General features: G+C 38.6%; 3 protein-coding genes, 1 long non-coding RNA gene and 1 pseudogene across 5 annotated transcripts; 3 read left to right on the top strand and 2 right to left on the bottom strand.

Annotated features, from left to right (window-relative positions):
- Positions 1-12,786: 12,786 nt before the first annotated feature.
- Positions 12,787-19,255, bottom strand: LOC126627388 (SPX domain-containing membrane protein At4g22990-like). Of its 2 annotated transcripts, XM_050296862.1 has the most exons (12): positions 19,028-19,255; positions 18,083-18,142; positions 17,919-17,977; positions 17,432-17,552; positions 16,500-16,811; positions 16,183-16,287; positions 15,601-16,046; positions 14,951-15,252; positions 14,210-14,394; positions 13,759-13,949; positions 13,513-13,646; positions 12,787-13,330 (listed from the first exon to the last, which is right to left on the bottom strand). In XM_050296862.1, the coding sequence occupies exons 3-12, from the start codon at positions 17,969-17,971 to the stop codon at positions 13,092-13,094; spliced, it is 2,088 nt and encodes a 695-aa protein (XP_050152819.1). In that variant the 5' UTR covers positions 17,972-17,977; positions 18,083-18,142; positions 19,028-19,255; the 3' UTR covers positions 12,787-13,091. The 2 variants fall into 2 exon arrangements, with proteins under 2 accessions (XP_050152819.1, XP_050152818.1); XM_050296861.1 differs by lacking the exon at positions 18,083-18,142.
- Positions 19,256-83,248: 63,993 nt separating this feature from the next.
- LOC126625474 (DNA-directed RNA polymerase IV subunit 1-like) lies at positions 83,249-109,941 on the bottom strand (annotated as a pseudogene).
- Positions 86,278-89,250, top strand: LOC126626424 (uncharacterized). Its single transcript, XR_007624681.1, has 8 exons — positions 86,278-86,441; positions 86,570-86,905; positions 87,390-87,463; positions 87,674-87,811; positions 87,920-88,062; positions 88,231-88,289; positions 88,738-88,801; positions 88,999-89,250. It is a non-coding gene; the product is annotated as an uncharacterized LOC126626424 (long non-coding RNA).
- Positions 109,942-112,592: 2,651 nt separating the features above from the next.
- LOC126626841 (uncharacterized) lies at positions 112,593-114,158 on the top strand. Its single transcript, XM_050296243.1, has 2 exons — positions 112,593-114,035; positions 114,108-114,158. The coding sequence occupies exon 1, from the start codon at positions 112,666-112,668 to the stop codon at positions 113,440-113,442; it is 777 nt and encodes a 258-aa protein (XP_050152200.1). The 5' UTR covers positions 112,593-112,665; the 3' UTR covers positions 113,443-114,035; positions 114,108-114,158.
- On the top strand, positions 113,534-115,712 carry LOC126625473 (uncharacterized). Its single transcript, XM_050294561.1, has 6 exons — positions 113,534-113,852; positions 114,108-114,200; positions 114,377-114,414; positions 114,486-114,641; positions 114,720-114,830; positions 114,911-115,712. Exons 1-6 carry the CDS (start codon positions 113,534-113,536, stop codon positions 114,947-114,949), a joined length of 756 nt encoding a protein of 251 aa, XP_050150518.1. The 3' UTR covers positions 114,950-115,712.
- Positions 115,713-144,179: the final 28,467 nt, after the last annotated feature.

Raw genomic sequence — 144,179 nt, 5'->3', positions numbered from 1 at the left:
TCATGTTACAGGAAACCCCTCTTAAACCAATCAAAGCAGCTGAATTCACATAACAAAATTGGTCTCTATTGAGTTTACATTAAGAATCAAGAAAATAATTCTTAATAAACAACTGATTGAATCACAGTATTGCTAGCCCATTGTGAGGCTAAGCCCACCTCCTCCCCCTTAGTGTAGATAATATCATCTGTTAAAAAAAAATCATTTGACAACTAGTTTAATCACATTATTATGCGTGTGCGAAACTTTTTTTATAACCAGGCATCACACGTCTCTTAAAATTCTTTTGAACATGTTTAAAAATAGAGAAAATAATATTTAATGAATAACTGATTGAATTACATTAATGCTAGCCTATTGTGAGGTACTAATTATAAATAAAAAAAATTGTACAACAAAAATAGATTATTAAAAAAACACTGTTAAAATGACGAAAATACCCTTGCCACATTTGTTGTATTATTTTGGGATGCTTTTGAAGTTTTTTGTTTGAGGGGCATTTCTGTCTACTTTATTTTGGTGAAGCTTGTGACCCCAAAAGGGGTTGTTGGATTTATATATAAAGATATAAACTTTGTTTATATGGTATGGGTGAACTGTGTATTTAATCTCTGACTTATCACCTGAGTGAAAGTTAGGTCCTGAAACTATTTTTTCGTTAAACTAAGTCTCTAAATTCATTAAAAACTGTTACTTTCATCCTTACTATTATATTCAAAGTGATTCTATACAATTTTTTTGTCAACTTAAGTTACGTGACTTATACCTATCACATTTTGGAGGGTAAACCATCATTTTTTCACCTATATGTCCTTAGTGTTGCCTATTGTTTATTAACATAAATTTTAGTTTACCTTCTAAAGTTTTTACTCCGCACACTCTTTTGTCGAAAAAGTAAATCCTTAAATTCAAACTACCGTTTACCCTCTAAAGTGTATTACATGTAAGTCGCATGACTTAAATTGACGAAAAATTAAATAAAATAGCCTTGAATATAATATGAAGTATTTAATTGGCATATCTTAATTAATTTAAAACTGATGTATCAAAAAAATAGTTTAGAGATCCAATTTTCACTTGCGTAATAATTCAAGGAGTAGATGGACACGTTACTCTATCCTATAGAAGTATGAGCGGATGGATAGATATACTTGCATGTTTCATCCCCTTATTCAGATAACTTATAATATTTGATTACAAATGGATAGAGTACTCAAACATATAAGTATTATCCATCCCATCTTTTGTTTGATTTTCCTTGACATATATGTATCAGTTCTCATGTACGATAGACTTTCTTAACATTAATTAATAAGTCAAGTTTGGACAAGTAAATTTTAAAAAAATCTTTATGTTTGATAGGACAAATAAGAGAATTGAGTGAATAAATTGTTCAACATGTACCAACCAATTATTCCAACATCGAAAATTGAAATGATTGTGAGAAAAGAAATAATATTATTCACATTTTTTAGTCTCTTACATGTCCTATTTAATTATAGACGTTAATTTTATAGAAAAACTAATAAAAAGGACTTCAAAATTTTGAATTTTAACAAAAAATCAGATACTAAGTTTATTTAATGGTTAGGACAAAGTCCAGCATCAAACTAGCCCAAGAAATGAGTTTCCAGTTTTACCCCTAACGGCAACTCTGTTCCCGTTTAATCCTCTCTCCCTTTCTCGATCTCTCCGGACTCCACTTAATCTCTGCTTGTCGATCTCCAGGTCTCAACCTCTTCGCCTAATCTCGATTTCTCTTTTTCACAGAAACAATTCCTCCGCTTTTGTAATCGAATTGATCTCTGTACCTCTCCTTCGATCTCTCCACCTTATCTCTGTTTTCATTTTCAATACCATTCGAAATCACCATTTTTCGAATCACCATATTAGGAGTCTTTGAGGATGAAGGAATTTAAGGCTATTAGGTTCTGGGCAACCGCAGCATGAGCATTCGCAGCATTGGGGTACTGCTAGGTACAAACACTTCTCCATGACATTTCTTAACAAATTTCTCCAATATTACAGTTTCCCTTAATTTCTTCATACATTTTAAAGTTCTAATCAATCTTTTTTGACCTTTAACATTCCCTAATACAATTGTTAATAAGTAAGTTCCATGTCTGCAAATAAAATAAAAAAACACATTTTTTACTTGTTATCTTTATATTTTGATATTTCTCCAGCAATCCGTCATGATCTACCAAATATATTAGTTATTAGACATGTATATATGCAGGTGTACCCCTTTGTGTTTGTATGCATACTTTTTTTTAAAATTATTTATATTGCTATGTGGAAATTGCATATTTTTTGTTATTGCTCCGTTGAATACGAAGTCAGTGCTAGGAAACGAAAACACCAAAGCAAATTAAAGAAGAAACTTAAACAAGATTAATGATTGACAGCTCAATGGAGCATTTTAGGTACTTCATAGTAAAACCTATGTAGGAAATGTGGATAAATCGCCCCGAATTATGGAGGACCCGGAGTTCTCTGCAATTGTCTGGCTTAAAGAGGATTTCATGAATTTGAATATCAAAATAAAAGTTGTTTTCTAGGAATGATGATTTATGGTTTTTAGTTTGGTATTAGCATTTGCTGTTTGGACACAAGTACTGCTTTTGTGTGCTAGGTAGTGTATAATAACTTCAAGAAGGATAAAAATGGCTACTGGAAGTGGTTTGCTAGGAACCTGGCATCAGGCGGTGCTGCTAGTGCTTCATCTCTTCTTTTTGTATATTCTCTGGACTATGCAAGAACACGTTTGGCATGACACACCCTGTCCCGAAGGAGGGCGTGCTGGCCGTCACGTGCGAGTGACGTAACCATTTGCACAGTGCGGAAGCTAAAAAAATAAATAGAATTACGAATAAATAAAAGCTGAAACACTAGCAATGCTAGCTAAGAAATGATGCTAGTGCGAAACTTAGTGTATAAATACACATTCAGAGTAAAAAGAACGTCTAGTTGCAATCGAGTAGAACAATAACTAAGATATAACACCCGAAAGTAAATTCTACTTTGGTGAATTCTATCAGGACACCATTGGATTCCTCATGGCCACCAAACTCAGCTAATTAGAACTTGGAGGGGTGAAAAACAAAGTTGAGTGGGTCAGTAAAACAAATCTTTTCAAAGACAAAACATTTCTCATAACGTGGTAATCCATCTCTGTAAAACCTGTATAGTTTCCCAGGAATATAAAAATATAATTACTTATCTCAAAACCAGCTCAGAAATAGTAATATGTAAAGTATATGCCATGTCAAAATATATTTCATCATATCATATAAGTATATCAGTGAAGTAAGTTCATCATAAATAATAACATGTCAACCGAGTGATCAGCCCGGTTGAAGCTATAGCTCATAATCAATCTCATTAATCAATCTAGCCGGAGTTACCACAAGTGACCTGTACGGCACTACACTGCACACGAGTCAGAACCACTGAAATGGTTTATACGACAGAACTGGTTGTAAAATAGTTATGCTCACGCTATCCTCTCCTGATAGCTATGCGATAAATTGCTAATCACCTACGAGTCGGAACCACCTACGAGTGGTCTATACGACAAGACTGGGCACCTAAATTGGATCCAATGTGAGCATATGGTGCGGGGGTGACTAAATATATTTACAGGCCTGAATCACATCTATGCTAAATCATAATCATCCTAGTGCAGGTTTATGAGCTTTCAATCACATCAAGTCAACAGTATCATAATTTTAATTTATGAACTTACCTGGTACTTACCTGTGCGTCCGCATCACCAATCATGCATGTATGCAATTACTAATGCATAAATAAAATAGATATATATTTTGCATGGCATTTCATAACGCATTTCATATCACATTTCACTTAATTTGATTTTCTGGGAAAAATCTCATTTATATAGGTATACACGGAAAACAAAACTGCCCACTCACCTGGAGTTCGCCTTACAACTCCCTAGCACAACACATCAAGGCGTCTTGACGATCGGCGCCTAGAATAATCATCAAGACATGCCTCAGAAATCATATCGATAGAATATAACTTATATAAAACACGCCACCATGTAGTTCGATCCGGAAGATTTGCAACTCAGATTTCCAATCTGAAACTTCCAGAGATCTAAAATATACCTCTAGGACAACATCCTAAAATTTCATTACCATCCAACGGTCGGATCTCCGTCAATTGCCAAAACCAAGTGACGGTTAACATTCTATCTCATGAACTTACAACTCTAATTCCAAAACACCCGTAAATCGGATTCTCGATCCGTAAGTTCCTATAATCCTCAAATATTACGTATTACAATGCATCAAAGTTTGGTGACGATCCAACGGTCGGATCGTCAATTCATATTTTGGCCTAACCACACATCATAACGAATTTAGGTTCGAATGACCATCATACGTCATTCATTCACCAAAACTGAAATTAGAGCATGAATTATGGCCTAAAAATAGCTTTGGCGGCTCACTGAAATATTTATTTATTTTTTTGGTGAAATGGTGTTCTTCTATATATCTTGCACAAATTAATACACCAATCAAATGGTCAGACACATATCAAGTAAAAAGCACCATGCATTTTCCATCAACTATGAGATACACCAATGCACAAAAAGTATAGCAGACATTTGAACTGAATCTGTACTGCTTAAGTATGCATATGCATGCATATATTGAAGGTTGCCGGTGAAGTATGAGCCGGAGCCCTTGCATATTTTCTCACAAATTGCACAGCAATCTAAAGAAATTAACTAATTAAGCTTTGGATGGAAACAGCGATAATCGGAACTCCTGTTGTAGAAATTGAGTGTATAAAAATAAAATAAAATAAAAAAAAAATAAAAAAAAACAGATTGAGAACCTTAATTAGGTCTATATCTATACTGGTCATCACAATTTTCCAAAATTAGCTAGTGGAGAGAGGCATGGTGGACTAACATATATGAGTAAGTTATTTTATTTAAACTAAGTTGTCATAAGGAGTTCCCAATAAGCTAGGGCCTTCCACCTAATTTTCCTGCTACCCTTTTTTATTTTATACACATGATATTAAGGGAGAGGAAAATCAAAGTCGGGACTTCGGCTCCAAATGAATACTCTTAACAAACTGAGTACAAGTCCCTTGCTCCTGCCACCCCTTTTTGAAGCAAGCACCTATCCAAATTTTTTAACCAATTTATATGACTCACGTGTATATGCACTTACAATAACCACGCTAGCATAACAAAGAACTATAAAGAAAACAAGTAATTAAACACAGAATTCAATCGCATACATTCTGTTTTCTGATCATACATTTCGTACGGAACACCGTCTTTGTACCTTCAGATGAACACATTAATTAAGCAAAAGCAGTCGTAGGGCAACTCTCCTTTGGCAGGTCATAACTCATGAGAGAACACAAAAATCCATGCTTCCATGATTCATGACCATTAATATTTCCTGCCATCGGAGAGAAGCCCTACAACTAATTCGCTCATGTTTTCACAATCTATGACTACATATCATGTCGTCGATCTCTTCAATTGTTAAGGTGAAACCACCGCACTGACTTGTGACGATCGAGCTGAGGCTAATTGCTTTATATACAGCATGCTCTTGTAATTTTCAGGCTCAGGCAAACGAATAAGAAAACAAAATCTAGCATATGCGATGGATATCCTCATGTGTGCCTTCTTTCTACGCATTCCCAAGCAGTACTGCGCTTCCTTTTATCTGAAATGTGTTCTAGCTAGATTCTGTTTGCCCCTCTCTCTCTCTCTCTCTCTCTCTCTCTCTCTCTCTCTCTCTCTCTCTCGTCTCTTTCTCTCCATTTTTTTCATGTTTTGGAGATGGAGAGATGGAGAGAGATGGGAGAAAGAAAAAGAAGGGTTATCGAGAGATGCCTTCTTTTTTGTTTGTTAGGAGGCAGCAAAACCTGGTAAGTGAGGTATATCCCATGTCATTTTCTTACGGTATACTTGATTTTCTTTTGTAATTTTTTTTTTTAGGTTTTTCTTTTAAATCTATTGAAAGAAATCATGCCAACCCATGAATGGAAATTTCAAAAGTTGGTGCAAGAGAATAATTTCTAATAACTTAAATTATCTGATTGATAAAGAATTTTTTTTTAAATGTTATCTACATATAATTTATTTGGTTTTTATACGTATTTTTATCATAAGCAGTAAGGAGATGAGAGATACAATCATAAGATATATCCTAATTGAGTATAGAAAAATACCACAAAATCACTAATCAAACACGAACTCATTCCCTCAAAAGAAAAAAGAAAAAAAAAGGGAACCCAATCATCTGGGTGAGAAGGTTTTGTGATTGGAGTGAGATAGAAGTAGGTGAATTTTGAGAAATTTGTAAAATCAATCATCCTTTTAAAACTAAGAAAACTAGTCTTTTTTGTAAGGATATTGAAAACACAATCGGCTGTAACACGAAGCCTAAAGAGGGGGTGAATAAGCTTAATCCAATTTTCAAAAACATTAGTTTTTTATCACGTTGATTGAGTATGTAGCGGAATAGGTTGTGATTAGTTAGTGCAATGAGCAAATGCAAATAATAATCAGACTACCGGATTGAAAGCGGATATTGATCACACAAATCCTGTTGTCTGATTATTGTTTGCATTCGCTCATTGCACTTATTAATCAACAAATTAGATAAATCGAACCAATTTAAACTCGCAAGTGCACAAGATCAAAGGCAATATAACTAAGGCAAGTACAAGGTTGATCCCATAAGGATTGATTTTAATATTAATTTAACCAACTAATTACGCAAAACTTAACTTAAAAATGATTGATTGATTGATTATAAAACTTAATTAAAATTACAACTTATAAGAAAATCAGGAAGACTAATGGCTGGTTTGGTATTGCTTTGCTTTGAAAAAAAGCTGCTGTGAGAATAAGCGGCTGTGCTGTGAGAATAAGCGGCTATGAAATAAATCAGCAGAGTGTTTGGTAAACTTTTTTTGTAAAAGTGCTTTTGGAAAAAAAAGCAGTCTGATAGTGGGTCTTTTCATTAAAAGAGCATTGTAGCTCCGTGTGCTTTGAAAAAAAAACCAGTTTTCCAAAGCTGCAAATAGCAACTTCAGCTTTTTTCTTTGATTTCACCTTATTCTCATAGCAGCTTCCAAAATAAGCTCTTTTTTTCAGTTTACCAAACACCTAAAACCCTCACAGCTTTTTTTCATGGGTGCTTTTTTTTTAAGCACCTCACTCCCAAAACAAACAGGGAATGAAAGTTTTAACAAATTAAAATGATGACAGCCTAAGGTCATGAATCTACCAATAACAATCCTATTTCTTTTCTTCAAGCCAACTACTATCCAATTATCATGCCAATGTTGAAGGTCGTACTTTCTAAGATATGAATTAATCTGTGGTCAGGCATCAACTGTGTATCAATACGTGACAACCATATCCTATTGATTAGGCATACAATTAAACACACAAAAACAGATTAAGCATAGAATAATTATGTCAACCAAGTAGGACTAGCTTGATATTGGTCATCCTCACTAGTTTTTCTACTCGTCTTAATAATTGTTCAAATAAACCTAATTGATTGGTCATCCTCTTAGATTTATCTAAGTATCTAGCAACAAGTTCACAATGATGGCCAGTCACAAGAACATTTGAAACTAGAATAAATAGCGCACAAAGATTAAAAATTAAGCATCACATTAATCGAATAATAATGAACCAAATACTTCAAAAATAATCATGTCATGGCTTCATCATAAACCTTAGAAAAATAATTTAGTTACATATAGTCAAAATAAATATTACAAAGAAGTCCTAGAAGAAGATAAAACTCATAAAAGAATGATAAAATGTGCCTCAACTTATCTCCTTCACTTTGGACTAATTTTGTGTATAAGGTGGTGTCTTGAGAAAGCCTAGGGCATTATCTTTATACTAGAAAAACCCTAAAAGGTCAGTAAAAAACTAAAAGGTCTAGTAAAAACTCTCGTAAAACAAAACAAATTCCTAGATAATTAATGACACTAACTAGGAAACAATCTTTCTCAGCATGGGAAACACGTCATCTTACTTGCACGCCAAATTTGGGGTCGTTCAACCTTCTGCAAAATTTGGTAAAAATAGTAGACTTGCAACTCTATCTCTTATCTTTCTAAGAATATATCTCACATCATTTGGAAAAATCGAAAAAGGCTTCAAATCGTCATTCTCCCACAACTGCGCAGTTCTAACGAGAATGCAACTTCCGCAATGATCTTTCAGTCTCTTAGCTTTCTCCTTCAATTGGCCTTATGTCATTCTGCCGTAGTTGCGCAGTTCTGACGAAAATGTAACTTAAAAAACTACAATGAATCAGTCCATGGAAAATTATGAAAGTTGGACAAAATGATCTTCAGTCTCTTAGCTTTCTCTTTCAATTGGCCTTACGTCAGAACTCCTTTGAAGAGTCGATTTATTACCAAAAAGGTCCTTAAGTGCCCATATTGGCTAAAATTTGGAAAAGGAAAGTAATAAGGCTCTTTTAAGATCAACTCCTGCACTTATCATATATCAATCATGTTACCCAAATAAATAAAGTGCAAAAAACTAAATCCCAGTACATAACGATTTAGTGAGGTAAAACTTCAGCATATGGAAAAACATCCTCAGGCTCACAGCTAGTCAAACAAATCCACTATGAGAAAAGTATCTTTACAAGACTCACCCAATGATCTTACGCTAGAACCATAAAAAGCAACATTAGCCAAAGAATTGAAATGACACTTTAATTCCAGGAAAAAAAACATTTGTATGCATCTAAACTACCTAAAAATGCATGTAGATCTCTAAGTCTCACTTATCATGATTGAAGAATTATCTCTGATGAATTCGTCACATGTGATTTATGTGTATACATATTTATATAAAGGAAATCAAGTTGCAAATGTTTTAACTTCATTTAAGGTAGATAGTTGTGCTTATTACTGACGGTCTATGGTTCCGGATTTTTTAGCCTCTCCACTCTCATGACATTTCATTTTGTCCTTATTATTGTTTTCATTGATCTTTTTTTATTTACGGGTCTTGGCATAATCCCCTCCCCCCCCCCCCCCCGGCTTGTATCTTTTTCATTTACTTTCATCTATTATCAATGAACATGATGGAGGAGTGACGAACGGGGGCTTTCTAACTGTAATTGTGGTAACGAAAAATCTGACATCTTTAGTCTTGACAAATTTGTACTTGCAAAACAGTTAAACACCTTTGAGCAATGACCGAAGCCACGCGCCCACGGAGGGGGGTGTTGGCCAATAGATCTCCAATGCTTAAGTCAGTTTCTCGTAAAAAAAAAAAAAAAAAAAAAGGGAGTTTAGGGCTTGATTGCATAAGCTGAATAGCAAAGTACGCAACAAACAAGCGAACTAACCAAATAAAAAATTTCATTAACTGGAATTGCCAAGATGGCTACATGAACCGAAGAGGCTACATATTGACTTAATTGTTCACATGTGAATACCATGCATCATATTTATAATAAACTAAACTTTAATCTCTAAACAAAAACCTAGTTCTAAAGAGGTAGGCCAAAATCCTGAACTTATTATTTTCCAACATCCCCCATTAAACTCATGGCTGTAAAAAAACATAAGTTTTCCAACAAGCTGATATGGATGCAAACTTCGTTAGTCAGACAGCCAGGTAGGCTCTGTTACAAGGACAGATAGACATGTAGGTGGGCTTTGCTACACGGACAGACAAACAAATAGGCAGGCTCCACTACTCGGACAGAAAAACAAACAGGCATGCTTTGCTACGTGAGCAGATTGGCAAGCAGGCTCCAACAAGTAGACAAACAGGTAAGCGGGCAGGCAGATGGCAGATGGATATAGATTCAAATGGTGAATGACAGATAGATTCAAGTTGACAGATTCTGTTAGGCGGACAGACCCTTATGTAAACAAATTTCATTCCAAAAGACAGATGTTAAGAGTCGGACCCCGTCAGTAAACAAACGAGATTCCTATATCCTAACTACAACAACAACAAAAAACAGAAATTCCAATTTATCAACAAGTCAACGTCACTCAAGTGGTCGCCAGTCCAAACACTTGAGTGACATTAATAAAAAATAAAAAATAAACTTCTATAAAGGCCATCAATACTTGTAGGCCTAAAAAATACTTAACCAAATTGTTTCTCTTGCTCGTATGGGCCTAAAACAACCAATTTTTTTTATTATTTTCTTGTTTTTGTTGCTGTTTTATTAGATTAGGAATATGATTGTGTAAATCCTAACATATCTAGGATATCCCTATAGGGTTCTACCATATCTCTTAGACTATTATCCTATTAGAGTTGTAATCCTATGGGGTAAGGAGTTTACCTTCCTTACTACTATAAATAAAGGCACAATGGGGTGGCATAACACACACCTCACAAATACACATCTCTTTCTTTGTGCCGCACCCCCTTCTCTTTGTCCTTTATATTGTTCAGCAAATTAGGCTTACAACATGTTATCAGCACGCTCTTGCCAAAAGTTAAGGAACTAAAGGTTCGTGGAGGAGGCTCTTCTATAAAATCAAAGGCTTAGTTTCTTTCTGCCAATCAAATTCTTTAAAAATAAATTCAGATATTTGAAACGACCATGAAGCATGAAAACATTCCCCATGATACATGAACCCCCTATATTTATATTTCCTTCTGATATATATATATATATATATATATATATATATATAGGGTTTTCAAATCATCGAAATAAGTTCATGCAATACATAATTATGCTATGTGGAATTTGTGAGTCAAATCATCGAAATAATTTAGAAGCAATTAGGGTTTTCAAACCCTAGATGTTGAAAAAAAAATTGAGATTTTTGCAGCATGAGCCGTAGCTCCTAGCCGCGCAGAACCACGCTAGTTGGGTTATACGTTGAGCAGCCATCTGGACGACGTCGTTTGAAGTTTGGACCAAGGCAGCAGCCCTTTAGCCTTGCTGTGTGCAAGATTGACCAGGCCTCTGGCATGAGAAGGTTTTTTCGTTGGGCCTGCAACCCCAACCCACCTCTAATATAGCCTGCAGTTGCATGCTGGGATCTATACTTATGCCCCTTGCCCAAACCAGCAAGCCTGCTGCTTGTTGGGCTTGCCCCTACGTCTCAGCCTGCCTGCAACAACCCCCTTTGTTGTTGGGCTTGCCATGCCGTGGCCCAAAAATAAAAGCCATCTTTTAGCTGGTCTTTGTCGTGCACCAACCCAAGCCAGCACAAGCTGGGCTTGCTATCCACACGCCTTTTGGCCCAATTCCAACAACCTCTCTTACTAGACTCATCCTAAAACCACGGCCCAAGGCCTGTAGCCCTTCCTTATGCCCAAAAAAAGGCCTGCAGCTAAACTGCAAGGCCTACCCATGTACTACAGCCAGCCTAACCGAGTTGGCCTGCATCTTTTTTCGACCCAATGCCATATTTTGGCATCCCCACTTCCTAACCATACCCATATAATTTTTGGGACGTATTTGGTTAATGCTTATTAAGCTATAATTTTATTGTCACTTGGCCTGAAGTCAATTAAAGTCGGATGCCAAGTTATAATTTCGTTCGTACAATCTAGTACCAATTCGACGCACTTATATTTGCACAAATATAATTGAAGCAGCCGAGCCCGATGCAGGCGATTTGTCAACTTCAAAGTAACCAATAACCTTATCATTAGGCTCTAGAACCCAGAAACCGAGGCGAGTTCTTTCCTTGACCGCAATCGCAAGATACAAAAGTCAACAGGGTGTTCGAAACCAACACCATCACATTCATTCACTCATCGACCGAACTCGGTCGTTGAGTTGGCATGCCCCGCATTCAACTGAATGACCTAGTTAGCTCAATTGCTATTCGGCATGCGTGCCACATAGGCTAAATAGTTTTTGGGGTCAACAGAATCAGACTCAATAATGCATGCTCATGTCTTGTTATTCTGTCGTGAGTACCTAACTTTGGAAGGTCTAGCGAGAGTTGTGGATTCTACCCCTTACTAATGTTTTTAGAATTTTCCCTTTGCCTACCTTTATGGACCCTATGGTTTAATTATCCAAAACCCTTTTCTTAGGGAGGACTAGGGATGAGCAACAGTTATAACGAGCGAGTAACTGCATTTATTTACCCATAACTGTTTATGCTCATACTCCTATAACCATTTATCCATTGGATAATTGCCTAAACGGTTATACTCATATCCATAACCGTTTATAAATGGTTAACCATATTCATAATCACATACCTATTTAACCATAATTGTTTACCTGTTTACCCATTTACCCTTTACCCTTTTTTTTACCATTTATCCTTCTTTTCACTCGTTTTCATGTTTTTTAACAACTTGAAAATTTAAAAAGAAAAATTTCTCATAATGTTTTTTACTGATAATTAAACACCGTTATAGGTACGATAAACATTGAAATAGCTCAACTACACAGGTACAATATTGCAGTTAAATACCCAATTCATTATAGGTCATGGCTCTGGTCTTTGATAAATTATATTCACTATAGTAAGCCAATCAAGTTCAGAAGAGTTAACAATATACCAATTTCTCATCACAGGTGGCATAAACAGGGAAAGGTACTGTTTTACCCTGACAAGTTAAAAACATACAAATCCCAATGCACTGACCAATCCATGGACAATGATTATACCAATTTTTGAACAAATAATGATATATGCACCAACTTAGTTTTTTGTTTTTATTTCATTTTATTATATATGTGTGTATATATATATAATAAAATAAACGGATATCAATTATGACCGCAGTTAATATATATAACTACCTATTTAAATTTCACAGATAAAAGTTATACCAAAAACCGTTTATCTATCTAAACGATTACCCATAATTGTAACCATGAATTTAAATAGGCGGGTAACCACAGTTACCAATAACTGCGAGTATTTGCCCATCCCCAAGGAGGACTAACTATATTAGGTTGGTAGATTAACTACACCGACATTTTTTAATTAGAGTTTCTATCACAAAATAGCAGTGATTCATTGGAAAAGAATTGAGGAGGAGTTGAATTGGGAAGCGACGGGCGTTCTTCTGATCCAATAGATTTAGAGATAAATCAATAGAGAGAGTTGTATGTGTAGCAGGTGGCAATAATGGAAGAAACGCAAATCACGAGGGACGGAAGCAAGGTGATGTTCAAGAGCCTACTTTCTCCCAAGTATCCGGCCAGAGTTATGGTGGCATCTGCAACTACTCGAGCGAGTGTCCCAGCTTCTGTTGAAAGTAATCCACCATTGTATGTTCCACGGGAAAGCCTCGATGACATAACCCTCGAGAGAAGTGACAAGTTGACACCTGCATAAATGGCGGTTGAAGATATGTTTTAGAGAGAGAGAGAGAGAGAGAGAGAGAGAGAGAGAGAGAGAAATTGTTCGTGCGTCTCCTGCTACATAACAAACTGACATATACTTCAATTCCTAAGAGCTCGCTGAGTAACATCTCTGTTTTCTGTAAGGGATTGAATAAAAATATCTCACCTTCAAGTACTTCAGCCGAAACAAACATGATGAGCCCTGAGCTGACGTATTGTATCACAGAGTACGGATTGAACATATGGAAGCTCATAACTATGCCTATGCAAACCACTATTTCAGATACTAATAAAATTAGCCTGCAATTACGACAGCAAGAACAAATCCAGCAGTTAGCAAGGAAAATAAATGTTGAATTTTCACCGGGCCCTATACAAAGCACTGTATGTAATGAGAGCTGTTAAAAATTACCTGTCTTCAAACATGTTGCTAATGTAGCTCCCAACAAGAATATTTACTGGAAGAACGGTTAATCCAAGACACGCCAGAAAAATTGCGACTTTGCTAGTATTCCAGCTAAAGTAGTATGTCGTAACAACACTAGATTCTGAAAGTAAAATCTCCATAGCATACTTGAGCATGAAATATATCAACAATTGAACCTGATGAAACCATAAAGAAGTTGAACGGGTTTAAATCCAAATGGAAAGTAATGGCGGTCAATTTACTAATGCAATTAAGTCCAAATGGAAAGTAATGGCAGTCAATTTACTAATGCAATGCAGAAGGAGTGGAGATAAAGCATTTAAAAGATTTAGCACCAAAGAAAAGGAAAAATAATGTTAACATGGACATTAAAGGCACAATTAATGGAATAAATGAGATGTGAAAACATATATGTAATTCAAAATCAGTGAAATACCTTTACAGAGGGTGTAAGTAGTTGATATGCGGATCGAATTGAAGTGGCTGGTCGACGAGATTCCTCAGGAGCTTCTTCACTTTCATCAATATCTTGGTCACCATCTTCATCTTCTCTCTTGTCTTCAGCACTAATGAGCAATGGTTGATTAAGACCTTTCTCGAGTGCATCGTTTACTGCTGTTCCTGTCAATTGCAGGATAAATAACTGTTAGCTCCTAGAACTGCAACTACATACTTTGCATTGGACATATGCAAAAAACGGCTCAACCCTACTCTTAATTTACGGTAGAATTATTATCAATGTCTCATTAGACACCATTGATTTGTATACTGAAATAAACAAACTTGAGTTCAAAGAACTGCCCACTTATCAAGTGAGATCTATACCCATTAATGGTTAATGATCCGCTCATAGGCAGACATTATGCATGTCTGCTTCAATGCCAAAGACCACGTTGATACCAAGCTTAACCAACATGTCACATTCATTTTTTTTCTTTGGTCTCAACATGTCAGGCTTGTTGAAATCAGGAATGTCAAAGAGGTAGTTTGGTTTTAATTTGAGCACATGACTGACAACTGATGATGCGTTTAAGGATGTAATTACACAGCAATAAATTGAGATTTACGGGGTCAAATTAGATCAAATATATTGCGTCATTAGAAGCTTAAGATTTATAAGGACACAAAACAGAATATGTTTAAAAGATAAACTAACTACTGATATGAGTCAACATACTGCTATTGGATCCTTCTTGTACAGAACTCACTTCATCTTCACGAGCAGGTTCTCTAAATGAGATCCACAGCCATATTAAGTATAGAAGCCAGGCTATAGCCATAACCCAACCAGGCAAAGTGTCTTGATTGAATGTAAGCTTGTAAATCTTGAAATGAGTTTGAAGTAAGCCAGCAAGAGCAGGACCACATGCCATTCCAAGGGCACTAGCACTAACAAAAGCTGCTGACGCCTGCATGCGGATTTTCAGAGGTACACAATCACTAATATAACGCCTGTTAACAGCTCTTGCAGAACCCAGCCTGAAACAAAATAGCACAAATTTATCAATTGATTTGATGAAAGACATCAATATTCGTCCAAGTTTCCGAGAAGCCAGAGGAGAAAAGTTAAAGAACCAAAGCCTGTGTGTCAAGAGCAGACCTACAGTACTCAAATGTTATAAAGCACAGTATAGTACAATTGTCATTTGTTACTGAGGCAGCTAGTGTTCATTTCTACATTTGGAAACCAGTAGAGTTGCAAGTATAGCTCTATAGGTTTTAATCAAAGCCAAGAAATTCCAAAACTCCCTAAACCACTACTTTCAACAAAATATTATTGCAATATCCAAAAGAAGAATCAGAGGAACAAGTACAAGAATTATTTACCCACAGAAAAGACGACCAATCAACAGTACCCATATCGAATTAAGATCATAAGCCAGAGCATACAGGGTGTTTCCCACAAAAAGAACAATACTGCTAAATACAAGAGGCTTGAAGTATGACCGATTTGACCATGCACTAAAATACACTGAAGAAAACACCTGTGCAACAGCCATTGCTCCAATCACAACACCACAAACTGTCGCTGCAGCACCAAGGCTCATGGAGTAGTCATCTGCTGTAGGAACAATAATATATGTATTGACCATGTAAAGGAACGTGTTCACTAAGTTCAAGACAAGTGACATAAAGTGGTATCTCTGATCATCAACTTGTTCAGGCAGCATATCTTCTTGCAGAATAAGTGCATGTTGCCCCAAAAAGTTCAGAAAGTTTGTTGAATTGGTTAACCTGTCCACAGCTGCTTTTACTGAATCAATAACAGGATCCTGCACATGAACCCTAGTAAGCATTATTATATACAACCAACATTTTTGAATGCTTCCAGCTTGAAGAGTAACATCACAGTTTATGGAAGAAAATACAGAAACAATGAAAATTAAGGCATCAAATTACGAAAGAAACCTGGAGGGGAAGAGCAGGCTGATCATATATTGATAAGTAGCTTCCTTGTCGGTCCTGAAGTTCATGAAGATTGCGAGATACAGCTCCTACAACAGCCCCTATGCCCTGGAAGATTATTTGTCCAAGATAGGTCATTTACATTGAAATTATGAGTTTGCAGTTTCTAATAATATGCCAAGTTATATAACGGCTACTTTATGTTTTCTGTCATGCTTGCCCCAATATTTTAGAACAGCACCTAATAATATACAACAATGGAAATGTTCTAAATGTTTGAAGGGACAAAGGGTGGAAGGGCCTCTGATCAAGCATATTACCACATGCTTAAACACTTGCTGGAGCTGTGAGTAAGGATGATTCGCACGAGTTTTGACATAGTAGTCGGTGAATCTATATCCAAAGCGTTTATCGAACTTCTTCAATATCTTACGCAGACCAATGGCATTCACCTCAACAAAAAAGAGAAGCTTCAGAAGATCACGGCCCACTTGTCTATAAGCTTCTCGTAGTTCAAATATTTTGGATATATCAGGTTGCTGCAGAAGAGCATCATGTTGTTCTCCAAGTTTGGCTATCCTGCTTGCAAGTAGTCCTTGTTGTTCCAACAGGAAAAGGACAATAGTCTCAATCTGATATTGAAATAAAAAACAAGAAGGGAAATACATGCGTTATCCACCTCTCATGAGTCATGAATAACAGCAAAAGTCAGATAAACCAGAATAAAGACTCAAAAGAACCATAATATGCTACGATCTTCCTGGTGATACATACTACTTACACTTATGTAGGTATATATATGTATACACACACCCAAATGAAGGGGCATCGGTATATGTGAAAGCATATAGAATATGCAGGTGGACGATACACACAAATATTACTATACAAAAGAAAAGTGATGCAGACATTTAATATAAGTGGGAATTTGAGTTCTTGAGTGCATAAATATATAGGTTGAAAAGTATATACGCACAAGCCACAGCAACTTTATCTCAATTCACTTATGATATGCCTCCAGGAGGCTAAAAATAGATTTTCCCACACCTTCCCCAAAGAGAATACTAAAGGGAAAAGTGAAAGAACTAAACATATTTATCTTTAATAAATGAATTAATCAGACTTTCCTACAAACTGCCCAAAAGTTAACAGTTCCTTGACATCTTGGAAAATGCATCTATGCCAAGGTTCACAAGTTTCTCATAAAAATTCTCCTATGGTATTCGTGAACGAGCATGGATGAACTGCATACCTGATTATCCAGCATCCTTGAAAAGTCCTTTAGGACATGCCTCCGGTCTATTGCTCCAACTTTAATTTGTTGAGAATAGTGTCTTACTTTTTTCTTCATAAGTTTATAATTGATGTAATACCTGAATGAAAACAAGGTGTGAGCATGCAAACATTGCAATAAAAATATTGAAGTAGATTAGTAGAACTAAGGAAATTTTATCAACGGCATTGACATGATATGTATAGTTACCAACTGCACAGATGCATGTTTAATATCATGCATAGATTGCAGGCATATCATGTATCAACAATAATTTAACACCACCACATAATTTCCCAATAAGATTCAGGGTTAAACACAACATGTTTGTCATCAAAGAATGTCATCTTCAGACCCGTTCTTTTATTCTATTACCCTTCTACAAGAGAAAAGGTTCAAAATCTCAGCCACAATGTACCAACTATTGATGATGCATAGTTGAATAAGTGAGATCAATCAAGCATACCCCTTCCATTCTTGAACTTGTCTTTCCTTTAGCTTTTTCCCAAAGGCAACCATTTCTCACTACAAATTAAAAGACACTTGCATTAGCAAAAGAAGAAGATGAAGTGAAAACTACCACAAACTAGATTCCATTGTGAAAAAAACAAGAAATGCAAAACCACTAACAATTATAGTTGTTATTGTCTGCCAGAGAAGCTGCTGATACAGCCAGCATTCTTTCCGAGCCTGAGTAATGTTGATTGAGATTGCACATTTTCAGGCCAATCGATTATATACATAATTTAAAAACAAGATTCACCACTATTTTATTGTACATTTTCAGTTCATATCAATATTTACACACACACAGATGAGTCAAGAAACGGTTTTTTTATGTGCAACTAAAGATCGACCGTGCAACATTTGCCACATGATTTCACCTCTTTCAACCACAAATCACTGAAACCAATAGTTGGCGTACGCCTTTGAACAACGTAATTAGAGATTTTGAAGAAAATTGCATTGATTCCACATTTCGCCATCCTAATGCTCACTGAATTATCATAAACCGCCCAATTTGACCGAGTCTACACTCCACACAAACAAAGGCTGTCAACTTGCAGTACACAAAGACAAGCTTATACGTCTATCACATAATAAAATCATCATATCACAATTAATTAATAAATTTAAAACATAATTAATTCTCACAAACATTTATGATTAATATTTAATCATTTATAGCAACACTCCTAGCAGAAAAGAAAAAAATAAGCTGATGAGGAAGAACACAAAGAAAAAGTATTCCACCAATCAACTGAACAGAAAGATAAAAAGTTCAAAAAGCTTCCAATAATCCTCTGTTTGGTTGATCAGAAAAAATAAACTCAGAAAAGAAAATTCAAGCTCAACTCCAACAATCTCAGGCTCCGAATAAAATTCGAGCGAATCTACATCATCAAGCAACGTGCAACGCATGATTTCGAAACTCATTTTCTCGGCAACACAAATCGATCAGTGAAAAAATCCATAGAGATTCACGGCTGCATATACATATAAATATAAATATATATATATATATATACGCATCCACGCATTCAAGCAAAACAAATGGCGAGAAAATTGAGTTACCTTGGCGAATTCGGAACGCTGGAGCTTTATGAAGAAACTTATTAGATGACCATCAACGAACACCGCACTCGAGCACAGCAATTCTATCACTGCATGCTTTCTTCACGCGCAAATCGGAAATTTTCGACTTTTCAAATCGAGGAAAACGTTTCAAATCAGAAACGTATATGCGCGAATAACGAAGGCCGAAGAAGATGGTGAAAGCTCGGAACAAGAAGCTCAGAGACAGGGACTAGGATTGTCCCCTTCTAGTTGTGATGCCCTTCCATACCCTCTTATTTTATGCGGCCACGGTTAAGCAACGTTAATATTTTATATTTTTATTGTTTTTTGTCTTATTATCTCATTAAAAAATTAATATAAAATATTGACGTGGCTTAACCGTGACCACACAAAATAGAAGGGCATGGAAGGGCACCACAACTAGGAGGGCAAACAATCCTCGTCCCAGAGACAGAGGGAGGAGTGAGAAAGAGAGAGAGAGTCGTTTGTATGGTGTACACAGAAAGATCGGATTTTGATGACACTCGGGGAACGGAATGGGAATTTAATGAGTAAGCGATATATTTTACACTATTGAGAGAGAGTTCTGCTAAAAACTTAATTTAGTATCGAAATTCGAAACATTTCTTACTTCTAACTAAAGGGAAATACTATCAGACTATAGTACTGAGTAGTAAAGTATCGAATTTACCATATACGAGATTCAAACTTAAAACTTCTTATTTACAAGTAAAAGAAATATCATCAAACTGTAACATTGAGTTGTGGGGACGAAATGGGAATTGAGAGGATAAATGTGTAGTGGCAAATGCGGAAGAAGGGAAGTGATTTAAGTGGCTGCACAGTGCCGCAGGGTGGTATTGGTTGGGAATGGGTGTACGTTTTGGAATCCGGATCCAAAAAAACCTGAGCCTAAAGATCAAATAATCGGGATCGTTGAAATTTGATCAAACGGCTACAATTATTATAATTTTTAGAAAAATTCCCTATTTGTAATCATTAAATCAAATTTTAACAGTCCGATTCATTTAATCATTAGACTCAGTTTTTTAGGATCCAGAAAAGATCTGGACTACTTTTTGTATACCTTTTTGGGGTGAAGTAATTTAGAAGAGGGCAAATCATTTGCTAGAAACTTTTTCCTATTTTATTCCAATTATTGGAGAGAGAGTCGTTCGGATTTGTTTTATAGTTTTAAATTAGCCTTTTCGTCTCCAACAAAAAAATAAATAAAATCTGTTTTGTTTTAATAAAATTAAAACCATGTTCTAAACTAATGACATGTTTACAAAAGGAAAATTTTATTTAAACTCATATAACTTATTTCTACACTTAATTTATTTTTTGCACCCATTTGATTTTTAACTAAACTATTAATATCTCTTTAAACCCAAATTTAATACATAATATACCTCCATAAACCCAATTCAATATGTGGATTTATTTTTACACGCATTTCTTCAACAATTGCTTCATAAGTTAATATCTAAATAAGCTTGATCCTAAAGATGGGTGTTCAGTGGACCCATCATTCATGTGATTCTGTGGTGATGAGCAGTGAAATTAACTTATCGATCACAAAGCATACAACTGATTCTGCCATTTTTGTATCCTGCCTTTTTTGGCAGGCGTATTACATGCACAAAATATCTGCTTTACATGAAATTATGAACATTTTAGAATTCTGTGTGCAATATTTCTGGTTAGGTTGCAGACGACTTTCTGGATTGCAAGGAGATCGAAAATATGAAAGTGATTTGATAAGGCAGCGGTTGGCTCATCCATTGACTTTGGTAATCCATCATATCATATTGCAATTGCAGCCTTGTTCTGATTCAATTTTCAATAATTTAAGGAGTGTTGCTATATTATAGACCGTAGACTTGGGGTGATATATGAGCAGATTAATTCGCTCTTATCAGTACGGTGAGAAAGGAAAACTCGAAAGAGAGAGGTGGTTAACAATGCAATCGGAGAGAAAAAAAATCATAAATTGAGTTATACCTTGGTTGGAGGATTCAAAATTTCAAAATCACAATCCATCAATAAAAAAACTTATTTTTCTCTATGAGAGTTATTAGGGTTTTAGCCAGAATGAACGTAGGATAAACAAAGAGTGACCGTATGGTTTAATTATAGTGTTTGGGTTTATTGATAAATTTGAGTTTTATTATTAATTTCATTTTGTACTCAATAGTAATTATGCAATAGGGTAAAATAGATAATTAACATTTAAAATTTTAGTTGGGTGTAAAAAGAGCTTAAATGGGTTTAAATAAAATTTCCCTTTACAAAATCAGAATGGATGTTTACAAAAATTAAACTAAGGTAGAAGAAAGGGAATCAAATTCTTTTCTAAGTGACTTCAGTGTTTACTAAATTTTAATAATGAAAATATTATTGGGCTCTACCCAATTTCAATAATCAAATTCTTAATATTTTCGGAATCCAAATATTAACTTGGAGGAGGGATTTGAATTCCGAAAGAAAGCCAACATCTAGAATCAAACTTCTCTACCAAGGTTGCGGCAACAGAGTGGAGAGAAATAAGGCGTATGAAAATTAGAGGATGTTATTTCTCTTATGCCAGTGCATTCACCCTAGAGTTACATTCAAATGCCACCTCAAGTCAACAAACCCATTCAACCTTCTCCTAAATTCTTCCACGTCAATTTATATAGCTAACAATAAGCAACACTTTATGGTGTAAAATATTATTAAACTAAACAAGAAAGAAGTTTTCTTACTCCAAGTGGCTTAAACATAGTTTCTATAGGGTGAATTCACTGCCAAGATAAAAACGTTTCTACAAACTAATTTATGCAAAAACGAAATTAATAAAAGTAAGAGAAGTCTAAAAATATATTCATATAAGCATGTCTCATGTATATATATTATATAATAAAATTTAGGAATCATAAGACTTCACAGAGAGAGAGGGTGGGGAAAGAAATAATGCAGTGGAGAATTGTAGGATATTATTCCCCTCTGTCAGTGTTTTTATTTATAGTAAATTATGGGGAGAGAAAAATTTGTTCTTCAGGTAATACACAGCATAATAGGAAAGAATCACTAGAATAATGAGTAATCATAAACCCAATTTACTTATGACACACTCCCGACCCAAACTGTCAACTAGGACTTCGAATCGAGCTGTGTAGGCCAACACTAGGAAGGTGACGAAGCCATAAAGTGTAGTGATGTGAAAAGTGTGAATAAATTTAAATCTAAAAGTGTCTAAATACAAGAGTGCACTGTGAGAGGAAATGAACCCAATTCACTGTGAGAATTATACCATCGATGATAATCGCCTACACCAAGATTTGCCAATAATCCTCGTCGGTACGAAAACTCTACTACTAACACCTGGATGGGCGAAAAATAAGGGTGAGTGGGCCAAAAACTAAAGTTTTAAATAAAACCTTATGAAAGCGTTATAACCCCTCGCTGTAAAATCCGTATAGTTTCCAAAAAATAATACTACTATGTAGGTATAAAAACTAATGCCCAAGAGCAGCAAAAACTGAAGTATGCCATGTCATAATATCTTAGCAATAATAAATGTAAGTCAGGTGTGAAACCAATATAAAATAGTATGTCAATCAGAGTCACCTAACTTGACCTGTACGACTGGACATATAGCTCATCAATCTAGGCTAGCTCACGAGTCGAAGTCACCTAGTGTGACCTGTACGACAGGCTGGGTATAAATATGTATGCTCAAGTACTACAATCACGTGAAGGCTGTGTGATAATTCGCAAGTCACCTACGAGTCAGAACGACCTATTGTGGTATGTACGACATGCTAGCACCAGACTTGGATCTAAGGTGAGCGTGCGGTGCGGGAGGTGAACGATCACGTGAAGGCTGGCCCTAGCCCAGGGCGAAAGCACTAATACCGGGGTGCATCCATGATGAGCTCTAAATAAATGTGTGTATACCAATGCAATACAACTCATTCAATCACATAATACTCACTTGAAGCTTACCTAAGTCTCCGCAGCACCACACAATACAATTCACAAGTGTAACAATGCAATATTTAAAATGTAACTTATTTACGACATGGCAAGCAAAGCATAATTCCATATAGAAAAACGGTTATGGACACCGTAAAGTTTACACACACACACACACACACACAATAAAAAGGAAAAATACCCACTCACCTGAGGTCCGCGCTACAAATCCTTAGCATAAATATCGAGGCGTCATGAACGATCGGCGCCTAGAACAATTATCAAATCTCAGAATTCTTATCAATAGAACACGTAACTTACATATCCTATTCGGGAAGATCCATATGTCAGATTCCCGATCCATAAGTTTCTATATCCTCAAATATTACATACTATAATGTATCAAAGTTTGGTGACAATCCAACGGTCGGATCGTCGATTGCTATAATAATCAAGTGGCGGACCTTAATGGAACTAGGTTCAAATGATGGAAATTCGTCAATCAGACTTCACGTATGGAATTAGAGAATCAAATTTAGCCTAGAAAGGTCAAGGGATGCCTTGACCCACGCGCCGCAGTACACGACAGTCGACCGCCCCGACTTGCCAGAAAATCAACTATTTCTAAAAATTCTCAAACTTCACAGAAATGAAGATCTCAGTGGGAGGAATAACTTTCTTACCTATGACTAAGGCCAATTTGGCTGGGAAAAGCCTCAATGTCACCCAAACCCGTCGGAAACCCTATAAAGGGTGTTTCTTGATTCGTCCTCAAATAAACTCCAACGCTCCAACCATTGATTAGGCATTGTTCCTGAGCTCAAGGTAAGGTTAACGGTGGTAGTGGTCGAAAGGTCTACCTTCAGAAATGTCAGATTTCAGCCGATCTTCCCCCACGGTGCCGCCGACGCCATCCCCATGAAAACAAGATAAAAAACCATCGGGTTTGGGGTGGAACTTGTTCATGCGTAAGTGGTGGCGACGGTCAATTCACCGGGAAAACACCAGAATTGGCGTCGGGGTGTGTAGAAATCAGGTCGGGTCGGCAGGGAGGAACTGGGTCAAAGGTGATCCGATGCTCCTCTACTCTCTCATTTCCCCTCCTTTCTTCTCTCCCCCATTGGTCACTTTCTTCTCTCTCCTATTTCTGATTGGGCGTCCCGCCCCTCCTTTCTCTCCTTTATCTTTTCTCCCAACCACCCGTTTCTTCTTTCATTCAATCTGGGCCATACACGTGGCTTTCTAGATTTTGCTCCAAAAATTTGGAGCATTCCAGAAAATAATAAATTGACAATTTTACCCTCGACTTCATCATTAATAACTTCTTCGTTATAACTCCAAATTGCATTCTGTTTGCGCCCACGCGTTCATTGCAACGAGTACTACGAGGATACGCCAAGAAAACAAACCTTACATGACATGACAAGACAGTAAAAAAAAGTCAACGTCTTTACCTCGAAGGGCATTTTTGTAAATTCACATTTAAAAATTATAAAGATTGTAATTTTTTGGGACGGGTCGTTACAACTTAGGATTTACATAATCACACGTGTGCTAAATATATATTACATTAAAATCATAATTATTTGCATTCTTAAGTTCTTTGCATTTACTAAAATATGGGTATAAGAATCCCTTCACTCCTTAACATCCTTCTATGTTTACTTACACGTAGGAATCGAAAAAATGTAAGTTTTCTTCTGAAATACGTAATCAAACATCTAAATCAAGATTTAAATGGACAAGGGAGGACTAGTTAATGTGATTTTATTTTATTTTTTTTCCTTATTTCTCCTACTTTTAAGCTTTCCAATTCCTTTATTTACACTCTGTTAAGAAACATTCATTGAGTGGGAAAAATTATGGTTTAAATGTGGCATGCAATGGATTGAGGAGAAATGCTCTAACCATGACAATCCACCACTTGTAAAAAATAATTTCTTGTTAATTAACTTTAAAATCGTAAAAATATTGAATAATACTTGTATTCTCATGGTGGAGTGCACAATCGTACGAATAACGATAATTTTATAATAGAAATTGTTCAATTTATTAGTCTTAATTTGAAGATCTTATCAATAAAATATTGTTTGAATTGAAGATTGTTTATACTTCTAAAGGAACAAATTGACTATGTGAGTACAAAATAACATAAATCTTCATGATAAACCGTTCATTTATTTGATACATTTAGATGATTATACAACCTCTAATTCAAATGATTTTTTTTTTTTGTGGAGTGATCTGCAAATAAAAATTAAGATATTAAACAGTTTTGATTATAAAATTCATAAGGTAAATATGCGTTATTCGCAATGGATGAAATATGTGCATGTGAGTATCATGCTCAATCAAACTTATAGTGCAATATTCAAGACCATATAAAGAAAGAAGAGAATTCAAACTCAAATAGAATGAGATAAACCCAGTACCATGTTGGCATACCTCACATCTTATACATCATAAACCAAGGAGAAGATATCCCCTCCGGATCTCTTCCACCAAAGCCATCGGATCAAGTGATCCGGGCCTTTCAAATTTCATCCAATGGCCCAAAATTATTATAACTTTTAAATGGTCAAAACAGGTGGGTCGTTGGACGAAATTTGAAAAGCCCATATTACTTGATCTGGTGGCCTTGGTGGAAGAGATCCGGAGTCTAAACCAAGAACCAGGAACCAAGGTTTGGAATTCCTTGTTATATGTATGATATACCAGTGGTCATCTATCTTCTTTTGATGAAATTCAGTAACTGCTCAAAAAAGATAAAAAAATAAAAGTAAAAGCGGTGACAATTTTTCTGTCAATGTCAACATTTTTGGATTGAAAAACACAAGCTAAGCTAGTATCGCAAAAGGAATAATAAACATGTGACATGTCCAAGATGTGAACCAAACTCATTCCTTTGCCCCCCGACGCAGATCCTTTCCAGAGCAATTATTTTTAGAGCCATCTGAGAAAAAGAAACATGTCGTTGCAAATCACTCCCTCTATTGCTTTCTCCTTCTCCTCTCACAACAATCCTAAATGCACCGCTACAAATCTGTCGCTGCAAACGTTGCCTCCTTTTTGCCACTGCAATCATCAATTTTCTAGCAATTTTGAGCCATATCTAAGCCAAACTCCAGCACTTCCAGGTGATTCCAATCACTCATGCTCTGGCTTTTGCTCCCCGAATGCAAATTGGCACCAAATTGAAGCTCCCGTGCTTCATTGATGAGTGTAGTGGAGGATGAAAGGAAAAGACAAATTGAAGAGAGTGGACCCACTGATCGTTCCCAACAACTTCCACTTAAGAGTAATTCGTTATTAACGATACAAGTCGAAACAGGATCTGCTCGACTCAAAACGATCGACTTGGAAAAAAGAGAAGGATCAAGCAGTAAATTAGATGGATCCGACCAGATAGCAGAAATAGCATCCGTAGATATGATCAAGGTCCAAAGAATGATCGATTCGACCTTGAAAAATGGGCCGAAGTTCCCAAAATTCATCCATCCATCCATACCCAGCTTATGTAGAAAAGTTTGAATATCCTAAAGGCTTTAAGATCCCAGATTTCAGCCTTTTTGTGGGAGAATCTGAAGGATTATTTTGTGAAAAACATGTTCATTTAAGCAACATCATATAGCATGCAATTAACAATTAAAGGCGGAATCATGCTTGCATGCACTAAAAAACAAAACATTACCCATGAAATTCAAAGCCTAGTAGATTGGTGAACCAAGACTCAACTCAAAACAAAGTGAGTTGAAATTTATACCTTTGTAGATTCCTCTTTGCATAAGCAAAGGCTAATCACCCAAAGAGAGGGCCTTCATTCCTTGCATCTAAAATCTATGGATTTGGATGGATGAAATGGTTTCTCCAAGTTCTCAAAATAGAGAACCTCTAAGTCTCCACACCAAGGAGAGATTGGAGAAGAAATGAGTGACATTGGAGTAGTAGGATTGCTAGCTACACCCTCCAAGGAGGCCGACCTCTTTAGAGAGAAAGGGAGAGACATGTTCTCTCCAATTTTCTCCAAAAGAAACCCTAAATGAATTTTGGTTATAAAGTCATATTTATACCTTAATTCATTGGAGTGGCAAACTTGCAAATAAGTCCAAAACCCACTCCATCTCTAAATGGCTGGCCATAAGGGTTTTATTGGGCTTTTGGGCCTTTGTGAATTAAGTTGTCATACAACTTAAGTCAATGGGCTTGACGTTCGAAGCCCATGGGGCCTTGAGGCCCAAAACTAACCCGTGGTCTTTTAACGAACTTTATTCGTTTGATTAATTAACATATTAATTAATCATTGCCATAAATAAATAATTAAACCATTTAATCATTCTTACTCATCTCCATTGTTTCTTCAATCTCCACCTTACACGGTGTACGATCCATTAGGTTCCTTTTAGCGAGGCAGTGGGCGATTAAAACCATTTCAAATCGATTGTGAATTGAAACTTACTTTCAATTCTCCCTTTTGTGATTATACACGTTTAGGGCTTCCACAAACCATGAGTGACACCTAGCAGCATATCATGGTTACCCAAGCTAATCAGAAGAGGTGGAGAACCTATTCAGTTTAGGATTACAAATGCAATACGGTCTTTCTCTAATACAATACTCTTGACCACATTGTTTGGTTTGATAGTTTATTCATGTCTACTATCCAATGTGATTCGTGTGCTTATATGATTACCTAGAATGTGATTTGGAACGACTTCCTAAATCTTATTCATACTCTGGCCAGAGATTCTTAATCATATCATAGAGTATTCTCCCTTAAACGGTTTGAAGGTTAGAGATCCCTTGTTGCGCATTCACTTGCCTCCATGGCTAAGTGGCTTAACCCCAACAATGCCATGGAAACCCGCGAATGGGGTGACTTTGACATAATCAAAGATCAAGTACCTAACCACAAGACAACTATGATGCCTCAGGTCAAATGACTACTTTGCATTATCCCAACCATGAGTTCTCATGTGACATGAATATGAGAACTCTTCATTTCAGTGAACTCATTCTCTATTGAGCACCTACGTACTTGTCTTGATGTCACACACACCAATGACTAGAGACTAGTCACTCTCCCTGAGAGAAGACACAGCACGTACTGATCTTAACGGACTGTCAATGCCTAATTGGCAATCCTATGATCAGGAACGTTTAGGATGTGTCTACAAAAGAATGGTCTCATGAATCTAACTTCTTTAGATTGCATTCTTCCAATCACATATTTCTTGGACTTATCGTTTAAGCATATAACATTTATATGAGACGGCTTAAAACAATAATCTTTGCCCTTTATATTTAAACTACATTAGTTTAACTTGTGAAATGTCTGTAAAGTATCATCATATGATTGGTTTTAGGGCACATTTCCAACAGAATCATCCCTATCCTCGTTAGAACATGTAGCTCGGTTCACTGTGCAATGCGGAGATGTTAATAGTGACTTCCATAAACTGCGACTATTTAACTTCTCATTGATAGGCTTGACATTCGTGTGGTACATCAACCTCCCACCTAACTCCATCCAAAGTTGGGAGGAACTGGTCGAAAATTTCCATAAGCAATTCTATCTGCTGGGGATGGAAATGTCAGTTTCTTCATTGGCCAGGATGGCTCAGGCATCTGATGAGTCACCAATGGATTATCTTACAAGGTTTAAATGAAGGATTATTTTGTGAAAACATGTTCATTTAAGCAACATCAATAAGCATGCAATTAACAATTAAAGGCGGAATCATGCTTGCATGCACTTAAAAACAAAACATTAACCATGAAATTCAAAGCCTAGTAGATTGGTGAACCATTAATCAACTCAAATCAAAGTGAGTTGAGAAATATACCTTTGTAGATTCCTCTTTGCATAAGCAAAGGCTAATCACCCAAAGAGAGGGCCTTCATTCCTTGCATATTAAATCTATGGATTTGGATGGAAGAATAGGATTCTCCAAGTTCCCAAAATAGAGAACCTCTAAGTCTCTTCACCAAGGAGAGATTGGAGAAGAAATGAGTGACCTTGGAGTAGTGGTATTGCTAGATGCACCCTCCAAGGGGGCCGGCCTCTTTAGAGAGAAATGGAGAGACATGTTCTCTCCAATTTTCTCCAAAACAAACCCTTAATGAATTTTGGCTATAAAGTCATATTTATACCTTTATTCATTTGAGTGGCAAACTTGTAAATAAGTCCAAGTTCACTACCCTTAACCATATGGCCGGCCTTAGGGTGTTGTTTGGGCTTTTAGGCTTTTGTGAATTAAGTTGTCATACAACTTAAGTCAATGGGCTTGACGTTCGAAGCCCATTGGGCCTAAACGTCCAAAACTATCCCGAGGTCTTTAACGAACTTATTCGTTTGATTAATTAACATATTAATTAATCCTTGCCATAAATAATTAAACCATTTAATTATTCTTACTCATCTCCATTATTTCTTCAATCTTCACCTTACACGGTGTACGATCCATTAGGTTCCTTTTAGCGAGGCAGTGGGCGATTCAAACTCTTTCAAATCGATTGTGAATTGAAACTTACTTTCAATTCTCCCTTTAGTGATTATACACGTTTAGGGCTTCCACAAACCAAGAGTGACTCCTAGCAGCATATCATGGTTACCCAAGCTAATCAGAAGAGGTGGAGAACCTATTCAGTTTAGGATTACAAATGCAATACGGTCTTTCTCTAATACAATACTCTTGACCACATTGTTTGGTTTGATAGTTTATTTATTCATGTCTACTATCCAATGTGATTCGTGTGCTTATATGATTACCTTGAATGTGATTTGGAACGCATTCCTAAATCTCATTCATACTCTGGCCAGAGATTCTAAATCATATCATAGAGTATTCTCCCTCAAACAGTTTGAAGGTTAGAGATCCCTTGTTGCGCATTCACTTGCCTCCATGGCTAAGTGGCTTAACCCCAACGATGCCATGGACACTCCAATGGAATGCCGTTTGACATAATCAAAGATCAAGGACTTAACCACAAGACAACGACGATGCCTCAGGTCAAAGGACTACTTTGCATTATCCCAACCATGAGTTCTCATGTGACATGAATATGAGAACTCTTCGTTGATCGTGTTCAGTGAACTCATTCTCTATTGAGCACCTACGTACTTGTCTTGATGTCACACACACCAATGACTCGAGACTAGTCACTCTCTCTGAGAGAAGACACAGTACGTACTGATCTTAACGGACTGTCAATGCCCAATTGACAATCCTATGATCAGGAACATTTAGGATGTGTCTACGAAAGAATGGTCTCATGAATCTAACTACATTAGATCGCATTCTCCCAATCACATATTCCTTGGACTTTATCGTTTAAGCATATAACATTTATATGAGACGGCTCAAACAATAATCTTTGCCTTTTATAGTTAAACTAGATTAGTTTAACATGTGAAATGTCCGTAAAGTATCATCATATGATTGGCTTTAGGGCACATTTCCAACATTAAATTGGCTAGAAATTGGTGCCGAGTACCTTTTATTAGGCTCTCTTTGAATGGTCTGGACGTGGAGTACAAAAAGAAATTCCTGGGGGAAAACTTCCATGACATGTACGAACTAGTTCAACATCTCGAGCAATACGACTATTTACTCTGAGAAAAGAAAGCTTCGAAGTCCCCGTCCAGAGGAACAATTTACAAAAACATCGTGGTTAGTTATGCATCGCCGAAGCTAAAGAATATGCCAGTATAGACGCGGCCGAGATAATAATCGACAAACCATATATATGCAAGGCGTTGGCTCATGGCAATCCCAAATATGCCAAGACTCGCTCGGCCCTTGAAGAGCCTCCCATGAAAACAACGAACGTTTATACTTTTGACATTACTAAGGCCGACGCCATCTTTGATCAACTGTTACTTGCCAAAATTATCAATCTTCGGCCTGGGCATATATCCCCAAGGCCGAATAATTGAAAGGAAAAACGTATTGCAAGTACCATAACTTGAACAAGCACATGACAAACAACTGCGTCGCATTTCAAGACGTCATCCAAAGCTGGATTGACAATGGTAAACTCAAGTTTCCAGAAAAGAAAATGGGTGTCAATACCGACCTATTTCCTACGGCGACAAGAAACATGGTAAATGCTTATCTACCTAAATATAAAGGAAAAGGAAAGGCCGAGTTCGGTCCAATGCAACACGTCCCAAAGCAGAACTTTCGACCACAGCTCAAAATTGATTTATTTTCAAACGAACCGCCTAAAGATTTTTCAAGACCAGCTGTCGTCGAGCCCATGTTAGACTCCAGCGCAGAGGAAGTAGATGGGCCGGTGATTTTATGTAGTCAATGTACGGCAAATGTCATCTTCACCGAGCTAAAGGAGAAACCACCTCAGGCCATAATGTCACCTCCTACGGCTGCAACGACACCTCAAAAGGTGCTCGACGCAGGCCTACGTTAGAGAGTTTTCGATAGGCTCGGTCCTCAAACACAGATTGATGAGCCACCTTCAGCCAGACGACACCTTGATTTCGGCACATTGTTCTATAACGAAGATTATTATGCCCGCAACTCTAACAGCTCGAGTTCTTCCGTGAGCCAAAAGAGCTTCAAGCCGCTTGAGCCACGAGACCAACTGTGGTATAGTTATAATTCTCCAACCGGCATGTATACCGCACTCTCTAAATTGTAGAAACGCCGGCTCCAACAAATAAACCGCATGGCTCATCAATAAGCGGCTTAGGTTACCTCGACTACCAAATGGCAGTCGAAAGAAATACTAGATAACGAAGATGACCGATAGCCCCAGCAATCATGGATGAATTACTTCAGGGAAAGAAAGCGATCAATCACGATTTTGAGACCACAATAGAAGAGTCTGAGAAGCGCATCAAACTTCTTCTTTGGCTTAGAGAGATGAAGGCTTGTTTCGAACACTTCCGGAATGAAGCAGAAAGAAAACTTCCTTCATTGCCTTCACAACAGCCATTAATAAAAGTCCGACAAAATCTACACCCCCCCATTTCTCCGCGAAGCCTTAGAGTACATGCCAGAGTTTCACAAGAAATATTCCGCTAATGACCTGTATGGCCTACCAAAGGTGAGTCAAGAGGCTCTCGACCTGGCACTAACTTGCCCTAATGCCGAGCAGATTATTCAAAAGACCATTGATCTGGGGATAAAGGGCAGGTTCCAGCATATGCGTGAAGCTTGAGTTCTCGGCTTCAAAGTTGATCCATATACTGATATAGATAGCACCGAGCTTCCTTTATCCGTCGATGACTTCCAATATTTACAATACCATTTTGAAGTCTTTTCAGCCATGTCTCTTTTCAGCCTGACGACTGATGAGAAAGAATGCGTGGCACAGTTAGATGCTTACCTAGACATGAGGGATGCTCGAATTGCCTATCAGGAGCGTGTCCATAAGGCGTTGCAAGAACAGAACCGGGTTCCAATGTCAAGCGGGCTTGGGGATAGTAATCAGAATGAAATAGATTTGATGGATGCGCCACAAGAACAATTACTTGAAAAGAAAAATGATCAGGTCAAGGACACGCCAAAACATGATATTCAGCTCGATAATCTGGAAAACGACAACCATGACCCAATGGGCCCGTTGGTTCTTGACAACATAGAAATTGGCATGGTCCACATTTTACCGACTGAATTTCATCCAACCACGACCCAACCAAACTTCTTAGATGGTGATCTGGTTGTCGAAGAAGCAACGCAAATCGACTTTGTCATCATGGACGAAGACGAGCAAGTAAACAAAGAAGACAAACTCAAAGCGGGTCTTGCCGAGCTATTTCCCCGCTCTTCCTCAGCCAATCTCCATCATTTAAAGCCGTTATATGTTACAGCTCACATAAAAGGATATCCAGTCTCCAAAATCTTCGTCAACTGCGGAGCAACAGTCAATATCATGCATGTCTCCATCATGAAAGCAGTACGTCACTCTAACGACAAAATTATTCCATTAGGGGTCATCATGAGTAGCTTCGTCGAAGAAAAATCCCAGACGAAAGAGGTACTTCCGTTAGAAGTCAATATTGCAGGTCCCAATCACATGACCACATTCTTCATAGTCGACTTAAAAATCAAATATAACGTATTGCTCGGTCGAGATTGGATCCATTAAACAGGTTGTATCCCTTCATCGTTATATAAAGTCCTCATATTCTGGGATGACAAATCAGTTGTGGTTCATCCGGTCGACAATCAGACGTTCGAAGCTAACATGATCCAGGCGCGTTACTACAACGACCACATCGGTTACAATGCTTTGCAAGGTTTCAACGACGAAAGACGGTCGACTCAGATTTCTATTAAAAAAGGCATCGAGGTTAGCGCCGAGACTGTTCACCAGGATTCGGCGAGACTCGAGTTAGCTGATCACATTACTGATCCAGATGTCTGACACTAAACATGCCGAACGCCAGGCCGTGGTTTCATTTACTATGGAACGACTACTGGCCCATTGGTATACTATTGCCAAACAACTGAATTCGGGCGTAAAACTCGTGGAGTTTCTCGCCGAAAGAGATAATAATTTCGTCTTTTTCGTTGATCAAGCCCAAGCTACCCTGGCAGAGCTCGAAGACAGTCGGTCCAAAGTCAAAGACCCATTAGAAGAAATCAATGTTTGAATGGCCGATGACCCTCGACCATTATTTATTAGTGCTTTGTTACCCCAACCCATGAAAGCTGAACTTTGTAAGTTACTAAACGAATTTAAAGATTGTTTTGCTTAGAGTTACCATGAGATGCTTGGTCTGGATTGAACCCTCGTTGAGCATGAATTACGCATCAAAGTTGGTTGTAAGCCTTTTCACCAACCCCCCAGCGATTCTCAACCGAAGTGTAACTCGGCATAAAAGATGAACTAGTTCGACTTTTAAAGGCTGGGTTTATTCGTACTGCTCAATGCGTCGAATGTTTGGTGAATATCGTACCAGTACTAAAGAAAAGCGGCACTCTACGCATCTGCATCGATTTTCGTAATTTGAATTTGGCAACCCCCAAGAATGAATATCCGATGCCAATTTTAGATTTGTTAATTGACGCCGTGGCTAACCATGAAATGTTATCCTTCATGGATGGACATGCTGGCTACAACCAGATCTTTATCGCTTAAGCTGATGTTCACAAAACTACCTTTCATTGCCTAGGGGCACTCGGGACTTACGAATGGGTAGTCATGCCATTCGGCCTTAAAAACGCTGGTGCCACATACCAACGTGCCATGAATACCATCTTCCATGACTTGATTGGTAAAATTATAGAGGTATATATCAATGACGTAGTCGTCAAATCAAAAAGCCACAGAACCCATTTAGATGACCTTCGGCAAGCTTTCCTTCTTATGTACTAGTAGCCAAAAAATGAACCAAACCAAATGCGCATTCGACGTATTAGCAGGCAATTTCTTAGATTTCCTTGTGCATCATCGTGGCATTGAGGTGGACGAAAATAAGGCATGAGCAATCATCGACACTCCACCCTCGACGACCAAGAAGCAACCACAATCCTTACTCGGCATGATTAATTTCCTTCACTGCTTCATTACTAATTCGGCGGGAAAGATGAAGGCATTCTTCACACTTTTGAAACTCAAAGATTATGATGCATTCGAATGGCACGAAGAACACCAAGATGCTTTTACGCAAATCAAGGTTTCCCTCACAACCTCGCTCGTACTTATGCCTCCTCGACATAGCAAGCCTCTTAAGTTATATATTTCGGCAGCTAAAGAATCTCTTGGTTGTCTTCTCGTGCAAGACAATGACGCCGGGCGTGAGCATGCTATCTTTTATCTTAGTCGAAATTTGAATTTACCTGAGATCAATTATTCACTTGTCGAGAATATTTGCTTAGCTTTGTTTTTCGCTGCTTCAAAACTTCAACATTACTTGCTCCCATCAGTTACGCAGGTCATCGCCCAAACAGATGTCATTCGTTATGCTCACTTGGCCTATAGTAAAAGGTCGAATTGGGAAATGAACAATGGCATTGTTCGAGTTCAGTTTGCAATACATGCCCTAAAAAGCCGTTAAAGGGCAAGCACTTGCCCATTTTTTGGCCCAACACCCCTTTCCATATGGTTTTTGGGGCAATGAAGTCGAAATCGGTATGGTCGAAACACATGATAATTATTGGACAATGTACTTTGATGGCTCTAGTACCTCGGCTTCGACTAGTGTTGGCATCGTCATCCAATCCCTAGATCACTACCATTGGTATTTCTCTCTCAAGCTAGATTTCAATTGTACGAATAATCAGGTCGAGATGAAGCTCTCATCATCGGCCATAACGTCCTTCATGAATTAAGAGCCATCCGTGTCTTCATCCTTGATGATTCAGAACTTGTGATTAACCAACTTAATGGCACTTTTCGTTGCATGAGTTGTACTTTGGCACCCTATCACATGGTTGCCAACTATTTGGCTGAGTCATTTGACGGAATCACATTTGAGCACATCTCGCATGTTCGAAACACTGATGTAGACGAACTAGCACAAATAGCATCCGGAGCACAACTCCTGGGGGGCAAACTAGGCAGGACAATACAAGTAGAACAACGACCATACCCGGCCCTGGTTAATCACCAAGTTCTCAAACACGATCGCATGATCCATACACGAGTCATGTCCCTACCTTCATTGTTGGAACGAGAGGTTTCTGTAGATGTTTGCACTGTCGAGACATTGCCAGACAATTGGAGAAGGTCAATTATGCGATTTCTCAATAACCCTTGTGACAAACACAATCGGAGGACAAGGGTCCATGCCACAAACTACGTGTCATACCAAAATGAGTTGTATCGGAAAGGTGAGGATGGTATATTGTTACTGTGCCTCGGCCTGCAAGAGGCTGCTCAAGCAATTACAGAAGTACACGAAGGAATTTGCGGAGCTCATCAATGTGGATGCAAGATGCATTGGCTACTTCGCCGACATGGCTATTTCTGGCCAAATATATTGAAGGATTGTATCGAGTATGCACAAGGATGTGTACAGTGTCAAATTCATAGGCCTATATAAAGAGTCCCGGCCAAATTACTGCACTCGATCACTAAGCCCTAGCTGTTCAGAGGATGGGCCATAGACGTAATCGGAAAAATTACGCCGTCTTCCGGGTCAGTTAAACATGCGTGGATACTTGTTGCAATTGATTATTTCACCAAATGGGTCAAGGTAAAGTCATACGCCAAGCTAACCTCAAGAGAGGTTTGTAGTTTTATGGAGGAAAATATTGTGACGAGATTTGGCGTACCAAAAATGATCATAACTGACAACGGCACAATCTTCACAGCCGATAGGTTCAAAGAATATACGGTGAACCTGAAAATCTGACTTGAACAGTCCACGCCATATTACCCATAAGAAAATGGACAGGCCGAAGCAAGTAATAAACATTTTATCGGCATTCTAAAACAAATGATAAAAGAAAAGCCTGACATGTGGCATTTGAAGTTAAACGAGGCTTTATGGGCATATCGGACTTCACTCTGATCAGCAATGAGGATGACCCCGTATGCGTTAACTTATGGGCATAACGCGATGTTACCAATCGAGTTAAGTATAAATTCATTACGAATAATTGAGCAAAGTAGTTTGTTCAGTGCCGAATACGATCAGTCCATGAGACAAGAATTGGAAGACTTGGAGGAAGCTCAGCTCGATGCTTATAACTTATTGGTGGCGTAGAAAAAGATTACCGAGCGAGCCTATAATCAGCGAGTCAGACAAAAAACGTTCGGCGAGGGAGAGTTGGTTTGGCAAACCGTGTTGCCCGTAGGAATCAAAGATCCTAGGTTGGGGAAATGGTCGCCGAATTAGGAAGGACCGTTCGTCATCCATAAAATTCTTGGCAAGGGGGCATACTACCTTAAAGATCGAACCGGTCTAATTCATAAACTGCCAATCAATGGAAAATTTAAAAAAAAAAATTATCCAGTCACGTGGGAGATGCGAGAATAAGAGTTCATTTCATTAAGTTTGTGAAAAGGGTGTACAAGTAGAGCTGGTCGACCAGTTTACAACTAAATAGTTCTAGGGTGATGAAGGAAGAAAAGCTTTAAGGACGACTTTCAACTCCAACCACCTCACTTCGCCCTTAGCTTGCTGATTTCTCTTATCCATCTTCAGATGCTCGATCCGCTTAGTGCTAGCTATATATTCAATCAAACAAAGTTTGCGCGACTCGAAATCTACAAGCTCAAAAGCAACTGCCGACCTTCGATTTTGGAGTTCGACAATTTGACGGTCAAGGTCAGCCAATTGTTCTTTCTTCACCTTTAGCACCTCGACCTTTGGACGAAGAGTTTCTTGAATGATCGTTGCACCTTTCAAGTCGTCTTTGGCCTGAAGAGCTTTCTCGAAGATACCAAAATATTCTTGAGTTCGTTCTAGGATTGAAAACACTTGGGTGACGACATCATTGCTCAGACGGTCGCTGGTTGCAAGGTCGTTCAAACATTTTTCTACGGAATCGAGGCCTTTACGCTGGAGGATTTAAGATGCCAAGAGGGATAAGAACGCCTGTAACTTGGCAATGGCATTCATTTCGACCGAACATGTTGTGACGGCGGAAGGACTGGCTATCCTTGAAGAGCTGGCAAAGAGAGCGTCAAATTCAACTTCCCACAAAGGCTGCATTAAGGATATATGTATGTTTAGCAAAATCAAGCCATAGGAATGACAAAAAAAGGAAAGTTTGCTTTAAGACCTACCGAGAGAAGACTTCGGCCGTATATGCTGGTTCATTGCCCGAACCTAGAGAACTTAGTGGCCGAGCCCAGTGTTAAAGGGAGCCTTTTAATTCACGCAGCCAATGGAGGTCATCCACTTTCGATGGCCACTAAGGTGGCCAAAAAATATAGATAACACCATTCAGTGCATAGAATTTTTGGTGAAATGAATAATCGGGCACCTGACATTTAATATTTTTCTCGGATTATACTTGTTATAGTAAAATTAATGAGAGAAAGTGATCGAGCCTTACAAAAGTTGAAGTAACTTTTTGAGGAGGAATGCAAGATTTTGATCCTAAAGATGAACCAGAGTCTCTGTTGTTGCTTCCAGTTCAACCAACGATGCCCCTGCAGGATCGGGACCAGCTTCGACCGAGGGAGGTTCGACTTGACTAGCCACTTCAACCACTGGTTGGGGATTAAGAGTGGTTTTCTCGACCGGCTGAGGCCTCTTCACCAGCTAGGGACTTTCATTCTCATCATCCTAGACAAAAAAAAGGTCAATCATTAGACAAAGAGTTTTAGATAGAAGAACATTATAAATTTTATACCTCTTCTTCCAGGATGACTACCGCAGTTTTCTTTAGGTTGGGAAATGAGTTCTTCTCGGCCGAGGGAGTCGCATCCTCTAGGGTGGCAGCCATCGAGCTGGCTTTGGTGTGAACAGCTATCGGTGCTGAAGTTGCAAACCGCTCAACAACTTGATTGATGGTCGGCTCAATGGTTGGGTCTCGCTGTACTGTGGTCGAAACCTCAATGACAAGAAGAGGGAGAGAAACACTAGGACCAGTTACCCCCGTAGTTTGACTGGAGATAACGTGAACCTTCAGTTCCCCTTTCTTAGAAAATTTCTTGATGCGTTTTTTGGGCCAAAGAGCGTCTCCTGCCGTTTCGGCTTTCGGGCAGGGATATTTGCTCGGCAGAGTCGGCACAGTAGCTGCCACCTTTTGTGGAGAAGAGGCAAGTTTCTTCTTTGCTGCGACCATCACCACCACTTCGGCCCTCTTGATGGTACGGCTACCTGGAACCATTGAACTCGAGTTAAATTAAAGCTCGAAGGAAAATAAATGAACAAGGAAAGTAGAAGGTATATACCTTTGGCCGTTTCTTTGGATTTTAGAGCAAGAACTTTCTTCGGGCGACCGTCAAAAAGTTTTTTAAAAATTTCTTCGACTGGCATGTGACAGAAGTCCTTGGTGTAAGCATCCCACCACTCAACGAAGGTGCTATCACACCGAGATTATAGGTTTCTCGACCGAAGATGAAATTTGGTGCGCCGATTGGCAAACTCCTTCTCGACTGTCTCGCATTCCTTTTCCGAGGAACCAAAAAAGTGTTCTCGGCTTAAAAGGAAGCTAGATGAAAGGAATGGCAAGGGGCACCCTTGGAGATAGCCCAGTTGGCAAGCCAGGAAATTAGGGTGGTAGACTTCCCAACTACCTTGCCCAACTTCGCAACCATAAGGTAGGTCGCGAGTCATGATGAATGACCCCCAAGACTCCTGAAGATCAGCATCCTCGATCATTTCCCATGCGAATTGTGTAAGAATGATGGAAGATAGGTATGGCTAGTGATAGCAGATTTGGAATTCGTCGTCGGACAAATCTTCTAGGCCGAAGAAATATTTGAAAATTTCTTCGGCCGAGTGAGTCGGGATGGGGTACGAAGCTAACTCCATACCTATAACTATGGAGGAACTAAAGCTTAGGATTTCAGGCCGTAAGGTTGAAAAGTAGACTTGCAGCCAGAGTTGGAAGACCCATAGTGGGCCATTTTAATGGGGGTCGATTTTCCCAAGGGTTGTTTTGGCCAAACACCAGGTAAGGTTGGCAAAGACAGTTAGGCTAAAAGCCAGAATGTGACAGCTAGCCGAGGCATCGGCGACATGCATGTTCTCGGCCAAGCACTTATTCGACTTGGCACAAAAGAAATATTTGTTGTACTAGTAGAATAAGAAAGTCCCATGTTCTTATTTCTTGAGGTTTTCCCCTTCTGAGCCGGCGAAGTGGGTGATCAAGGTGTTGTAATTGAAAAAGTTTTTGTACAATTTATGTACTTCCACTTTTGACGGCCTTTGATCTCCATTCGTCAGAACTTCGACGGTGCGTTCTTCAAAGACCGTCTTCAAGTCCGAGTCGAATTTGTACCCGACGAGAGAAGTATCGACCGAGAGGCCGGTTGGAGAGGTGCCGAATATGGCAGTCATGTCTAGAACCGTTGGGCCAAGGGGGCTAAGAAGGAGAACTATCGTGTTGCTAGCCGAGCACCAAAAGCTTAATGCGGCCATCACGAGCTCTCGATCCAAGCTCATCTCGATGGTCGAGAGTTTGATGGCATAAAAAATGCCAAGAACCCTCCACTCGCCGCTAAAATATGGCTTCATCAGAGTAACCCAAGCAGCCCAGGACGCAGTGGTCGAGGGCCAAATGCCCTAGGGTCTGGCCGATTCCCATTTCAACCAGTCGTACCCTTGGTATAAGGGTTTTAGGCAATGCTCCTTAAGCATTTCGATGATTGCTTTTGGAACATTGTCCTTGAACAATTGGCCTAGGGTCTGGTGGGAGGTGTTTGGCTTATCTTTAAACCGGATGGTTTTGATCGTGTTTCGGTTAGTGATGTTTTGACATTTGCTGTACTCCTCGATAAACTTGTTGATGAAAGCATTGGCAGCCATTGGATAATAAGGTTTTCTGGGTATTGGAGGCTGGTTTTCAAGAGAAAATGGCATAGGAATTTGACAGTTCTGAAAACGCAAAAGGTTGAATGAAGAGAGGTGAGTATTTATAGGCGTTTTCAGAGTTGAAGGTGTTGGGAAATTGGGAGTGAATCTGATTCATTATAGAGTTTGGTTCAAAAAGCTATTGGAGCTAGGATTGGCTGAATCCTAATCAGATTAGATTTGGGAGTTTTAGTTCGGATACTTCTCTAGTTCGGCCAGGAGTAGGTTCGCTGCTATATATATATAAGGGAGTGCATCATTCAAGGCCTCTCCAATTTCAACACACAAACTGCCCTATCCAAACTCTCGCTCTACGCAAAACCTCTCAACAACCTTGAGATTTTTATTTTCTTTTTCTCGCTGACACATCTTTAGTTTGGATAAACAACACTGTGAAGGCAACCAGCGACATCTTTAGTTTAGATAAACAGCACTGGAGCCGTAGAATTAGCCGATCAAGGAGCACCTTCAGTTTGGATAAGCAGCACTACTTCTCAGCCGACTGATTACCTATCCAAGTCTCGGTTGAGAAGGATTTTCGAATCATTTTTCGCAGAGGTCATCTCACTAGCCTTCTCAGCGAAGTGAGGTGTTACAGATTACTGGGCTCAACACATTGAATGCTGAGTTGTTTTATGATTGGATATTCACAAGTAAGTTTTAGAGTTCGGCATTCTAACGGCCGAAACACATTCGCCATCAAGACATACATCTCTTTTGAGTACTTGTGTCCGTATAGTTTGGTGCCAGTTCGACATGCTTATACTCTTACGAATATAATCACCGTGACCGAACCTGGCACCGATGATCCGTGAACTTGGCAAAACTAGCAGCCTTGTCTTCAGGCTCTAAAACCCGAAGGCTGAGACGTCTTCCTTCCTCGGCCGCAGTCGCAAGATCAAGAACTCAGCAACGCGCTCAATGCAACATCAACACATTTTACTCCCCGGCCGAGCTCGGCCATGAGTTGGCATGCCCCGCACATAACCGAAGGACGTAGTTAGCTCATTAGTTACTCGGCCTGCGCGCCACGTAGGCTTGGTAGTTTTTAGGGTCAACAATAATTAGTCTAGATAAGATCTTAATTCATCCGCCCCAACAAAAGAAAGATTTTTGAATGTGATCCGTACATCACATGTCACTATAAAAAAATTCACACAACAAAAACCCCTAATTATTAATTTTCTTTAACGGGTCCGAAGGTCATGCAAACAACAAGGACGTCCAAGAAAAGATAATATAAATAACTCAGTAGGCTATAATAACAGTAAACTTGTAATACTCAAATCCGTGTGCATGATTTACGACCGTGTAATAGCCTGCTTATTCACGTGCTCTGCAATGCTAAATATATAACAAATTAAGAAATTGAAAGTAAAATAATGTGGCCTACTCCTACACCTCATAAAAACAGTATATGTCTTACCAAATAAATGACAAATAAAATAAGGAAATTAAAAAAGACGTACGACGACGGAATATCGCTGTATTTCTATATTGTGAACTGTCATGGTCACTGCATGAGAATGTTTGACTTCTATTTACTTATTATTTCTTGCATTAGTGTATTAAAATTCCACAATTATATATATATATATATATGTGTGTGTGTGTGTGTGTGTCAAGTAACCTTACAATATGTGTCAAGTTATTTGTAAATAGGATTTAGTCTATAAAACTCCTTAACATTTTAGTATCGTTTCTAATTGGTCTCAACATTTTTAAATATTGCAAATAAGTAAGCAATCTATTGAAAATGTCACATTTGTTAAGCCCCAGTTAAATTTCTGTTAAATTAATTAGGCTTTACTTTGTTTCCAAAATCAATAGAATATCATGGAAGCTTGGCCTCTAACAACTATTGATCACCACTACCTCCATCAGGCCATCACCTCTAAAGTAAACGCACAACACTAACTCCACCCTAAAACTTAAGCTGCCAACATCAAGAAGAAGGTCATGGAGGTTGCTAAAATGATATGGACTGCTATGATCCTGCCAGCATCATCTTTACTGCCCACAAAAAAGAATTGGAAGCTTTAAAAGCCGAACAATGGCAAATGAAAAAATTACATGAGCAGAAACAAACTCCTTCAAACCAACCTAAATTCTTAACCCTATTCTTTGTTAGGAGATTGCAATCTTTATGTAATTTCAATTTGGGTCCATATTTTATTCAATTCAATACCGTTTAATCATTGGATTCCATGTTATATAATCTATATTTGAAATTTAGATTTTGAGGCAACTAATATTAATGTTAACCATGATATACCCAATTGGTGGTTTTGAATATATAAAGTTCGGGATGGGGTTTTAGTGACACACTCCGACCCGGAATGTCCACTAAGACTCCGAATCGAGCTGCGTTGGCGGACACCTGGAAGGTGACGAAGCCATAAAGTGTGATGATGTGGGAAAATGTGAATAAATTTAAACCTAAGAGTGCCTAAATACCAAAGTGCGTTGGTGAGCAGGAATGAACCCACTTCACATGTGACGTTAGAGCATAAGTAAGTATAGTAGAATGAATTAAGAATTGTACCCTCAAAAGAATCTCCAATACTAAGAATCGCCACGAATCTTCAACGATAAGAAAGCTCAGCTAATAAAACCTGGAGAGTGAAAACAAAATAAGGGTGAGTGGCCCTAGAAATAAAATTTTAATAGAAACCATATAAAACATTATAACCCCTCGCTACAACACCTGTATAATTTCCAGAAAAATCATACCATGTATCAATGTGAAATCAAAAGTATATCAATAGTAAATCCCTAAATATACCACAACACCGCATCTCATCAGTAATATCAATAATCATGTGATTAATAATCCATACTAGCACGCAAGTCGGAGTCACCTATAGTGACTTGTACGACTTATCCATATCTCATCAATCAACGCTAGCATATAAGTCGAAGTCACCTATAGTGACCTGTACGACTTATCCATACCTCATCAATCAATGCTAGCTCATAAGTCAGAGTCACCTATAGTCACCTGTACGACTTATCCATATCTCATCAATCAACACTAGCATATAAGTCGGATTCACCTATAGTGACATGTACAACTTATCCATATCTCATCAATCAACACTAGCATATAAGTCAGAGTCACCTATAGTGACCTGTACGACTTATCCATATCTCATCACATATGCTAGCTCATAAGTCGGAGTCACCTATAGTGACCTGTACGACTTATCCATATCACAACACATATGCTAGCTCATAAGTATACCTGCACATAAGTCAGAACCACCTAAAGTGGTCTGTATGACAGGACTGGGTGTAAATAAATATGCTCAAGTGCTACGATCACATGAAGATTGTGCGAATAAACGCGGGTCACCTACGAGTCGGAACCACCTATAGTGGTCTGTAGGACAGGACTGTGCACCTACCTTGGATCCAAGGTGAGCATAATGAAGGGAATACTATGAGATTCATGTGGGATTTCTAGTGACTAGCATGCATATACAATTCAAAATTTATATACGAAAGCAACGGAAGCATGTTATCAAATGATATCAAAGCAATAGTCATGTAAACCCCCTTCAAGATGCATAGGTTTATGTAAGATGCATCAAAAACAAATTTATATAAGAACAAAGTTTAGGAGTAGTTTTATACCTCTTGATCTAGATCTTAGACCAAGGATGGACCACCTCCAAGCCCTTTGCTCCTTGAACTCCTTGAGCCTAGCCTCCTTCCTTGCCTCCTCCACTTTGTTTAGAATGAGTGCTCCTAGGTTTTCTTCAAGTTTCCAAAATTGAAAACCTCTAAAGATCCTCACCCACTAGTGTAGTGAGAAGGATGAAGGAATTACCAAAGGGGTAAAAAGATGATTAGCTAAATCCCCCTATGGTGGCCGACCCTTTGAGTGTTAGAGAGATATTTTTCTTTTTTTTTCTTTTGTTCTTTTAACACTTCAAAAACCCTAACGAAACATTTGCTATAAAGTTCCTTTTATAGCCAAAAAGAAACAAATCAACATTTGACCTTTCTCTCCCTCCTTTGGTCGGCCCCTTTGTGTTGTTTGGGCTTTGGGCTTTTATTTATTTCAAGTCATCCAATGCTTGAATAAAAGCCCAATGGGTTTACGCCCAATGGGCCCAATTAAACCTGAACGTTTCTTTAAGCCCAAAATGATCTTATATCACTTTTATGATTTCTTTAGACTTTCTAATTAATCACAACACTTAATTAATCCAATTAATTATTTCCATCATCCATTAGTTACTCACTACAAGAGTGTATTGGTGAACAATCGTTTTAGGTTCTAATTAGCAAGGCAGTGAGGTGATTGGCACCAATCCAATTGATTATATTTAATCCAATCACTTAGTGAATTAAAACTTACTTTTAATTCACCTTCTTCTTTGACGACTACATTTAATCATCTAGAAGAACTCACAAGCCATGAGTGACATCTAACCATATATCATGGCTACCCAAGCTAATGTAGAAGTTGTTCGGAGAACCTATTCAGTTGGAATTACAATGTAATTCGATCCTTCTCTAAAACAATACTCTCAATCACATCACTAGGGTATGGATATATTATGTCAAACCCCTAATGTGATTATTCCTTCTTATATGATTCAATTGAGTCGTATAGGAACGCTTTCCTTTATTACGCTCGATACTTCGGCCGAAGATTCCAGAATCATATCTTAGAGTATTCATCCTCTCTTAACGAGGATTAGAGATTCCTTGTTGCGCATTCACTTGCCTTCATGACTAAGTGGCTTAACCCCGACTATGCCGTGGATGCTCGCGGATGGAGTGACTTTGACATAATCAAAGATCAAGTACTTAACCACAAGACAACGATGATGCCTCAGGTCAAAGGACTACTTACATTATTCCAACTATTAGAGTTACTTGCTTGACATGTGAGTAGACCTCCATGCAAGTACTCTCGTTCGATTGTGTTCAGTGAACTCATTCCCTTAATGAGCACCTACATACTTGTCTTAGTGTCACTACACGAATGGGATGAGACTTTCCATCCTTCTAATTGAAGCGGACATAGTATGTACCGGTCTATGCATTGTCAGTATCCCTCCGACAATCTTATGACCAGGAACCTTTTGGACATGATGGTTATGTGAAGAAGGTCTCTGTAGTCTAACTTCATTAGATTACTTCTTCAATCGATCCATTGTCCATGGATTCACCATTTAGGACATATATCGTTTATAGAGATAGTCCTAAATAGTATCTTTGCCATTTGATGTATAAGAGTCATCTATACATCCATTTATTGTCCTGAAAGGTTTCTTCTAAAGATTGACTTTCAGGGCATATTTCCAACAATCTCCCACTTGCACTAAAGTCAATCACTAGTGTATCTTATACATGCTAGTTGAGAGAGCTTATGCTCGTAGGTTAACTTGGTTATGTATTAATCCTTTTTATTTAAAAGGGATTCACTTATCAAATGTTTCCAAAACATTTGATGATGTCTCTTTCTTGTGTTCGAATACTTTGATGAGACCTTGATTCCATGGCTTGAGCTATCGCCCCATTACGTCGTAGTGTCCTACTAACGACCTTATGGTTTGGATTCAATCATTGGTTCTAAAAGAACCCCTTCCATTCGAAACACCTTTTGAAGCAGTTTCTAAAACAATATATCGTCATATATTTCGTTTGTATACTTTATACAAACTTTGCTCCAACCTTGAGACCATTGTAGTACAATACTTACAATACATTCATATGATTAGTACTTCATCCATTATGAAGTTCCATTTGTTAAAATGGCTTATTTTCACTTTGGTTTATAACCTAAGTGGACGCATGCTTCCAGAGTCCCACTCTGATGTTCCTTTCTTAAAGGCAATAATACTCTATCAGTTGCTTTGGTTCTGATCCTGGGATATAGTAATATCTTAAAGTGACAACCCCTGTGGTTCTTCACTTTTGGATATCTACTCACAAGTCCATACTTGTGTCCCTTTTGTGATTTTGTGACACATTCATTATAAGGGTTACGAAAGTGATTTTCTATCATATAGGAAAATGCTTTCTTAAATCTTCAACATTTGAGATTTAATTTCCCCATTTAAACATTCTTGAGATAGCCTTGCTATATCATTAAGTCCAATTTCCAAGTCTATACTTCAAAATTGACCGTGTCACAATTTTGTCATTTTTGAGTAACATCTATGTTTTATCAAGTCTATCAAATAGACTTTATTCATATCTTGTTGCTCAAATTATGATATCACTCCCACTGGCCTTGTTGTAACTCAGCATTCATTCAAAACCTTCACAATTATATTTTCTTGATTTGAATGCATATTGCTCCCACTAACTTGTCTTGGATCTATTGACAATCATTAAGATCCATTAGCTTATTGATGATGTCTCAACTATTTTGAGACTATCAACAACTCTAGCTAATACAAGTTATTTAAACGAATCATACACAAAAGAATTCCTTCTCAAGTAATTCCTTTTGAAATGTGTGACTTGCTTTGTCAAGTCTATTCATTTAAATTATATGGTGTCATACACCACACTACAAGTTTTAGTCATACTAAGACCTTTAATGTAGTCATATAAGAATTATCCAAGTCTTTAGTGGAAGCATGGCTCCTACTAAGGATATAGAAACTCAACCATTCCTTCTAGGTGGTTGGTATAATTCTTTATCAAAACTACATAGAGCGTTATAGTTACATAAGATGTCGAATTTAGATTGTCTTGTTGTTAAACTATATGTTGTGACTCATTTTGAAACAATTCCCTTTTGTTTCATCAAATTTGTCCATGGGCTTTGTTATTAGCTTGTTCTCATAAAAGAGAATGATGGACAACTCCCAACATATAACCATTTTATGTTAGGTTGACGAAACCAACATTCAAAGACTATTCTTTAGAATGTTACACAACATAGAATTTTAACGTTTGAAGAGCTTGAGTCCTTTAACAATTAAAATTACAAACTCTTAATAATAGTCAAGTACTATTATTCTTTAGACAACTATAAACCAATCATATTTAAGTTTATATCCATTTTCACACCTCCCACTATTTCTCATGACTTTAATGAGAAATCACTTCATACATTCAAAATGTATAAACGTGGAGTATACGGGTAGAGGACATTGTGTAGTAGCTTTAAAACCTTTCAAGCTCGTTTGTTTCAATCTTCACTAAGTTAATGTCTCGTTATTAAGTGACTAAAGTCTTTAAACATTTTATAGATTTAGACACTTCTTTCTTGGTTTAATCACTAACACAATTGACATTTTAAAACAATTTAGAGAATGCCCAATTAGTTGTTCAAAACTACTAATTGAATCAAGAGTGATCTTGATTATTGTGGTTTAAGTGATAATCATATAAGAAACGTTTTTCTTATTACTTATATCATTATAATGTGATCTTCCTTTTCTTTAAGAAAGGAATCTCTAGACCTTTGTCAATTCATATAGAACTCATAGGTAGACAATTGGAACCAAATCTAAAGATTCATTGTATCCTTTTATGTCCTACATGTGAGATCTATCCATAATTGATAAGTCTAAAGTTTGGTTATCACATTACAATAAGTGATATAAATCTTGTATCTCAACTAGGATACAACAAGACAATATTCAATTCATAACACTACTTTAAGGAAATAATATATTAGAAGGCATTCATCACATTAAATTAATATGATAATTCAAACATTCATAATGTTTAATACAAAAAGTATTAGCTCTATACATTTAGAGACTAATTTAAATACCTTTATACATTTAGGCACTAATAGTGGTCTTCCATCATATGAAGCCACATAATAAGTTCTTAACAAAATAAGAAAGTTTAAAGACTATCTTTAAATGCCTAACAAACTTCCTAAGTAGTAAGCAAAAAACATAGTGGCCGAACCCTTCTCCACATTTTTCCTTGCTTGTTCCTCTTCTACTTGGCTCCTCCACCTATATACAATTATACAAGTGATTAGCTATTTATATCAAATATAAATATTTAGAAGATCTAACAATTAGAATTGAAGATAAGAACATAAACCATACCTTGTGGTTTGTCCTTTAGAGTTGCAAGGTATAACCTGCAATTCCTCTTCCAATGCCCTTCCTTTCCACAGTGGTGGCAAGTCCCCTTGGGCTCCTTTGCCTTCTTTTTCCTCACTCCTCCTTGCGGCTTAGGAGTGGGTGACTTCTTCTCCTTCCCTTTGCCTTTGCCTTGCGGCTTAGCCTTGGAAGAGGATCGCTTGTTGTAGGCTACTACAGAAGTCCCTACAATGTTCTCTTTCTTCATAGTCTTCTCGGCAGTTACTAACATATTTAGTAACTCAGAGAGAGTACTATCCATCTTATTCATATTGTAGTTCATTACAAACTGCGAGAATGAATCAGAAAGAGAAGCCAATATGAAGTCCTGAGCCAATTTGAAGGAAAAATTTTGTCCTAGCTAAGAACAAGTAAGAACATTTGAATACATATGCAAACTATTAACACATTAAAGTAGGCATGCATTCAAAAACAATTCATAAAACCCATGACTTTCAAAGCCTAGTATATGGTGAACCAATAAACTCTTTAACAAACTTAAAAAGAAGAAAAGATTTAGAGATTCTTTACCCTTGAAGCTCATCCTTGATTACACAAGGGATTCACCCAAGTGGAGGGCCTTCAAGTCACCTCTTTGCTCCTTGGATCTTCCTTTGAGGATTTGAGGATAGAATCTCCAAAACACCAAAAGCTTGATGTCTCTAAGTCTCCACACCAAAGATGTAGTGTGAAGATGAAATGGATGACTTAGAGAAGAAAAGATTGCTAGATAAATCTCCTCTAAGTGGCCGGCCTCCTTGTTGAAAAAGAGAGAATAGGTTTCACCTCTTTTCTACAAGAAAAAACCCTAATGAGAAAAATAGCTATAAAGTTGCTTTTATAACACTTTTCTTAGGTGAGTGGCAAACTTGCAATTAAGCAAACCTTCACCCTCTCCTCACCATGGCCGGCCTATTTGTTGTGATTGGGCTTATTGCCCATTTTGTTTTAGTTGTCATACAACTTAAACATAATGGGCCTTGTGGACCAAAACACTTTTGGGCCCCGAAACCCAAAACCAACTTAAAAGCCCAATACGAACCTTTCGTAAAATTAATTAACTAATTAATTAATCTTGACCATTCTTCAATTAAACCATTTAATTGCATATCCATTTCATTTAATTTCTTCACTTTCATCCTTACTCGGTGTACGATCCATTAGGTTCCATTTAGCAAGGTAGTGGGCGATTGTTACTCTTAACGATCGATTGTGAATTGAAACCACATTTCAATTCTCCCTTAAAATTAGTGTTTGCTAATCATCAGGGCTTCCACAAACCATGAGTGACACCTAGCAGCATGTCATGGTTACCCAAGCTAAGTAGAATTGGTTGGAGAACCTATCCAGTTACAACTACAATGCAATACGGTCATTCTCTAATACAATACTCTTAATCACATTGTTTAAGTGATAGTTTGTTTTATGTCTACTATCCAATGTGATACTTCTCTATATGATTCAATTGAATATGATTTGGAACAAACTTCCTAAGTCATATTCATATGCTTTGGCCAAAGACTCTCGAATCATATCTTAGAGTATTCTCCTTCCACCATGGAAGGTCCCTTGTTGTGCATTCATATGCCTACATGACTAGATAGCTTGACCCCAACAATGCCGTGGACACTCTAATGGAATGCCTTTGACATGATCAAAGGTCAAGGACCTAACCATTAGACATCTATGATGCCTCAGGTCAAATGACTACTTTGCATATTGCAACTATCAAGTTCTTACATGACATGTATGTTCGAACTCTCTTTTGATCGCGATTCAGTGTACTCGATTACTGTTTCGAGCACCTATGTGTTTGTCTTAGTGTCCAACACTAATTGACTTGAGACTAGTCATACTCACGCTTGAGTCGACATAACACATACTAACCTTAGCGGATTGTCAATGCCCAATTGGCAATCCTATGGCTAGGAACGTTTTAGGAATGAACATAAGAGAAAGGTCTTGTTAATCTAACTTACTTAAATCACTTGTCTCTTAGATCAAATACATTCCTTGGATTCTCTTATTGCTTAAACACATGATACAATAAATAGTGATTAACAACAAGCTTTGCCCTTCATTAAACATATAAAAGTTTAATACAATAAGCATTCCAAAAGCTATTACATCAAATGAGTGGCTTTGTGGGCATACTTCCAACAATCTCCCACTTACACTCAAAGCCATCCTCCCATGTATCTAATACCCATATTTTCCATATGACGTTCAAGCTGGATTTGAGACATTGGCTTTGTCAGTGGATCTGCTACGTTATCGGCTGAAGCAACTTTGAGGATGTTGACTTTCCCCTCGGCAACATATCTTCTAATGATATTAAAGCGCCTGTCAAAATGTTTGTTCTTTTGATGTGCCCTGGGTTCCTTGGCTTGAGCTATCGCCCCACTATTATCATAGTACAAAGCTACTGGTGATGTAATGGTTGGAACCACTCCAAGTTCAGTAATGAACTTCTTCATCCAGAACGCTTCTTTGCCGGCTTCAGCTGCAGCGACATATTCAACCTCTGTCATGGAATCAGCAATTACACTTTGTTTCTTGCTTTTCCAACCTAGTAATGCTCACAGCATATGCGATAGCAGGCCTTGTGCATATCATGGCATACATGAGACTTCCTATAGCAGAAGCATAAGGAATAGCACTCATTTGCCGCATCTCTTCAGGAGTTTTAGGTTCCATGGACTTAGAAAGGTGAATTCCATGTCTTACAGGAAGAAAGTCTTTCTTAGATTGTTCCATATGGAACCTACTTAGCACCTTATCTATGTACATAGATTGGGATAATTTGATTAATTTTCTGGATCTATCACGATAGAGCTTTATCCTAAGTACATAAGATGCATCTCCTAAATCTTTCATGTGGAAGGTTTTGGACAACCACACTTTTACAGAAGAAAGTACTGCAGTGTCATTCCCGAATAGTAATATGCCATCTACATATAACACTAGGAATATTACTGCATCCCCAACGACCTTTTGATAAACACAATTGTCGCCTTCATTTTGAGTAAAACCAAACGTTTTGATTTCAGTGTCGAAACGAATGTTCCAGCTCCTGGAGGCTTGCTTAAGTCCATAAATGGACCTTTGAAGCTTGCATACCTTAGTCTTTTCAGACTTGGACACGAAACCTTCGGGTTGAGTCATATACAACTCTTCTTCTAGGTAGCCGTTCAGAAAGGCCGTCTTCACGTCCATTTGCCATATCTCATAATCATGGTACGCAGCTATAGCAAGCAAAATCCGAATGGACTTAATCATGGCTACAGGAGAGAAGGTTTCTTCATAGTCAATCCCTTCTCGTTGCCTGTAACCCTTGGCTACGAGTCTAGCCTTATAAGTCTCCACGTTCCCATCAACGCCTATCTTCCTCTTGAAGACCCATTTGTTTCCAACAGGTACTATACCTTCTGGAGGGTCTACAAGAGTCCAGACCTGATTTTGATACATGGAATCCATCTCGGATTTCATGGCCTCTTGCCATCTCTTTGAATCAATGTCGGACATTGCTTCAGTGTAGTCTCTAGGGTCCTCCTTTGTGTCATTGTCACCTAGAAGGTGCAATTCCCCAAAGTCATTGTCTAAGCCATAACTCTTAGGTGGCTTACTAACCCGTTCAGATCTACGTGTAGCTAGGGGTTCAGGAACAGGGTTGTCAACTTGTCGAGTGCTTGTTTGTGGTTCATCATTAATCTCATTAATTTCCATCTCTTTGCTTATAGTTCCTTTGAGAACAAATTCGTCCTCTAGAAACTTAGCAGTTCTGGCGACAAGGACTTTCTGATCGTCAGGATGGTAGAACTCATATCCCATAGTTTCTCTAGGATATCCCACAAAATAGCATCTTACTGATCTCACTTCAAGCTTCTTGACATATGCTTCACAACCCCAAATCTTAATGTGATTAAGACTTGGCTTTCTTCCATGCCATATCTCATAAGGCGTTTGTGAAACTGACTTGGAAGGTACTCTATTAAGCAAGTAAGCTGCTGTATATAGAGCGTATCCCCAGAATGTTACTGGTAGATCAGCGGAACTCATCATAGAACGAACCATGTTCATCAAGGTTCGATTTCTCCTTTCAGAAACTCCATTAAGTTGTGGAGTTCCCGGTGGAGTCCACTGTGATATTATTCCACACTCTTTGAGATAATCTAGGAACTCATTACTCAGATATTCACCCTCTCGATCTGATCTTAGGATCTTTATCTGTTTCCCAGTTTGCTTCTCAACTTCATTCTTGAATTCTTTGAACCTTTCAAAGGATTTTGACTTGTACTTCATAAGCTACACATAGCCAAACCGAGAGTGATCGTCGGTGAATGTGATATAGTAGGAGAAGCCTCATCTCGACGTAGTAGACATAGGTCCACATACGTCAGTGTGGATTAACCCTAGAATTTCAGTGGCACGCTCTCCTTTTCAAGTAAATGGAGATTTGGTCATCTTCCCTTTCAAGCAACATTCACAAGTACCTATTTGGTCATTACCTAATGGGTGGAAATATCCGTCTTTCGACATCTTGTGAATCTTATCAAGGTTCACATGTCCAAGTTTAAGATGCCACATCTTTTCTTGGTTAACTTCTTCTCTAGCCCTTTTGGGTTTTGAGGTATTCCCGCTTTCAATACAGTGCATCCCACTATTCGTCTCTAGGTTAAAAAGTCCCTCTATCATATTACCATGAGAGATAATACGACCGTTCAAGTATAAAGTGCAACTCAGTTTGTCAAACAATACTGAGTGCCCATCTCGTAAAAGCTTAGAGATAGAAATCAAATTCTTTATACATGAAGGAAAATATAAACAATTTTTAAGTTCCAGGACTTCCCCAGAGGGTAGTTTAAGCATGTAGGTGCCTATTGCTTTTGCAGAGATTTTAGTGCCATTCCCAACTCGCACAACCATCTCCCCATTGCGCAGTGACTTACTCCCCGCTAGTCCCTGCATCGTATTACAGATATGTTGACTAGTGCCTGAATCAAATATCCAGGAACTAGAGCTCACTGTAAAAGAACTCTCTATGATGGAAATAGTCTCTTCAAAAGTTCGCATCATAAGGCTCGCAATGCGCACCCTGTATTTCTTCTTCCAACGTTCATCCTTTCCACAATGAAAGCATGTTCCTTTGGATTTCTTTGCCTTCTTCTTATGCAACCTTTTCCTTGTTATTGCATTCTCACTCCCACTGTCCCTTTTGAAACCTTTTTCAAATTTACAGCACATGTCAATCATCTCGTTTAAAGTATGATCGAATCTATTCACTTTATAGTTTACAATAAACTTAGTGAAATCATCCGAGAGAGATGCAAGGAAAAAGTCTTGGGCCATTTTCCCATCGATGGAAGTTCCTAAACTTTGAAGATCTTGAAAGATCCTTTCCATCTTTTGTCCATGTTTATGGACCGATGTCCCCTTTGCCATTTTGGCATTCATTAGACTACAAGCATTTGAGAATCGTACATTACTAGTCTCAATGTCATGCATCTTATGCAAACTTTCAACCATGGCACAAGAAGTGTCCATGTGCTTATGTAGCTTCATAAGCTCCTCACTAAGTGAAGTGAGGATTAAGCATTTGGCTTGTAAGTCATCCTCATAGTGTCTAATATAATTTTGACACTCCTCCTTTGAAGCTAGTTTCGTAGGAGGTACATGATGAGGGGATTGCTTAAGCACATACAATATGTCTTTCACCTTTGAGACATTCTCAATGTGGCGATACCAAGCAAGGAAACGTTGGCCCCTAAGGCCCCTTTTGTCAAGTATAATGGTGGGTATTATTTTAGGCATGTCGTTAACTACATAACATAACATAAATCGTATTAGATTGTTTGTTTTAAAACTACTTGATTGGGTCTTAAATCAAATAGTACCACCCACTATTTTTGGCAAATTCCACATCCCTCAATGGAATTCGAGATTCATGTTGAACTCTTAGCGGGGTATGGGAGACTCACCATTACCAAGCCCACCTCACGATGATACGATGTTGGTTAGCAAAAATAATGATGAGAGAATAACGCTTTATTCATTTACAACTTTTGTAATTACCCATCCGTTTGGCCTCTAGAGAATGTTGCCTCAAGATGATACGATGTCGGCACCATTGCACTTAGTTAAGTTATTCCCACCATGCTTAGTTCGTGAAGGGGTTCAAGAATAGCCTCACGATGATACGATGTCGGCCATCCTCGTTGCCTACACTCACCTCATCATATGTTTATGGACTCCTCCTGGATGTAAGCACATACTTTGAACTCTCCCATGATAGGGTGAAGCCGGTGTATGAGTCACAAACGATTGGAGCCCACCACGGTGGAAGGCCTACGAAGAGATGTTTAAAACATCTCTAGCTTATCAACTTAATATTCGTTTTGTTTGAGGGAGTAGTGTTGGGCTACATCAAAATCATTTTAATCTTATTAAAAGAACTTGGGCCTATCACAACTATTGGTCCAAGTTAATATGAATTAGTAGCATATAATACTCCCACTGTTTCGTTGAAACAAGCGAGACTATATGGAACTACTAACGAACGCATTGCATCCTCATATGGACTATATAGTCATATTAGGTTTTAGGATGATTATGAACCGTTTGATTTGATCCAACACGAGCCTTGTGTTGGACCTTGGGTTTAAGGTAGATAGATGTTGATTTTAGTTACGCGTTTAATCTAATTAAACCGTTATTTCCTATTGGGCGTTGGACCCAACTATTCCAATTTGCATACATATAAACAAAAAGGAATACATGAAATAATAAGAAGGGCTTATGCCCTTTTACAACACAAATGATGGACTTATGTCCATTTACAACAAATTGAACTAATCAAATTACATTCAAATCTAAACTACTAAACCCAAACATTCATAATGTAAAGCGGCCAATCACATAGCTCAATTATCGAGGCATTTGGTTCATAATCACCCTTTTCTTAATCAATCACATTAACTAAGAAAGCAACTTAAACAATTGGTTTTCGGATCCATAGAATTGATTTAAATGGAACTAAATAAAATGAAAATCCAATTCTCATTTAAAGAGACAAAACCATTTTGTTCTCATCTTATTTGGGCCAAAATAAAACAATGACCACAACAATTGGGCCACAATGCAAATTCATAAACTTTTGGAGTCACTTTGTAAAAACACAAAAGTCCACAACTTCATGTAATTACAACTAGAACCCAAAATTTTAATAATGTAAAAACATCATTAAAGGATCAAAACAATGTCCTTTAGAGTTTTTGGGCCTTAACGTAAAAACGTAAACTTTTGGGCCAAAGTGCAAATACACAAAAGTATCAAAACTTTATGTAATTGCATAAAAGGCCCCAAAAGTACCCCCACTAGGGGGTGGCCGGCCATTAGTGAAGATATGAAAAAAAATTTCTAAAAAGTTTTTGCAAGTTGATTTTGTTAGGTGAGGTAAAGGTGATATGGATAGGTTGTAAGAAAAAATTTATGTCAAACATTAAAAGGTTTGTCTAACATTAAAGCCATTAATAATACTTCACCAATAACCATCACCCATCAAAATTAAACCAAAACTTTATGAAAAAACATAAAACTTTTGAATCAAAACTTCAAAACTTTTTGTTCTTGGCAAGAACTTCAAGAACATTGAAGAACACTCATGAAAACTCATAATAGCTCCATGAATGTTTTCACTCACCAAAACTCAAATTTTCACTACTCAAAAGAGGGCTAACATCCTAGGGTACTTAGGGGTTCCAAAAGTCACTATAAAACCATTTTAACAAGACAAACATGAACCCAAAAAATCACCCTTTGGATTTGGCCGAATTTCCAAACATTCATGGCACCAAATTGTAGTTCCAATATTCATGCTTAAATGAAATTCATCTACAACATTTGAGATGCTAAATTTTCTAGCAAAATTTATATTCAAAAGCAAGAACAAAGCTTGTAACATTTACAACATTTAAATCATAAATCATGAAAAATCACAAAACCCAAAAGGATTCACCATAAACTAGGCCTAGGCTCTGATACCACTTGAAGGAAAAATTTTGTCCTAGCAAAGAACAAGTAAGAACATTTGAATACATATGCAAACTATTAACACATTAAAGTAGGCATGCATTAAAAAACAATTCATAAAACCCATGACTTTCAAAGCCTAGTATATGGTGAACCAATAAACTCTTTAACAAACTTAAAGAGAAGAAAAGATTTAGAGATTCTTTACCCTTGAAGCTCATCCTTGATTACACAAGGGATTCACCCAAGTGGAGGGCCTTCAAGTCACCTCCTTGCTCCTTGGATCTTCCTTTGAGGATTTGAGGATAGAATCTCCAAAACACCAAAAGCTTGATGTCTCTAAGTCTCCACACCAAAGATATAGTGTGAAGATGAAATGGATGACTTAGAGAAGAAAAGATTGCTAGATAAATCTCCTCTAAGTGGCCGGCCTCCTTGTTGAAAAAGAGAGAATAGGTTTCACCTCTTTTCTACAAGAAAAAACCCTAATGAGAAAAATAGCTATAAAGTTGCTTTTATAACACTTTTCTTAGGTGAGTGGCAAACTTGCAATTAAGCAAACCTTCACCCTCTCCTCACCATGGCCGGCCTATTTGTTGTGATTGGGCTTATTGCCCATTTTGTTTTAGTTGTCATACAACTTAAACATAATGGGCCTTGTGGACCAAAACACTTTTGGGCCTCGAAACCCAAAACCAACTTAAAAGCCCAATACGAACCTTTCGTAAAATTAATTAACTAATTAATTAATCTTGACCATTCTTCAATTAAACCATTTAATTGCATATTCATTTCATTTAATTTCTTCACTTTCATCCTTACTCGGTGTACGATCCATTAGGTTCCATTTAGCAAGGTAGTGGGCAATTGTTACTCTTAACGATCGATTGTAAATTGAAACCACATTTCAATTCTCCCTTAAAATTAGTGTTAGCTAATCATCAGGGCTTCCACAAACCATGAGTGACACCTAACAGCTTGTCATGGTTACCCAAGCTAAGTAGAATTGGTTGGAGAACCTATCCAGTTACAACTACAATGCAATACGGTCCTTCTCTAATACAATACTCTTAATCACATTGTTTAAGTGATAGTTTGTTTCATGTCTACTATCCAATGTGATACTTCTCTATATGATTCAATTGAATATGATTTGGAACAAACTTCCTAAGTCATATTCATATGCTTTGGCCAAAGACTCTCGAATCATATCTTAGAGTATTCTCCTTCCACCATGGAAGGTTAGAGATCCCTTGTTGTGCATTCATATGCCTACATGACTAGATAGCTTGACCCCAACAATGCCGTGGACACTCCAATGGAATGCCTTTGACATGATCAAAGGTCAAGGACCTAACAATTAGACATCTATGATGCCTCAGGTCAAAGGACTACTTTGCATATTGCAACTATTAGTTCTTACATGACATGTATGTTCGAACTCTCTTTTGATCGTGATTCAGTGTACTCGATTACTCTTTCGAGCACCTATGTGTTTGTCTTAGTGTCCAACACTAATTGACTTGAGACTAGTCATACTCACGCTTGAGTCGACATAACACATACTAACCTTAGCGGATTGTCAATGCCCAATTGGCAATCCTATGGCTAGGAACGTTTTAGGAATGAACATAAGAGAAAGGTCTCGTTAATCTAACTTACTTAAATCACTTGTCTCTTAGATCAAATACGTTCCTTGGATTCTCTTATTGCTTAAACACATGATACAATAAATAGTGATTAACAACAAGCTTTGCCCTTCATTAAACATATAAAAGTTTAATACAATAAGTATTCCAAAAGCTATTACATCAAATGAGTGGCTTTGTGGGCATACTTCTAACACAATTCCCCGTCAAGTGGAGTACCTAGGTTCTCCAATTGTTCAATGAGTCCTATCATCTTCAGTACATGTTGATGCACTGGAGCCCCCTTGACCATCTTGGTCTTCACAAGTTCACTGACAGTGCTAAAGCGACGGTTGCGCGTCCCTTCACCATATAACTCCGTAAGATGGAGTATGATGGAAGATGCACTGTCCATGCCCTCGTGCTGTCTCTGTAGCTCCTCATTCATGGAGGCCAACAGATAGCACTTGGCTTGTGTATCATCCTCAACGTGCTTGTCATACTTAGCACGTTCATCCTCAGTGGCCTCAGGGCCGAGAGGTATGTGAGGTGGGGCCTTGTCTAGCACATAAACAATCTTCTCCAATGTTAGGAGAATCTTGACATTACGATACCATGATGGGAAATTGTGCCCCTCTAGGCAATGTTTGTCGAGTATTTTCGTGAGTGTGCTTCCAACCATATCTAAATACATAAACAATAAAATAATTAGTTTGATTGTTGATTAAGTCAAACGATTCGGGTCTTTAAACCGAATGACACCACCCACCATTTTTGGCAAATTCCATATCCCTCAAGATGGAATCCAGGAGATTTCAATGAAAGCTCCTAGCGGGTTATGGGAGGCTCACTATTACCAAGCCCACCTCACGATGATACGATATTGGCTAGCAAAAATAATAATGTGAGGGTACACTTACCCATTCACAACAACCTCTTGTGATTACCCATCTTTTTTGCCTCTAGAAAACAATACCTCACGATGATATGATATGGGCACCATTTTTCTTAGTTAAGTTTTTTCCCACCATGTCGGTTTAGATAGGGGTCCAAGTATAACCTCACGATGATACGATATTGGCCACACTCGTTGCCTACCTTCACCTCATCAAATGTTTTAAATAAACTCCTCCTGAGTATAAGCATGCACTTTGCACTCCCCCATGATAGGGTGAAGGCGGTGTACAAGTCATAAACGATTGGAGCCTACCACGGTGGAAGGCCACGAAAAAGTGTTCAAAGCACTCTTACGCTTTCAACTTAATATTGTATGTTGGTTGAGGGATTTTAAGGTCTCATCAATTTTATTTATTTAATCACATTCAAATAAATTGTGTCCTATTATAACTACTAGTTCAAAGTTAATGAAATTAGTAGCATATGATATCCCCACTATTTGTTTTCATAAAACAAATCAATATCAAAACATTTTTCAAAATATTGGAGATATATATAACTACTAATTGTATTCATTATAGTTTAGTAGCGTATGATACTCCCACTATTTGTTTTAAGAAAAACAAATCAATATCAAAAACAAAATTTTCAAATATTGGAAGTAACTACTACTACTACGGTTTTTGCATTCCTTTGAATTTGGACTTTATAGTTATCTTAGGCTCTTGGATGACCATGGACTTATTAGGTTATTGCAACAACGAGCCAACATTGTTGAATAAGAACTCCGGGAGGTTGTGTCAATTTAATTACGTTCTTTTCAATCCAATTAAAACATTTTCATTGAGCCATTAGAAATGAAAGACGATCATTCATTGCTAATTAGGGCGTTGGACCCATTTAATCTTTAATCTCATGTCAAAACCCTCTTTTAGTTATGTCTCCTTACCAATAGTTAAATAAACTCTAGTCTAGCACTAGAGGGAATCAACTAACTAAAAGAGATTAAGAAGTAATAAGAATTACAAACCGATTTGTTCAAATTCCTACAAATTACACATACTAAGAGGGAGAGATAGATTAATGTCCAACGTGACAAGGTCCAATTGAAACAGTAATTAAAACACATTCCCAAGGTTCAAACAATTTGAGTTTAGCGCCTTATCTCATAGCTCAATTATCGTTTAAGGCATAAGTCCATAGTCACCCATTTTTCTAACTACTTAATCACATTAAATAATCATATGGAATGCAACATAAACATTTAGATTTAGTGCATATGGGCATAATATTATTATGAGTTTAAACAACTAATAAAATTAAAATTAAATATTTTAACTTTTCAAATAGTAGGGGCCTAAATGCAAATATGAAAAGTTAGGGGTCAAACCGTAAATACTTGAAAGTATAAACAACCCTTTTAACATTACAAAAAAGCCCCACAAGTGGGTAATCCACTAGGGTGGCCGGCCAACATAATGGGGATGGGAGGTTTCACCCATCTTGCATTGAACCAACATAAAGTAGAGAAAAAATTAAATTTTGCTTGTCACTTGGTTTTGCTTTAAGGACTTTAGTGAAAAGGGTGATGGAAATTTAACTAGACTAGTCTAGGTTTGAATAAATTTTGAGATGGCTATGGATGGTTTGTACATCATCCAAAACCACAAAACAATGCATAAGAAACAAATAAAACCATTTTCACCAAAAACCAAACCATGAACACCAAGAACAAAACCATGAACACATTTTCAAGATTTGTATATTCTTGGTGATTTTTCAAATCCAAAAACAAAAGTGACAAGATTTCTACTTTCTAGCTTTAAAGTGTGTGTGTGTGATTCAAAATAAAAACACAAACACATAGCCAAAAACCCCTTTTTTCCGTGCCCTCCCTATGATTCAAAACCCCAAAATTTGTTCTAAACTCATTCTTCATTCATGCATCCAAAACACTTTTTGCATACATATCTTTCTCAACTATTGATTTACATTTTCCAACAATTGAAAAACAAAAGATAAACATACTTTGAATGAAGCAATAATATGTCATACATAAAATTAAAACCCATATGCATAAAATCCAAAACGACACATCATACATAAACCTTTGGCTCTGATACCACTTGAAGGGAATACTATGAGATTCATGTGGGATTTCTAGTGACTAGCATGCATATACAATTCAAAATTTATATACGAAAGCAACAGAAGCATGTTATCAAATAATATCAAAGCAATAGTCATGTAAACCCCCTTCAAGATGCATAGGTTTATGTAAGATGCATCAAAAACAAATTTATATAAGAACAAAGTTTAGGAGTAGTTCTATACCTCTTGATCTAGATCTTAGACCAAGGATGGACCACCTCCAAGCCCTTTGCTCCTTGAACTCCTTGAGCCTAGCCTCCTTCCTTGCCTCCTCCACTTTGTTTAGAATGAGTGCTCCTAGGTTCTCTTCAAGTTTCCAAAATTGAAAACCTCTAAAGATCCTCACCCACTAGTGTAGTGAGAAGGATGAAGGAATTACCAAAGGGGTGAAAAGATGATTAGCTAAATCCCCCTATGGTGGCCGGCCCTTTGAGTGTTAGAGAGATATTTTTTTTTTCTTTTGTTCTTTTAACACTTCAAAAACCCTAATGAAACATTTGCTATAAAGTTCCTTTTATAGCCAAAAAGAAACAAATCAACATTTGACCTTTCTCTCCCTCCTTTGGCCGGCCCCTTTGTGTTGTTTGGGCTTTGGGCTTTTATTTATTTCAAGTCATCCAATGCTTGAATAAAAGCCCAATGGGTTTAGGCCCAATGGGCCCAATTAAACCCGAACGTTTCTTTAAGCCCAAAACGATCTTATATCGCTTTTATGATTTCTTTAGACTTTCTAATTAATCACAACACTTAATTAATCCAATTAATTATTTCCATCATCCATTAGTTACTCACTACATGAGTGTATTGGTGAACAATCGTTTTAGGTTCTAATTAGCATGGCAGTGAGGTGATTGGCACCAATCCAATTGATTATATTTAATCCAATCACTTAGTGAATTAAAACTTACTTTTAATTCACCTTCTTCTTTGACGACTACATTTAATCATCTAGAAGAACTCACAAGCCATGAGTGACATCTAACCATATATCATGGCTACCCAAGCTAATGTAGAAGTTGTTCGGAGAACCTATTCAGTTGGAATTACAATGTAATTCAATCCTTCTCTAAAACAATACTCTCAATCACATCACTAGGGTATGGATATATTATGTCAAACCCCTAATGTGATTATTCCTTCTTATATGATTCAATTGAGTCGTATAGGAACGCTTTCCTTTATTACGCTCGATACTTCGGCCGAAGATTCCAGAGTCATATCTTAGAGTATTCATCCTCTCTTAACGAGGATTAGAGATTCCTTGTTGCGTATTCACTTGCCTTCATGACTAAGTGGCTTAACCCCGACTATGCCGTGGACACCTGCGGATGGAGTGACTTTGACATAATCAAAGATCAAGTACTTAACCACAAGACAACGATGATGCCTCAGGTCAAAGGACTACTTACATTATTCCAACTATTAGAGTTACTTGCTTGACATGTGAGTAGACCTCCATGCAAGTACTCTCATTCGATTGTGTTCAGTGAACTCATTCCCTTAATGAGCACCTACATACTTGTCTTAGTGTCACTACACGAATGGGATGAGACTTTCCATCCTTCTAATTGAAGCGGACATAGTATGTACCGGTCTATGCATTGTCAGTATCCCTCCGACAATCCTATGACTAGGAACCTTTTGGACATGATGGTTATGTGAAGAAGGTCTCTGTAGTCTAACTTCATTAGATTACTTCTTCAATCGATCCATTGTCCATGGATTCACCATTTGGGACATATATTGTTTATAGAGATAGTCCTAAATAGTATCTTTGTCATTTGATGTATAAGAGTCATCTATACATCCATTTATTGTCCTGAAAGGTTTCTTCCAAAGATTGACTTTCAGGGCATATTTCCAACACATAAGGTGAGGGAGGTGAACATCACGTGAAGGACTATGCCCTGGCAACGGGTGGGAGCACTAACACCGGGGTGCAGGTTTATGAGCTCTAACTGCATCTATTGTAACATATACAACTCATGGGCAACCTGTAAGACAGTGTTGGAGTTTCCTGTCATTGCAACCTGAACGACAAGGTCGGAGTTGCCTAAAACATGCATGTAGTCCTACCATAACTCTATCATTTCAACTAATACCATAAACTCACCTGAACTTACCTAGGTGTCCTACGTTCACCTTTGCACTTCAAGCGTTCACAATAATTATGTGTAGGTAATATATATATATATATATATATATATATATATAATGGCATAAAATGCATAAGCTATAACGCCCTACTCTTGAACTATTTATTTTCGGGAATAATTATCGGTGATAAGCCCAACTAGACACTAGTTTAATTAACTATCATTACTTACTTTTCCTTACTTCAAATTCTTGATTCTCCACACATTGATTTATGACCAACAATAATCATCAAGTAGTAAGGTTAACTCTCACATTTCTCACCTATGTCCCTCACATTACTCAATTCCCTAAACAAGACTATTGCCTCAATTATTTTGTCTCAATTCTTGTATGGCTGCATCTAACGTCTCGTTAGACTGCCTACGCATCCTAAACAGGGATCAAGCCATTCGTAGTTCACAATAGTAATTCAAAGCATTCACAGTAATCATAAGCAATAATCAAATTATAAACGTTTATGGAATTGTCAATTATATATATATATATAATATACGATAGAAGGGAAAAGACACACTCACCTAAGGTTCGCGTTACAACTCCCTAGCATGCATATTGAGACATCACGAACCATCGTCGCTTGCGGCCAATTATCAAATCACATCTCAGAGTTCTGACCGATAAAATACATAATCTACATAAAACACATCCTTACGTAATTCACTTCGGGAGATCTGCATCACGGATTTCCGATCCGTTACTTCCCAAGATTCACGGATTTCCGATCCGTTACTTCCCAAGATTCACATTATGTTCCTATAACCACGTCCTAATGTTTCATTATGATCCAACGATCGGATCTCCGCCAATTGCCAAAATCAAGTGGCAGTCCACATTTTATTTTATGAACTTGCAAATCTAATTTGGGAAGATCCGTACGTCGTATTCCTGATCCATAAGTTTCTATGGTTCTCAAATATTACATACTATAACATATTAAAGTTTGGTGACGATCCAACGGTCGGATCGTCGATTCATATAATGACCTATTAACGTAACGTAGAGAATTTAGATTCTAACAATCAACCTACATCTTACAATTACAAAAATTAAACTCAAAGCATCTAATTAGCCTAGGAATAACATCGACGGCCCCTTGGCCAAGCGCCGTCGTGGGTGGCAGTCGGCCGCCCCGACCCGCCGGACAATCAAACTATTTCCAAAAATTACCAAAATTTACAACAATGAAGATCTCAATGAGTAGAGTAACTTTCATACATGTGGCCAAGGCCAATTTGGCCTGGAAGAGCCCCAATTTGGCTAAAACTTGTCGGAAACCCTAGTTTTGGGTGTTCACAAAATACGATGAGTGGTTCGGAGGAAGAGAGAGATGGGACTTTTAGAGAGAGGGAGTGGGCATTTGAGAAAGATAAGAAGAGAAACCAGAGTGCATTGAGAAGGAAGAGAAAAAAGGAAGAAAAAATAAATAAAAATATTCAGCAAGGACACAACCGGGATTATCGTGAAAGTGTGAGGGTAAAATTGGAACAATACTGTGCTTATGAATAGTATTTCAGTTATTTTTGGGTTTTAGTATATATTAAATTATAACTCATTTCCTCGCATGCATTCCTCCCATTTAGGCCACTTAGAGAAAAATGAAAGCAAATTAGGGGCTGGCTATTGGCTGACATGAGAATGGAGCAATTAGCAAGGGTGAAAAGAAAGGAGGCAAGTGATTAATGTAAGGGAACTTTAACAAAAAATTTCTGGTACTATTCACTTTAACAAAAAAATCATATTTTTACACTAAAAAGTCAATTTTGGTATTATTCACTTTACCCTTTATTTTGTTCTTATCGTTAAAACTCAAAGTTTTCAAGCCTTTTTCATTAGTTTTCCTTTAATGTAAAGGTAATGTCATTAGCATTACCATCACTTTCAAATCTTTAGATATTATTTAGATGAGTTAACATACTTGCAAAGGTACTTTCATTTCATCACCCTTTTGTTCTTGGACCATATAATGCATTACAAAGGTTTTTTTTTTTCTTCAGATTTTACGTACACAAGTGATTGAAAGAGGAGAACTGAACTTTAGATGCAAAGGATAAATCATTTTAACTAACCGAGTTACAAATTATAAAATTAAATTGGATAAGGTCTTTAGAAGAATCTTTTTTTACAGGACAATGTAAGAGTATACTTTGCCTATATGGATGAAGATTGTCAACTGCAAGGAAGCACATCAATATTGACTTAACTTATGTATTTACAAAATACAACCGATAATTATAGGAAACTACTCTTTAATTTGGAGTCAGGCAACCAACAATCTAATAGAATGATAATAAATAATGCTGCAATATCAAGAACGTATGCAAGTACAACTAGGTAGGGCTAGGGATAGGCAACGGTTATGTCAGGCTGGTAACCGCAGTTATTTACCCATAACCGTTTATACTCATACCCGCATAATCGTTTGTCCGTTGGGTAATTGCCTAAACGGTTATACTCATACCCATAGCCGTTTATAAACGGTTAACCATACCCATTTAACCGTAACCGTTTAATACCCATTTACCCTTTTTAATCCATTTATTTATTTTTTTTACCATTACCCTTTTTTCACCCGTCTATATGTTTTTTAACAACTTGAAAATTTAAAAAAAAATGTCATAATTTTCTTTTTTTTTGACAATTAAACACCGTTATAAGTACATTCATCATACATTTCCGTATTTTAATTTTTTAAGTCCTTATACCATTCCAATAATTGAAATAATAGTTTACGGATGATATTTTTAACTGTTACCAATGAAGGTAAATATAATATTTGCTAATTATTATTGGGTTACAAAAATTGTTTAGAAGACATTTCTGTCAAAGCATTTATGTCAATTTCATGGTTACCCGCAAGGAATTTAAATTAATTTGGCGAATTCCTTGATGATGAGAATCATCATTCCTGTAGCAGTGTTATTGAGAGAATGACCGATGAATTCCTTGCTAATTTATTGGGTGCTAAGTATTATTGGATCGAGAACATGGTTTGTGTTAGTTTTACATATATAAAATAAATGGGTAAACGGTTACCCGTTTATAACCACGGTTAATACCCATAACTGCCCATTTAAATTTCACGGGTAAACGGTTATACCCATAACTGTTTATTTATCTAAACGGTTACCCATAACCGTAACCGTTTAATTTAAATGGGCGGGTAACCGCGGCTACCCATAACCAATGGGTATTTGTCCAAGGGCCATCGTTGTCCACTCTGCTCCAACAAATGTACGTAAATAAGTAGGGGTGGAAAAAATTCCCAAAAATCCTGAATCAAACCGAAAAATACCGATCCCAAACCAAAAATGTCCCAAACCGATTTTCCTAAATTTTTCAGTATGTTATCCCGAAAAAATACCAAAATTTCGGTATGGGAATCGGGATTGTCTTCCCAATATTTCAGTATTCCCATACCGAACCAAAATATATTTTTTTAATTATTTTATATATATATATTGTCACATCTCGGCCCGGGGCGGACCACTTCCCGGGCCCGCTCCACTACCGTAGCACGATATTGTTCGCTTTAGGCTTACCATTCCCTCACGGTTTTGTTTTTGAGAACTCACGAGCAACTTCCCAGTGGGTCACCCATCTTGGGAGTGCTCTGGCCTCCTTCTCGCTTAACTTCGGAGTTCCTACGGAACCCGAAGCCAGTGAGCTCCCAAAAAGCCTCGTCCTAGGTAGGGATGAGAATATACATTTAAGAATCGCTCCCCTGGGCGATGTGGGATGTTACAATCCACCCCCCTTAGGGGCCCGACGTCCTCGTCGACACACTTCCGGCCAGGGATTGACTCTGATACCAATTGTCACATCCCGGCCCGGGGCGGACCACTTCCCCGGCCCGCTCCACTACCGTAGCACGATATTGTCCACTTTAGGGTTACCATTCCCTCACGGTTTTGTTTTTGAGAACTCACGAGCAACTTCCTAGTGGGTCACCCATCCTGGGAGTGCTCTGGCATCCTTCTCGCTTAACTTCGGAGTTCCTATGGAACCCGAAGCCAGTGAGCTCCCAAAAGGCCTCGTGCTAGGTAGGGATGAGAATATACATTTAAGGATCACTCCCCTGGGCGATGTGGGATGTTACATATATACACACACACACACACAGATAATAATATATATAAATCATGTTGGCACAATAATGAAAAAATCATGTTACTTTATTTTTCAGCCTTGCAACATAAAGATATGAAGGATTATGATATGTGTTATGTGTCATTCTATTTCATTGATAGTAGTCACCTTTACTGGAAGTAACACAAACACCAGTGTCAAAGTTGTTGAAGAAAGTAGAGAACATAAACACCAGAAGTGTAATGAGTATTCCACAGAATCACAAAAAGGTATATAGCTTATGTAATAGGTTTGCCTTCTAGTGTATTATTAAATGGTAAAACAACTTTGTTCTATAGGTTATAAACTTATAAATGCATCTCAGTACTAAAAAAGAAGATATCATATAAAACTTATCTGTGGTTGCACGGGTGGTTGTTTAAGAGTTTAATGTTGCCTACCGATATCGTTTGATCAGTTCAAGCATTATTCCTTCTACCTCCTCAACTTCATGCCAGGTAGCTCATCGGGAGTATGAAGTTGAAACTAGTAATGGAAGAACAATCACGAAACGAAGGAAAACAAGAAGCACAATAATGTTTGAAGTATGTACCTAATTATTTCAATGAAAATATAACAGCTATGGGAATTGGGAATACAAAATCACCGAAAGCCCAAAAATATTTCGGGATTCCCGATTGTCCCAAAATACCAAAACTATTTCGGGATTCCCGAAATTTTGGTTTGGGATCGATCTTAAAATTGGGAATACCAAAAATTTCGGTTTGGAAATCGGGACTAAGGTTTTGGTTCAATATCCCATATCAAACCACCTCTATAAATAAGTTTATAATTATAAGGAAAGCCACCATAAGCGGCCTATATAACCCTTGTACTTTTACTTTTCCTTCATTTTTGGGCTCTTATAGTACTTTTATTTTTGGATAAATTATTAAGTCAGTACTTAAGGACTCATGAAAGCGTTTTTGATAAAAGTACTTAAAGCGCTTCAAACAAGAAGCACATAATTAAAATTCAAAAATATTTTCGCCACAAACGTTTTCAGTCATTTTAAAAACACTTGTAAATGAATCCTTAGTGGATGACTTTCATTAAGTCATTCAATTTTGTAAATGTTCATCAACGCATTAAATTTCGACATGCAAGAGCTTACGTGGCATGCAAGGGCTTACGTGGCATATCAAAACCGGACGAGTAATCAAAGACACATGTCAACATTCGGCAGAAAGTAATATTTGATTTTAATTTAAATTAAACAAATTAATTAATTTAAATTCAAACAAATAAAAATGTCAAATCGGAGAAGATTGATTTATTTGATTTTATTTAAATCAAATATTGATTTATTGATGGAAGCAAATTACAAACAAAGCCACAAATTAAGTCTTGGTTCTTCCGTTAATTAATCAAACCCACACTCAAAGCCAAATCCACACGTAGGCAAGACTTGGAGAGCCTATAGAAATAAGTCTCCAAGACAAAGGAAGGGGAATGGAAAATCATTCAAACACCCAAACGCTCAAACTCAAACTCTCCAACCCTAAACACTCCCAAACACTTAGAAGATTCAGAAACATTTCTGCATTCTTCACCACACTTGTGAAGAACCACCAAGCACCCCTACACATGTCAAATCCTCCATTTTCAAGAGCCAAAATCTCGCATCATCTATTCATCTAAGATCAAGTCATTGCGACCCTTGAACCGCCTACACACACTTTACATTTCAAAGACTAAATTAGAGGATTCAAGTTATAATCAGAGATTATAACCCTAAACTCATTAACACAAATTATTACTTTATACACATGTTCTCTTATTGTTATTATAAAAAAAAAAAATTCGTGTTTACAAATGTACTATAGAATTTTTCATCATTCACGTACAAAGAAAAAATTCTTAAATGAGATTGTCCCTCACCCGCATGTGGGTCACTGGGTCCTACTCGATTGTTCATAGTCTTCTTACACAAGAATTCTTTCCAGCTCAAGGTGCTCGTCGTAGTTGTTTTGGAAATAATTTTCTTAAAAGAGTTGGAAAGCAAAACAATATAACATTTTGTTCCAGTGACATTCGGTTCCGTTTTGTAACAAGTTTTGTGTTTGAAAATTGAGTAGTGTTATTCACACGTCTATTTTTACTTTTCACACACATCTCTCTCAACTTTCGGGCATCGGATCAAATAAATTGTAGAAGATCAATGACAAAAAATTACAAAGGTGTATAAGAAGTAAAAATAGGTGTATGAATAGCATTTTCCTTGAAAATTATTGTTTGTACCATACTTGACCAATCCCGAAACTATTGAGCACCGGTCAACGTTATACCGTCATAGACCCAGAAGAGTTTCCCTCCAACCATGAGGCCAATCACAACGCGACATGTGTCGACATCAAAAGCCAATCATAGCGCGACACATGTAAACACCAGAAGCCAATCATAACATGACACATGTCTATGTCAGAATGAAACTAGAAACTCTCTTCTATAAATAGATATCATTTTCTCACAATATTTCCGATTGTCATTTGTACTAAATCATTCACTAGTACTCACAAAAGGAAAGCTTGAACCTATGTACTTGTGTAAACCCTGCACAATTAATGAGAACTCCTCTACTCCGTGGACGTAGCCAATCTGGGTGAACCACGTACATCTTGTGTTTGCTTCCCTGTCTCTATCCATTTACATACTTATCTACACTAGTGACCGGAGCAATCTAGCGAAGGTCACAAACTTAACACTTTCTGTTGTACCAAAGTCCTCACTGATTTTGTACATTAACATTTGGTGCCATCTGTGGGAACGACACTTATTCCCACTCTCTTCAGCTTTGTCAAGCTGGTTTCCACCATTCGTACACTCTCTTTTGACCAGACATCCCTCTCCAACTTGGGGAGCGAAGGAAGCCACAGCACACAGAATGACACCCAGCTTGCACCTAGTGAAAAGCAACAAAAGAAGGAAGGAAAGAGGGTTACTCTTCAGGCTAAAGTCTATGAGCTAGAAGATCAGAACAACAAGATAGAAATGAAGAATGAGGTCATCCAGGAGCAATATGAGAAGCACTTTGGGATGCTCCAATAAACTAGGCGTACTCAAACACGTGAGCTCATTGCCTCTGTGGACATCAACCATTATCTGGGTGCCTCCCAACACGGAGGGTCACCTTCTTTCGACATAGGTATCCCTGATAAGGAGCGAGCTAATCATTAAAACATTGATCAATATGAGACTTCCCTCAACCCAGCTCCTTCGATCCAAAGCAGGAGAAGTGGAGGAAGACACCTCCTTACAGAAGGGTTGGAAGGATCGAAAACCGTTTATCGTGTCTGCCGAGACTTCCTAAAGCAACGTCGAGAGAATCTCCTCCACATATGCTCAAAGATCAATGACCCAAGGGTTTCTGAAAGACTCGATCCCCTCTCACGACCCAGGCCAGCTGCCAATTTAGGGAAAGAACGTAGGTCCCAAAGAAACATGAAGGTACAAGGGACATTGAGGTATTTCGACAGACTAGCCATAGAAGTCAATAAGGCGAGTCCAAGGAAAAATCACACGCCCTTGCTCAAATTTTCCTACTTCCAAGAGGCGATGGAGACTTATGAAAGAAAATTCCAGTGGCACATGACTCCACTCAAGACCCCCTTGTCCTACAGCTCATTGAGGAAGTAAACAACTTGAAGGTCGAATGTCAGGCCGAGATACCTGACTGGAACCAACCCAGGCCTGGCCCTCTCATAAGAAGGATCCTCGACACCCTCCTTCAAGCGAAGACAAAACAAAAGCTTGGTTTACAACTCTATACTGGAAGGAAGGACCCAATTGAACACCTTAGCCTCTTTGAGTCCACCATGGCATATCAGATGCACACCGACAAAGAGCGATGTCTTCTCTTCCCCTCAACCCTCTCTGGCGGAGCTCTAAACTGGTATTGCCGTCTTCCACCTGAGACAGTAAACTCATTTGAGGAATTGAGGAAACTGTTTGTCTCTCAACGTATCTTCTAGACCGATCACTTGCATTCTGCAGATGACTTGTACACTATTCGCCAGAAGCCGGACGAGTCACTACGAGAGTATGTCGGTCGTTTCAGCCATGAGTATTCTCATTGCGCTGAGGCAGATGACAAGACCGCCCTCAAGGCTTTCACGGCGGGCCTACGTGATTGTTTTTTCAAATACATGATCAATGCCAACACTTGGAAGACTTACTCTGAGGTGATGGCACAGGCTTACAACCATGCCTCCGTCGAAGCAAGGACATACCAAGGGAACCCCCATATGGTTAACCCCTATCAAAAAATGGGAAGTGGAAGTCAAGTTCTACCAAGTGAGGAGATATTGGCCATTCAGACACCCATTGCATCATCTCTTGCCTCATTTAGCTACTCACTAAGTCACCAAAAGTATCTGTCTCTTGGTAAGAGGAAGGATTTTTACTCTCAGCAAGCCCATTACAGTAAGAGGGATAAAAGTTTGTATCAAGACAACCAGGGGTGAATGTACCATCGACTATTATGACTATGGGGCCAAGCCTCACTCTTTCAAAGTGGAGGACTTAGTATTGAAGGAAATGCTATTATAAGAAGGCATACACATTACAAATGTTTTGACTCTCAACCGCTTGAGATCTTTTGTCACACAAGCCATTCGGCAAATATTTAAAGAATAGGGAATTCAGACAACTTCTTCTGAGTCTTTTACGTTCCTAGCACTGGAACACTTGGTCTACGCTGACCTACCCTAATACTCCAACTCAGAGCTTCAACATGCGTACTTTGAGACAAAGTATGTGATACTAAGTGTTACAACCAACATGGTTCACATATCAAAAGCATGGATCCCTTCATGCATAGCAAAACATTCATAAGCATCACTCATATCAATCAACATAAACATTATACATTCCAACACATTCATACATAAACATCATACATTCCAACATATTCATACATAAACATCATACATTCCAACACATCCATACATAATCCAATTGTGCTTCGAAAAGGTTCAACATACTTTGTCTCTTCGACACTTGCTACAATGTGCCTCGACACATTGCCCTTATTCTCACCAACCAGGTGATAAAATGTACAACCCGTACTCTCCTTCATGCCACCAACCAGGTGATGAAATGTACAACCTGTACTCTAATATCATTTGGCAACTTGCCACTCATGTCACCAACCAGGTAAAGAAGGAACTCATCTTTATGCCACCAACCAGGTGATGAAATGTACAACCCGTACTCTAATATCATTTGGCAACTTGCCGCTCATGCCACCAACCAGGTAAAGAAGGAACTCATCTTCGTGCCACCAACCAGGTGATGAAATATACAACCCGTACTCTTCTTCATGCCACCAACCAGGTGATGAAATGTACAACTCGTACTCTAATATCATTTGGCAACTTGCCACTCATGCCACCAACCAGGTGAAGAAGAAACTCATCTTCATGCCACAAACCAGGTGATGAAATGTACAACCCGTACTCTCCTTCATGCCACCAACCAGGTGATGAAATGTATAACCAGTACTCTAATATCATTTGGCAACTTGCCACTCATGCCACCAACCAGGTGAAGAAGGAACTCATCTTCATACCACCAACCAGGTGATGAAATGTACAACCCGTACTCTCCTTCATACCACCAACCAGGTGATGAAATGTACAACCCGTACTCTAATATCATTTGACAACTTGCCATTCATGCCACCAACCAGGTGAAGACGGAACTCATCCTCGTGCCACCAACCAGGTGATGAAATGTGATGAAAGGTGATGAAGGAACTCACATTCGTACCACCAACCAAGTGATGAAAGAAACTCACCATTCATTCCACCTACCAGAAGACGAGTGGTACAACTTGTACATGTGAACTCCTAGCATTCACAAATAATCAAAAACCTTCAAGCTTGACAACTTAACTAGGGGAGCACTTATGCCCAACAAGAGTTATAATCACCAACAAAGTCTTATTACAAACCAACAACAACTTCAGTGCATGGCATACGAAGATCAAGCTATTCAGCCCTCTTGCATATGCTTTAGAAATTTCCCCTCTGTAACAATACAAACACTACAACTCGTAGAAAGCTTCACACACTCTTGATCAAGACAGTGTGAAGCAAAACTAATTTTTGGTGCCAACAAGAGCTTCATCAAAAGAGTTCAACCACAATTCTCAAAAACTTTACACACTCTTGATCAAGACAGTGTGAAGCAAAACCAATTTATGGTGCCAACAAGAGCTTCATCAATGGAGGGCAACCACAATTCTCAAAAGCTTCACACACTTTTGATCAAGACAGTGTGAAGCAAAACCAATTTATGGTGCCAACAAGAGCTTCATCAATGGAGGGTAATCACAATTCTCAAAAGCTTCACACACTCTTGGTCAAGATAGTGTGAAGCAAAACCAATTTATGGTGCCAACAAGAGCTTCATCAAAGGAGGGCAACCACAATTCTCAAAAGCTTCACACACTCTTGAACAAGACAGTGTAAAGCAAAACCAATTTATGATGCCAACAAGAGCTTCATCAATGGAGGGCAACCACAATTCTCAAAAGCTTCACACATTCTTAATCAAGACAGTGTAAAGCAAAACCAATTTACGGTGCAAACAAAAGCCTCATCAAATGAGTTCAACCACAATTCTCAAAAGCTTCACACTCTTGATCAAGACAATGTGAAGCAAAACCAATTTATGATGTCAACAAAAGCTTCATCAATGAAGGGCAATTACAACTTGTAGAAAGCTTCACACACTCTTGATCAAGACTGTTCGAAGCAAATTCAATTTATATGGTTCATCCAAACCTTCGACTACTACAAGGTGTGGCTTGCATCATAATCTCTTACTCAACAGTGTGGAAGCAAAATTTGTATATGTTGTCTCTCCCACATTTTAAAATTTCTAATTTTCCAAAAAAAAAAATTGGGAAATTCAACAAATTTCTAGTTTTCCCCAAAAAAACAAAAAGAAATTGCGAAATTCAACAAAGCTTCAACACAAAAGCTTCACCCACCAAAGCTTCACCTACAAAGCTTCAACTCCAAAGCTTCAACACAAAAGCTTCACCCACAAAAGCTTCATCAATGGAGGACAACTACAAATTCTCAAAAGCTTCACACTATCTTGATCAAGATAGTGTGAAGCAAAATCAATTCATGGTACCCAACAAAAGCTTCAACTCCAAAGCTTCACCTACAAAGCTTCAACTCCAAAGCTTCACCTACAAAAGCTTCAACACAAAAGCTTGACCCACAAAAGCTTGACCCATAAAAGCTTCAACACAAAAGCTTCACCCACAAAAGCTTCTACACAAAAGCTTCACCCACAAAAGCTTCACTTACAAAAGCTTCACCCACAAAATCTTCACCTACAAAAGCTTGACCCACAAAAGTTTGACCCACAAAAGTTTGACCCACAAAAGCTTGACCCATAAAAGCTTCACTCACAAAAGCTTGACCCACAAAAGCTTGACCCATAAAAGCTTCACTCACAAAAGCTTGACCCACAAAAGCTTCACCTACAAAAGCTTGACCCACAAAAGCTTCACCCACAAAAGCTTCAACACAAAAGCTGCACCTACAAAAGCTTCACACTATCTTGATCAAGATAGTGTGAAGCAAAATCAATTCATGGTGCCCGACAAAACTTCAACCTCAAAGCTTCAACACCAAAGCTTTAAAATATATATATATATATATATATATATATATGTTTTCGAAAATTCAAAAATTAAAAAATTCGAAAATTCGAAAATTCGAAAAATCGAAAAAAAAAAATTGCCTAGGCCTCCTCATCTTTGGGCCTAACAACTTTCATAACAAATATATATGAAGGATGAGTTTTGTGCTACCACTTAGAAAGGAAATGCCTCATTCGTCAACTCCCTCAACCGGAGACTTGGGGGACTCCTACCATATGCTACTGCACCTTGATACTTAGAAGTCTCACAACCACTTAGTGACTTGGATTTTTCAAGTTTCCAACCGAGAAGTTTTCCTCACTCGGGAAATTAAGGGAGAACTACCTCAACATACATGCTTCACTCTCAAAGCTTCAACATACAAGCTTTAACAAAAGAAAAAATTCAAAGAATTTAGTGAAGAAGGCCTTGGTGTATTTAACACAATACGTTGAAATGAAGCAAAGCTTGTTTATTGATATCTTCAATAAGTTACAAATATGTACATATACATGAATCAAAATAAACAAACAAGAGGGAGCCTTCACAAAGGTTGCTCATGAGAAGTCTCAGCAGTCGGCAGAGCCCCAGAAAGAGTAGGCACCGGAGATTGATCATTCGGAGCCTCAGTACTGGGCAGAACCCCAGAAAGAGGAGGCACCAAAGGTTGATCATTTGGAGCTTCATTACGCCGTACAACCCCAGAAGACGAAGGCAATAAATGCCTTTGGAACAAACCCACAAACCTCTGATGATCAAGTAAAATCTGACCATCAGATTCCCGCAGCTGGTCAAGCTTCCTCTTCATGTTTGTAGCATAGCCATGTGCGAGCCTGTGCAACTGTTTTTTCTCATGCATGTGTTGGAAATGTGCCCTAAAACCAATCATATGATGATACTTTACAGACATTTCACATGTTAAACTAATCTAGTTTAATATCAAGGGCAAAGATTATTGTTTTAAGCCATCTCATATAAATGTTATATGCTTAAACGATAAGTCCAAGGAATATGTAATTTAAACAAGTTAGATTCATGAGACCATTCTCTTTCGTATACATATCCTAAACGTTCCTGATCATAGGATTGCCAATTAGGCATTAACAGTCCGTTAAGATCAGTACGTACTGTGTCTTCTCTCAGGGAGAGTGACTGGTCTCGAGTCATTGATGTGATTGACACCAAGACAAGCATGTAGGTGCTCAATGGAGAATGAGTCCACTGAACACGATCAACGATGAGTTCTCATACTCATGTCACATGAGAACTCATAGTTGGGATAATGCAAAGTAGTCCTTTGACCTGAGGCATCATAGTTGTCTTGTGGTTAGGTCCTTGATCTTTAACTATATGTCAAAGTCACTCCATCAGAGGGTGTCCACGACATAGTTGGGGTTAAGCCACTTAGCCATGGAGGCAAGTGAATGCACAACAAGGGATCTCTAACCTTCAAACCGTTTGAGGGAGAATACTCTATGATATGATTAAGAATCTCTGGCCAGAGTATGAATGAGATTTAGGAAATCGCTCCAAATCACATTCAAGGTAATCATATAAGTAAGAGAATCACATTGGATAGTAGACATGAATAAACTGTCAAACCAAACAATGTGGTCAAAAGTATTGTATTAGAGAAAGACCGTATTGCATTGTAATCCTAAACTGAATAGGTTCTCCACCTCTTCTGATTAGCTTAGGTAACCATGACATACTGCTAGGTGTCACTTATGGTTTGTGGAAGCCCTAAACGTGTATAATCACTAAAGGGAGAATTGAAAGTAAGTTTCAATTCACAATCGATTTGAAAGAGTTCTAATCGCCCACTGCCTCGCTAAAAGGAACCTAATGGATCGTACACCGTGTAAGGTAGAGATTGAAGAAACAACGGAGATTAGTAAGGATAATTAAATGGTTTAATTATTTATGGCAAGGATTAATTAATATGTTAATTAATCAAACAAATAAAGTTCGTTAAAGACCTCGGGTTAGTTTTGGGCCTCAAGGCCCAATGGGCTTCGAACGTCAAGCCCATTGACTTAAGTTGTATGACAACTTAATGACTAAATATTCACAAAGGCCCAAACAACCCAATAACACCCTATGGCCGGCCATATTGATAAAGGAGTGGGTTTTGGACTTATTACAAGTTTGCCACTCCAATGAAGGTAGGTATAAATATGACTTTATAGCCTTTTCTTCATTAGGGTTTCTTTTGGAGAAAATTGGTGAGAACATGTCTCTCCCTTTTCTCTCTAAGAGGCCGGCCCCCTTGGAGGAGATTAGCTAGCAATCTCTCATCCTCCAAGGTTACTCCTTTCTTCTTCAAGTCTCTCCTTGGTGTGGAAAAATTAAAGGTTCTCTATTTTGAGAACTTGGAGATTCCTTTCTACCATCCTCCTCCAAGAAATCGATGGAACTAAGAAGCAAAGAATGAAGGCCCTCTCCTTCGGTGATTAGCTTTTGCTTATGCAAAGAGGAATCTTCAAAGGTATAAAGTTTCTCAACTTACTTTGTTTTGAGTTGAGTCTTGGTTCACCCTTCTACTAGGCTTTGAATTTCATAGGTAATGTTTTGTTTTAAGTGCATACAAGCATGATTCCGCCTTTAATTTGTTAATTGCATGCTATAGATGTTGCTCAAATGAACATGTTTTTCACAAAATTTCCTTCAGCTTGAGCCCTCTGATCTCCTGTTTGAGACTTATCACTTCAGTCGCCAATGATTCAACTTGGTGGGTTCGAGCAAATAGGCGTTGGGCCATTTAGACACAGAACGTACACACTAAACACTGAGAGCCAGAGAATTCTTAACAGCCAACTTATCAGACCGTTTGGAAAGTAGTCTGTTATCTTTAGGAGTGAGAAGGTTCCTGGCCACCACCGCAGCGATCATATCATTCTTCATCACAGAGTCCCCAATGGTAAGAAGACAAGTAAGGGATAAGAAGGATAGGCGCCATATGTTGTCTTGAGAAGGCATGGCTGCCTCTTCACTAAAGTTCAAGTCAAAATGACGATCGGATGGGCCAAACATTCTCAGAAATGATGAAGGAGAAATGAGGTGCAATAAATCTCTTAAGTACAAAAATAAGGGGAAAATTCCTACAAGCAATAACTCTTTGAATGTACTTCTTGCACACAATTGGTGCCCTTATAAAAGAAAGGGTAACAGGGCCGTTGGTTCAAAAATCGAAGAGGCACCACTCTTCAGATTTTGAAGAGGCACCCTCTCCAAACGCAACATCAGCTCCTCGGCTACCACATATAACTTTGCCAAAGATCTCTGACAAAGTTTAGACACATAAATTTTGAAGGTCCAGCTACCCTACTATTACCCACAAGGGTAAAGGAACAGCACCACTACTTGATAACTGAAAAGTCCCTATGTGTGTCAACCTCCGTGCTCCGTGGCAAGGTAGACTAGCAAAAATGCCCAACCTTTACTCACATTCGAGAAAACACTCCCAACAAGATTGCTTGCTCAAAAATCAAAGAGGCACCGCTCTCTGAATCTCGAGAGCTAAACTCCCAACATGATTACTTGCTCAAAAATCGAAGAGGCACCGCCCTCCGAATCTCGAGAGCCAGACTCCCAACAGGATTACTTTCTCAAAAATTGAAAATGATCGCTTTCCGAATCTCAAGAGCCAGACTCCCAACAAGATTGCTTTCTCAAAAATCAAAGAGGCACCGTTCTCCGAATCTCGAGAGCCAGATCCCCGACAGGATTGCTTGTTTGAAAACCGAAAAGGCATCACTCTTCGAACTTCGAGAGCCAGATTTCCTTGGATAAAACTTGTCTACAATCTTCACACGCAACATCAGCTTTCCAGATACCACTTTTTCAAAGTGCTCTGACAAAGTTAAAACACGTGAAGCTTGCAGCTCCCACTACATTGCTATGACCAAGAAGGGTAAAGGAATAGGATTACTACTTGTTGTTAAGGAGACTCCTATATATGTCGACCTCCATCCTCCACGGACAGGCAGACCTGCAAAAATGCTCAACCCTTCCTCATATCTGAGAGGGCACTCCTAACGAAGCCTCTCGATATTCTCAGCTTTCTTCTCCCCCCAATAATACCTATGCAAACCAGCCACACCAGAGCAAGAGTATCTCATATCATCAGGGTCAAAAGCAAGAGTATCCTATATCATGCTTTTTCCCTATCTTTTCTTTTGCCCTTGTTCTTACCCGCAAGATAAGGAGAAAGAGAGCAATCAATCAGCACTTGGAATCAAGCTTCCAGTCACGAACTGACTGCCTAGAACCCCTTGCCTGATTACTTACCTGGCATTGCTCTCGAGTACTCATCTTCAACATCTTATGCTTCCAGAAAAGATACCATATCTGCCTGAGGAACAGATAGGGCAAGTGAGAAGGATACAAGGAAGCATGTGGAGACAAGCGCAACAGAACACGTGCCTATTCATCTATTACTTCGTCAACAACAAAAGTATCTCATATCATCAAGGTCGAACACACTCTTGATTTGATGGACTTGTTTTGACCCTCAAATTCTTGAGTCGGCCTTATACTCTGGAGGAAACCAGAAAACTCTCCAACCCAGTTCAAGAATAAGCCTGTGGAAAGTTACTTTTTCAAAAGTAAAAGTATCTCATATCATCTCTTCTCCATTTCCTTCTCCTTATCCTTGTTGCTGTTTACGACACAAGGAGAAGAAGAACAATCAACCGGAAGCTGAAGTCGAACCTCCGATCCAGGTTGCTTGGTTGGAAGTCTGATTGCTTACCTTGTCTGTTACCTTTTTTGGCAAATCTCCTAGCTCGGCGACTTGGGGGACTCCTACTATACGGTTTTGTATTGCACTTGACCAACCCGAAACTACAAGTAAGCTTCAAGTGAAATTGATACATTACCTTGTGCATCTTCATCGGTTAAAGATACCACCCTTGGATGGAGGAAAAGTACTTCCAGAGAAGATGCCACATCTACGTATGAGACAGATAAGGCAAGTGAAAATGATACCACACTTCAGTACTTAGAAGTTTCATGATTACTCAATGGCTTGGATCTTACAAGTCCCCAACCGAGGAGCTTTCCTCACTCGGGAACTTAGGGGAGCACTGTTTGTACCATACTTGACCAATCCTGAAACTATTGAGCACCGGTCAACGTTATACCGTCAAGGACCTAGAAGAGTTTCCCTCCAACCAGGAGGCCAATCACAGCGTGACACGTGTCAACATCAGAAGCCAATCATAGCGCGACACGTGTCAACACCAGAAGCCAATCACAACACGACACGTGTCAATGTCAGAATGAAACTAGAAACTCTCGTCTATAAATAGAGATCATTCTCTCACAATATTTCCGAATGTCATTTGTACTAAATCATTCACTAGTACTCACAAAATGAGAGATTGAACCTATGTACTTGTGTAAACCCTTCACAATTAATGAGAACTCCTCTACTCCATAGACGTAGCCAATCTGGGTGAACCACATACATCTTGTGTTTGCTTCCCTGTCTCTATCCATTTACATACTTATCCACACTAATGACTGAAGCAATCTAGCGAATGTCACAAACTTAACACTTTCTGTTGTACCAAAGTCCTCACTGATTTTGTGCATCAACAATTATAAACGAGATTTTGATATATGTTTATCTTTTCTAATTACAAGCAATATTTTACACTAATTTATACTAAGAGAAAATAGTTGATTTTAAACTCGAAACACAATGAATTAACAAAAAGACTAGGTAACAACTAATAGCTCGTTTGGATGTGCTTTTAAAATGACTAAAAGCGCTTTTGATGAAAATGTTTTTAGAACCAAGCTTTAGTAAATATGCAAGTAAACTCTGGAAAACACTTAAAGTGCTTCCTGGAAGAAGCACATAACTGGTGCTTCTTGCAAAAAGCATTTTAAGAGCTTTTGGAACCCAAAAATATTTTTTCCAAAAGCGCTTTTAGTTATTATAAAAGCACATCCAAACGAGTCCTAAGACAATTAACTACTTACAAATTTCGATACAAGTAACATTATGAGTGGTAATATTTGTTTGTTTTGATCTGTTGACTCTTATGGATGATGGATCCCCCGGGGAGCAGTTGGCAAATCATACACTCTGCACAAATCATGCCACCCACAACACGTTTGACTTGTTAGTAAGAAATCAATAAATTCAAGACATGGTGACCCACAAATTAGAAGAGCACGGCAAATTGTTCATGTCATGGACTCGTGTGCTGAAGCTTTGCTCATCATGTGTCGTCATTAGTTGTTTGGCATTCAACTTTGATATTTGATGGCTCCATGTAGAGTCCATCCTGAAATTTCAAGTGCCCTAATCGAGCTATTGAAAGGGAATCTTGGGTTATAAACCCTCTAATATGTTGCACATTCATAGAATTATTTTTTGAACTCTAGGCGGTCGCTCCTTTTCCAACTCTCCTCGGGTCCGGCTCTGCAGCTCGGTATACTCGTTTAATAATCTTCCAACTCTCGAGTAGAACTGCCCCATTGCCATCCCTAGCTCCATGGGAGGAAAGACATTCATTTTAAGTAGTGAAAGTGCTTTCAGTTTTTGCTTCTCAAACACTAATGACAATCAGAGCCACAAGTTGACGAGCAAAGCTTAAATGAAACACTTTTCTGTCCCTCTCATCTCTCGTCATCAGACAATTGTATAATAGTCATGTGAATATGGTCTATTTCTAATCAATTTTATTTAATATTGTAATTTATGTTACTAATTTGATTTCAATCGCTTCAGACTTTAAAGTCTCTCTCCCCAAACATAGCCTAAAAGTTGTTGACGGCCTATTTTCGAACTATTTCTTTTGGGTCATAATGCATATAACTGAATTGTAAAAGATTGATGCAATTAAGAATTACAAATTTAAGAACTCTCTTGTATGATTTAGAGTTGTTTACCTTTCGATAGTAGGAATCAGGGTTTAAAATTAACTTGACGATAATGTTAGTCATGACTCATATCCAAGATATAAAATATCGATGATATCGGAAATATCGATAGTCCAAAAACACGGAAATTTCGATGGAAATATCGGGATATTATTGATATCGATAAAAATTGAATAAAAACCACGGAAATTGTAAGAAAAACTTGGAAATTTTTATTGAAACTTTGCAGGATGTTTATTTAGTCAATTATCTATTAGTTTATAACAAAAAATTGGAAGGAAATGCATTGCATGATAGATATAACTGATTTAAGTTGATTATATAGTGAGCTGGCAAACATTGTGAGTGTAGAAAATATGTAGTAATTATTGAAAGAAATTTAAACACACCATAATCATTTATATATAATGAATTAGTACAATATTTTACACTTTATACATTGCATGGTAAGATACATGTGTGACTTAGAAAGGTCTAAAATATCGATGATATTGGAAATATCGGTAATTCAAAAACACGGAAATTTCGATGGAAATATCGAGATATTATGGATATTTTAGACCATGCTCATATCACATTTATGTATCATGTGCATGCCAAGTTAATAATTGAGTAAGCTGCGAATTTTCCTCTTGAAGTTTTACTTAGCTTTTGATTTTCCCTCTAAACTTTTCAATTAGAAAATTAAGGATTGAAACTAGTTCTTTTGGATGATTTCCTCCATGCTGTTAGTTTTTTATTCATTTCATCCAAATTTATGTTAAATGAAAGTATGTGCACAACATGTGAAGATAGTTCGGACGTTTTGTTTGTTTTTTTTTTTAAATAATTGAAAACCCTAAATTTTTTAAATGTTGACCTATGCAAATCTGTGTGATTCTATAACTTTTGTTTCTGAAGGTCTAGCAAAGTTACATTTTTGTCCTCAAAAGAGTCACGTTGTGTGCACGTGATAAGAGTTTACGTTAATTTGGATAGAATCTATGTAAAACTAACGGTAGGGGTGAAATCGGCCAAATAAAATAGTTTAAGTCATTGATTTTTCCATTAAAAAGTTTAGGAAGTAAATCGAAAGTTAAGTGAAAGTTCAAGGGGAAATCGGCGATTTACCCTTAATAATTTTATCTCATTGAATAATAACTATGTACAACATTGGCGCATCATGCAGTATCAAAATGTAGTACAAAAATATAACCACATTGAATTATAATTAAAACTCAAAAAACAAATACATATAAAAACACGATTGATTAAGTTGTCACAACATTTTTCTGTTTTATCAAATTATTACAACAATAAAAGGGGGGCTTAAATCCAGTGCCAGCTTCCCCTTGCTACTTCCACTAGATCTCTTCTGCCTGTTTCTAAATGTACGGCAAACAAGTTCCAATAGAAGTAGCGAAAGGAAGCATAGAGCATTGGAGCCACAGAGACCTGAAAACAAAAGCTAAAAGAAAAAAATGGCCGACTTCGCCAACCCCTCTTCAAGCTCGAAATATTCTGTTTCCCTTACAAGTTACTCTGGGACGGAGCAATGAACCGATCTGAGATGGCTCATTTCGTACCTGAGAAGCCTGTGTATGAACAAGGATTGCAGCTTTGATAAAGGTATCGGAACTTCAAAACACCGTCTCCTTGAGATGAGTCGCTGCCCTTTGTATAGTTAGACTAGCAAAATTCATGTATACTAACTTTATCCGCCGGTGCTGCCCAGGCAGTAACTTTTGATCCAAATTCTTGGGGGCTTCGGATTCTGAAACATCCACAGCTAAATAAGGTGAAGGGTCCATTTTGAAGATCTTATTTCTCTAATCTACACCTACTGTACATGCTTGGACACCGGAAAATATACATGATATGGACCGGTTTATTCAGGTCCATGGTCAAACCATTTTGACTGGTAGCTCTTTACCCTCGGAGGTGCTACAGTATCAAGAGCACCCATCACGCACTTGTGGTACGAAAAATCTTCAACTGTTCCATCTGTTCGTACTACCATAAAGCAGCGTGCGCCCTCATGTTTAGGGTGAGAACCGACCTATAAAAGATAGGAAAGAAAATCATCATGAAACTATATAGCAGCTAAAGGATGGAATAATCAATTTTATCTAATGTAGAATGGATGCTAAATTGGCAATGTATTTAGCAAATTAATGCCCACTGAAATTGCATTTTTTAGGTCTTTGTTGATTGGCACTTAAGGTGCATCGCCTGGAAAATGTCATTGCTAAGCATCTTTACGCTTAAACCAGCAACAGCTAAATGTATTTAGCGAGCACTTTTTGTATTGTCAAGTGATTAATATGCATAAAACTGCTGAACACAAAAACGTACATCTAAATCAAGATAATGTACCTTTATGTCTTGAACTCCAGATCCCATCTTATGCATTCTATGGGGATGAAAATATAAAGCTGTCATCAGTTTTGACTTGTCCTCATCATTTAGTGTTTCATTGATGGGATACCTACATTCACACGAGTTAAGTACATGTGAGTAAATCAATTGCTTTCTTTTTTCATTTGAAACCACTGGATTCAATATAACTCAGCATTTAATACAAGGAGTGCTCCTAAAAATTGTATGTTGGGAAAAGACTGTTTGCAAGAGAATATCAGCATCCCTAAATGTCTTGACAACGAAGTGCTCAATGTCTCATTACAACTTTCAAACAACTCGAGCATTATGGAATAACTGTGCAAAAATGCCATCATTACGTTTGAACTTTGTACCCCATAAAAAAGGCAACTAAAAAACAAAAATTTGAAAAATAACCAAATCCGACGAAAGAAGGTGGCCAAAATGGAGCATTGAGGATACTGCTTTATGTCACTAACAGCAGATGTGGCATAAAACTCCTTCAGAGAAGTATAATTCAAAGTGATATAAAAGGCGGAAGAAGTATATATTCGCTGATTTTGGTCTAACAAATGAACAGGTGGGTGATGATAAATTGATAATACTACCTAGAAATTGCAACATGACACAAAAGCTCAAGATATGATCAACCTTGTACGGGGAAGTCAAAGCAGTATCATGCAATGAAAGAGACAAAATGGACAGGAACATCCTAGGGGGTTAACTTACGTGCGTAATATGTGCCTCCATGTCTGAGACCACTTCAGAATATCGTTGAACTTTAGATACTTTTTAATGACTGATCTAGAGATGTTCCAAGCATCAGGCACTTTAACTTCATTTTCCTTAATGGAACCAACTTGGCAGCCGAGCATGTCGTAAACATAGAGTGGCTTGGATAAGTTGAGCCCCTGATGATAAAAGAAGGGAATAAGAATTATAAAATCTAGGTGTCCAATGTTCATTGAAGTGATAATAAGCCGAACCTATTTAAAAAAATTAGATTGATGTAGCAATGTACGAAATTATATATATACTAAAAGAGAAAAACGCCTGAATCACTATTCATAGTACAGTGGATTTCTGATTTTGCCCTCGCTTATTTGTCTATTATTACAACCTTGCCCCTATTGCTTTGCTGTCAAATGCTTAACAGTTTCGCGACGCGTGGAAATTCCGGAGACTTCTTTGTTATTTTTCCCTCACCATTTGGCTGTTTCCTCCCCCACCGCATAATTCTTCTTCTGCTGCCAATCCATAAACCACAACACGAATCCGACCGCCTCTTCTTTCCCCTTCACTTTCACGGTTCCACCCCAACATCATCGGTAAGCTTTGAAACGTTTTTATGGGTGTGAATTTCTGAATGCATGTCTAACTTTGATTATAAAAGAGAAAAACGCCTGAATCACTATTCATAGTACAGTGGATTTCTGTTTTGCCCTCGCTTATTTGTCTATTATTACAACCTTGCCCCTATTGCTTTGCTGTCAAATGCTTAACAGTTTCGCGACGCGTGAAAATTCCGGAGACTTCTTTGTTATTTTTCCCTCACCATTTGGCTGTTTCCTCCCCCACCGCATAATTCTTCTTCTGCTGCCAATCCATAAACCACAACACGAATCCGACCGCCTCTTCTTTCCCCTTCACTTTCACGGTTCCACCCCAACATCATCGGTAAGCTTTGAAACGTTTTTATGGGTGTGAATTTTTGAATGCATGTCTAACTTTGATTATAAAAGAGAAAAACGCCTGAATCACTATTCATAGTACAGTGGATTTCTGTTTTGCCCTCGCTTATTTGTCTATTATTACAACCTTGCCCCTATTGCTTTGCTGTCAAATGCTTAACAGTTTCGCGACGCGTGAAAATTCCGGAGACTTCTTTGTTATTTTTCCCTCACCATTTGGCTGTTTCCTCCCCCACCGCATAATTCTTCTTCTGCTGCCAATCCATAAACCACAACACGAATCCGACCGCCTCTTCTTTCCCCTTCACTTTCACGGTTCCACCCCAACATCATCGGTAAGCTTTGAAACGTTTTTATGGGTGTGAATTTCTGAATGCATGTCTAACTTTGATTGGAATTTGGTTGTTTCCTCAATTTCCATCAACCCTTCTCACAACTTCATCTAAAATGTTCTGCATGTAAGATCTGTGTTCGTGTAGGTCATTTCAAAGGGATTTCAAGCTGGGTTGCAAAGATTTGATTCAAGTTTGTGAATTTGGGTAAGAAATTAAGAACCCCTAATCTTTTCTTAAGGTTTTAAATGCCACATGCATCACAATAATCCATTCAAAATCACAATTTTCCTCCGTGCTTCCTCCGTTATTTCTTCACCATCAACCTTACGACAACTTCCTTGCCGATTCGAGCTGCTCGCCCATGACATGAACGCCGCCTCCACACGTTTGACTCGCTGTACGTCCTTGGCTTGCCGCTCTCCTTATCTCCCGGTGATTCATTCTCCTCATTGGATTCTATTTGGGTGAGTTCTTGGTTGATACTTGCCCCCATGATTTTTCAATTTGGTTTTTTTGGGTGTCTTTAGTCGTTGTGTTGATAAATTTTTTCTGCGTTTTTTTGCTTTTCGTTTGTGGTTTTTTAAATTTTTTTTGGGGATTTGATGAATGAATTTGTGTGGGAGTTTTTGAAGTTTTATTAATTATGTTGTATTTGGGCCCCTGGGTAAGCTTAGAAACCTTTGTAGATGTCGCATGCACGTAGATTTTTCTTCAAACATATGAAGAATTGTTAGTCTGATGTACAATTTCCTCTCCCACCCTTGGAAAATCAACATGCACAGACATTTTAGAATTCTTCATTTAAATTTTCAGGGTTTTGGACAGTTTTTCTTTTAAAGTTATGGGTTCTTTAGATATGTTTTTTTTTGTTATTTGAATTATTCATTTAATTTTTGAGATCTTTTAGCAAATCTCCAAATTGACTCATAATGATTAGGCTTGAAACAGATGTTGTAAATCAGTTTTGGTGGAGGAGTTGTTCCGCAGCCTCAAGAAGAACAGAGGAATGTTTTTGAAATAAGGTCTGATCGAAACTTTTGTATAAAATTTCACAATTTTTGAGTTTTAAGCCATTCAAATTGGTTTGTTAAGTAGGTTACCTATTGAGTTTTAAGCCATTCAAATTCACATTTGCCTACATTAATATATTAAGTAGGTTACTTATTGATTTTTATTTTGGGATTTTCTGTTTTTCATGGTTTCCTAATCCTTTGTCCGACTTGAATGTGTAGCTAAGCATACCAGCAAATCAAAAGGTTTTTTGAGATGGAGGGGTGCTATGGCTATTCCAATAGTTTCGGTACTGCTGGCATGGGTATTAATCATTGTGTTTGCCTGCTAGCGGCATAAGAAAAAGAGTAAAACAAAAGGTATGAGAAGTAGTCATCCCCTCTAAATTGTTTAACGGTTTGATCTAAATAAAAGCAATGCAATTTCATCTTAATGAATGTCTACAATTGGTTCATGTGATAGCACAGACTATGTGGAGATAGATGAACTTGAGGAAGCGAGGAGACACCCCGAGTTGCAATATTTCGGTCTGAGCACCATAATAGCAGCCACAAATAACTTCTCACCCATTAACAAACTCGGCCAAGGGGGTTTTGGCATTGTTTATTAGGTGAATCCCAATTCAGAAGTCCTACACATTTTACAATTGAATGATTTCTTCTAAGCATTATACAGTAATTTTGTTCTGTTTCTTCAATTCTACTATTTTTTTTATCTTATTTTATTTTTTTATTTTAAAGCATGAAAGCCTAATAGTAATACTGATTCATAACTTCAGGGCCACTTGCCAAATGGTCAGATTATTGCTGTAAAATATGTAGATTGCACTTGAACAAGGTTTGTTTCTTGAATCACATTCATTAGTTAGATTATTAATGTGCTTCGATAGGGGTTTTCAATATGATTTTGTAATTTCCCTTGAGAACTGTTTACACGTTTCCATATGGGTTTTTTGAACTACAGAAAATTTTGTCATTCCTAAGATTTAATTGTTGTTATTGTATAGTTTAATTATTTTCCCCTAATATGATTGAATGGTAATTAGTTGTATGAATTTGGCTTTGACCGTTCTTTCTCCTCCTTGGGTTCTATTTCCGTCTCTGACCCCGTTGAGCTTCAGTTGAGCTCGAGTAAGCAGTCCTAACGCCCAGCCTTCTTTTAGGTCACTCAAGGATAATTGGGATCAAATATTCGCATTTTCATTGTTTGAAGTAGGAAGCACCACTTTTTCCTCTAATTTTGTTTCTTCTGAAACTTAACGGTTCTGATTTGAATCATCTTGCAGAAGATTGAGAAACAGAAGGTTGGAGGACTAGATGATCAAGCACTGACTTATTTTTAAAGAAAAGGTAAACCACGAAAATCCCAAAGTGATATCCCATGACCTACAACTATTTTTGTATTTGATTAATTTAATTCTTAATATTTTTCCGCGTTGATTTATGTTGAACTATGTCTGAAGGGTGGCCTTTGTTCAGATTGAAATACAAAATTAAATCACATTTGATCAGTTAAATCACATCTATATTAATGTGCAAATTTGCAGGACATTGACTATAATATTCACTTAGTCAGTTCTCTGTATTATCCTTTCTTCAACAGGGGTTGAGAACAATATTTAATATGTAGGTTGAATTGATTGAATATTTGGTTTTGTTGGTTGAAAAGTTTAATATCGTTTATTTGTATGCTCCAATCTTTGGTTGACGCTGTTATGTGGAAAAGACCCCATATAAAAGATTAGAGATGTAACTGGTACTTTGTCTATATTCCTGTAATTTGATTGTATATTGTTTTATTTATTTTTGTAGGTTAGAGTTTTTATTTTTTATGGGTTTATTGAATGCGTAATTCTCTCAGCATTTGACAAAGTAAGATTTGGGAGAGTGAGAATTTGTAATTACCTTGAGATGAATTCTTTTCATTGCATCTACAAAATATTTAACATCATCTACTAACAACGCTTGGCTTTCTAGCAAACAAATAACAGAAGGACCTCCACACATTCCTGAGCATCGCTTTTATTTAGTGGATTACAGTGAATTGTTATCCCATGTAGATAAAGTTGAAATTCTCATAGGTAATTAAACACATTTATAAACATACATCTATATGCCATTTTTGTTTGCCAACATTTTTTCATCCTATAATCTTATGATATTGGATTGCCAAATTGCAAGATGTTGTGGGACACATCACAGCAGTGCAACCAGACAGTTTTGAATCCCGCAGCGTCGCGCGGGCTTCACTGCTTGTATAGTGCTAAATTTGATTGTACGTTGCTTTATTATTTTGAGATATCTACTTATAATTAACTGCTTTAAATATAAATTTAGATCAAACTAAATTGCTGAAGATATCTACCCATAGTTAAAACTCTGGAAGTTTTGATAAGTTCACAGATCCGAAAAAACAACTTAAAAGTCATCACTATAATGTGAAGGGACTTGATAATAAAGCTACATGTTACTTTAAAAAAAAAAACCATTAATGGTTCAGATTAGATTTATAGACAACCTCGTCATTGAAATCCAGCATAATTTCAGCAAAGAACAGCTCAAGATGTAACTTGTCATGGAACAAATGCCTCGAAATTGAACCCCATAATCCTCTGTTTTTCTTGAACCGAGGCGAGGAATGCTAAATCTCTTTTTAGCCAAAAGCCTACTCTTGGGTCCCTCAAAACACCTTAGTTGGCAGATTAACCTGATTTACCACAATTAATTAGAGCATAAAAATGAGCAAGAACAGTCTAAACTCTACCTTCTGAGAAAATAAAACTTCAAATTGCCTGCCAGTCCCCGAAGAAGGAGGCTTTCCCCATGCCAAGGCTTCCAAACTCCCCGGAAGTTCATCCAGAGCTCCAGCCTTGGCTACTTTCACAAAGCAAGCACCGGGAGTCTACACGACGTTCCAGAATGATTGAGTGAACTATGACTAAATTAACCTTATTTGAACGTAAAAAATGCATAGATAAAATAAATAAACCAAAAACTAAGTACGGCTCTTACTGAGAAACACGCTTGCATGAATGGCGATGATACAGATGTGTGTTCTTGTTGTTGGGCAGTGCCTTTTGCATTTAAACCCACAAATTCTCCTGTGGATGATAGGCAATCTGCTGCAAGGATCAAATGTTCGGGAAGTATTTTCTTTCCGATGTCATTACATGTACTCTCTAAACTCTGCAATTAAGGGTAAACAATGAAAAAGACGTAGCATCGATTTCTGTTAGTTTATAAGTATATATGCTGAAATGTAATAAGAAGTCAGCTTTAAATATTAGCCCTTGGATCATAGTCCAAGTGTGCAGCTAGGATGTGATCTTAGATTAAGTAATATTTACTCTTGCTACATGTGCTAAGTGTGTGGGTATGAATCAAATAAAATATGCAGAGTCTTTTCTTCTTCTTCGAGCTTAACTCTCTCTTTCTCTAAAAACTCTCATTCTCCTCTTCTTCAGTACTCATAGATTGATTGGAACTTACATACAAGATTACAGTCTGTATGCTAACATGGCCTCAGAGCCTAGTTTGATCAATTGATACTGGGCGTTTGGATCTGTGAAGAGTGTTACCCAGAAATCGAGTTGTTTGTGATCTGAGTCTAACATGGCAGGATCGGGTAGTAGTGAGGTGAGAACACCGATTTTCAAAGGTGATAATTATGAGTTCTGGAGTATTAAGATGAAAACGATTTTCAAATCTCACGGACTGTGGGATCTGGTTGAGAAAGGTTTCGAGAGTTCAGATTCGAAGGATGATGGTGAATCTGATGGAAAGAAGAAAGAAAAGGAGGAATCGAGCAGTATTGAGAAGCTACCTCTAGCTGAGAGACTGATGAAAGATGCTAAAGCTCTGGGTCTGATTCAAGGAGCTGTTTCAGATGAAATATTTCCCAGAATCTCTTATGAAGAAACTTCAAAAGGCGCATGGGATACTTTGCAACAAGAGTATCATGGTGATAAACAGGTTAGAAATGTTAAATTGCAAGGTCTTCGTAGAGAATTTGAATATACAAGAATGCGAGATGATGAATCACTTTCTGTCTATCTTACAAAATTATTTGATCTGATAAATCAAATGCGGAGTTATGGAGAGGAGTTATCTCGAGAGAGGATTGTTCAAAAGTTATTGATTAGTTTGCCATCAACTTATGATTCTATATGCTCTGTTATTGAACATTCGAAGGATTTGGATGTGATTGAGGTACAAGAAGTTGTAGCTTCCTTGAAGAGTTTTGAGCTATGTCTAGATAGACATTCTGAGCACAAAACTGAGAAAGCATTTGCTAGTCTCAATGTGAATCCCAAACCAGTCAAATTCACTGGAAATCAAAGTGCAAGGTACCATAAGAATTGGAAAGAAAAAGGGAAGAGGTGGGATAACAAACCCACTGATGGTGCTAGAAATCCTTGTAAACATTGTGATAAGCTACATTTTGGTGAGTGCCGATTCAAGGGTAAACCAAAGTGTTATAACTGTGATAAATTTGGTCATATTGCAAGGGATTGTAATAGCAAGAAACCAGTGCAACAGGTCAATTATGCGAATAAGGTAGAATCTACACCCACCATGTTTTATGCTAGTAATCAAACTAATACTAGTGTAAAGGACTGTGATGATGTATGGTATGTGGATAGTGGGTGTAGTAATCATATGACTGGAAGGGAGAATTTACTTGTGGATATTGATAAGAATGTAACTGCAAAAGTTGAAATGGGTACTGGACAGCTTGTTGATGTAACTGGTAAAGGGAGTCTAGTAGTTGACACTAAACTAGGCAAAAGATATATCAAGGAGGTTATGCTTGTGCCTGGACTGAAAGAAAATTTGCTCAGTGTGGGTCAAATGATGGAGCACGGTTATTATTTGGTGTTTGGAGGTCACAAGGTGGAAATCTATGATGATAGCTCATATTCCAACATGGTTGCTAAAGTTCCAATTAAGGGAAATCGAAGTTTTCCAATGAAATTACAGACTGGAATACATATTGCTTTCAAGGCAAATGTATGTGCTTCTACTACTATGTGGCATAAAAGGTTGGGACACCTAAACATGAGCAGTTTGAAATTGATGCAGGAACAAGAAATGGTAGTAGGATTGCCAGACATCAAAGTAGCTAAAGGAGTATGTGAAGGTTGTGTTCTCGGTAAACAATGTAGAGAAGCATTTCCAAGGGAAGCTAATACTAGAGCATCAATTCCTCTAGAGCTTGTGCATAGTGACATTTGTGGCCCGATGCAGACAACTACAAAAGCTGGCAATAGATATTTTCTGACTTTCATAGATGACTGCACCCGGATGTGTTGGGTTTATTTTTTAAGGCATAAATCTGAAGTTCTAAGTGTGTTTAAAAAGTTCAAAGCCACTGTGGAGTTGCAGAGTGGTTATAATCTAAAGCAGCTTAGGAGTGATCGAGGAGGTGAATACACTTCAATTGATTTTAACAAGTTTGTTGAAGATGTAGGCATGGAAAGACAACTTACCACTCCATACACACCACAGCAAAATGGTGTGGCAGAGCGAAAGAACCGAACTATTGTGGAAATGGCTAAGTGTCTCATGTTGGAGAAAGACATCCCACTTGAATTTTGGGCTGAGGCAGTTAATACCTCAGTGTATATTCTGAATAGATGTCCAACCAAAGCCTTACATAAGAAGACACCTTTTGAAGCTTACAGTGGGAGAAAACCAGGAATTAAGCATCTAAAGGTGTTTGGTTCTTTGTGTTATGCTCATGTGCCAAGTCAACAGAGACAAAAACTCGATTTGGCAAGCAAGAGGTGTATTTTCTTGGGATATGGTAGTTGTGAGAAGGGATATAGACTTTATAACATTGAATCTGGAAAGGTGACTATTTCCAGAGATGTTGTGTTTAATGAAGAAGCATGTTGGGACTGGAATGCACAAAAGGAAAGAAGGGAGAGTATCCAGATCATTAAAATGTCTGCAGGAGAACAAGACTGTGAAGGAGGTGCTTGTGATTCTGAAACACAATGTGAAGTCAGTGAAGAGATTGTTGGGCCAAGCTTAGTTACTGAGCTATCTGATCAAGAAAGAGTGACAGGTCCACAGGACTTTGATCACACTCCCCTCAAGTACAGAAACATTGCAGATATATATGAGAAGTGTAATCTGTGCATTATAGAACCCGAATGCTTTGAAGAAGCTGCCAAGGATGAATCATGGCAGAAGGCTATGGAAGATGAAATCTCTATGATTGAGAAGAATCATACTTGGGATCTTGTTGATAGACCATTTGATAAACCAATCATTGGAGTCAAATGGGTTTATAAAACAAAACTAAATCTGGATGGTTCAGTGCAGAAAAACAAAGCAAGGTTGGTTGCAAAGGGTTACTCTCAGAAGCCTGGAATCGATTTTAATGAAACTTTTGCACCTGTGGCAAGACTTGATACTGTGAGAACATTGGTGGCCCTTGCTGCACAGAAAGGATGGAAATTATTTCAGTTAGACGTAAAGTCGGCATTTCTAAATAGAGTGTTGAATGAAGAGGTGTATGTGGATCAACCATCTGGTTTTGTTATACAGGGCAAGGAAGACAAAGTGTACAGGCTCAGGAAAGCTTTATATGGTTTGAAACAAGCTCCAAGAGCTTGGTATGAAGAAATAAATTCCTATTTTGCAAAGGCTGGATTCCACAGAAGTCCGAGTGAAGCTACTCTTTATATCAAGACATCTCACAGTGGCATTCTCATTGTGTCACTATATGTAGATGATATTATCTACACAGGAAGTTCAAAGGAAATGATAGCTGAGTTCAAAGGTGAGATGATGAGACAATATGAGATGACTGATCTAGGATTACTTCATCATTTCCTTGGTCTTGGGGTATTGCAGACAGATAATTACATCTTCTTGCATCAAAAGAAATATGCAAAGACTTTGCTTGAGAAATTTGGACTTAGGGATTGCAAGCCGGTTGCAACACCATTAGCTATAAATGAAAAACTTACAAAAGTAGATGGAAGTGATCTGGCAGATGAAACTCTATATAGACAAATGGTGGGAAGTTTGCTATATTTGACAGCAACAAGGCCAGATATTATGTTTGCAGCAAGCTTATTGGCTAGGTTTATGCACAATCCTACCAAGAAGCATATGGGGACAGCTAAGAGAGTTCTGAGATACATACAAGGCACTGTGAACTATGGAGTTGTTTATGAGAAGGGAAAAGGAGCAGTGTTGGTTGGTTATTGTGATAGTGATTGGAGTGGAAGTGAAGATGATATGAGGAGTACATCCGGCTATGCATTCAATCTTGGTTCTGGTGTGTTTTCTTGGGCCTCAATCAAACAAAGCAGTGTTGCTCTTTCAACCGCAGAGGCAGAGTACATCAGTGCAGCAGAAGCTACTGCACAGGCCATTTGGCTAAGATTTGTACTCTCTGATTTCGGGGAAGAACAAGCAGAATCAACTAAGTTGTTGTGTGATAATACTTCAGCCATTGCCATATCAAAGAATCCAGTTCATCATCACAAAACCAGGCACATTAATCGGAAATTCCATTTCATTCGAGATGCACTTCAAGATGGTGAAATTGATCTGATATACTGCAAGACTGAAGAGCAGATTGCAGATATATTCACTAAAGCTTTGGCAAGGGATCGATTTGAATTACTGAGGACAGCTTTGGGAGTAATTTCAGCACATCACTTAGAAGGGAGTGTTAGTTTATAAGTATATATGCTGAAATGTAATAAGAAGTCAGCTTTAAATATTAGCCCTTGGATCATAGTCCAAGTGTGCAGCTAGGATGTGATCTTAGATTAAGTAATATTTACTCTTGCTACATGTGCTAAGTGTGTGGGTATGAATCAAATAAAATATGCAGAGTCTTTTCTTCTTCTTCGAGCTTAACTCTCTCTTTCTCTAAAAACTCTCATTCTCCTCTTCTTCAGTACTCATAGATTGATTGGAACTTACATACAAGATTACAGTCTGTATGCTAACAATTTCATGATCTTATCATACTTTTTGGTTAAACTATTCATCCACCTGCACCCTACATTCCTACTTCAAGGTGAACCCCATTCCCCACCCCTGCCACACGCTAGTTTCTTATCCCATCCCGAACCCATATAGCCTAACTATAAGCCAGGGTGCACAACCAACCTTTAACCACTGTTTCAAGCAGGAAAGGTATCACCAAGTCTCGAGCTTTATCCAGCTGTTCAGAAGAACTTTTGTTGTTTTCAGCCATAGTGACAGTGATGCAAAATGTACCATTATCTCCGTTGCAAGTGTAAGCTGCAGAGCAGTCCCTGCCATTTATCAGCCAAGTTAAATGGGGCAGTAAAGATCCATGAGAGGGATTCAGTTTGAAGACAGAAATGATTGATGTTGTAGCAAATAGGTGTGGCTGAGAGTAACTGCGGCCTTTCCCTGCCTAAGGTAAAGCAAGATGGAGAAGGCCGATTGCTCACGGGTAATGGATCGTGATGTGACAGCATAGTAAAACAGAAGGAATTTATGCGGAAACTGTAAATGACTCCTAGATCCAGTTGTAAAAGCAAGTAAAAGACCAAGAAAGCTAACAGCTTACTTGCTTGTAATCAGCAAACTGTGAAGAATAGCTTTTAGTTCCAGTCTGACAGAGTTGCACCTCGCATAAAGGGAGTTGACAATGGAACGCATCTTCAGTCTTCTCCTCCTCACAATTTCCTGAATGAAGTAAAATTATACCAGAGAATAGAGCTTGTATAAACCAAAAAATGTTACATGTGACATCTTCTACTACCTTGCCTATGTGAAAGTGAGTAACCCATGGGCTGAAACGCTTTTTGCTCTCTTTGTGGGAGGAGAAGCTGATACCAACATAATAAAGAAATTAAAAAACGTAAATTAAACAAAACAGAAAAGAAAATTAAATTATAAGAAGATAAAACAATGAGCAGTGTCTGACATTATCATAAAAGTAGAAACAATGTCGGAAAATTTCAACCCCTCCAAATAATTCTTAACTTCCAAGGCTGCATACTCGAAGCCGTGCCTCTGTCTTCCAAGCTTCTTAGACAAATATAGAGACATGGTTTGCTTGGCACTGCTTTTCTTTGAGCCACATTCCGATATGTTCTGTACAATTAAACCAGTTCAGAAAACTGACACGTATTTCCAGAATAGTATAGTTGAATCTGTGTTAATAAATCGTCAATTTATAAGCATGGTTGTTGTATCTAACTAAAAGTGATATATTCAGAACCAAATAGAGAGAGAAGAGAGTACCTTCAAATTTAGCAGCGGGGAAGTTTCAAGAAGACTAACTGCCTGATCTAGAGCACTGTATGCAGCCTCAGATATCGCACAAGCAGACAACAAGCCAACAGGTTCGCCACCTACACCATCACAAGCAGCAGCACTCTTATCATGTGCGGTACTGGTGCTATCTGGCAAGGATATTGTTCGCGTTAGGAATTTTCATCGGGGATGTTTCCTGGTCGACGAGCACACAGCTCCCCTGGAGGTTGGCGCCGGTTGAGGGCTGCTGTCGGGCTTCTGCTTCACTATCAGGCGTTGTCGGGCAAGTCTCGTCGGGCAAGTCTTGTCGGGCAAGACTCTTCGGGCAAGGCTCGTCGGGCAAGGCTGAAAAAGAAGGACATCGTTAACTTTGAGAGGTGCCTTTGTGGGGCCTTAGGTGTAGGCCTTGAGGCTCACAATCAAGGTTAACATTTAGGTGCTCAGGCGTGCCACTGCCATCTTTAGCATGGCAGATGTAAAATGGATGTCGTGTTTTAGTTGTATATATGTATGTATCCAAGAAACCGTGTTAGTTATAACAAGTGCCTTTGTGGGGCCTTAGGTGTAGGCCTTGAGGCTTCCCATCAATAACTAAACCGGTGCTCGAACACATCATATCTGTTCTCGTGATTGCAGGAGTTTTCTAACTATTATACTTCTGATTACCCGAGTCCAAAAAGTAGAATGAACCCAAATAGGTGCCTTTGTGGGGCCTTAGGTGTAGGCCTTGAGGCTTCCCATCAGAGTTCGTTCTTATACTCAAACTCTCTAGATTGCAGAACGGAATGAATCCAAATGGATGCCTTTGTGGGGCCTTAGGTGTAGGCCTTGAGGCTTTCCATCAGAATCCATTCCATGTTCAAGCGTTCTATGGTAATCATAATATAATAGAAAGAAAACTAGAGGGTAGGTCGATTACTTGCGCCCCAAGTAACTTCGGACTTCTCGTTTATCAAGGACTGTCGTGGATGGGTTAAGTCCACATAAGGTTCTTTTTTATGCCTTGAGGCCAAGGACTTTTAACTGATCAGATTTACATGCCCGAGGGCTTAGGACTTGGATCTGGTTTGAACACTGACGATATATTCAAATCGGATTCAAGTACTGAGAAAGCCTCTTAATAGTCATATTGCTAGAAATAACTTGCATATAACTGGAAGTATACAACATATTGAAAAGACAAAAACAAAACAAAGAAGGTCGGGCAAGGTTAAACCTTATCAGGTAAGGTTGCTCGTCTTGTAGGTTCCTATTTTTGTAGTTTTGTCAAAGGTCTGAAAGCTTAGAGGGATAGAGAGAGAGAGATTACAAAAGATGAATCGATACTACAGCAAGGTTGAACAAGGTAGCAAAGCTATTACAAAGGTTTGAAGGGAGGCTTATCCCGCGAGGGATGAAGGTTTGTCCTGAGAGGGATGAAGGCTGACTACAGCTTTGTTTTGAAGGCAAATCTGGCTTTGAGCAGAGTTTGTGCTTACATTTGTTTGTTTGATTGAGTGTCTCTATTCCTGGTTTTTCTTTCTTCTTATATAGACAACTCGGCTTGGTCTTCTGTAGCAGCAGCCTTGCCCGAATGTGGTGTGAGGATGATGACTCATCAGCTTTTTTACATGTAATGCCACCGTGAAGTGCTTTATGGGCTGTGTAGGTGATCTGTCCACACCATTTGGCCTTTGGGTAGGTAAGCAAATGGTTTTCATGAGCTGCACCAAGTCAGAAAAAACCTTTTTCTGCCTTCTGGGCTTTGACTGGGTTCTGGCTATCTTTCCCTTTGGGCCTCCTTTTGGGCCAGCTCCTTCCTTGAGCCCAAAGTTCAAGTTTTGATCCAAACAGATATGTCATAGGAGAACTGAACAACCTTGTTCCCATATGCATTTCTCACTGTTCCATCATAAGCAGTGCACAAATCCCGCATGAAAAACATAAGCTTTCTTGTCAAAGTCCCAAGAAGATCAGCATTTCCACTAAAAGAACTATCTCGACTTGTTACTGAATGAATAAAACATTCTAACGGATTTAAGCCTGTCAAGAAAGAGCTTTCAACCACAGCAGATGGGATGTAGGACTCAACGCATTCAGCACTTCCCTCAACCTTCTGATCTGAACTGATTACCTTTTGATTATTCCACGCAGCACACGACAACTGGTTTGGAATTCTGAAAGATAATGGATCTAGTGAGTTTTGCAAACCAAGGCACATACTGTGTAGCACTAATTTCTGTATGTTACCCTTACTTCCAGCCTTAAGCATAGTCATCAAAGAGTTGTCCATACCCACATATTTGTACACTAAATTTGAATATCCCGAAAAACATGCTTGAAAGCATCATGAACAACCTGACTAAGGGCAGCAGACTTCTGCTTCTCGTGACAGAAGTAGTCGACATCCGAAGTCACGAGACTTTGATTCTCTTCAGCACATCCCATAAGAAGTTCCCGACTACTATCCACCAACAACTGTTTAAATATACGTACCTGCTCTGCTTCTCTCAACCCACAGAAAATTTCCTCCATCAAGTTATTCCTTGAGCATGAGTCAGAAGTGAGGTATAAGTCCGAGAGAGAGACAGTCAAACCCATCATTGACAACCACTCACAAAAAACTTCCTGAGCAGCATGTAGGAAGTCAAGTACCTGACCTTGGCAATGTTTAACGAGACTCTGATAAAGATTTCCACTCATATCTCGCAACCACGAAGAACCTTCAGAGGATAGCAGCTCCCCATTTCGAATACAAACTCCATCTGGAGCAAAATCATAATAAAAACCTGAAGGTAGGAGCATGCTGAATACTTGCTTTCCAATCCAAGCAGTGTTATTAAGTGAAGGAGCTTTAATTATTGCCATTGACGGCAGTTCATTGCAACTGTTGCATTTGAGAACAATTCAAGAGAACATCATCCTCCAGGATCAAATGGGCAGCAGTTAAGAAGTAGGTTGGTACCGCTCTGCACATTAATCAATTGCTTATTTAAAGCAACAAGTTCGCTAAGCTCAACTTTGGCCTCAGCTGATTGAGGAACATAGCCATGAAGGCAATCACCATCAAAGTCACCACAAAATGGAGAGCAACAGAGTGGGTTTATAGATACAACAGGTGCTGCCGGAAGTATCTTGACGAATAAAGCAATGAGGGAGTGTTGATGTATTGATGGATGCCTATTAATCAACAAAATGTCTCATTCACTCAGAGGCCTGTAAATAGTATCTCCCATCAGCAATTCGTCTGTCTGGCGTACGAGAATGATGCTACCTTTTTTACGAACATGCATCACTTGTTTGTACATTAGGCGTAGATTGCAGATGGCACCCAACCTTTCTAAGTTCCATCTGTTCAGATTCTCAACTATCTGCATCCTCTCTGCAATATGAGAGGGTATACCAATTTCACTGAGCTTAATGTTTGGATCACCAACAACCACCATGTGGAAACAGTGATCAGTTCTCTTCCCAAGAAAAACATCTTTGATCCATCTCAAACCAGATGATTTTGAACGATCATCTTTAACATTTTTTAGCTGAGCAGCAATCAAATCATTGCCCGGTTTCTCTGAGTTCAACTGCATGTAAGAAGGATGAACATAAGCAAGAACTGTATTGTCTTATCTACACAAACACAGGGAAAAAACAAATAAACTGACTAGCTTGCCTTGGAAATTTTCAGGCATTCCAAAACATGAGAACCCAGCTCATTAGCTACACCTTTGAAATCGAAAAGTTTCCTATAAGCCCTGGTCCGATGGTCCTACAATCATTCATACAAGCAGGCATAAAAGACAAGAAAAAACAAAAGTCATGAATTATGTGGTAATTTTCCAACCAAATCAATCCAGACAATCAAAGTAGTGAAAAAACTTACAAACATCAACCGCTGCCCATTAGCAAAAGCATGCATAAACTCTGTCACGCGATGACTATTTGGAGTTACAAGGAATAAATCCATAGAAAGTGAATCTGTCATTGGGACAAACTTCGCAATGAAATTTGGATCAACATCCTTCAACAAATGATGAACCTGAAAGCCAGAAAGAAGGCGTCATGTTTATGAGTGATCTGCGTAAGAACTAGAAAGTGCGGCATTAATGTTACAAAATTACGAATCAATCAGAGAAACAACAATTATTTCTTGAATTTATAATCCAGAGAAAGATTGTATGTCTACTTTGACGGTTCATATGGTAACAATTTGTTGTAATGGTTAGTTAAGACACAAACCTCCCATCAATTTATTTCTTATCCTGCATTCCATATGCAATAAGGAGAAAATGAATGCTAACCATTTTAGTGTAAAAGTGGGTACAAACAACCTTGGTTTTTGTTTTCTTACACAGAGTAATGGCTCAAGGAGGAGAACATCGCATTAAAAAAACAATTTCATAAACTTCATAATTCCATCTCCTAATGGTAATACCCAAATGCTCTAAAATGTACTCCACTCCACACAAGAAAATATGTAGGCGTACATGCATTCATAATTTCATACATACAGTTATGTAAGCGTGCATCACTGCACGTCCATGCATAAGCATGCATCTGACTGATTTATCAGTTTAATGAATTTATGAAGAAGGAAAGTAATTATGAGTTTGAAGAAATTGTCTCATTAAAACCACATTAAAAAATGCACATCAATGTTAATTCTATAACATTGTCCAATTAAGACAAGCATATATAAGAACTACAGTTACCTGCGCATGAGATAGAATTCTTTTGTTTGGTTTAGTGCAACTCTCATCTTGATGTGCATCTTTTGGAATAAAATCCCAATAGTCAGAAGGCAATATTCCGCTTGCTTCCATGATAGTACAACTTCTTTTAAAGAGTTCTCTCGTAGAAACTCTGAACTTCATTCTTGGGTAGCTTAACGAACTTCCCTATTAATTGAAAAGTTCGATGAAGTTACAAAGGTGTAGACAGAATGAAACTACACTCAAAGAGACAAACAAACTCACCATACAATATTTGCAGCCCTTGCGCTCCTGGCGCTTTCTCTTAACAGTTACAGAGTTAGCACCCTGATGCATGCGTAATAGGAGATAGTAAGTAACTACTTCTTTCGATAGCACACACGAGAGTTATAGTTTAAAGTGGACAACTAGAACTCTCACATATAGCTTAAAAAAGTAATATAATTTCATACTACAACAGTATATCTGGAATCTGAAACCATGTGTCACCTCTGAATGCTGCTTTCAAGCGTATCATGCTACACTTTCCAATAATTTACATAAGAAATCTCCTTTAACAGTAAGAATTACAACAAATTCTACAACAATTTTCAGAACGAACATACATATCACCCTTCAACCTTTAACCATTAAGGAAAATAAATGGCAACAAATGTTCAATAGTGCCAAACTGTAAGTCACATCTCAGTGATCAGCACAAAAAGTGTGGTAGCTGACCTTGACCTTAAAATCCTGCTTAACGGATTTACATCCTACACAAATCTTGTTTAAGATTTGAACAACTTCCACAAGATAATAAGGATGAACTACTGAGCATGGAAATTGGATACGCCCATAATGACCTAGAAATTAAAACGATTGATTAAAACCAATTCCAAAATTGAAGACAACCACATCAAGAACAATGTTAAATGTTTATCCACACCTTCACAGTTCTTTAACTTGTTTTCGGCACCACAAGTATGTTAAGTTTTTAGTAAGCTGATATATACAGGAATTGGATTTTAGAGGGAGCTGAAAAGACAGAGAGAGTGAGAGGCAAGGTTTGTTCACAACTGCAACTCTACTCCACTGCAGAGAGCAACATTTCATTCATATTCATTCCTTTCTTTTACATCAGACATCATAACCGTTCAATTACATGAGCCAATGTGATTTTGACACATGGCAAAACAAAGCATATGAGCCATTCAAAAAGAGTCCTGATCTAAGACCATACACTTGGCATATGAGCACAAGTTATCACATCATAAAACAGCTACTCAATAGAACAAAGATAAAATAGATAAGTAAATCATTTACTAACTTGAAATTAGTAAGCACTCAAGTTGTTGAATCTGTCTTTGGGAAGAGCCTTGGTAAAGATGTCTGCAATTTGTTCTTCACTCTTGCAGTAAATCAGATCAATGGTACCTTCTTGAATTGCATCTCGAATAAAGTGAAACTTCCTGCCAATATGCTTGGTTCTTTGATGAAACACAGAATTCTTAGACATAGCTATAACTGAAGTGTTGTCACAGAATAGCGATGTTGCTGCAGCTTGCTCTTCTCCAAAGTCCTTGAGCACAAACCTAAGCCAAATGGCCTGAGATGTTGCTTCAGCTGCACTAACATACTCTGCTTCTGCAGTTGAAAGAGCTACACTGTGCTGTTTGACTGAAGCCCATGAGAATGCCCCACTTCCAAATGAAAAAGCATACCCTGAGGTGCTTTTCATATCCTCCTCAGATCCACTCCAGTCACTTTCGCAATATCCAATCAGCAAGGCAGATTTTCCATTCAAATATTCAATTCCAAAGCCAATTGTTCCTTGAATGTACCTTAGGACTCGTTTAGCAGCTCCATAATGTTTCTTGGTAGGCTTGTGCATAAATCGTGCAAGTACACTAGTAGAGAACATAATATCTGGTCTAGTTGCTGTTAAATACAGAAGACTTCCAACTATTTTCCTATACTCACACTCATCTGCAGGTTCACTTCCATCTTCTCTTCTCAGTTTATCAGTTGCAACCAATGGAGTGCTCACTGGTTTGCAATCTTTGAGCCCAAATTTATCCAAAAGAGTTAGAGCATATTTTTTCTGATGTATAAATATACTCCCTTTCAATTTGAGTTACCCCCATTCCAAGAAAGTGATGAAGTAAACCCAAATCTGACATCTCATATTTGCACATCATTTCAGCTTTGAATTCTTCCATCATTTCTGCATTGCTCCCTGTGTACACAATGTCATCAACATAGATTGACACGATCAAGGTACCAACACCTTCCATGCTTCTCACATATAAAGTTGCTTCACTTGAGCTTTTGTGAAATCCACAGTGAATTAAATATGTGTCAATTTCACTGTACCAGGCCCTTGGTGCTTGTTTTAGACCATAGAGAGCCTTTCTCAGCCTATACACCTTGTCTTCAGCCCCTTTAATCACAAAACCATCAGGTTGATCAACATATACCTCATCCTCAAGAACACCATTCAGGAAGGCTGATTTAACATCTAATTGCCACAGTTTCCAACCTTTCTGTGCAGCTAGTGCAATGAGTGTTCTAATAGTATATAACCTTGCCACTGGTGCAAAGGTTTCATTAAAATCAATCTCTGGTTTCTGTGTGTAACCTTTGGCTACAAGTCTTGCCTTGTGTTTTTGAATGGAGCCATCAAGATTCAGCTTTGTTTTGTATACCCACTTCACACCCACAATAGGTTTACTACTAGGTCTGTCAACTAATTCCCACGTGGAATTCTTTTCAATCATCAATATTTCTTCTGTTATAGCCTTTTTCCAAGCATCATCTTTGACTGCCTCACTGAAATCTTCAGGTTCAATGATGCTCATGTTGCATTGAGCATATACTTCACTCAAACTCTTCCATTTCTGTAGAGTATGATCATAACTTCCAGAGATTGGAAATGGAGAACCAAGTGAACCAGGTTCTTGAGATGCTTGCAGATCTCCAGTTGATTGTGATCTCAGAGGAGACTGCATTGACTGAGGTGAATCACTTGAATCTGGATCAAATTCAGATATCCTTGAGCTTCTTTCATCATTCCAAGGACTAGGAACTTGAACTGATTCATTAGTTTCCCAGTCCCATATTACTTTCTCATCAAAGATTACACTTCTTGATAGTTCAACCTTTTGAGTTCTCAAGTTGAAGATTCTATATCTTTTTTCACAATTTCCATATCCAACGAATACTCCCTTCTCACTAGTTTCCTCCAGTTTGTGTCTTTTCTATGAAGGAATGTGAATATAACACATGGAACCAAATATCTTCAAATGTTTGACACCTGGCTTCCTCCCACTAAATGCCTCAAATGGAGTTGTGTTGTTCAGAGCACTTGTTGGACATCGGTTTTGCAGATACACAGCTGTGTTGACAGCTTCAGCCCAAAACTTCAAGGGAATCTTCTTTTCAATCATCATAGTTCTTGCCATTTCAATTATTGTCCTATTCTTTCTCTCTGCAACACCATTTTGTTGTGGAGAGTAGGCAACAGTCAATTGCCTTTCTAATCCCATATCTTCACAGAACCCTAAAAACTCTAGAGATGTATATTCTCCACCCCTATCACTTCTGAGTTTCTTGATTTGATAGCCACTATGTAGCTCAACCATGGATTTAAACCTTTTGAAAATGTTGAAGACTTGAGACTTGTGCTGCAAGAAAAATACCCAACACATCCTAGTGTGGTCATCAATAAATGTGAGAAAGAATTTGTTGCCTCCTAGAGTAGTTATCTGCATTGGGCCACATATATCAGAATGAATAAGTTCTAAAGGTTGTGATGCCCTCCAAACTTTTCCCTTGTCAAATGATTCCTTGTGACCCTTCCCTGTAGCACATCTAGAGCAAACATGCTCAGAGACTTGTAGTCTAGGTAAGCCCTGCACCATTTCCTTCTCTTGCAGAAGCATCAAACTAATGTAGTTTAGATGTCCATATCTTCTGTGCCACAACTAAGATGACTCTTCAACAGTTGCTCTATTAGCCATGTGAGGATTAACATATTCCAAACTTAATGGAAAGCATCTGTTTCCTTTCATTGGAACACTTGCAATCAGATCTTCCATCTGTCTATCTCCATAAATATCAACCATGTAATCACCAAACACAAGCCAATGTCCATGTTCTACCATCTGCCCTACACTCAATAAGTTTTCATCCAATCCAGGTACAATCATAACTTCTTTAATATACCTAGTCACACCTTTCATCTCAATCACCAATGTGCCTTTGCCTATTGACTGCACTAAATTTCCAGTGCCCATTTTAACTCTACACTTCACATTCTTATCAACATCAATAAGCAAGGATTCATGGGAGGTCATATGATTGCTATATGCACTATCTACATACCATATATTCATACTTCTTCCAATAGTAGCAGAATGGCAGGCATAAAACATGGTTGCAGATTCTGTTACCTGATTCGCATAGTTTACAAGTTTTCCAGACTTGTTTGGTTGATCACAATCCTTGATGAAATGACCGAAACGATTGCATCCATGACATTTCGGCTTCCCTTTAAACCAGCACTCACCATAGTGCAGTTTATCACAATGCTTGCATTTTCCCTTAGACTGATCGGATTTTCCTCCTTGATCATATTTGCCACCTCGATTAGCAAGATTCTGAGGTTTAGGATCCCATTTCTTTCCTTTTGATTTCCAATCCTTCTTTGGTTTAGAATTACCAAACGAGAGATTTGGTTGGGTTCTTTTCGAATTCAGATTCAGAGTACTGAAAGCTCTTTCAATGGTACTCTCAGCATGCCTATCAAGGTGTTATGCAAACCCTCTTAATGCTGCAATCACCTCTTGTACCTCAATAGTTTCAATATCTTTAGTTTGTTCAATTACATAACAAACAGGATCAAACTCCTTAGTTAAGCTTATGAGCAATTTCTGAACTAATCGCTCTCTAGGTAAATCTTCCCCATAACCCTTCATCTGATTTACCAACTCGAGAAGACGAGTGAGATACATAGACAGAGTTTCATCATCCCTCATCCTTGTGTACTCGAAATCACGGCGTAGACCCTGCAACTTGATGGATCTCACTTGCTTATCACCATGAAATTCCTGATGTAGGATATCCCAAGCACCCTTTGAGGTCTCTTCGTTTGAGATTCTGGGAAAGATGTCATCCGAGACAGCTCCTTGGATTATACCCAATGCCTTAGCATCCTTCATTAGCTTGTCGCTCAGAGAAACTCTCTCCGACTCCGATGAGCCTTCATCTCCAATCTTCTTATCCTTCGATTATGAAATTTCAAACCCCTTTTCAACTAAATCCCAGATTCCATGTGATTTGAAAATAGTTCTCATTCGGATCTTCCAAAATTCATAGTTGTCACCATTGAATATTGGAGCCCGAAGATCACTACCACCAGATCCAGCCATTTGAGACTTGAATCGACAAACTGAGTCGGAAATTTCACGTTGGATTTCCGAGCACAGCACTCACAGATCTTACGCCCCGATTCCAGATAGAACCTGAGCTCTAGATACCATGTTAAGTTTTTAGTAAGCTGATATATATAGGAATTGGATTTTAGAGGGAGCTGAAAAGACAGAGAGAGTGAGAGGCAAGGTTTGTTCACAACTACAACTCTACTCAACTGCAAAGAGCAACATTTCATTCATATTCATTCCTTTCTTTTACATCAGACATCATAACCGTTCAATTACATGAGCCAATGTGATTTTGACACATGGCAGAACAAAGCATATGAGCCATTGAAAAAGAGTCCTGATCTAAGACCATACACTTGGCATATGAGCACAAGTTATCACATCATAAAACAGCTACTCAATAGAACAAAGATAAAATAGATAAGTAAATAATTTACCAACTTGAAATTAGTAAGCAATTTACTTTTCAACAAAGTAGAGCACAGGCCGGATGGATTTGGAAGTCCGAACCTAGGATCAGTGACCTCACTGGCTGTATTGATTGGTGTTTCTTCAGATATCCTCAGCTGTTACAGAGTTATAAAGTATTAATAAATTCTTATCTGATATAGCAAACGCATCATGCTAAATAGAAACCATGAAACCAATAACCCCTTCACACGTTTACCCATACTAAAATGTTCAAACACATTCCAGAAGTAGATTTCATACATTAAAAATGCCTATGAATATAAATAACACTGGACAAACAAATGTGAAGGTGGAAGGTATCGTGTAATAAAAGTGCCAATACAACTTAATGAGATGATAAAAGAACATAGTTCAGAGAGACCTATTCACAGTAGCATATATGGAAGGAATATGGTTCCCACTCCAGGGAGAAAAAAAAACAAGTGTTTAATCTTCAAACTAAATACGAAATGTCTAAAGAAAAAGTCATATACAAGATAGTCTGAGTTGTATAAATTCAAATGCCACACCAATAGCAAACATCATGTTTTATTGTCACGTGCTAGTCAAACTAAAGTTCAAAATACATGCATATGCACAAAAGCAGCACTATTACATTACATGATTACTAGGAAACTGGAAGGCATTTAAATGGAGTATGAATACAACTTATTGAGATGACAAAATAACTAAACTTGGACACCTAATTGATACATATGCGGATAAAATGGTTCGAGTCTAATAATAAAAACTCGCTAACAAAACTGAAAGAGTACCAACTAGACACAAGAAAATATGTATAAGGAAGCACATAAGAAAGGGAAAAAAAATACTTACAACGTCTTCCCCAGTTGTAACATTTAGACGTATGGCAGTTATGATACCAGATCGCACTGGCTCTTCTTCATACAATTCACTGTCCATGGGGTGTGATTAACCCCTTCTACTTACAAAAAATAATGCAACCTGTAATGATAGCCAGAGCGTTAAACAATGAAGAGTAGATAACCGCAAAAGCTTACTATATAACGAAAAAAGGGCTTCCTGTGGAAATTCATAGTGAACAGCCTCCAAATTTTTGTACACATAGTTTAGGTACTAACGGTGAGTTCAATCACAAGTTTAAGGTCAGCAGGGGGAAAAGTAACATACATCTACGTATGCCTTTAACTGTGTGCTACATATATACAATGCCAAAAGATGACCTTTGGAGAAAGCTGATATCAGTAACAAATGGTGTTGATCCAATATGAAATTATCCTGTAAGAAACCTCTATATGGGAAAATTATACCAATCCTTGAAACAGGTAACAAGTCAACGTCAATAAATTACTTGATTTGATAACTTGATTTGCGTTGCAGACACATTTACAGACACATCCTGAAGCATCCATATCAAACACGAAATTGAATGGAATTGCATATAACAGCTGTGACGCATAGATATTATGTCCACACCAGTATAGCAATCGCTATGCTTATGAGTTACAAGTTCATGGCTAACAATTTCATTTAGCATTTAGCATTGCTAAGTTAAAACATTGAGCTGGAAGCTCTAACTCCTACCAGTACAGAATGTGTGGTGGCACACTCAAACAATGAAATATACATGGAAATTAGTCACAAACAGGGATTGTCCGTTGAATTACCAAATGGCCAACAACCGCACTCCATAAACCGACAATACACACTTCCTGCTTCAGTGATCAAACCTTAATCAATAAACTACCGTTCAGCTACAAAAAGAAAGGTAATACATGATTTCTTTTAATATATTCAAATCAATTAATTACAAAAAACCATGACAATACCATGGGAACAATCATTGTAACCTGAAAACCTAACGAAACAAAATATTTATTTGAAAATTGACCACATACCATCATTGTTAATCAATCTCATTAACCACTAAGCAATAGGAAAACAGCATACCTTGCTTTCACCAGCTTATATGTTCATATATAAAACAAAATTACATCAGATACACCAGAAACCATTACAATTGTCTCCGACACGCTAAAATTTAAGCATTTCAATCAACAAATCTTACAAATAACACAATATTTCAATCCACATTGTACAAAGGTCCATTCTTTTCACCCTCCCCAAATGATCAAACCCAACATGCAGAACACCAGAACCAAATTTTACCATGCACATTGCCAAAACCATCAAATTCCAACAAACCCACAAACCAGGATGTTAAAAAACACAAGAAAACAATCTGATCACCCCAAAGAATCAAACTTTCACATAAAAATTCAATGAAAGCACATAAACAAAACAAGACCCCGAAGAAACAACATGATCATACATGTAGCAGCAATCCCATCAAACCAAAACACCAAAGTTCTAAAAAGATACAAAATTTCAGACAGGTTTCTGAAAAAGCATGTGCCCTTTTTTCCAGAAACAGAAAGCCTTGCTGTAAAACTCATAAAAAAAGCTGACCCAACAGAGGAAAATAGCAAAAGAAAGCAGGACTGGGAGACACAGAGAGAGAGAGGTTTTTCTTACTGTAATGAGTAAAACGACGCACTGGTTCGCTGCAGTCAACCAAAAGACGACGCCGAGTTCAAGAAGGGGACTTGGAAGAAGACCGAGACCGAGGCCGAGGAAGAGCTTCGTCTCTTTCTTACTTGGGTTTGGGTTTGTGTCAGATAAGAAAGAAGCCCCCTGTTCGCGTCAGGAATTTCCGTCGGGGGTGTTTCCTGGCCGACGAGCACACAGCTCCCCTGGAGGTTGGCGCCGGTTGAGGGCTGCTGCTTCACTGTCGGGCGTTGTCGGGAAAGTCTCGCCGGGCAAGACTCTTTGGGCAAGGCTCGTCGGGTAAGGCTGAAAGAGAAGGACAACGTTAACTTTGAGAGGTGCCCTTGTGGGGCCTTAGGTGTAGGCCTTGGGGCTCACAATCAAGGTTAACTTTTAGGTGCTCAGGCGTGCCACTGCCATCTTCAGCATGGCAGATGTAAAATGGGTGTCGCGTTTTAGTTGTATATATGTATGTATCCAAGAAACCGTATTAGTTATAACAGGTGCCCTTGTGGGGCCTTAGGTGTAGGCCTTGAGGCTTCCCATCAATAACTAAACCGGTGCTCGAACACATCATATTTGTTCTCGTGATTGCCGTAGTTTTCTAACTATCATACTTCTAATTACCCGATTCCAAGAAGTAGAATGAACCCAAATAGGTGCCTTTGTGGGGCCTTAGGTGTAGGCCTTGAGGCTTCCCATCAGAGTTCGTTCTTATACTCAAACTCTCTAGATCGTAGAACGGAATGAATCCAAATGGATGCCTTTGTGGGGCCTTAGGTGTAGGCCTTGAGGCTTCCCATCAGAATCCATTCCATGCTCAAGCGTTCTATGGTAATCGTAACATAATAGAAAGAAAACTAGAAGGTAGGTCGATTACTTGCACCCCAAGTAACTTCGGACTTCTCGTTTATCAAGAACTGTCGTGGATGGGTTAAGTCCACATAAGGTTCTTTTTTATGCCTTGAGGCCAAGGACTTTTAACTGATCAGATTTACATGCCCGAGGGCTTAGGACTTGGATCTGGTTTGAACACTGACGATATATTCAAATCGGATTCAAGTACTGAGAAAGCCTTTTAATAGTCATATTGCTAGAAATAACTTGCATATAACTGGAAGTATACAACATATTGAAAAGACAAAAACAAAACAAAGAAGGTCGGGCAAGGTTAAACCTTATCAGGTAAGGTTGCTCATCTTGTAGGTTCCTATCTTTGTAGTTTTGTCAAAGGTCTGAAAGCTTAGAGGGATAGAGAGAGAGATTACAAAAGATGAATCGATACTACAGCAAGGTTGAACAAGGTAGCAGAGCTATTACGAAGGTTTGAAGGGAGAGTTATCCTGCGAGGGATGAAGGCTTGTCCCGAGAGGGATGAAGGCTGACTACAGCTTCGTTTTGAAGGCAAATCTGGCTTTGAGCAAAGTTTGTGCTTGCATTTGTTTGTTTGATTGAGTGTCCCTATTCCTGGCTTTTCTTTCTTCTTATATAGACAACTTGGCTTGGCCTTCTGTAGCAGCAGCCTTGCCCGAATGCGATTTTGAGGGTGATGACTCATCAGCTATTTTACATGTAATGCCACCATAAAGTGTTTTATGGGCTGTGTAGCTGATCAGTCTGCACCACTTGGCCTTTGGGTAGGTAAGCAAGTGGTCTTCATAAGCTGCACCAAGTCAGAAAAGGGCTTTTTCTACCTTCTGGGCTTTGACTGGGCTCTGGCTATCTTTCCCTTTGGGCCTCCTTTCGGGCCAGCTCCTTTCTTTAGCCCAAAGTTCAAGTTTTGATCCAAACAGTGCCCCCTTCAATTAATATTTAGCCTGGAATTCCAGGCGCCAATATTGATTGAAAAAGGCTCTTTATAAACCCACGAACCCCTTGTGGTTGAACTCCTCAATCCCCTGTATTCACAGCAAGACATCCTTCTCTAAGTTTTCGCCCTCGTCATCTTCCTTGGTATTCCCTTCTCGAACTTCCTCAAATGACTGCGGAATCTAGCCAAACCCAACCCTCTTACGAATCTGGCGAAGGAATCGCCACTCTGCGTCGTCTACTCAATGGGCTGCATCGCCCTCGGGCAGGTCTGCGTTCCGAGTTTTTCTTTGAGGTGTATGGGGTACAATCATTGGGTCCCGCTTGGATTTCTCGGGTCCCTTCAGTGGTGGAAAGCAACATGCCTAGAGATAACTGGTTTTCCCCAAATCCCTACTCGGCTAAGTCGGGCATCTCTTCCTCCAAATGGTCATCATATCGTCGAGGCTTTCCTCTGATGAACGATCCTGCCTGGGCTCAATGGATTGATGATTTGGAGCCTACTTTTAAGAGGAAATGGATGAGTAATGGTATTTATGAGTTAATCATGCTTTCGAAGACCTCTATTATTCCCAAGCCCAAACTGCTTGTTTCTGCCCTCATTTTCTGGAATTTGGGCACGAATACTTTTGACTTCCGTATGGGCCCCATGTCTCCCACCATTCTTGACATGGCTCAGTTTTTCGGCTTAAGGCCCTCAGGCAGGATAGTGGACGTCACTCAAGACTGGGTTCCGTCCTCTACCACTGGAAGCTCAAGTTCATCTGCTGCATTCCTCTCTTTGAACTATAACTCTGCAACTTTCAAGAGTTATAGGACCTCCTTCAAAGGATTCATCCCTTTCGTAAAGGAGAATTTTGGGATGGGCTCACCTCGGGTTGATAAAGATCAGGAGCACATGTATTTCCTCTTATACTGGCTCAACAAGCACATCTTCCCCAACAAATCTAAAGGGGTGAGGGCTGAATGGATCCCCTTAGTAGAAGCTCTTCACAACTTTGATGACGTAGCTACAGGTCCATTCCTCCTTTCCTATCTTTATCATCTTCTTTTCGAAATGACTCAAGGCGAGCCATTTGAGACTAACTTGAATGAACCTATATGGATGATACAAACTTGGCTTCAATGGTACTTTCTGGAATTTCAGGCTGCTAATCTGGAGTTCCTGGAGGGTGTGGCCCCTGCCCGAATCCTGGCTGAAGCTGCCCCCATAGATCATTCCACCTTTGCCTGCTTTTATTTCTTCAGAGTCCGTAGGACTCGATCAGATTTAGAATGGGGTGCGTCGGTCTTGAGAAGATATCCTTGGTTTTCTGACCAAGTCTTTCAAGATGCCCCTGGCGAGGATGCTACCCCCTTTTGCAGGGATAAATTTATTAGTTGCATTCAACCGAGAAACCTGGCCTCGGGAGTTCGGGGCAATAGATATGACCGAGGCTTGGAAGTGTACCATCCTAACTTTTGCAACAGGCAGTTAGGATTTAGACAGGCCATTCCTGTCCCGTTCTTCGACTCTGTCCATTGTGGCACTTCATTCCGGTTACCAACTCCATCTGAAGTGACATTCCGAGTTGCCCGACGCAGTCTTGACGTAATGAGTCAAGCGGCCCGAAAGTCCATCATTCTCAATTTTGAGTGCACCTCGCTCTTCTCTTCTTGGTGGGAAGACAAATGGATTAAGAAGTATGAAGGAGATTTGAAAGAGACTCACGATCACCTTTTCAACCAACTTTCACTTAAGTCATACCCTGGCTCGGGCGAACTTGAAAATTGGAAGGAGATGATCCAAGAGAAGAATCGGTCTCTTCTGATAGGTACTTCTCTTTCAATCTGATTTTGTTTCCCTTCTGAAGTCCTTTTATCCTTACTTTTGCTGAATTCTGCAGCTCTAGTGGATGTTGAATCGGAAGTCATTGAATCCGAGGATGACTCTGCTGATGCTGCAATTCTTCATAGAGCTGCCGCAGAGGTTGGGAGACGAGAAGCTGGGGAGGGTGCAGAGGTTTCAGAATCCTTTGGGGATTCAGGAGCTGAAGAAACACCCGAGGCACTTATTAAAGCACCCTAAGCGAAGGAAAGCGGCTGTGATAAAGACTTCAGATCCTGATCCAGTACCTCTACCCAAAACCACACGACCAACTCTTACTAGAAAAAGTAAGAGAGCAAGAACTACCGCTCCTCCTAAGTCATCAGCCCCATCTGCTCCAGTTCCTGAGGCAAGCAGAAAGAAGCAACAATCCTCAAGTGAGTTTCTGTTTTTCTTCATCAAACTGTTACCTTTCTCCTTTATCTAATTGTCTCCTTTACCGGCGAACAGGACCCCAAGAATCTAAAAGACAAATCCTTGCTTCTAAGGAGGAACCACTGAGAGCTGCAATGCTAAAAAAGGCCGAAGAACTGCAAAATACGGCCCTCAGAGAACTTGAGGTATGATTTATATATTTTTCTTTAGGCCTCTTCTTGCTCTCATATAACTCTAAATCTGATTATTTGACTTAGGCGGCAAGAAAGGAAAAGCTCTCTCCGCCCGAAGTCTATCCACAATTTGCCCGAGAGACAAGCCTATCTCCCTCCCAGGTCGACCCTCCAGAGGTGCTTTTTCTTCTCTTCTAATTCTTGGATAACTTTCCAACTTCTGGACCTAATGTCTGAATATTTTTAAGCTGGAGCATCTGCTTCCTTGCCTTGTCATGGCCCTCCTCTGAGGTCTATGACTTCTTTTACTGCTCTAGACGCAACCCCTTCTTCTTAATTCGATCCATCTACAGGAGTTATGTTGCACTTCGTGGATGAGGACAGTAACTTGGTGAGTCACATATTCCATATTGAACTTCTGTACATTGCTTCCCAACTAACTTTTACTCACGTTCTCTACAGCCTTCTCCGGTATATGAGCCACCCCCTTCAATAGTGGTTTCAGATAATGAACCCATAGTCCCTGAGATCCCTGTAGCTTCAGAGGTAGCAATTTCGTGGGTATTTGCTTGCCCGACAGTTGATAAACCTCATTCTTCTCCTCAAGACCAAACTCAGGTATGGGAGTATTTTCTTCTTGTTCTTTCTCTTATGCTCTATTTACTGACAATTACTGCTATCTCTGGGTACCTCTAGGGCACTGGTACTGGTTCAGGTTCAGCTCTTCACTCTCCTGCTGGTGGTGAAGAATCTTCCCGCCAACCAGGAATTAGTCATCTTCCTAGTGAAACCCCAGGGCTGAGTCAGGTTCATTTCATCTCTCCAGATCTTCTTTTGCCTTAAACTGTATTCAAATTGTCTTGACCTGGTCTTTTGGCTTTCTGCAGCAAGCTCCAAGAGAAACTTCCCCCCCATTTGGTCCGTAAATCAAAGCGCTCCCATCCTCACTCATCCTCTGGAGGTACTGTGATTCCCCCTTCTGGAATTGAGCAGATCGGGCAGGCAGAAATTGCCCCCTCAATAGGCATTCCTTCATTAGAGGAAGCTGCAGTGCAGGATCCTCCTCCTTTCGCATCTCCAAACCCTGCTAAGTTGCCCAGACTTTTCGAAGCACTTGGACGGCTTGAGACACGGTTGAAATCTTCAAAACAATCTTCAGCTACCTCCATTTCTTCAGAGCAACAGCGAGTCCTTCAGGAATGGGCAAGGAAGGATTTCACTGCTTCTTTCAGCCTCAAGGCTCTTTGTGATTTTGAGAAGATCATAACTGAGTCTTTCAAAACCGGTCGGCTATCAAAACCTCAACATGATTCTTTTCTATCTTTCTTTGAGAACTTGAGAGCCCTTAGGGAACAATACCAGAGAGCGGACAGACAGGCTAATAGGGCAAAATACTTCATGGAGAAAGAATCAAGCACCTCTGCCCAAGTTGATCGGTTGATGGAAGAAAGCTTGCAGACAAAAGAAAGGGTCAGAGTTGTTACTTCTAAAATCCAAAAGCTGGAGGAACAATTGGTTGCTCTTAAAGCAAAACAAGCAACTCTTCTAGATACCCTTGAAAACCAAATTGAGGGAGTGGAGAAATCAAACTCGGAGTTAGAGCGTGCCCAGTCTCAACTTGTAAATAACCATACTGTTTTGGCCGAACCCAGTAGGATTTTTGCCATTATACAAACATATCATTCTCAAATAATCACCCTATGTGAAGATGTAAATTTTTTAGAATAGGATGATTTGTAACTCTTTTCTTACTGGAATGAACATGTAATTTGCTTCCTGCTCTGCTCTTTGGTACTGTTTGAATTGACTTTGGGCAACTCTTTGCCCCCCTTATTTATTTTCTTCTCTCTTCTACTTCCTTTGTTAGCGTCAATCTGAGGACCTGATCTTGATCCCCTGGCCTCCTTCATGGCACCTTTATTCATGCAAGGGTGTTGGGACAACCTGGGATCCTTCCTTTCTATGCAGTACCCATTGGTGACCCTGGCTCATTTAAAATGAGATTGATCATATTGATAGGAGCCTTGGGGAACGGGTTCGTATCCACCATCATACTGGTTTGGGGTGAGTCAAGCAACAACTTTCCCTTCACTATAAGATCTTGTATCCAATCTCTAAACTGGACACAATTAACTATGGAATGGTTGAAGGTATAGTGTAGCTTACAATACTTTTTCCCCCTGAGTTCTTCCGGCTTGGGCATTTTTTTGGCATTGTTGGGCAAGATTACTCTCGCCCGTACCAGTTCTTCATAGATCTCAGGCGCCTTGGATAGATCGAATGAATAACTCTGGTACTTGGGTGGTTTTATGGGGACAAAACCACCATCGTTCATTACAACCTTCTGATCCTTGACAGGTTGGATTAGCCCCTTTACCGTCAATGGCTTGAAAGGTGTGGTCATCTCAGCGGCACACATGTCCATGTCCTTTTCATCACGGCCACCCTCATGCTCTGGCCTGGTTTCTCCCACTTCCACATGATGAATTGCAGCCTTATTTTTGTAGAAAGGAGGAACTTTGGAAGTGTGTTTCACTTGTTGCTCATCTTGCAACAGCCTCTCATACTTCGTGGCAGCAATTACCAATTCTTGCAGCTCATTAAACTGTGCATCATAAAATCTTTTCCTCAAAGGTAATTTCAAAGCCCTTTGAGCAATCGATATGAGCTGCGCTTGGTTGACGGGAAATTGGCATCTCATCCTTGTTCTCCTGAACCTCATCATGAAGTCCTCAGTAGATTCATGATCGTATTGTTTGACTTCAACAAGGTCATTGATAGTCAATTTTGGCTCTATTCTGTAGAACTGTTCGTGGAAAGCCATCTCCATTTGCCCCCAGTTGGTGATAGAGTTAGGGGCAATAGAGAGTACCATTGAGATGCTAACCCTACCAATGAATTCCCAAACAACCTCAATTTGTAATTTGGATTGTCCTCATATGCCACATAATGATTGGAGAATTTGAAAATGTGGTCTCTGGAGGACACGCTGCTGTCTTCACCTGTGAATGTTGGGAATGCGGGCATCTTGAAGTTGAGAGGGAATGGATTTAGCTCGTCAATATATTCAGGATAAGGCTTTTGGTAAGTGATCCTGAACACTGGGCGAGCTCTTGGTTGAGCATTTTGAGCAACCGTCATTCTCAACTCAGCTAATTCCTCCCTCAGCTGCTGAGTGGCTAGAGTATCATTATGACCGAGGAGAGCAGATTCAATTTTTGGGCTCCGGTCGTTGCTCACACTTGCTTCCCTCCTTGGTTCGGGCTTCCTCCAACTAGTTCCTCCACCTTTATTCACCAACGGGGGTGGCCTATAAGGTGGGGGTTTATCTGAAGTAGTGGAGCCCTCCTTTCCGCTAGTCTCTCCCATCATAGCTAGCATCCCGTACCTCGTTCTCTCTTGCTCGCTTGGCTTCCTATTATTGAATAATAATAATGGGAAGCTGGGAAGCTCATTTTCCAGAACTGGTTCCATCACCGGTTGACTCCCTTCAGGAACTACCTTTTTCTTCCCCCTATCTTTTTCTTCTTCTAATAGTGGGAATAAGGGAGTGATTGGTTCATTTCTCATAATAACTTGGCTCATCCCACTTCCTTACGCCCCTTTTGGAGTAGAGAACTCCAAATCAAGTCTTCTCTGTAGATTCCCTGTTAGTGTACAGAGCCTCCTCACTTCTCCCTTGGTTTCCAAGGAGATTCTCTCCATGCTCTTTAGCACTAGGATCATCGTAGCCTACAGTTCTTCACTAGTTCCCTTTCCTTCCGATCTCTCAGATGTGGTTGGGCTTTCTAGGACCACTTGTCCTGATGAGGAGGAAGGGTTTTCTGATTGATCTGCCATTTGTAGAAGACTTTCCTTCGGATTCTTTTTGCCAAGTTGATGGCTTTTCTTTTTGGACATGCAAGATCAAGAAGTTTAATATCCCACTGGGCGTGCCAAAACTATGTTCGCGTCAGGAATTTCCAACGGGGGTGTTTCCTGGCCGACGAGCACACAGCTCCCCTGGAGGTTGGCGCCGGTTGAGGGCTGCTGTCAGGCTTCTGCTTTACTGTCGGGCGTTGTCGGGCGTTGTCGGGCAAGTCTCGTCGGGCAAGACTCTTCGGGCAAGGCTCGTCGGGCAAGGCTGAAAGAGAAGGACAACGTTAACTTTGAGAGGTGCCTTTGTGGGGCCTTAGGTGTAGGCCTTGGGGCTCACAATCAAGGTTAACTTTTAGGTGCTCAGGCGTGCCATTGCCATCTTCAGCATGGCAGATGTAAAATGGGTGTCGCGTTTTAGTTGTATATATGTATGTATCCAAGAAACCGTATTAGTTATAACAGGTGCCTTTGTGGGGCCTTAGGTGTAGGCCTTGAGGCTTCCCATCAATAACTAAACCGGTGCTCGAACACATCATATTTGTTCTTGTGATTGCCGGAGTTTTCTAACTATCATACTTCTGATTACCCGATTCCAAGAAGTAGAATGAACCCAAATAGGTGCCTTTGTGGGGCCTTAGGTGTAGGCCTTGAGGCTTCCCATCAGAGTTCGTTCTTATACTCAAACTCTCTAGATCGCAGAACGAAATGAATCCAAATGGATGCCTTTGTGGGGCCTTAGGTGTAGGCCTTGAGGCTTCCCATCAGAATCCATTCCATGCTCAAGCGTTCTATGGTAATCGTAATATAATAGAAAGAAAACTAGAGGGTAGGTCGATTACTTGCGCCCCAAGTAACTTCGGACTTCTCGTTTATCAAGGACTGTCGTGGATGGGTTAAGTCCACATAAGGTTCTTTTTTATGCCTTGAGGCCAAGGACTTTTAACTGATCAGATTTACATGCCCGAGGGCTTAGGACTTGGATCTGGTTTGAACACTGACGATATATTCAAATCAGATTCAAGTACTGAGAAAGCCTTTTAATAGTCATATTGCTAGAAATAACTTGCATATAACTGGAAGTATACAACATATTGAAAAGACAAAAACAAAACAAAGAAGGTCGGGCAAGGTTAAACCTTATCAGGTAAGGTTGCTCATCTTGTAGGTTCCTATCCTTGTAGTTTTGTCAAAGGTCTGAAAGCTTAGAGGGATAGAGAGAGAGATTACAAAAGATGAATCGATACTACAGCAAGGTTGAACAAGGTAGCAGAGCTATTATGAAGGTTTGAAGGGAGGGTTATCCCGCGATGGATGAATGATGTGAAAATTTCTTGACACACAAATTAAACCCTCTTTTTGACAATTGTAGTATAGATGTAAGTAGGGTATCGTTCTAGGCCGGGGATTAGGAGGGATTGCTAATCTATTCTAAATTAATTTAAAAATATTAAACAAGACTCAAGGACACAAAACTAGGCTAAAAACTCTAATAACTCGAAACACACTTAAAATGACTCAAAATAATGAAAACAATTAAATTAAACACTAGGAACTGAAATGGATGGAAATTAAATTAAAAGACTAACAATAAAGAAAACTAAATAAATAATATAATTTAATAATGGATGGGTGTTTGGTTTTGATGAAAAGTAAATTAAACTTAATTAAATTACAGAATTGACAAAACCATGAAATTAAAATGAAAGGATAAATGACGGACTAGCTAGAGGGTTCTTCTCCACACATGACACATATGCAACCTAAATTGATTTTCAGTTGTTCTTTCAATAAATTGTAAATCTCAATACTCCAGATTAACCGTGAACAGCACTTTTTTAATCTTCAAGTTTTCCTTAAGTTATTGAATTGGACGGAAAAACGCATACAACAATTCAAAACATTCTTCAAAAGTCCCCTACGTGAAAAGCACAATAGTGATACAATCAAAGATCATTAAACTTTGTGAAAACTATAAGCATTGACGAGGCATTCGTAACTATGAAAAGCATGATACTCTTGCCAAGAATTTACTTAACGTGATTGTGACTAGCAACCTTTACTACTTGTGAAAATAAGTTCATAACGATTAGGTGAAATTCACTTATATTCTAGCATCAAATTCATGCATGTAAATTAAGCGTGCACTCTCAACCAACATACACAAATCAGTTTTTATACGAACGGATAAGTAAATTGAAATCACAACTTATGAAATCACAACCGAAGGTAATCAATTCATATTACAAATATATTCATGGTTTCGAATTAACCTCTAGCCAAAATAAGTTTAATTACACATTATTAAAACAGAAATAAAATATAATTTTGGAAAGATTTAACCGAGAGAGAAGAGTGTTTCTGTCTGTGCCTTTGAACCCCTGCGAGCTGCTCTCTGTTCTCTGTCCTCCTCTGTCGCTGCACAGCAGCTCCCTGTTTCCTTGTGCCGAGGCTCTCCTCTGCCTCTCTGTTTTTCCCCGCTGCCCTCTCTCTTACATACGCTGCCCAAAGGCAGCTTTCTCCCTGCGTGCTGACCTCCCTACCAGCTGCAAAGACAGATCTGCTGCTGTCCTTACCTCTCCAGTCACGCCCTCCTGACCTCTCACTCTCTCTATGCTCACGCTGTCAGTCTCTCTCCACTCTTATTTTTCTGGCGCTGCCCCCCCCCTTTCCTCCAGCTGCAAAGCAGCTATTCTCTTCTTCTTCTCTGACCTTTCCCTCTCTCTTTATTTCTGCCCCTGCGAAGCCCACGTCTCTTGCGTCTCTGCGAGCTGCCCAAAGGCAGCTCCCTTCTCCCGCGCCTCCTCTCTCCTCGCTCTCCCTTCTACAGCTGCCTTCTGATTTCCTTTTATTTTCTGCCTTCCACTCCTCACGTTTCCACCTTGGATTCCTTTCTTTCCAGCTGCAAAGCAGCATCCTGTTGTTTTCAGAAGTGAAGAATATGGGAGTCAACGAGGTAAAAATAAATATAAATCATGATGCTCTCTTGCTCCCTCTTTGACCGACTCTCCCCATTTTTTTTTGTTTATGCTGTGACATAATTCTACCAATAATCCATGACAGAATGAGAACGACTAAAGCAATTTTCGACGAATTTATTATTTAAAACTCATTTGTGCTATTTTTATTTTCTTTGCATAACAAATTCTATAAACACAAAAATAACGTAAATAGCTCAAAAATATAAGGAACTAACTAAGAAAAGACGAGTGAATTCGAAGTAAAAATATATATAAATATGATCCGATCAAATACCCCCACACTTAACTTTTGCTAGTCCTCGAGCAAAACAAAGAAAACTAGAACAAGAAGTAACAAGAAAAAAAAAACATTAGCTTCCCTCTATGTGACCCTCATAGAATTTCATTCAAGAAAACAAATCATCAAGAACCATAGCTAGCATCAAGGAACTAATCCAAGTTCATCTTCCTAATTCAAATATTAGCAGTAATCTTTAAATCATCCTTGAAGTGTAGTGTGTGAGATAGCCATGCTAATGCAATTTCAAGTTTTTATTTTTAAAATCATCATATGCAAACTAGCGACCTTCTCACTGAATATTCACTCAATCACACATGTGTTTAGTTTTAATGTGTTTCGCTCAAAGAATCAAATGTGAAAGTTCTACCATAAGCTTGCATAAAGATCACTTCTCCACAGTCATAATTGCAAAACTTAAATCAAGAGGACTTTTATTGGATGTAATGAGGCTTAGGGATAGGGTTATTGAAACGAAAGAATAGGAAAACACAAGTTCCAAGCTACATTGCAAGCAATTCTTTTGTTTAGATTTATAAGAACTCAAGCTTTCCCGCGATTCTTCTCGCACCTCCAACCACCCCCCTTAAACTGAAACTTTAAAAACTTTTTATTTTCTTTGTATACAATCTTTCTTTTACTTTTCTTTTCTTCTCTTTTCTTTTTTTTTTTTTTATTTTATTTTTATTTTATTTTTATTTTTAAATACAAACATGAAATACCCCCACACTTATTCTTTTGCCAAACACCTTCAAAGTACTTCACAAACATTTCTCATAAGACAATCTCACATTGCTCACTAGCTTGCTTGGAAAGGGTAAGGAAAAATGTTTCAGGTATAAGGGTAGACATATCTGGTGATAAGAAATAAAAGGCTCAAAATACACGGCTCAAATTGGCAATCTAATGATATCATTTTTCTTTGGGAAACATGGTTATTTGGGCCATAGTGGTAAACCTAATGCCTCTATCATTTCCAAGTTCATGCAATCAATGACAAACATTTCGAAAGATCGTTACGCAAGTTCTAGAGATGTATCTCACATAAGTTCATCACACATGAAAGAATAGGAGTGTATGAAAAATGCACACACTTTCAATTGGCTCAAAAACTCACATAGGATGAATATGGTCACTAAATTCACATATGACGCTTTAATTCATACTTTAGTTTCACATTAACAAGGCTATGTGCATTTGGTTTTTCAAAGATGGTCAAACATATACAAAACTAACAAGAGAATTAGGAATTTCACAAAACACATGTTAACTAAGTTCTTGATGATCATGGTTCAAATTTGATCCAATTATATCATTGGGTCGGGAAGCTAACAAAAAATCTAATTCAAAACAATAAGGGAAACAAGACAATATTTTTGGATTTTTTTAAATTTTCCGATTTTTTTTTTTTTTAATTTTTTTTTTTTTAAAGAAAACAAAACTAATTAAGAAAACAAAAAACAACAACACAGAAACAAATGAAATTCTAGAGATTTCTACCCCCACACTTAAACTTGACATTGTCCCCAATGTCAGAAAACACTATAATGCAAATAAAAAAATAAAAAATAAAATAAATAATAAGAAACAAAATAAAACAAGTGGACTGAAAACTTCCCTAATTTGCAGTAAAATCAAGCGATGACCCCCAAGCTAAAATTCTGCAATCAACTTCAAGGGTGGAAAGAACCAAAAGTTCCTGCAAAGAAAAGAAATAATTCAGTTAAGTAACGCAAGAAAATTAATTAAAAAAAAAATTGCAAACGAAAAATTGAAAATTACGATAAAAGATAATGAATAAAACTAATAAGTAATCATTGGTCGTGCTTGTTGACTTTCCACAGCTTTCCTCTTGAACAGGGTGACACTTAGCTTTTCACTTGCAAGTGATGATTTTATGCTATTGTACTGCAAGGCTTTGCTCTTTGGGAATGTTGCAGTTCCTTATTTGTTCTCCAAGCAGATGTGGCAGCTTCTCTTGTTCTTCATCTCAGACTCCTTCCGCTGGGATGATTGCGCAAGCTGCATTCTTCTCTGCTTGTTTCCTCTGCATGGCGGGCAGGCACGAGGGAGAGGTGTTGGTCTGTTTCTTTCTTCAATCTTTCCAAGTGCCCACCTCTTGCTCTCTTTCTCCTTGTCCTTAGTTGAGGATGAATCAGCACGTTGTCTCCACATGCTTCGAGGAATCATCTTCACTTCCCTTATACGTGAGAGACGAAGCGGAAACATAAGATGATGAGTACTCGAGAGCAGGTGCTGGCTGGAGAAAGGACAGGGAGAAAGCATGATATGAGATACTCTTGCTTTCAACCTTCATGATATGAAATACTTTTGCTTTGAATGGGTTGTTCGCAGAAGTATCCCAAGGAATGAGGAACACAGAGTAACTTAGGAGGATTCTTTGGGAATGCATTTTCGGAGATGAAGAAGTGTTGAGAGGGTGTGCTGAGAGAGTGTGCTTTTGCTGTGGAAGGCGAAGGTAGAAACTTATAGGACTTGTCTTCACAACCGGAACTGTTATCTCACTTAGTGTCGGCAGCCGGTGGATGGATGAATAGTACAAATTACGCGCTTTCTGACAAAGCTGCCCGTAATTTCCGCAAAGCAGATTCCTCATTGATATCTGGAATCGGCGCTTCGAGCTCTGAGCAACGTCGATTGTAGAGGTAGCACGTGACACGTGCGGATAAATCTGGAAAAGAAGATTTGCCCGTGGGTTGAAGCCCAGCTTTTGAGAAAGCTAGCGTGTCTTTGACTGTTGAATTTCCCTCTTCGATTTCTGAATTGGTGCTTCGACAAACTGCCCGAGAATTTCGCAAAGCAATTTACGTGTGACAAGTGACGACACGTCTGGACAAATTGATCTTTTGAAATCCGGGGTTCGGCTCGTGGTTTCTGAGCAAGCCTAGCCTTTAAGAAATGAAACGCCTCTTTTGAGAAAAGAATCCGGCTTTTGAGAAAGGAGCCCCGACTCTTCGATTTGCGAGAGGACGCTTCTCTGAGGAGCGCCTCTCCGATTTCTTCTTTTTATAGAGGCGTTAATCTTGTTCCACAACACACTTGATCACCCTCCTGTAAACACTCCCTTCTTGCACTTGTTTAATCTTGATCATTCCGACTCTCTTCTTTCTTCACCACCTCTGAAAAATGTCTGGCCCTTCTGATCGTCGTTTTGACTTGAACATTGGTGAAGAGGCAGCTCCGCCTTCACCAGACAACATATGGCGCCCATCTTTCATATCCCCTACCGGTCCTCTTACCGTGGGGGATTCGGTGATGAAAAATGACATGACTGCTGCGGTGGTGGCCCGGAACCTTGTCACCCCCAGAGATAACAGACTGCTCGCTAGGCGGTCTGATGAATTGGCGGTTAAGGAGTCTCTGGCTCTTAGCGTGCAGTGTGCCGGTTCCGTGTCCAACATGGCCCAACGCCTATTTGCCCGAACCCGTCACGTTGAATCGTTGGTGGCTGAAATACAGAGTCTCAAAGAGGAGATTAGAGGACTCAAGCATGAAAATAAACAATTGCACAAGCTTGCACACAATTATGCCACCAGCATGAAGAGAAAGATTGACCAGATGCAGGACACCGATGGTCAAATTTTACTTGATCATCGGAGGTTTGTGGGTTTGTTCCAACCGCATCTGCCTTCGTGTTCTGGAGCGGCACCGCGTAGTGAAGCTCCAACTGATCAACCTCTGCCGTCTCCTCCTTCTGTGGCCCCGCCGACTGCTGAAGCCCCGCCTACTACTGAAGCACCACCCGACCAATGAATTACATTATTGTAAAATATTTGCATTTTTTTATTTTTTTTTTTATGTTTTTTTTTTTTTATTTTTTATTTTTATTTTTTTTTAATTTTAAATTTTATCTTTTTTTTTTTTTTTTTTTTTTTTTTTTTTATATTTGTAAATTAATGTAAAGAGACTTTGGTTAACCTTCCCCCACACTTAAACTAAATAACACAAACTCACAGAAATCAACCAAATAACACAACTAACAAAACAAAACAAAATGAAAGCAGTAAAGATAAGGGTGGAAGAATGCAAAGCTGATTGGGTTAGTGATTCCAAAGTCTCCCTTCGTTGAATGCTTGGGTTGCCTCCCAAGAAGCGCTTGATTTAACGTCTTTAGCCGGACGCATCTTTCCTTTAAATTTCCCTCGGCTCCATTTGAACCTAAAATCAAAGAAAGAAAAATAAATCAAATATCAAAAGTAAAATACACAAACACCAATATAAACATAAACAAAAACAAAAATAAAAGGATTAGCAAAGTTGCTAATCCCCGGCAACGGCGCCAAAATTTGATGTGAAAATTTCTTGACACACAAATTAAACCCTCTTTTTGACAATTGTAGTATAGATGTAAGTAGGGTATCGTTCTAGGCCGGGGATTAGGAGGGATTGCTAACCTATTCTAAATTAATTTAAAAATATTAAACAAGACTCAAGGACACAAAACTAGGCTAAAAACTCTAATAACTCGAAACACACTTAAAATGACTCAAAATAATGAAAACAATTAAATTAAACACTAGGAACTGAAATGGATGGAAATTAAATTAAAAGACTAACAATAAAGAAAACTAAATAAATAATATAATTTAATAATGGATGGGTGTTTGGTTTTGATGAAAAGTAAATTAAACTTAATTAAATTACAGAATTGACAAAACCATGAAATTAAAATGAAAGGATAAATGACGGACTAGCTAGAGGGTTCTTCTCCACACATGACACATATGCAACCTAAATTGATTTTCAGTTGTTCTTTCAATAAATTGTAAATCTCAATACTCCAGATTAACCGTGAACATCACTTTTTTAATCTTCAAGTTTTCCTTAAGTTATTGAATTGGACGGAAAAACGCATACAACAATTCAAAACATTCTTCAAAAGTCCCCTACGTGAAAAGCACAATAGTGATACAATCAAAGATCATTAAACTTTGTGAAAACTATAAGCATTGACGAGGCATTCGTAACTATGAAAAGCATGATACTCTTGCCAAGAATTTACTTAACGTGATTGTGACTAGCAACCTTTACTACTTGTGAAAATAAGTTCATAACGATTAGGTGAAATTCACTTATATTCTAGCATCAAATTCATGCATGTAAATTAAGCGTGCACTCTCAACCAACATACACAAATCAGTTTTTATACGAACGGATAAGTAAATTGAAATCACAACTTATGAAATCACAACCGAAGGTAATCAATTCATATTACAAATATATTCATGGTTTCGAATTAACCTCTAGCCAAAATAAGTTTAATTACACATTATTAAAACAGAAATAAAATATAATTTTGGAAAGATTTAACCGAGAGAGAAGAGTGTTTCTGTCTGTGCCTTTGAACCCCTGCGAGCTGCTCTCTGTTCTCTGTCCTCCTCTGTCGCTGCACAGCAGCTCCCTGTTTCCTTGTGCCGAGGCTCTCCTCTGCCTCTCTGTTTTTCCCCGCTGCCCTCTCTCTTACATACGCTGCCCAAAGGCAGCTTTCTCCCTGCGTGCTGACCTCCCTACCAGCTGCAAAGACAGATCTGCTGCTGTCCTTACCTCTCCAGTCACGCCCTCCTGACCTCTCACTCTCTCTATGCTCACGCTGTCAGTCTCTCTCCACTCTTATTTTTCTGGCGCTGCCCCCCCCCTTTCCTCCAGCTGCAAAGCAGCTATTCTCTTCTTCTTCTCTGACCTTTCCCTCTCTCTTTATTTCTGCCCCTGCGAAGCCCACGTCTCTTGCGTCTCTGCGAGCTGCCCAAAGGCAGCTCCCTTCTCCCGCGCCTCCTCTCTCCTCGCTCTCCCTTCTACAGCTGCCTTCTGATTTCCTTTTATTTTCTGCCTTCCACTCCTCACGTTTCCACCTTGGATTCCTTTCTTTCCAGCTGCAAAGCAGCATCCTGTTGTTTTCAGAAGTGAAGAATATGGGAGTCAACGAGGTAAAAATAAATATAAATCATGATGCTCTCTTGCTCCCTCTTTGACCGACTCTCCCCATTTTTTTTTGTTTATGCTGTGACATAATTCTACCAATAATCCATGACAGAATGAGAACGACTAAAGCAATTTTCGACGAATTTATTATTTAAAACTCATTTGTGCTATTTTTATTTTCTTTGCATAACAAATTCTATAAACACAAAAATAACGTAAATAGCTCAAAAATATAAGGAACTAACTAAGAAAAGACGAGTGAATTCGAAGTAAAAATATATATAAATATGATCCGATCAATGAAGGCTTGTCCCGAGAGGGATGAAGGCTAACTACAGCTTCGTTTTGAAGGCAAATCTGGCTTTGAGCAGAGTTTGTGCTTGCATTTGTTTGTTTGATTGAGTGTCCCTATTCCTGGTTTTTCTTTCTTCTTATATAGACAACTCGGCTTAGCCTTCTGTAGCAGCAGCCTTGCCCGAATGCGGTTTTGAGGGTGATGACTCATCAGCTATTTTACATGTAATGCCACCATAAAGTGTTTTATGGGCTGTGTAGCTGATCAGTCTGCACCACTTGGCCTTTGGGTAGGTAAGCAAGTGGTCTTCATGAGCTGCACCAAGTCAGAAAAAGGCTTTTTCTACCTTCTGGGCTTTGACTGAGCTCTGGCTATCTTTCCCTTTGGGCCTCCTTTCGGGTCAGCTCCTTCCTTAAGCCCAAAGTTCAAGTTTTGATCCAAACACCCCCAAGGTTTCGGTGGGAATTACCCCTACTAACCATTGCTATTTTATATCCCACTCTACTCGTTATCTGACAACTTGGACTGACAGCAAATTACCATTTGAGCCTATTTGCTTTGGATTTTCTGGATTTTCTGGATTTTGAAGCTTTTAATTCAGAGTTTATGACGAAATTTCAGAGTTTTTTTTCTTCTAGAGTTTAGTGTTTAGGGTTTAGGGATTTCGTTTTGTTGAATACAACACGTATACTTAAAAGACAATTCTTGAACTTTAATAAACGATTCAAGCAAATAATTAAGGGGTATGATATCCACACACCTCTTTTTACTTCTCACATCCCCTTCTAATTTTTGGTCGTCGGACCAGATGAATTGAAGAATATCAACGAACAGAAATTAACAAATAGTGTGTGAGAAGTAAAAAGAAATGTGTGAATAACACATCCCATAATTAATTATTCTAAAATAAATAGCGGATTTTCATCATAAGTTTTTCTTTTTTGTTCTTGGCATTCCAGTTTTTGGTTGGGTTTCTCTTTCCAAAGTAGAGTTAAGTTTTCAAACAAGTTTCAATTTTTCTGGCGGTTATATTCTTTGACAACGTAAGATTATGGCACGTGTTTGTCGTGCGTAGTCAAATACGGTATGTGTTTTAAAACAAGTACGTTCTCTTGTCAAAGATTGGTCAATGTGTTTCATTTACTATGTCAGACATCAACAGGCAAACATGTGAAACTAACATTCATTGAGACTGACATTCCAAAAATTAAAGGAAACAAACATTTGAAAAATAATGGACCAAATTGTTGTTAATAAAAGCATAGATAACTAACAACAATTTTGTGAATTGCCCTCGTGTATAAGGTTTTCATTTTCATCTCACTACATCCCGAATTCGAATACCCCCCCAATTTAGTCTAGTTTAGAGAAAAGATTTTAGTTGTAATACAAAATTAATTTTAGATAATTCAAATTGTAAAAATTTATAATATCTTTTGGGCTTATCTTAAGAAAATTACTTATGCATAATAATATTTAAAATGTAAGGGGGAATGTTAGGAAAACCATCAATTTAAACTATATTTAAGTGGTGATTAACATGCTTATTTGTTACTAGTGACACATTACATGGTTTGTAAATATGATCTTAAAACTGATCTACCTAACATTACTCAATTATAAATAAGTTCAAAAATATATAATATTGTTTACATAAACAAATTTATATGCTTTAGTTGTGTCGTATGCAATTATTTTCTTGAAAATAGAAGTTTTAAAGAGAACATTAAAGGCACTAGCTTTTAAGAGATTAGGTGTCTATCTTTGAAATTAACATGCTCCAATACTAATGTTTTTCTTTGTATCCATACAACTTAGGGGTGTGTTCGATTTCATTCGGTTCGATTTTCTTTCGGTTTTTTTTCGGTTCGGTTCCTTTTTTGGTTTGGTTTTGTTAGGTTGGGTTAAGGTACGGTATCAGTTTTTTTTTTTTTTTTTATAAAACTTGATCTTTTTTTTTAATATGGAATTTAGAATAGAGGCTTGCATTGGTAGACTAATAATAAGAAAAATGGGGAAAGTGGGAAGGCAATTGTACATATACAAAATCATATAAATCAATCCTATTCTATCAACAACCTCAATTGCAAAGAAAAATGATCAACGTATCCTTTTAAAAAGCAAACAAATAGAGAAACTCTTCAAAGTTTCAAAGTCTTCCAAAACTTTTCTCTGTAACCAATGAAATATCCTCCCTAGTTGAACCAAGTATGCTTCTTGAAAAAGCCTTAGGCTTAGTTTCAAACTTGGCAACAAAATTTCACAAAAGAAACATCTTGGGCATACATTCATAAAGTGTAAAAGGATTTGGTTTGCTTTGGTTCGGTTCAATTTCCAAACCTCCGGTTCAGTTCAATTTTTCCTTTTTCGGTTCAATTTTTTTTTGGCTTTCGGTTTTTCGGTTTCGGTTAGGTGTTTGGTTTAATTTTCTTCGGTTTTCGGTTTCTTGAACCCACTCCTAATACAACTTCCATTAAGAATAATTAAGTAAAAAGATATTCATACAACGTTTATTAAAGATAATTAATTAAAATAATTTTTAACTACACCTCTTTTTTTTTATTGGGAGCAGCCTCTCCATAAATGGGGGTAAGGCTAGCCGACATTCACCTCTCCCAGACCCTGCCTAAAGCGGGAGCCTTGTGCACTGGGTACGACCGACCTCTTTTTTTTTAGTACAAACTTATTGAGTAATTGTGACAGCCCGTCCCTGATTTTAAGAATTTTAAAGTTTTAATAAAGGATTTTACAAAAATGCCCTTTGAGGCACGCACATTATTCGAGGTTAATCGTTGTGTCGTGCCATCTAAGATTTTTTTTCTTGACATATCCTCGTAGTACTCGTCACTACGGACGCGTGGGCGCAGACGGTGCGTGATTTGGAGTTATATCGAAGAATTTATTAACGTTCGAAATTTGGGCATTTTAGGAATTATAATTTAGTAAAATCTGGAAAAAAATTTATGATAATGGACAGCCCAGATTTAATGAAGAATTAAATGGATGGCTGGATGAGAGAAGAAGGTTTGTGGGTGTGTGTGCGTAAGAAGAAGAAGAACAATGAGGATTGGGCAGTTGGGAAGAAAGAAGAAAGGAAAAAAAAATGGGATTGGGCAAAACTGCCCAATTTGAAAGAAGAAGGAGGGGACGAATCAGGAGAAGAGAGAAGGAGAGGATGGCCAATCGGAGTAGAGGAAAGGAGGAAAAGAGAGAGGGCGAGAAGCGGAGGAGAGAAGATCAGAAACGGGTTTTTCCCCAACCCGTTTACCCGCGCACCCATCTCTATTTTTCCGACGATTTTCACCCGTTTTTCTGGCGAATGGCTTCAAGAAACCTCATGGGAAACACTCTAGGAGCCTTCCTCTACCCATTCCATCTCAAAATTTGAGAGATTTGGCTTTGAAAATGGAGAAAACCGCAAGGAGGGGTGCGGTGGCTTTGGCTTCGAATCACCGAATCTCGAAGCAATTTCTTCCAATTGCCACCACCCATAGCTTACTCTTGAGGCCTAAAACAAAGCCCAAGCATTGGTTGGGACGACGGAGTTGATTTAAAGACGAATTGGAACTCACCCAATTCTAGGGTTCCACACGGATTTTGGTGAAATTGAAGTGTTTCCAGGCCAAATTGGCCTTGGCCTCAGGTATAAAGTTTACTCTACTAATTGAGATCTTCAATTCTGTATTTTTTGAGAATTTTTGGAAATAGTTGGATTTTCCGGCGAGCCGGGGCGGCCGACCGCCACCCGCGGCGGCCCGTGCGGCGGCGCATGGCCAATGGCCTGCCAATGTCATTCTTAGCATGTGTTTAAGGTTCTAGGTTCAGTTTTGATAATTGATGGACGTAAATTGAGTAATTGAACCTAAGTTCGTTACGATTCGTGGTTAGGTGAAAATGTGAATTGACGATCCGACCGTCGGATTGTCACCAAACTTTGATATGTTGTAATACGTAATATTTGAGGATTATAGGAACTTATGGATCTGGAATCCGATATACGGATCTTTCAGAATTGGAGTTGTAAGTTCATAAAATAGAATGTTAACCGTCACTTGGTTTTGGAAATTGACAGAGATCCGACCGTTGGATGGTAATGAAATTTTAGGATGTTGTCCTAGAGGTATATTGTGGACCTCTGGAAGTTATGGATTGGAAATCTGAGTTGCAGATCTTCCGGATCGAATTACGTAGTGACGTGTTTTCTATAAGTTATATATTCTATCGATATGATTTCTGATGTTGGATTTGATTATTGTTCTAGGCGCCGATCGTCATGACGCCGTGATGTGTTGTGCTAGGGAGTTGTTGGGCGAACTCCAGGTGAGTGGGCAGTATTTCTGTTTATACCTATATACTATTGATATTTTTCCCAAAAATTGAATTTAAATGAAAGTACGTTTTAAAATGCCATGCATGCATATTATGAGATATATGAATTAGTAATTGATGCATATATATGTGAATTGGTGCTGTGGACGCACAGGTGAGTATCAGGTGAATTTTATGTTAATCATGTGAATTGTTGATAATGTGAATTGTGTTGAAAGCTCATAACCTGCACCCTTGGTGCTAGTGCTTATATTATTCACCGCACTGCACGCTCACCTTGGATCCAAGTAGGTGCATGTCATACAGACCGATAGAGGGTTCCGACATGCTAGTCGTACAGACCACTAGAGGTGGTTCCGACTGGTAGGTGACCTTAGATTATGTGCACAGATGATTGATGAGAGAAGCACTAGAGCGTATTATTACACCATTCTTGTCGTGCAGACTACTTCAGGTAGTTCCGACTTATGTGCAGAGTAGCGCCATACAGGTCACCGTGGTGACTCCGGTTGGATTGGATATTGAGCTATAGAATTAACCGTACAGGACCAACTGCAGGGTCTCCGGTTGATTCCTTATTTCACCTGTTATATTGATGCATCCATATTCTGTTTTTGACATTATAGCATGACATACTTTCTGGTTTTGATAAAGATTGATGATTTGAGATATTTGAAGGTATATGCTATTATGTTATTTTCTGGGAAAGTATACAGGTTTAACAGCGAGGGGTTAGAAATGTTTTAAATGAAATGTTTTCGAAAAACTTTGTTTTACTGACCCACTCAACTTTGTTTTGTGCCCCTCCAGGTTTTAGATAGCAGAGCTTTGGTGGCCACGAGGAATCCAACGATGTTCTGACAGAATTCACAAAAGTAGGACTCACCCTCGGGTGTTTCATCTTAGTAATTGTATCTTTAAAGCTTCCGAACTGTGTAAATGGTTACGTCACACTCACGTGACGGCCAGCATGCCCTCCTTCGGGACGGGGTGTGTCAGTAATAGCTTCCTTTGTAATAATAATTAATTTGATCCAAAAAATCTATTACCTGCATAAACAGATTATTTGTTAAACACATATATATTTGTCAACCTAAATTTTGCTCCCTTTTTTTAATAAAAAATTTATTTCATGTTTGATTAAGCTGATATTATCGGATTTGTCTACAAAACCTACATATATTTAGTACAAATTATCATTTAAATGATAAGATAATAATTAGCTGCTCCTGTTAACTACATTGCAATGGTTGGAAATTGAAAGGAAAATAAAGAAGAACGGATGAATGGAAGGATGAACACAGAGATCTTAGAGAGAGAAAGTTTAGACAGAGAAATAGGATTTGTATTAACTGAAGAATGAAGATTACACACTTTGTTTTTATACTAGTAAGTCTAACAATTCTAACCAAGTACTAACAAACTTGCTAACTATATTTCTAACTGTATTTCTAACTTGCACCCTTAATAGCTCTGACTCAAAACAGCACAACTAAGTGAAATTAACTCAAAACAAGAACTAAAGACTAATTTGGACGAAAATTAAACTAAACTTGACTCAAAATACTAAAGGGGGTTGTTTTCACGAATTTAGACTTAAACAAATAACTTGCAAAAACAAAGTTAGTAAAAACGAAATTAGGGTGAATTCAAGGGTGAAAAACTAGCTAGAGAGTCCTTCTCCACACATGAAACATATGCATACAAATTGATTTCCAGTATTATTTTTTTAAACCACGAATGACAATGCCCCAAATTAATTGTGAATGCACTAATTAATTTTCAGATTTTCCTAAATTCATTGAATTGGATGGATATCGCATTTCAACCCAATTATTCTTCTCAAGTTCCCTATATGAACAACATAATAGAGATATATATCAAAAATCATTAAGTTCTATGAAAATTATAAGCATTGACAAGGCCTTCGTAACTATAAACTGCATGATACTCCTGCCAAGAATTTACTTAACACGATTGTGACTAGCAATCTCCACTACTCATAAATATAAGTTCATAACAATTACGTGAAATTCCCTTATATTTTAGCATCAAATCTCTACATGCAAACTAAATATGCATCCTTAATAAACACATAAGAATAAGTTATCAATAACATAGATAAGTAAATCACATTCATGCTTTACGAAACAATAACTGAAGGTAATCAATTCATATAAAACATATGTCCATGGCTTCAAATTCACCTCTAACTAAAAAGGAATTAGTTACATGTTCATAATAATTGAAAAGCAAAGTAAAATAAACATGGAAACGAAATGAGGGAAGAAAGAACTCTGAAAGTCTCCAATGGTTGCAGGTTGCGTGCGGCACAACCCTCCTCTTCTCCAATGGAAGCCACGACAAAGTCTTCTCTCCTTCAAGGCTACGACAAAAGGTATGAATTTATATCTGTGGTGGTTCTCTGCAGCACACCCCTCTCTTGCTGCAGAAATAAGTGTATATATATATGTGTAGCACGGCAAACCCTAGAGATTAGGGCTTGAGTTGTGCGACATCATTCACAAATCCATCAGGACAGGGGTTTGGACCAATTAATTTATGAGAAGGATTTTTGCAATCCAAATCCACAAGGAAAGAGCTAACTAAATTAGAATCGAAGAGGGAAAAGGGAAATAAGGGTGCGGTAGAATCTTGGAGGAAAGGGAAAAGGAGTGCACGGCAAGGCAAGGCTTTCTAGAATGAGGGAAAATGCGGCATATGTGTAAGGCTTCTAGAAGGACAAAGGGGAAGGGTGCAACACCATTTTAGGAGCAGATAAGACTTCTAGAAATCAGGTGTGAACACGGAAATTCCTGAAACAAATGAGACCAAAACACGTGTACAAAATAATATTTTGTATTAATGATTTTAAGGTTACAATCTCTCTCAAATTTGATCCTCTGATTTGATCTCCGTAAGGTGTTGATTTGTGGATGTGCGATTGATCCAAGGGCCATCGAGGCTTGATCTTAGATGAATGTTTGGAAGTTTCTTCAATGGCCATTAGGGCTTGATCTTGAAAGTCGAGGGAACGGATCTTCAAGGGGCTTTTGGGCTTGATCTTGAAGAACAGTTGTGGGGATTTCTTCAAGGGCTTTTGGGCTTGATCTTGAAGGTTGATGGATGAACGAGTCTTCAATGGCTTTTGGGCTTGATCTTGAAGAACAGTGATGAACAGATCTTCAAGGGGCTTTTAGGCTTGATCTTGGAGAACAGTTGGATTTGTGGATTTGTTGATGTTGTTGATCCAAAAGGCCGTTGGGGCTTGATCTTAGGATGAACGGATGATGAACGATGAACACTTTCTTTAAGGGCCGTCGGGGCTTGATCTTGAATTGGTGAAAGTTCTTCAAGGGCCGTCGGGGCTTGATCTTGAAGAACGAAGAGAGCTTTCTTGATCCTTCGGAATTTGCTTGGGAGCTTTAGAGTTTCAAAGCTTCAAGGTTTTTGTGTAATGTGAATTGGTTATCAATTGGTTCTTAAAATGAATGAAATGGCTTATATTTATAGAATTTTCCAAAGCCTAATTTTGAATATATTATTCAGATGAAATAAATCGTTTCTGCCAGGTATTGACACGTGTCCTGTTTGATGACTTTTATGATGATTCTTGATTTTTCGTTGAGTCACCTGCTATGTGTAAAATTTATGTGACACGTGAACATTGAAATTTTAATTATTTGATCAACATTTATTTCACCAAAATTTCGATGTCTACAAATACCCCCACTTCAAGGCGCGCCGTATCCATGTGCTTAACACATGTAGAAGATGCATTTTGAAGTCCCTTAATGTAGATGTCGATCCAAGGGCCGTAGATGGTTGATCTTGAATTGGGCTGAAGATTTCTTCAAGGGCCGTTGAGGCTTGATCTTGAACTTTGTTTGAAATTTCTTCAAGGGCCGTCGAGGCTTGATCTTGAAGGTTGAAATTGGACCACAGGAAGCTTCATGTGGTAGATGATCATTGGCTTTGGTAGTGGATGAATCAACACGTATTTTGTTGCGCTTGTTGACTTTCCACAGCTTTGATCTTGAACTGGGTTGGAGGATTTTCTAGATTCCTCCAATTGTTGACTTTCCACAAGCTTATTCTTGAACTAGGTTGGAGAATTTTCTGGTTTCCTCCAATTGTCAACTTTCCACAGCTTATTCTTGAACTGGGTTGGAGGACCTTTTGGCTTCCTCCGATTGTTGACTTTCCACAGCTTATTCTTGATTTGATTCAAGGGTGGTAGACATTTGATCTTGAATCAGACTTGTGATTTCCTTAAGAACCGTCGATGCTTGATCTTGAATTTGGCTGGAAGCTTCTTTAAGGGCCGTTGAAGCTTGATTCTTGAAGGTTGACTCGAACACATGGCAAGCAGGCACGAGGTGAAGGTGACAACTTGTTGCTTTGTTCAATCTTTCTAATTCACACCTGAGCAATTTGGTCAACGGTATGATCTTCAAGATTGATGGGCTCTTCTTTCAGTTGGTGACTTGATCTTTAAGGATTTGATTCAAGGGTAGTGAATCGGCACGTGCAGCCCACAACGCCTAGCAAGTCGACCCAAGAATTTGAGGGTCAAAACGAGTCCACTACCTAGAGTGATTGCAACCCTGATGACATAAGATACTTTTTATTTTGAAGAAGTAGCGGATGAATCGACACGTGCTTTATTGTGCTTGTCTCCACACATGCTTCAATGTATCATTTTCCCTTGCCTTATTTGTTCTTCGGGTAGATGTGGTATCTTTTCTGGAAGCATAAGATGTTGAGATAATGGGTACTTCGAGAGTAGTGCTAGGTAAGTAATTAGGGAAGAGTTCCAGGCAGTCGGTTCCTAACTAGGAGTTTGACTTTCAAGTTCTGACTGATGGCTCTCCTTCTTTTTATCTTGTAGGTAAGAATAAGGACAAAGACAGGGACATAGAGAAAGCATGATATGAAATACTCTTGCTTTCAAAGAGGTGATGGCAATTTTGACAACGTTGCACAGCGAGGCTTTGCTTTTCGGTGATGGTGTCATCAATATGTTATTGAAGCTTCTCGAGCTCTTGGATTCAACTCAGACTCATTCTGCTAGGTTGGTTGATTATGCACAGAAGGGGAGACTTGTTCTTGAAGGAAATCAGCACGTTGTCTCCACATGCTTCAAGGTATCATTTTCACTTGCCTTATCTGTTCTCCAGGCAAATGTGGCATTTTCTTCGGAAGTACATCAGCAGCTGAAGACGAGTACTCGAGAGCAAAGCCAGGTAAGCAACCAGGCAAAGGTTCCAGGTAGTCGGTTCTTTACCCGGAGTTTGAGTGGAGGTTCTGACATATTGTTTTCTTTATCCTTGTCTTTGCAGGTAAGAACAAGGACAAAGGAAAGGACAGGGAGAAAGCATGATATGAGATACTCTTGCTTTCTACCCTGGTGATATGAGATACTTTTGCTTTGGTGTCATTTGTTTGCAAGGGTATTTCCGAAGAGGAAGAAACTTGAGTATTTCGAGAGGCTCTGCTGGGAGTGCACTCTTGGAAGTGAGGAAGGGTTAGGCATTTTTTTTTGCAGGTCTGCCCTGCTATGGAGGATGAAGGTCGTCATATATAGGAATTTCCCAATAGCCAGTAGTGGCACTATTCCTTTACTCTTATCGGCAACCGTTGGGTAATTGAAACAGTAAGATTCATGCATTTTCAACTTTGTTAGAAATCTTTGACAAAGTTGCGCATGATTTCCACAAAGTTGAGGTTGCGTGTGAAGGATGGCGACAAATCCTGAAAAGCCGGTCTTTTTGAAATTCAGAAAGTGGTGCCTCTTCGATCTTTGAACCAGTGGCCTTGTTGCCTCTTCGATTTCTGAACAAACGGCCCGACTTTTGAAATTCGGGGAAAGGTGCCTCTTTGGTTTCTGAGCAACCACATTGCCTATTCAATTTCTGAACAGGCCTTGTTGCCTGTTCTTTTTATAGAGGCATGAATCGTGTTCAAAAACACATTTAGAGAGTTACTACCTGTTAGGAATTTCCCTCATTTTGTATTTTATAAGAATTCGACTTACACGACCTCTTCTTCTTTCATCATTTTTGCAAATGGCTTGCCCATCTGATCGTAGTCTTGATTTGAATGTTAGGGAAGATGTTGATATGTCTTCTCTAGACAACATATGGCGCATGTCCTTCTTATCCGCCACCGGTCCTCTTACAGTTGGGGACTCTATGCTGAAGAATGACATAACCGCTATGGTGGTAGCTAGAAATCTTCTCACCCCTAAGGACAATAGGATCATTTCCAAGTGGTCTGATGAGCTGGCTGTTCAGGACTCTCTGGCTTTCAGTGTTCAATGTGTGGGCTCTGTATCAAATATGGGCCAACGCCTTCTTACTCGAACTCGTCAAGTTGAGTCACTGATGGCTGAGGTGGCGAGTCTTAAGCAAGAGATTATAGGGCTTAAGCATGAAAACAGAGAGTTGCATATGCTTGCCAATAGTTACTCAACGAGCATGAAAAGAAAGCTCGACTAGCTGCAGAAATCTGAAGGTCAGATTCAGAGTAACCATCGGACGTTTGTGGCTTTACTCCAAATGCATCTACTGCCTTCGTCCTCTGGAGATCTACCAAGTGTTGAGGCTCCAAACAATCAACCTCCGACGCCTAGAGTTCCACCGAGTTATGAGGCGCCATCTAATCAATGAAGGCTCTCTTATATTTGCTGCTTTCACATTTGTAAATTTTTTTGTTTGCATGTAGAATGCAATTTTATGTAATCTTTCCAGAGAAATAAATAAAATGGACTTTATTTCTCTCAATGCATTTTTTTTCTTTTGTTTTTTTTTTTGGTTTTATTTTTTCTTTCTTTCTCCCGTCTCTTCCCTTCACCAAAAGACAATTCTTTTTTTTTCATTCCAACCATCTTCTGCTTTTGTGTAAGACATCCCTATTTCCATTATTGTCGTGTGTTGCCTTCAGCCAAAGGCAAATCTTTGACAACTTCCACACACATACCACATCAAAAATTTATACTTTCTTATTTGCTTTCGGTGCCACTACCTTTCTTTACAATTTTTTTTTCTGCACATGGTGCTCATGCACCACTTTGCTCCACCATCCATTTTTTTATTATATATATTTTTTTGTATAAATTTTGATGATGGGTGAGGAATTTGCAGGGAAGGACGAAGACGGACGGAGAGCTGCAGTCGAGGCTTTATAACCGGCTAGTCGTTTGACGGCGGTTATTGAAGTTCTTCGCCATTGTTGTTTGCCACGGACGGAGAGCTACAGTCGAGGCTTCATGACCAGCTAGTCGTTTGACGGCGGTCATTGAAGTTCTTCGCTGTTGCTGTTTGCCACTACCACTACACAACCATTTCATTGCCACCATTGCACAGCTACTGCATTTTTTTTTGTCTTGCAAAGCAGAAAGGTGGGTGCTGAAGTATTCATGGGGTCCTTCACTACCATGGTGGTGATCAATGGGTCATTGACGGTGGTGGAGGAATTGAGCTCAAAATTCCGGTGGTTGATGAAGAACTTGAGGTGCTTCTTCAACTATTCCTTACTGAGTCTTCGATCTTGTCAAGTGGCACAACTTCTCTAGAATTTCTCAGATGTTGTTAGGCACAAGTATCGTCATCAGTTCATTACTGCCACAGTTGTTCAAGCTGCACACTAGAAGAAGAAGAAGACCATAAAACCTGTTTCCTACAAATGGAGTAGACTGCGAAGCAGTCTTAATCCAAAGTCTGATCTAGGTCTGGATGACGTCCCCAATCCTAAATCGAAGTTGTTGTCTCCCCAAAAATGTTGGTGAGCAAGGACTTAGTTCTGGATATTCATGAATACAACGGGAATACCTGCATCATTGGATGCATTGAGCTAGAGATTTACCCTAGCAAGGGTGTCCTCCAAGTCATTGTAGCGAGAAGCAGATCGATCTGAAACCTATCTTGAAGCTTAGACCTTATCAGTGCACTCACCACCCACGAGTTCCTTTGAGCTTAGATCTCGAAGCAATCGGCTTCCGTCCGATCACGGAAGAGATAGAGAGAATGGTGGTTGCGGCGTGTGCATCGTCACTGCTGTTGCTAGTTCTCAGCTTGCAGGTCCAAGTGGGTATGAGGTGTGGAAGCCATGGATGCCTTCGATGATAAGAGAGAAAAGATAAAGTGAAGCAGAATGATAGAAGAAGATAGGCGCGGATAATCAACAGGAGAAGGTACGGGACTCGCAAGTGATGATGATGAGGAATTGGACGACGCGGCAACAGCAGAGGCGGCGGAGGTGCTCCGAGAGAGTGCAGGAGACACAGATGGTGACCGAGCGAACTGAAGGAAAAATTTTGTCCTAGCTAAGAACAAGTATGAACATTTGAATACATATGCAAGCTATTAACACTTTTACAGTAGGCATGCATCCAAAAACAATTCATAAAACCCATGACTTTCAAAGCCTAGTATATGGTGAACCAAAATAAACTCTTTAACAACATTAAAGAGAAGTAAAGATTTAGTGATTCTTTACCCTTGAAGCTCATCCTTGATTACACAAGGGATTCACCCAAGTGGAGGGCCTTCAAGTCACCTCCAAGCTCCTTGAATCCTCCTTGTGTTTTCCTCCCTTTAGTGCTCCTTTGATGATTTGAGGAAAAAGGATTTGTTCTCCAAAACACCAAAAGCTTGATGTCTCTAAGTCTCTTCACCAAAGTTGTATCTTGTGAAGATGATATGGATGACTAAGGGAAGAAGAGATTGCTAGATGTCCCTCCCCTTAGTGGCCGGCCTCCTTAGAAGAAAATGGAGAAAATGTTTCACCCAATTTCAACAAGAAGAACCCTTAATTAGAAAATAGCTATAAAGTGGTATTTATAACCTTTTCTTTGGTGAGTGGCAAACTTGTAATTAAGCAAACTTTGCCCATCCACCCTAATGGCCGGCCATCCTTTGTTATTGGGCTAATTTGCCCATTTTGTTTTAGTTGTCATACAACTTAAACATAATGGGCCTTGTGGACCAAAACGCTTTTGGGCCCCGAAACCCAAAACCAACATATAAGCCCAATACGAACCTTTCGTATAATTAATTAACTAATTAATTAATCTTGACCATTCTTCAATTAAACCATTTAATTGCTTATCCATCTCATTTAATTTCTTCACATAGATCCTTACTCGGTGTACGATCCATTAGGTTCTATTTAGCGAGGCAGTGGGCGATGTTACTCTTAACGATCGATTGTGAATTGAAACCACATTTCAATTCTCCCTTTTTGTTGATTAGTGTTTGCTAACCATTAGGGCTTCCACAAACCATGAGTGACGCCTAGCAGCATATCATGATTACCCAAGCTAAGTAGAATTGGTTGGAGAACCTATCCAGTTACAACTACAATGCAATACGATCCTTCTCTAATACAATACTCTTAATCACATTGTTTAAGTGATAGTTTGTTTCATGTCTACTATCCAATGTGATACTTTCCTATATGATTCCCTTGAATATGATTTGGAACAAACTTCCTAAGTCATATTCATTTGCTTTGGCCAAAGACTTTAGAATCATATCTTAGAGTATTCTCCCTCCACCATGGAAGGTTAGAGATCCCTTGTTGTGCATTCATATGCCTACATGACTAGATAGCTTGACCCCAACAATGCCGTGGACACTCCAAAGGAATGCCGTTGACAGGATCAAAGATCAAGGACATAATCATTAGACATCGATGATGCCTCAGGTCAAAGGACTACTTTGCATATTGCAACCTTAGAGTTCATACATGACATGTATGTTCGAACTCTCTTTTGATCGTCGTTCAGTGAACTCGAGTACTCTTTCGAGCACCTATGTGTTTGTCTTAGTGTCCAACACCAAATGACTTGAGACTAGTTATACTCACGATTGAGTCAACATAACACATACTAGCCTTAGCGGATTGTCAATGCCCAATTAGCAATCCTATGGCTAGGAACGTTTTTAGGAATGAACATAAGAGAAAGGTCTCGATAATCTAACTCATTAGATCACTTATCTCTTAGAACAAATACATTCCTTGGATTCCCTTATTGCTTAAACACATGATACAATAAATAGTGATTAACAATAAGATTTGCCCTTCATTAAACATATAAAAGTTTAATACAATAAGTATTCCAAAAAGCTATTACATCAAATGAGTGGCTTTGTGGGCATACTTCCAACAATCTCCCACTTGCACTCAAAGCCACCTTCCCATGTATCTAATACCCATCTTTTCCATATGACGGTCAAGCTGGATCTGAGACATTGGCTTTGTCAGTGGATCTGCTACGTTATCGGCTGAAGCAACTTTGAGGATGTTGATTTTCCCCTCGGCAGCATATCTTCTAATGATATTGAAGCGTCTGTCAATATGCTTGTTCTTTTGATGTGCCTTGGGTTCCTTGGCTTGAGCTATCGCCCCACTATTATCACAGTACAAAGTTACTGGTGATGTAATGGTTGGAACCACCCCAAGTTCAGTGATGAACTTTTTCATCCAGAACGCTTCTTTGCCGGCTTCAGCTGCAGCGACATATTCAGCCTCTGTCGTGGAATCAGCAATTACACTTTGCTTCTTGCTTTTCCAACTGACAGCCCCACCATTCAGAGTGAATACATATCCGGAGTTGGAACTTCTATCATCGACGTCAGATTGGAAATCTGCGTCTGTATAGCCTTCCACTCGCAACTCTGATGCTCCTCCATACACGAGGAACATGTCCTTAGTTCTTCTTAAGTATTTAAGGACCGTCTTGACAGCTCCCCAGTGTTCTGATCCTGGGTTAGATTGATATCGACTAGTAATGCTCACAGCATATGCAATATCTGGCCTTGTGCATATCATGGCATACATGAGACTTCCTATGGCTGAAGCATAAGGAATACAACTCATTTGCCGTATCTCTTCAGGAGTTTTAGGTTCCATGGATTTAGAAAGGTGAATTCCATGTCCAACAGGAAGAAAACCTTTCTTAGATTGTTCCATCTGGAACCTACTTAGCACCTTATCAATGTACATAGATTGGGATAATCCAATTAATTTTCTGGATCTATCACGATAGAGCTTTATCCCAAGTACATAAGATGCATCTCCCAAATCTTTCATGTGGAAGGTTTTGGACAACCACACTTTTACAGAAGAAAGTACTGCAGTGTCATTCCCGAATAGTAATATGTCATCTACATATAACACTAGGAATACAACTGCATCCCCAACGACCTTTTGATAAACACAATTGTCGTCTTCGTTTTGAGTAAAACCAAACGTTTTGATCTCATTGTCGAAACGAATGTTCCAGCTCCTGAAGGCTTGCTTAAGTCCATAAATGGACCTTTGAAGCTTGCATACCTTAGTCTTTTCAGACTTGGACACGAAACCCTCGGGTTGAGTCATATAGAGCTCTTCCTCTAGGTAGCCGTTCAGAAAGGCCGTCTTCACGTCCATTTGCCATATCTCATAATCATGGTACGCAGCTATCGCAAGCAAAATCCGAATGGACTTAATCATGGCTACAGGAGAGAAAGTTTCTTCATAGTCAATCCCTTCTCTTTGCCTGTAACCCTTGGCTACTAATCTAGCCTTATAAGTCTCCACGTTCCCATCAACGCCTATCTTCCTCTTGAAGACCCATTTGTTTCCAACAGGTACAATACCTTCTGGAGGGTCTACAAGAGTCCAGACCTGATTTTGATACATGGAATCCATCTCGGATTTCATGGCCTCTTGCCATCTCTTTGAATCAATGTCGGACATTGCTTCAGTGTAGTCTCTAGGGTCCTCCTTTGTTTCATTGTCACCTAGAAGGTACAATTCATCAAAGTCATTGTCTAAGCCATACCTCTTAGGTGGCTTACTAACCCGTTCAGATCTACATGGAGCTAGGGGTTCAGGAACAGGGTTGTCATCTTGTTGAGTGCTGGTTTGTGGTTCATCATTAATCTCATTAATTTCTTTCAATTCTATCGTTTTCTCACTACTTCCATTGAGAACGAATTCATCTTCAAGGAATATAGCAGTTCTGGCGACAAAGACTTTCTTGTCGTCAGGGTTATAGAATTCGTATCCCAAAGTCTGTTTGGAATACCCCACAAAATAGCACTTAACAGATCTTGCTTCAAGCTTGTCAGCTTCAAGCCTTTTAACGTAAGCCGGACAACCCCAAATCCTAATATGATTAAGATTTGTGCTTTTGCCATGCCATATCTCATATGGCGTTTGTGAAACTGACTTGGAAGGTACTCTATTAAGCAAGTAAGCTGCTGTATATAGAGCGTATCCCCAGAATGATACTGGTAGATTAGCAGAACTCATCATAGAACGAACCATGTTCATCAAGGTTCGATTTCTCCGTTCAGAAACTCCGTTATGCTGAGGAGTTCCTGGTGGAGTCCACTGTGATACTATTCCACACTCTTTGAGATAATCTAGGAACTCGTTACTTAGATATTCACCCCCTCGATCTGATCTTAGGGTCTTTATCTGTTTCC

Source organism: Malus sylvestris, chromosome 6, assembly GCF_916048215.2.
Source record: "Malus sylvestris chromosome 6, drMalSylv7.2, whole genome shotgun sequence".
NCBI classification, from domain to species: Eukaryota; Viridiplantae; Streptophyta; class Magnoliopsida; order Rosales; family Rosaceae; genus Malus; species Malus sylvestris.
Note: the sequence above shows the minus strand (reverse complement) of the source record. Positions and strands in the feature narration are given on the sequence as shown.

Coding starts and splice junctions, on each gene's coding strand:
- LOC126627388 (XM_050296862.1), bottom strand. CDS start 17,971: ATGGTTGCCTTTGGGAAAAAGCTAAAGGAAAGACAAGTTCAAGAATGG. Junction 13,950..14,209: donor TACTTACACCCTCTGTAAAG/GTATTTCACTGA, acceptor TGGTTTCATCAG/GTTCAATTGTTGATATATTT. Junction 13,331..13,512: donor TTCGGCTGAAGTACTTGAAG/GTGAGATATTTT, acceptor CCATTTATGCAG/GTGTCAACTTGTCACTTCTC.
- LOC126626841 (XM_050296243.1), top strand. CDS start 112,666: ATGACTCAAGGCGAGCCATTTGAGACTAACTTGAATGAACCTATATGG.
- LOC126625473 (XM_050294561.1), top strand. CDS start 113,534: ATGACTCTGCTGATGCTGCAATTCTTCATAGAGCTGCCGCAGAGGTTG. Junction 114,642..114,719: donor CTCCTCAAGACCAAACTCAG/GTATGGGAGTAT, acceptor GGGTACCTCTAG/GGCACTGGTACTGGTTCAGG. Junction 114,831..114,910: donor AAACCCCAGGGCTGAGTCAG/GTTCATTTCATC, acceptor GGCTTTCTGCAG/CAAGCTCCAAGAGAAACTTC.